This window comes from Mus caroli, unplaced genomic scaffold (genome assembly GCF_978045245.1).
Source record: "Mus caroli unplaced genomic scaffold, Mus_caroli_1 scaffold_3, whole genome shotgun sequence".
Taxonomy (NCBI): Eukaryota; Metazoa; Chordata; class Mammalia; order Rodentia; family Muridae; genus Mus; species Mus caroli.
This window is the reverse complement of record NW_028227258.1, coordinates 24,412,124-24,556,302: the sequence shown is the minus strand read 5'-3', so window position 1 is coordinate 24,556,302 and position 144,179 is coordinate 24,412,124. Positions and strand designations below refer to the sequence as shown.

At 44.5% G+C, this 144,179-nt stretch overlaps 2 protein-coding genes across 4 annotated transcripts in view; one reads left to right on the top strand and one right to left on the bottom strand.

The window, feature by feature from the left end:
* The window catches only part of Manba (mannosidase beta), an 85,390-nt gene extending 74,958 nt beyond the window's left edge, over positions 1-10,432 (top strand). Inside the window, exons 14-17 of the mRNA XM_021157735.2 lie at positions 1,875-2,019; positions 5,152-5,294; positions 6,140-6,397; positions 9,231-10,432. Coding sequence (XP_021013394.1) covers positions 1,875-2,019; positions 5,152-5,294; positions 6,140-6,397; positions 9,231-9,455 — 771 coding nt within the window. The 3' untranslated portion in view covers positions 9,456-10,432. The remainder of the gene's footprint in view (positions 1-1,874; positions 2,020-5,151; positions 5,295-6,139; positions 6,398-9,230) is intronic.
* A 14,057-nt stretch (positions 10,433-24,489) lies between these two features.
* On the bottom strand, positions 24,490-133,096 carry Nfkb1 (nuclear factor kappa B subunit 1). 3 transcript variants are annotated; one of them, XM_021158247.3, is made up of 25 exons: positions 133,052-133,096; positions 111,356-111,425; positions 109,795-109,834; positions 105,049-105,127; positions 101,181-101,218; positions 97,487-97,585; positions 68,459-68,607; positions 58,593-58,756; positions 55,119-55,277; positions 53,793-53,897; positions 53,537-53,628; positions 52,326-52,464; positions 48,035-48,178; positions 46,452-46,541; positions 44,921-45,109; positions 43,698-43,839; positions 41,419-41,533; positions 34,700-34,901; positions 34,074-34,243; positions 33,694-33,796; positions 31,439-31,563; positions 30,664-30,730; positions 30,197-30,369; positions 29,209-29,386; positions 24,490-25,351 (listed from the first exon to the last, which is right to left on the bottom strand). In XM_021158247.3, the coding sequence occupies exons 3-25, from the start codon at positions 109,825-109,827 to the stop codon at positions 25,191-25,193; spliced, it is 2,916 nt and encodes a 971-aa protein (XP_021013906.1). In that variant the 5' UTR covers positions 109,828-109,834; positions 111,356-111,425; positions 133,052-133,096; the 3' UTR covers positions 24,490-25,190. The 3 variants fall into 3 exon arrangements, with proteins under 3 accessions (XP_021013906.1, XP_029330830.1, XP_029330829.1); XM_029474970.2 differs by lacking the exon at positions 29,209-29,386; XM_029474969.2 differs by lacking the exons at positions 105,049-105,127; positions 109,795-109,834; positions 111,356-111,425; positions 133,052-133,096 and adding an exon at positions 103,644-103,745.
* Positions 133,097-144,179: the final 11,083 nt, after the last annotated feature.

Sequence of the window (144,179 nt, the reverse complement as noted above, 5' to 3'; positions counted from 1 at the left end):
TCAGCGGTTAAAAGCACCGATGCTCTTCCAGAGGTCCTGAGTTCAATTCCCAGAAACCACATGATGGCTCACAACCATCTGTAATGGGATCTGATGCCCTTTTCTAGTGTGCAGGTGGATAGAACACTCATATACATAAAATAAATAAGTAAATCTTAAGAAAAAATACTATACAGAACATGGTATGTAGGTATCTTTTTGACAAAGTAATTTAAATTCTTTGGGATCAAAACCGATCACTGTATCTATTTAGCTGTAACTGTATCTATTTAGCTGTACTGGAGCCCTATTTTAAAAAATTTGAGGACCTTTTATGGTGCTTTCCAGTTTCCATTCCCAAGACAATAAAAGGGCACTGGGTGGGCAGGGGGAGGGGAGGGGATAGAATTTTCAGCACATGGTTCTGAAACAGGTAGATATTCAAATGCAAAATAAAAAAAAAACAACAAACAAACAAAAAAACCATGGACTCCTATTTCATACCGAAATAAGATTAACAAAAATGTATCAAAGGCTTAAACATAAGATGCAAAACCAGCCAGGCAGTGGTGGTGCATGCCTTTAGTCCCAGCACTTGGGAGGCAGAGGCAGGTGGATTTCTGAGTTCGAAGCCAGCCTGGTTTACAGAGTGAGTTCCAGGACAGCCAGGGCTATACAGAGAAACCCTGTCTTGAAAAAATACCCTCCCCCCCCTAAGAAAAAAGAGATGCAAAACCAAACAGGAAAATGTACATACAGCAGCAGGGCAAACATGGCATGTGAAACCACCCAGCTTCCAGGCGCTCTGCTTGGATATGAATTACAAGATCCCGAGTACTTTCCTTCCCTGTAGCCTGTTGACGGTGATGTCACCCTTCCAGAAATGTGTGTCTCTGTTCTCTGACTCATGAGTAGTCACCTCGTTGCTTCTTCTGGCATCTAGTCCCTACCGTCTGAAATCTCCTCCCTGGTCTGAGCATGGTTGTTTATAGAAAGAAGCAATCTGCACTTAGTTTTCTAGTGGCCAGGAAGGCTTCTTATTCTCTTTCTGGAGTGATCCACACCCTGCTCTAAGGTCACTCTTTTCTCTGCGTGAGATCTTGCTGCTCTGACCATCTCCGAGGCTCTCAGACCATCCATACTCCCCTCCTGAGCAGAATTCTAAACTAAGACCACAAGGTACAGCGTCATTAAGAGCAGCGGTGCATAAGAAGAACCGATTTTCCAGTGGTGATGACGGTCACTAAAGACCTGCCTGCAGTGTTTCCATGCCTCTTAAACAGATGCACTTCATCTGTTGGCATCATACGGCCTATCCTGCTCTAATGGAGAAATGACAGCCATAAGAAATTTCGGGCTAATTATCAAAAACCATGATGTGAAAAGTTAGTCTAGAAAAACAGAGATTGGTTAATTTACTCACAACAACCATGCTGATTTTCTTGTAGTAGATTCTTTTTCCTAATAAAGTTTTCCAAAGTTGTGAATGCATTTGCAGAATCTGCTGTTGCTCTTTGACTGCGTACAGCATTTGTTCCGGAATGATAGCTTTTCTCTCCCTCGTTTCCTACACCATCATTGGCTTTCGCAACATCCCATTTCTTTTGTCATCTGCTGTTACAACAAATAAAACACCAAGCCCCTCCCCAGCCCTGTTGTAGACAGCAGTTTCTCTCATGGCAAGATTTAATGTAGTAAAATTTATTAATTTAATTAATAAAAAATAATGTAGCCTTAATCAATGCAAGTCCAACACTCTAGTTTATGAAATTTATTCTAAAACAAAACAAAAGAAACACAAGCAGGTAAGCAAGGAAACAAACAACCTGCCCCCAAGCCTGTAATTTCTGATATCTCGAACAATAACACCTGTCTGTGAATGCCTTCCTGCTCAGGTGATGCAAGCCCAGTGCATCAAAACAGAAACCGAGTTCTACCTGCGCAGCCGCAGCGAGATAGTGGACGGAAAAGGCCACACCATGGGGGCACTGTACTGGCAGCTGAATGATATCTGGCAGGCTCCTTCCTGGGCCTCTCTCGGTAAGTATATCTCTTTGTGTGAGAGAAATCAATGCCTGTGTGGAGAGGGACTGGGAAAACACAGAGTCTGAAGAATCAGATTACCTCAAGGAGAACTGGGCCAAAGTGGCTATTCCCTGAAACCTCAGTGAACCCGGCTGACCCTAACAGTCTTTCCTTGAGCTTGCTATTCTCTGCAAAGTCACAGCGGGCTGTGGAGGAAGGAGCGGGTTCGGGTACAGAGATCCTCGGTGTGATGTGGGGTGGAGAGGTGTGTGTATGGACCAAAGGTCAATATGAGGTGCCTTCATCTATCACTCTGCATCTTCCTCCCCTACCTCACCCTGACCCCAGACCTGGCGCTCTTGGAGCTCATGGATTCATCGAGGCTGGCCAGTCTGCAAACCCTGAGGATCCCCAGTCCCTGCTTTCCCAGAGCAAGGCATGCTGATGTGCCCAGGTGTTTACATAGGGGCTGTGCATCTGAACTTGCATGGCAAGCAATTTACCAACTCCCCATCCTCACTGCGTGAGCCCACCCCTTCTTCCTGGCACCTCCCCCAAGTCCTCATCACATAGGCTTTTGCATTTATTTAAGAGGTTTTATTACAGGGCCTAAATAAGGGCATTTACCTTGTTCTTCGTGGGAGAGTTCTGCCGAGTGGTGAATCTGATTTAACAGTATAAAATCCTCATTATGTGCCCCAACTGTGCCTTAGAGAAGGTAGCAAAGTCAGAACTGCAAACAGGAAAGGTTGACACCTGAACCAGCTCAACTAGCAACGGGTCACATGCCTGGAGTGGAATTTGTGCTTAGAATGAATTCATCTATGTTTGTATCTCAAAAAAATTAAGGGGTCATGACGGGTCTCTGACCTTCAGTAGAGGGAATCATGGGACGCTATAAGGGGGAAGAGCGACGATGCTGACTTGCAGTCTATCCGCCCTAATGGTTGTCACGTGTCATATGTGAGATGTCAGTTACCCCAGGAGCCATCTCCCACTAGCAGAAAACGTCCCCAGTAAAAATCCAATGGGAGTGGCTCGTGTGTACCATGCTTCTCCCACCAATCGCTGCTTTAAGAAAACAGGAACCAAGCCGGGCGTGGTGGCTTTAATCCCAGCACTTGGGAGGCAGAGGCAGATGAATTTCTGAGTTCGAGGCCAGCCTGGTCTACAGAGTGAGTTCCAGGACAGCCAGGGCTACACAGAGAAACCCTGTCTCGAAAAACAAACAAACAAACAAACGAAAAAGAAAACAGGAACCGTCGAGAATGAGATTTTCAGACATGAAATTTTGTAAAACTAGAAAGAATTGGGGTCTTATCTGTCATTCAACTCCACAGCTTGCACCCTATACCTTTGCGTCTCTGTCTCTCTCAGTGGAGGTAACTGGGCACCACTGTGTTCCAGGCTATGTCCTAGGTTCCCTCCTGTACACCATCCCTGAAGCTCCGTGATCTGCTTTTGCAAGTAAGAAAGCAGTCCGCAGAAGTCAGGCAGCAAGCTCAGGGTCCAGAGGCTCAGCAAGCTTTGGAGGCTGGTTGAGTTACTCCAGTTTTGTCTCGTCAAGTTCAGCCTATTAATCATTGCACTGTCTTTGATTTATTGCTTCAAAATGGCTTAGTCACCAAATTGCTTTATAATTGACACACAAAAAAAGGATAATCAGGATGTTTTTTTAAAAACCATGTAGCTGGAAAAAATTGTTATGTGTTTAGTTAATTAAATCTTTACTTCATTGCCCCCACCCCCCTGCACCCCAGACAGTAGCTAATGGTATTTTCTAGAAAGCTTGTTTCCTGTTTTAACAAAACTAAGGTTTATATTATACATCCACTTCATGGGGGTTATTTTTTCCCCACCCGTTTTTCTTTGTCTTGTTCTTCTGGCCTCCAGAAGTGGTTCTTCACTGGGGAGAATCTCATTCTCAGACAGATTTTGAGAAAGGAGGAAAATCAAAAGGTTGAATGATAAGATGTGGTTCCCTCCTGTACACCGTCCCTGAAGCACTGTAACCTGCTTTCTCACCTTCGAATGAGAAGGGTACCCCATAGGCTCATGTATTTAACCACTTAGTCCCCCACTGGTAGTACTAGCTGGGGAGGTAATGGAACCTTTTAGAGGTGTAGCCTTGGTAGAGGAACTGGGTCTCAGGAGGCGGGGCTTTGCGGATGTGTAGCCTTGCCCCACTTCCTGCTTGTTCTCTCTGCTTCCTCTGTGTGGCTAAAATGTGACCACTTAGCTCCTGCTACCATACCCTGGCTTCTCCACACTGTAGACTCTCTCTCTGGAACTTTAAGCCCAAACAAATCCTTTCTTTTGTAAGTTACTTTTGGTCATAGTATTTTATAATAGCAATTCAAATATAACCAATTCCGATATAACCAAGTCAAAGAAACCAAAGGAGGTTCAGCCTACCAGACATCTGAGCAAGGCACGGGATTCTAGGTGGTTCTAAGACTTTCAGATTATATTTGAGAAGGTATTAATTACCATGGATCTGGATGTTTAATCTGATTCTGAAACAAATTTTTGTGGAGTGCCTGTTTTGCTTTGCTTAGAAGATTTTGTAGCCATGGGAAAAGGGGAATGGAGTCTAGATAATTCTTATGAATGAAAATTTGCATCAAGCCTCCATTCATGCTGCTAACATTCCTCTCGTTTATGTGTGTGTATGGTAAAAAAACAAACACTGGTTTCCAGCATACTGGTTTACTCTTGTCGTTCCAGCATGAAGAGGCTGAAGTTTGAAAGCCTAGGGGTTAGGGCCAATTTGGATCTTATCTCATAATGAAACAAAGCAAAACAAACAAAATCAAAAGCGCATTGATGTGCTGAGCTTCTGGAAGCAAGGCTGTCTCTGAGAAAGGCCTGTCTTGGAGTGAGATCTAGGCTTAAGGTGCTGTCCCCAGCATGTTTCAATGAAGTGCTTGAGTCTTCCTTTGGAAAATAGGCAGTTACTACCTACCTTTATCTTTCTGATGTTTTGAGCTTCGCATGAAACAGTCTCCAGAACTGATGCTTGAGCCCTTAGAACACCGAGTTCACCCTAACACAAACTCCTGCCCCTGGCTGCCTGCTCCTGGCATCTCTGACTCTCTCTCTCTCTCTCTCTCTCTCTCTCTCTCTCTCTCTCTCGGCTGTTTTCAGAGTATGGAGGGAAATGGAAAATGCTGCATTACTTCGCTCGGCGTTTCTTCGCTCCACTGTTGCCAGTGGGTTTTGAAGATGAAGGTGTTTTTTACGTCTATGGTGTCTCAGATCTTCACAAAGACTACCACACGCAGCTCACCGTGAGTTACTTGGATATGTCTTTTTCCCCCGTCTCTAAAGTTGAGGGCAACTTTTAGATGACTTCTTTAATAGTTTGGTGATATTCTTATGGGAACAAACAAAGGAGACGCTAATCTGCCTCAAGACGCTTGTAATATTTGTAGCATCTGCTTGGCTGTGTAGACAAACGCGATTCAGGCTAATGTCTGCTGTGTATGATATAACCCGAGCAAAGCTGTTATCATCTTGGGGTTTCAATTTCCTCAGGTGTCAAATAATACTAGTCTGTCTCCCTTAGTATTATCTATGAAAAGTGAATAGAAGAATTACATGCACTGTGCAAAGAGCAAAGTGCTCTGTAAATGTAAGATTATCACTGTGAGAAGCTGGGACTAGGCCACCTTTCACAGGAGGGGTTAAAGGGGTAAGGTAAGGTTGAAGTCGGTAAAACCATCCAGAACAGGTACACAGAAAAATAAACGCGTGTCTAAGTTTAGGTAAAAAGGAAGACTTAGAAACCGTTGGATGTCTCTAGTTTAGACGACGCTACTAACACTAGAAACAGTTTCCAACTAGAGAAGACCTGCCCGTGTGCTGGGTTCTTGCCATTTTCCGTTCTCCTGACAGGCAGCACGGTCTTCAGTGTTGTTCTCCTCATTTTATACACGGAGAAATAGATCCTGGGTAATGGAAGTTAAGTAATTAGTGACGTGGCTAGAGCTTCGGGGGGTGGGGGGCTGGGGTGCAAAGGCAGGTGTTACAGCCGATCGGTCCTGCTGCTCTGCCGTCCAGCCGATGTCCCTCCCTAAATAGACAAGCCAAGCTGTATAGGCAAGAATGGTCCATGTCATCCCTTTCTCCCCAGGTGAGGCTCCATCACTGGAGCTCCCCGAAGCCTTTGTGCTCCCTCGTGAACTCAAGTATTGTGGTTAAGGCCGGAGAGGCGGTGGTTCTATTCCAGATGCCGGTGTCTGAGCTGCTGAGGAGATGCAGGGGATGTACAAGGGAGACATGTGTGGTCTCCTTTTACTTTTCAACTGACAAAGAACTCTTCAGCCCAACCAACTACCACTTCCTGTCCTCCCTGAAGGATGCTAAAGGGCTGCTCGAGGCCAACATCACTGTAAGTGTCTCTTGTCTGGGCTCCCAGTGGCCAGTGGGGTGTTCCTTCTCTTGGACAAGTGAGCTGTTTCCTGGTACTTTGCCTCTTAGTACTGTGACCTGGGGATGGTTTTTCTCTTCCTACTGGATGCTAAGTCATTTTTATTTCTACGTCAGGGTTTGTTTGTAATCAATCAGTTTCTGCCACACTGTGCTGTCCTGTTCCCTTTCCCTGGTAGGGCTACAATGGTGGAGTGAGGGTGGCGTCTACATCTACACAGATTGCATCTCCACTGGGCTGCAGGCTCTGTTCTCAGCGTGCTATTGCATAAGCTCTGCCTTCCGTGATATCCCAGACGGGCTGTGATCTTGTTTTGCAAGTGAGACAACCAGTGCACAGAGGGTTAGGCAGGAAGCCCAGTGTCCCATGGCCCGGGAAGAACAGTGATTGAATCACTCTAGTTTGGCTCTAGTGTAGTTCATTAACTCTCTGTCTTTGATTCATTGCTTCAAAGTCCCTTAATCACCAAATCTCTTTATAATTGGCAAGAGGAAAGAAAAAGGATAATCAGACCACGTTTATTTGTTTTCAAATTAAGGCATCTGGTAAACTTGGTACCTGTCTAGGTGATTGAAAACCTTTCCTTCCCTTTCTCCCCCCCCCCCCCAATGTAAAAAAAGACAATATTTTTCTAGAAACATCATTCTCTGTTTAACCAAATTTAAACTTGTTACATAGTTTATTGAGGTTTTTAATTGGCTTTAGAAAAGATAATTTTTTTAAGGCCTATGTTTTTTTTCAAAACAACTGAAAACATACCTTCTCTGGAACACCGAGATAGAACAGAGATAAGGAAGTCGCTATGCGCTTATGCTAATTTCTATTCTTCTTTTTTAAACAGCAAAGCAAGAAACAACCTATTCTGTCTTAATGCGAAAATATCCCCCACAGGTTTGTGTATCTGGTCCTCAGTGGGTGATGCTGTTAGGGGAGTGTTGCGGCCCGCCCGCGGTCCACAACACGAACGGTTCACTGAGAATGGCAGTTCCCTGCAAAGAGAGGAATCTAGACGGGGCGGAAGAAACAATGGAGTCAAGACAACACTCTGATCAAGACTCAATTTAATATTTCCAGACACTCAGTTTATAAAGGAAGGGGGAGGGAACCCAATTTCCCGCCAAGTAACTCAGGGTCCAGTAGCAGGACGAACACGTGTGTGACTCCAGGCAGCAAGGGCAGGTTCCAGCAGTGGGCGTGGCAGGACGAATGAGCCGGTAGCTCCACCCTTGAGCAGGCAGGTTCCAGGCTGGGGGGAAGGGAGGCCACAGGGGAGGTTTGGGAAGTTCAGCCATCTTGGAGGCGGGGCTTTGAGAATTTAAAACTCACTCCCTTTCTTGTTTGCCTTTCCTGCTTTGTGCTTGTGGTTCGAGATAAGCACCCTCAGGTCCTCTTCCTGGTGCCAGGCAGGCTGCTTGCTGCCAGGTCTCTTCTCTGCCACTGTGGAATCTTAACACTCTGCAGGTCTGAGCCTGAACAAACCCTTCTGGATGTTACCCTGGTGTTTTATCACAGCGACAGAATGACTGATGATAGACAGCCTCAGATAGCTAAGACAGCTAAATAACCGTCATATTCAACATCTATCAGCGTATGACTCTGAAATCAAAGTGGCTTGTTGTTGTCATTGGTGAGATGGCATAATTCCTAAAGTGCTAGCAAACACCGAGACACCCGAGTTTGGTCTCCAGAAACCTAAGTAAAAAGCCAGCTGTGGCAGCTTGTTTCTATAATCCTGGCATTGGAGAGGCAGAGCCAGGGAGGAGTCCTAGGCCTTGCTGGCCAACCAGTCTAGCTGAAATGGAGAGCTTTAGCTTCAGAGACCCTGCCTCAGAAAAATAAATTGAATAAGGAACTTAAGAGGCTACTTGCCCCTGATCTGTGGTCTCAGTGTGGTTACTTGTGCGTGCACAAACACATGCACTCATGCATGCATGAACACTCCCCCCCCCAACACTTAATTTGTTTTTTTTTTTTAAATCCATTTATTTGTTTATTGTTTTAGCTAGACTTTGGTTACTCATGATAATTGGGAGTCAGATAGCAGAAGGGCTCTTTGTTCTATTTCATTAGCATATCGGTGGGACTCATCCTTCTAATGATGTTGATTAGCAGTTATGGTTAAGGGTACTCATGGTGTCTGTCTCTGTGAACCCAGAGCTTAGGGTCAAGCCTCAGCTCTGCTGTAAGGCACACAGGGTGTGACTTCTTTCTCTCAAGTAGGCATCAGAGAAAGCCAGGTCCTGGTGCCTCTTTTAACCTTGGCCTTGGCCTTGTAGCAATAGTAGCCAAGGCTTCCCCTGGTGCCTCCTGGCCTGAGTGGGGTAAACCATATGATCTGCTTGCTTGTGTCTGAGTTGGGGGTCCTCACTGGAAGAGGAAGGTGCCATGATTTGGGAATGTGCCGTGTCACTTCATTCCTGGCTTTAGGAGCTTTGTAGTCATGCTCTAAAGCTAGGTCCAGACCTAATCCTTTGAAACAGTCACTTAAAGCCACCAAAATGCTAAGTGCCCCTTTTTGGGGCTTTCAGCTTCTCAAAGATATTTTCCTTAGTAATTGACATTTATGCATTCTCCTGGTTTGAGATGACGATTGGTAATTTTCCGCAGACTTGAATCATTTTTCAGATCCTGGCGAGTGTCACACCTGCACAGAATATATATGACTTTGGCAGTCCAGCCCAAAGTGTTGGGAAATTCAGTTTTTATTAGGCCTACATCAATGTCTAGCTGACAGATGTAGACTGTAGCTCTTTCTCATCCTTCATTTCACTTACCTTTTTTTTTATTTTTTCAGGTCAACATCTCTCAGAAGGGCAATGTTTTTGTTTTTGATCTGGAAACGTCTGCGGTCGCTCCCTTTGTTTGGTTGGATGTAGGAAGTATCCCGGGGAGATTTAGTGATAACGGCTTCCTCATGATTCAGAGGAATCACTCGGTACTGTTTTACCCTTGGAAGCCCACCAGCAAGAGCGAGCTGCAGCAGGCCTTCAGCGTCACCTCCCTGACAGATACCTACTGAAGGGACATGGCTTGTATTTCAGTGGACACTGGGGACGAAACCTTTCTAAAGCATGGCTGGAGAAGAAGGCAGCCTGAGATAAAACCGTCCAGAAGGATCTGCTGCCTGGGGCGCTATGACTTCCCAGTAAATACTGTTTATCCTGGTGATGTCCTTAGACAAGGTCATGCCCGGGGAGTCTTGAATCTCCCAGGACTGTGGTTTTGTTCCACAGCTAAAGCACGGCCAGAAGACTCATACCAGCCGATGACCTTTTTGGGAGACCACTAGCTTGTGACATGATTGTATGTGTGGAACCAAATGTGGAGCCTCTGAAGTAATGTAGGCCTTTCATAGCGCCAGGAGTTCTACCCACTGTAGGTGAAGTGTGTGGCTAGGATTGCCAGAGGAAATGGGAACTCAAATCCTACAATAGAGATTGCTTGATGGCAGCCATATTGATTGTTGGTAGACAGCTGAGGGGCCTGAATGTTGTATCTGATTACTATCTTTAGGTAGAATTCCCTTTTTCATATAGTTTGGCAATAACTCTTTTTCTAAAAAAGACCAAGAGAGTGATCTTTGCGGTCTAGGCTGATTGTGCTGGTACCTGTGTAGTCTCAGACTCTGGAGGCAGAGGCAGGAGGACCACAAATTCAAAGTTGGCCCTGACTATACTGTTGAATTTTTCACTTCTCCTCATCCTGAGTGTTCTTGTGAGCTTTAGGCTCACCACTGATTCTGATGAAGTCTTTAATCCAAAATTAGGAGCTACATTTAAACTCATTGGCTCTGCTCTGGGAGTGGCAAAAAAATGTTAATAAGTAGCTATTTTGGGCACTGGTTTGTGGGCTTTTTGGTATGACTTTTATACTTTTTCTATATACTTTAAATTATATATATAAAAAACCCCACAGATTATATAAATTGCACTGACAACTTGAAAGTTTATTTGTGCTCTGTTTAACCATGTAAATAAACAGTTCATTGCATACAAAGCTGCTTTGAACACCATGTCTGCTTGACAAATGAGGGAATTTGAAGACTATAACCGAAGATTACTGGAAAGCATTCTTAATTACTTAGTGGAATGGACTGGTGATGAGTATTTTATTTAAAACCAAGACTCATTAACTAATGGTTTTATTTTTAACCCTGAGAATCTCTAGGCTGAGGAACTCTGTAAAGAAGATGAATAGTACGGGCTGTTTAGTCTTTTTCTTCAGTACCTGTGGTGGAATTTTCCCCTAATAAATAAAAATCACAAGGGACCAATCATGGGGCGAGTAGGCGGGACTTCAAGTAATGGTCTTTTTGGACTGCGGGAGCAAAGGAGGCAGTCACAATGTAGGAAGCCGGAGGCTGTCCGTTCGAGTGAGGATTTCTAACATTGATTAGTTTATAAAATTAGGATGCTAGGTTCTGTGCCCAGCCATTGTGTTACTTGTTGATTCTAAACTAGGATTGTGTGGTGTTTTCCATCACACGGGGTCTCAACTAGGTTCCAGAAGGTGATGGAGGCAGAGCGTGATGTGCAAGAGTGCACCCCAGGCAGCAGCAGGAATTTGGAAGCACGGGGCAGATGTGGCAGCAGCCAGCCTTGGGAACTTTAGAGAGCCGGGGTTAGAGAGCGACTTCGGAGGTCCAGAGAGGCAGAGCCAGCCTGGGTGAGACAAGGCCCCGGCTAAAAGGAATACTGTGGTCTCCATTTGTCTGTAGGGCTGCATATAGACTGAGGCGCTGGCCAGTGCCTAAACCAGCATTAGCGTGGATTTTCTTTTTTATATTTCACGAAACAAATACCCAAGAGCTTCCTCATTTTACAGACACATACAAACATAGACTCTCACACGCGTATAAGGCCTCTCAAGAACTACACCTTGCAAGGTGCTGAGGGCAAGGGAGGACTTTGCTCTTTTTTACCTGGGTGAGTTCCCTTGAGAAGCCTGTAAAGTGGCCTTTGACGCTGATAGACTGGCAGCCATGCACAATCTGGCCCCTGTGGGAAGTGTGTACCCAGCACAGCACTGTGAAATTATTTAACTTTAAATGCGTGGAACCAAATTCTGAGGTATTAGCCCTAGAGGAAATAGCTCTCCAGTCCAGGACTAGAGCGGTAGCTTGAAAGTTAAGAGCACTTCCTGCTTTTCCACAGGACCAGAGTTAGGTTCTCAGCACCCATGCTAGACATCTTTGAACAGCCTGTAAGTTCAGGTCAAAGGGCTCTGATACCCTCTTCTGGACTCTCTGGGTATCTGCACACAGACAGCATGCATGCGTGGATCTACACACATGCACATACATTTAAAAATTATGAGATTTTTTTTGAGGAACTTACTGAATAAGTAGAACTTTTCACCTCTCCTGGTCCTGAATGTTCTTGTGAGCTTTAGACTTAACTCTGATTCCAATGAACTCTCTAATCCAAAGGGATGGGCTACATTTAAACTTATTGGCTTAGTGGACGTGGCAAAAGAATATTAATAAGTAGCTATTTGGGGTATCATTTTATATGGTTCTTTAGTGTGAGTTTTGCAGATGATAACATTGTGTCTCAATGCTAGCCATACCCTGTAATGTTTACATTGTGTTTATGCCCAAATTAATACTGCAACCTGAACACAATGGTTTAACTTCTGCATTCTCTATTCTTGTGGGAAGATGGGATCAGTAATCCCTCTTGTTTTTTTTTTTTTTTTTTTTCAGAATAAATGAAGCAATTTAGCTCAAAGATGTGGCTGTAGAGACAACAGGGCTGTTGTCATGATTCAAACCCACATTCGGAGGCTTTTTAATTGCAGGGCCTTGGGCAGAAACTTTAGTTGTCTTTGGCGGAACACAGTATTACCATTAGGTAATGACAGTAGCCGGCTGTTCTCCAGAGAGCCTTCGTGCCATTTTGACAGATGTTTTTGTCCTGTTTACTGTAGTGGGTGTAGTCTGATGTGCTTACTCTTGGGTTTGGGTTTCTGAGTTTTTCCTTAGTCTTGGTGGGAACAGTAGGCAAGGATCAGGTCTCTGAGAAAACCTTGCAGAGTGCATTCCAGAGACATCGGGTGGCAGGCCCCACGTCACAGAAGGGCATCTTCCCGTTCCCAAACAGGGAACAAGGCAACTAACTCTCTCCTTTCAGTCACTGTAGTCATTTTTCTCTCTTCCTTACTGCTTGGCTTTTCATTGTGAGACATTGTCACACCTGGGAAGTCACTCAGAAAATAAGCAGACTGATGTCGTTTTCTGTAGGGATGAAGGTGAACTGGAGAGACCAAGATATGTTTGCTAACTTCTCAAAGTGCCAGACATCTGAAATAGAGTTATTCCCCTGGGCTACCTCAGAATGCGAGGCATGTTCTCAGATTAGGAAAAACAGACCAGCATTGTTTATGTGGGAAATTCAGAGCCTTTGACATCATTCCTGGGCTGAGCTTTGACTAAAATAATTCTATCAGGATGGTGGGGGGGGGGGCTATTAGGCAGATAGGATACTTTTAAGACTTAATTTATTTTTATTTTATGTGTGTGAGTGTTTTGCTTGCATGTATCTACGAGTGCCTTGAGCCATCAAAGACTTTCTAGGTTCCGTGGCACTTGTGTGCGCACGGTGCACACGAACAAGCAAATATAGAAATAGAAACAAGAAATCTCTTTGAAGAAAGAATTCCAGATCACAAGACAGTGCTCAGGTTGCTCCCATCCGCAGACAAGCCCTTACGGCCACCAGCCTTCCAGTTACCTCAGAGATTCCTGCTGCTATAGGGAGAGAGGGGGCACACTCTTGAAAGCTTGTCAGAGAATCTGTAAAGGGACATCCCAAGTGGGTGGGGCTAGGGTCTGAGAATGATGGGCGCCAGGTGCCTTTTCCCAAGGACCTTACAGACTTCCACAGGTGGCGGGTGGGGACATAACCCGCTGCTCATATAATGAGTACGCTTCAGCCCTTGCTTCTAACGCTACACCCTCCGAGCCACACAGTCCTTCTGTGGAATTCCCTCCCCAGCTTCTGCCATCCAGGAATCAGAGGCAGCCTGGGTGAAGGGTGAAGGGTGAAGGGTGAAGGATGGTGGTGCTTCCAGTTGTCCCCGCTTTCTCTGAGAACTGTAAAAAGACCCCATGCCCTTCCCCATACTGCCTTGTACGCCTGAGTCTCCTCCAAGCCCCGTCTGCCCACGGCATTAATCATTATTCCAACAGCTTCTTACACAGTAGGACAATCTTATTCAATGTCCCCCTTGAGCCCCATACCTGAAATCTTTTAGTGAGGCCATCTTATCCAGTATTTTAGAAAAGATGTTTTTCGAAACATGATCAAATGAAAACATTTCAAATGAGGCTCTAAAGGTTTTCCTTGTAATTGATATATAATGAAGAATACAAGATCAGCTGGTCAGCCAGGCTGGGCTCTGATATATGAGTAGAGGGTTAACCTGCCAAGACATCTCTGAGCCCTTGAGCAGGAGCCAAACAATAATAGGCTTTGCAGAAATAAGGACACTGTATCATTGTCTCATTTTTGATAAATATCCTTCCTCATGTTTGTAGACAAGGGTCACCCTAAAGGGGAAGTTTGCAATAATGATGCAATTTGATTCCTTATCCTTTTAACAAGATTTAGCATACTCCCTTGTGCTGTCTCATGTTGTGCACTGAGCAGGATTCCAAGTGATAACACACACACACACACACACACACACACACACACACACACACACACACACACATTAATTACCCGGAGTTCTCAGGAAGGGGAACGTTTCTATTTGAAAGCTGGCATGTGTTCTTGCCTTGAACATACTTGAGAGCATCCTCTTCTTATTCTGCCCTTATTTATTATGGCCCTGGTAAAAATTATTGGGTCCTGAGAGACAATGCATACATTCCCACTGGTTGGAGCAGTTATTACTGGATGGCTGTCCAACAGCCAGAGTGTCTGCTCTGAGAGGAGGCTGTGACCTCCAGGGAGTGAATCATACTTGTTATATCAAACATATTCCTCTTTGTCAGGGAGATGCTATATAGTGAAGCATGTGACATACGTTGCTATCTTGATAGGAGTTTTCCTGCCTGCTAAGAGAGATACTGGAGGGGCTGGAGAGATGGCTCGGTTGGGTGAGAGCACTTGCTGTTCTTCCAGAAGACCTGGCTTTGGATTTGCAGCACCTACAGTGGCTCACACTCATCTGTACTCTAACTGCCAAGCATCAGACACCCTCTTCTGACCTTGGGCACCAGGCATGCAGGGAGTGAGCACTCATACAGGCAGGCAACACTCATACACATAAAAGATTCTTTTTAAAGAGAGATACTGGAAGTGAATCCAACTACTGGGTGTGACTGGGAAGTATCCATCTGAGGACTTGACACTTAAGACGGTTGATGGAACAGTGCTGACAAGCACCATGATGATACTGAAGCTGCTAAATTAGCCCTCCACCCTCCATCTCAGGTCTTCTTAGGGCACAACCAGAAAGGTCTCGTTTGTTGAGTCCACTTGCAGTCAGGCCTTCTGACTTGACAGCCACAATCATCCAAATTGATACCCTTAAAGGAATGAGCTCCTAACGTCAGACATACTTCATACTTGTGTTTGAATACTGGGCCAACACTAGCAGGTTTTGAGTCTTTCTGTGCCATCATTTCTCTATTTTCTATTTGTGTGTGTGGTAGATGTGTATGTGTGTAAGCATCCATGTGTGTGGAGGCCAAAGAGCAATGCTGGATGTCTTTCTTGATATTTCTCCATGACCAAGCCAGCTCAGGGTCTCTAGGGAGGGAGGGAGGATTGACAACATGAAAAGACGACATGATGTAAAGTGACTCCAGCCAGTGCTGAGGCTGAATCGTGTTCATTTTTTCCAGTCTGCTTTGAAAGCAATTCTAGGTACATACAAAGAATAGGGTCAGTTCTTAGATCAAAGACAAAGTAGTCAAGGAACAAACAAGGCACAGACAGAGTAGTTTAGGTGTTAGCATTTTGTCTAAGCTCCACCCCACAGTTACCTGGCCACAGCCAGGTATGCCTGACTCACTATAAAAGGGGCTGCTTGCCCCCTCTGCTCCTTCTTGCTCTCTTGCCTTCTTGCTCTCACTCTGTTCTCTTGCCCCTTCCCCTACCTTTCCCCACCCCCTCCCCCCCTACCACATGCTCATGGCCGGCATCTACTTGTCTACTCTCTCTCCCTTTCTCTGCCTCTACTACCCTCTCAACTCCCCTCTCCATGCCCTGAATAAACTCTATTCTATACTATGCCATCATGTGGTTGGTCCCTCAGGGGGAAGAGATGCCTCAGCATGGGCCCACAGAGGCACCCTCATCCCCCACACCTGACTACACCTCCACCAAACATATTCCTTCTCTATTTTTATAAAACACAACATATGGAACAAAGAAGGCACATACAAAGGTCCCATGATTACAGTATTCAGGGTCTTATCAAGACTCCCCGAGATACAAAGAACACATTCCTTAGCTGTATTCATCTTGAACCTATGTCCTTGTCCTAGCCCAATGTTAAATTCCTGCCAAATTCCTAGAAGCAGCCCCCAAAGCTCTCCACATCTCTAGCTTAGTTTTCTAAGACAGCATCTCTTTCTGAACCTGAAGCTCACTGATTGAGGAAGACTAGCTGTAGTGAGGCCAGTGAGCTCTGAAATCTGCCTGCCTCTGCTCTCCCGGCTCTGAGGTTAAAGGCATGTGGCACCATGCTTTTATGAGGGTGATGGAGGTCCAAATGCAGAGCCTCATGAGCACTGGAACTTTACCCACTGAGCCATCTGTGTCTGTGTCTGTGTCTGTGTCTGTGTCTGTGTCTGTGTCTGTGTCTGTGTCTGTGTCTGTGTCTGTGTCTGTCTGTGTCTGTGTCTGTGTCTGTGTCTGTGTCTGTGTCTGTGTCTGTGTCTGTGACTGTGTCTGTGTCTGTGTCTGTGTCTGTGTCTGTGTCTGTGTCTGTGTCTGTGTCTGTGTCTGTGTCTGTGTCTGTGTCTGTGTCTGTGTCTGTGTCTGTGTCTGTCTGTGTCTGTGTCTGTGTCTGTGTCTGTGTCTGTGTCTGTGTCTGTGTCTGTGTCTGTGTCTGTGTCTGTGTCTGTGACTGTGTCTGTGTCTGTGTCTGTGTCTGTGTCTGTGACTGTGTCTGTGTCTGTGTCTGTGTCTGTGTCTGTGACTGTGTCTGTGTCTGTGTCTGTGTCTGTGTCTGTGTCTGTGTCTGTGTCTGTGTCTGTGTCTGTGTCTCTGTGTCTGTGTCTGTCTGTGTCTGTGACTGTGTCTGTGTCTGTGTCTGTGTCTGTGTCTGTGACTGTGTCTGTGTCTGTGTCTGTGTCTGTCTGTGTCTGTGTCTGTGTCTGTGTCTGTGTCTGTGTCTGTGTCTGTGTCTGTGTCTGTGTCTGTGTGTGTCTGTGTCTGTGTCTGTGTCTGTCTGTGTCTGTGTCTGTGTCTGTGTCAGTGTCTGTGTCTGTGTCTGTGTCTGTGTCTGTGTCTGTGTCTGTGTCTGTGTCTGTGTCTGTGTCTGTGTCTGTGACTGTGTCTGTGACTGTGTCTGTGTCTGTGACTGTGTCTGTGTCTGTGTCTGTGTCTGTGTCTGTGTCTGTGTCTGTGTCTGTGTCTGTGTCTGTCTGTGTCTGTGTCTGTGTCTGTGTCTGTGTCTGTGTCTGTTTCTGTCTGTGTCTGTGTCTGTGTCTGTGTCTGTGTCTGTGTCTGTGTCTGTGTCTGTGTCTGTGTCTGTGTCTGTGTCTGTCTGTGTCTGTGTCTGTGTCTGTGTCTGTGTCTGTGTCTGTCTGTGTCTGTGTCTGTGTCTGTGTCTGTGTCTGTGTCTGTGTCTGTGACTGTGTCTGTGTCTGTGTCTGTGTCTGTGTCTGTGACTGTGTCTGTGTCTGTCTCTGTCTCTGTCTCTGTCTCTGTCTCTGTCTCTGTCTCTACCTCTGTGATTTAGCCCTCATGTCATTGTGAGAATCAAATGCGATGACTTGTAGATAATGATAAGCACAAATACAGCAAATGTGTGCTATTATGATTAATCATTATGATTAGGTATTATGGTTAATTATAATTAATGTTATTATTATGATTCCTACCTCCATATGAAGGCTAGAGGACAGGTGTGGGGAGGTGGGTAATCTGAATTTTGGCAGGCATCGGATGTAGCTGTAAACAGTGTCACCAGGGATCCAGGGAGAGTGGAGAAGAAGCAGTGAGCACCCACCACCCTATCCTGCCTGGCTGTCCTGAAGATGCAGGTAAAGAAAATATGGGTAACGGCCACAGAGGCCATTTGGTTAGCAGATGGGGCCCAAGAGTGCTCTAGAAATTTGAATGATCCGATAACATTTTTTTTTTTTTTTTTTTTTTTTTTTTTGGTTTTTCGAGACAGGGTTTCTCTGTATAGCCCTGGCTGTCCTGGAACTCACTTTGTAGACCAGGCTGACCTCGAACTCAGAAATCCGCCTGCCTCTGCCTCCCGAGTGCTGGGATTAAAGGCATGTGCCACCACGCCCAGCTCCGATAACATTTAAAAAGTGAGAATTCCTGCAAAATAACAGATTGATCTGTTTCCAATCTTTATGCTATAGGGAAAACGTAAAGCCTGTATTTGCTTGCAGTCACTCATAGGAAATCTCATAATCAGTCGAAATCACCTTTACATTAGATAGAATGGTAACATTTCAAATGGGTCCCACTTAGGCTTCCCCTCAACCGTAAGATGCTGGGTCACCGGCTCCCCTACATGCACTTCATTTAACTCCTCATGTGTTAATCTTGATCCAGTCATGTAACATTCAAACTTTAATTTCCTTATCTTATAGATGTGGTCAATAATAACAGGCGTTTCACAACATTACTGTGAGATCGAGTGGAGTCACTGTTCAGCACCGGCATGGATGAACTCATGGTAAATGCTGCCTTATGGTTCTTGTTCCCCCAAAGACGGTGGGAACCATCAGACCTGGGGAGTGAGTCTCTTGCTCAAATGAAAGAGTTGTTTAAAGCATCTCCTCCAGGGTTTGGGGGTGGGGGTGATGATCCCAGGCTCTCTGGCCTGAAGTGAAGAAACAGAAAGATGCATATATTTCAAATCCACCCCCTCTTTTTTTGGGGGGGGGTGGAGGTATGGCTCAGTCCAGTTTTATAAAAAAAAATAAAAATAAAAAATAAAAGCAAAAGCTGCAAGAGCCAGGCCCCTGCTGGTGATTGCGCAGGGCTCTCCATCTTCCCACAGAGGCGACCTGTCTGTCTCCTGTGCACAGGAAAGGAGGCTGCAGGGAGGCTGACCAATGCCTGGGCCCAGGCTGGCTTCTGCCAGTGAGCTTCTGAGAGAGGGAGGCTTCTGCAGCCTTTCGCTGTAAAGTAGAGAGGAGGGCAAGGAGAGCCTGCAGGAGCTGGCTGATGGTGCCCTGACTACAGGCATGGGCACCTGTTCTCTGGAAGGAAAGGAAGTAGTGATGGCCTATGATGAGTGGAGGATGGAGAGAAACAGGGAGAGAGAATCGGTGAGAGGAAGAGAGGGAGAAAGTTACAAGAGGAAGAGAGAACAGAGGGAGAAAAGGAAAGAGAGAAATGAGAGACAGGAAGAGGAAGGGCAAGGAGGAATGTGACAGGAAGGGAGTGGAGAGAAAGAAAGGGGCAGAGGGTGGTAGAGAAAGGAAACGGAGAGGGGGAGGGAGAGGAGAAAGAAGGAAGGAGCCTGCAGCTCTCTAAGACAGAGCTCTGGCTTCTGTCTTAGGCGCCTGGCAGGCAGAATGGAAACTGGGTCACAAGGTCCAATACCAGAGCTACTTCCTGCTCTATTAATTTACTTCACTTCTATCTGTCCTGCTACCCTGGCAAACAGGTCGCAGCCAAGTGATTTTCAAAGTGTGTGTGTGTGTGTGTGTGTGTGTGTGTGTGGTTCAGAGGAAACTTTATGGGGCCGGTTCTCACCTTCTACCCTTGTGTGGGTCCTGGGGATCTGACTCAGGTTGCCAGGTTCCTGTAGCAGGCGGCCTTACAGGTTGAGTCACCTTGCTGGTCCTGAGTGATGTCTAATTGAAATTTACTTACTGTGACTCTCTGGAAACTTGACACAAACCTCTGGAATGGATAGGGGAGAAGTTAGATGACTTATATATAAAGAAGCCCCAGTAACCAAAGAAAAGATATGGCCATCAGCTGCTGCCTGTGGGGAGGGATGACATTCAACCTCCTGTCTGCTCCTCTTTGCAGCGTTAAGGAGTCCCTGTGCCTATGGCTGGACCACGGCTGTGTGCAAATGCTCTCCCCCAGCCCCTCACAATAGGCTTTTGGCTGGATGGTGGGGAAGGCAGGGCCAAATAGCGACTCTGACCTTCAAAGAGTCAAAACTAAGGATGGAAGACGTGTAGAGCTGCTTTTACATAGATCTGGGTGGCTCACACAAATGTGCTGTGAGCTCACACTGCCCTCACACAGGGGGAAAGGTTAGTATTTCTGTGGCTTGGTGATTGAAGGACAGGTGCAGGGGCTGGGGCGCCCCAGGAGGAGAGTAGGATGGGTCATTACTGGCTTGGGTGGCAAGGCCTGTCTAGGAGGCTGCAGTAAGGTTCTATAGAGGTGTCCTGCCTGGTCCTTTTGGCCTCTCTGGGTATGTTGGGAGGAGGGATTGTGCATTAATGGGACCGGAACCTGGGTGGGTTGTTGTTGTTTGAGACAGGGTTTCTCTGTCCTAGAACTCACTCTTCAGATGAGGTTGGCCTCCAACTCAGAGATCCACCTACCTCTGCCTCCCAAGGGCTGGGATTAAAGGTGTGTGTCACCATGGCTGGGCACATGGGTGTGTTTTTGAGGGCTATGTGCTTGTTAAGGGAAGGATTGCATCCCAGGAAATTAAAGCCAGGCAGAGTTGAGAAACTCCTGCAAGCTCCAAAGCTAGAGAGAAGGGTCTGGAAGGAGAAGGGGTGAGAGAGAGACCGGCATGTAGTCTCAAGGCCCCTCCTGCCCTGTCTGGAGGCGGTTCTGTCTGGTTTTAGCGTTCTTAGAGGAAATGGTTTCACGGGTGCTGTCTTCCAGCTGTTTGGCCAGCTGTGAGTAATGTCCTTCAATGCCCCTGACTGGCAAGCTGTTCCTTCTGGCACATTCGTGTGATTTGTTCCATCAGGGCCGCCTTGCACCTGTGAGAGGTTACAGACCAAAGCTGAGGCCTGAGCTGTAAAGACTCATGACTGAGTCTCTCTCTCCACAGAGTCCAGCCTCTCTCTCTCCAGGGAGGGCCAGGCACCAGCACACGGGTCTTGTGGACTATGGCAGGAGGTGTAACCTCTCCATTTACCGCAGAGTGTTATGGAAATAACTATTGGGAAGTATTTTTTAAGTGGAAGCACTCCTGTTTTTAAAGATATTTGCTTGTTTAATATGTAAGGTGGTTGTTCCCAAATTACAGAAAGAAATATATTGGAAATGCATAAGGGACATTTGCATGTGGTCAGGAGATAGAGGTGTGTGTGTGTGTGTGTGTGTGTGTGTGTGTGCGTGCATGTGCTGCAGAACAAAGCCACCCATGCTATGATGCTTCTCATTCAAGTCATACTGTCACTTAAGTTGTACACTGTTGCTTTGGAAAAGGAAAGGGGATCTTCAACATTATCATTGTCATTGTTGTCGTCATCATTGTCATCATCATCACCATCATCATTTCCTCGGGAGACAGGGTCTCCCTATGTAGTCCAGGTTGGCATCAAACATATGGTGATCCCCCTGCCTCAGCTTCCAAAGCACTGGGATTAGACATGTGCCACAAGCCTGGCTTTACCAAACAATACGACCTTTTAGTGGTATTCTGGGGCCACATTGCATATGGGTTGACACATTATGACTCCATCTTTGCACAGAGCTGGTAGACACATTTTTATAAAAAACAAGCCGGTTTTTCATCAAAGACTTTGAAAGCATCCTCAAAGACAGTCTTTGGAGTGGGGCGGACCTGTGTTTGAATCTGGGAATGGGTCAAATCTGAGCTCTTTGTCTGTGTTGGAAACTGAAAGGGGCTGGCGTGTAAAGACGCCCATTCTGGCTGGCTTCTGCCCTTCTGCTTTCTTAGCCAAGACTTAACAGGCTTTGGGGGCTGTACTCTGTACTGGTGACTGCTGTGTCTGCTGTGTTGCAGAGAGTTGCCTCAGGGGACCCAGGTGGGTAAATGAACAACAGCAGGGGTTCCTCTCCCTGCACCCCAAAGAAGAAAGGTCTGCAGATCCTAAAAAGGTCTGGGTTACGCCTGCAGAGTACAGAAACCTCAAAGCTGACTGAAGTTCTGAGGAAGCTATTTTTGAGTGGCGGCCTGCTGTGAGGAAAGCTTTCAGGGCAAGCTTCTTTCAGGCTCATTGTAGCTTCCCACCCGACCAACCAACCGACCAAACGACTGCACTGCCTCTGGTGTTTATCTCCATCTGCTGGCGTGAAGGTGGACTCTCCTTCCATTGAGAGGCAGGCAGTTCTGGCTGCCTTCATGTGGATTAGCGTAGAGACCTGGTAGGAAGGGGAAGTTTCTGGAACAAAAGAGAGCCAGGATTGTTTATTAAAGAAGAGAAATGCTATTTTACATATTGGTACGGGCAGCCTGGTAGGTGTCCCTCCAGTCAGTATCTTTTCTGCTGAACTTATGGTAGGCAAGCTGTCTTATTAGATGCCTGGGGAATGGTGGTGTCCACTCTACACCCAGGGCTTAAAACCCCCACTAGTATTTAATTTGCTTTCAAATCTGTCATTTGAGGAGAACAGCAAAACAGCCCATGTCTATTATGGTCAGCATCTGCTGAGACAGCCTAAAGGCTAGGCAGTGTCACCTGGCAGCCGTCGGCTTGGCGAGCTTTGACTAGGACCTTGGTTAAGGCTGTTGGCTGAACACCTGTACTGGCCTTCTCTTCATGGCTGCTTGGCACCCTCCAAACAGGGTGACTGAGTTTCAGGAGAAGGTAGTTCTGGGAAGGCTGGCAGAAATTGGGACCTAGTTTTGGAAGTCACTCAGCATCGTTCCTGCCCTGCCACAGGTGGCCTAGACTCAGGAGCCTAAACCCAGGAAACGATGTGTCTCTCTGTGGGAAGGGTTTCAGCACCATGTTTTAAGACGCACAGCTAACAGCCATAGAAAGTCCTGGCTGGGGCATGGTGGCATGGCTGTCCCAGGAACACCTTTAAGAAACACCAAAGCAGGACGGTTTTGTCTTATAGTTTCCAACTCAGAATAAGGGTGTGTTAGGGTGGAGAGAGGGTACTGTAATAGAAAACAGAATTTTCTGTTTAACCAGTTTCTGTTCATTTGTGATGCATTCTAAGATGTAGAATCTGCTCTGTTTTTACATTACAGAATGAAGTCTCGAGTAGAGGGCCTTCTCGATGTCAAGGTTGTTTGTCTAAGATTGGTGGTATGTCTAAAATTCGTATGGTTTAAATTTTCATACATATGGAAATTTTGGTAAAAAGGGATTCAGATTAATTGATGATTAGTCACTTAGAATATTTATTAAATAATTTAAGTATCATTAAGTAGCTTGTATTATATATTTAAACAATTAATCATTTCTTCATTAATGATATTTTACTTAATCTTATACCAAATCCCTACTAATAGATTCAGTCATTATCATCTTTTTTGTCCCAATAAAATCATTCTCTAACTCATGAGCCTAGGCGCTAAGTATCTGGATATAAACGCAGAAGCACCTTAGCCACAACTGAGTTGCACTCTCTGGACCTCCATTTTCTTCATTGAAAGTTTGGAATATTTTGTCATATGGACACTGATATACAAGATGTCTATTTGGGGTACCTTGAGCAGTGTGAGGGAGATAGCCCAGACCACTTTAGCATGTCTCCCAGGATCTGAAGGTCCCAGCAAAGGGAAAGGCATTCATATGACCACCATGTAAATGGGGGTGAGAGCTCTTTGTAGTGAAGGCAGTTCCCAAAGGTAATAGCTGGTGGGTTTCCAGGCCCTTCCATGGGATCAGTAGTAGATCACTTGTGTGGCATGACAAGGCCTTAGGTTTTTGTTTTTTCTTTCTGTGTGTATAGATGTTTTGCCTGCATGTATATCTGTGCACCATTTATATGCCTGGTGCCCACAGAAGCCTGAAGAGGGCATCACATTCCCTGGGACCTGAGTTACAGGTGGTTGTGAGCTGTGAGGGATTCTAGGAATTAAACCTACTGACTGATCCTCTGGAGGATCAGTGCTCTTAACTGCCAAGCCACTTCACCAGAAGGTCTTGGATTTGATCTTTACACTACACACTAAATGACCTTGGTTACACACCAGAGTCCAAACTAAGGCCTCTTTCAAGCCATTAATCTTCCCTCTTTCTACTTTCAGCCATGCAGACTTACTAAACTCCATACTGGAAGATCTTTTACGTATGTTGAAATTTAGTTTTTAATTAAAATGTATATTTTCTCATGATCTTAAACATGTATAGGATGTACTGAGATCATATCCCCAAACCCCACTGCCTTCTTGTTTCTGCCTCCTACTTTCATGCCTCTGTGCTTGTGTGTATGAGTGAGTTTAATTAGGGTTGCCTGCATGAATATGGGGAGGGAATAGTTACTGGAGTATGGGCTATACCATTTGAAGAAAGGACTCCCATTTCCCTAGCAACTATTAACAGCCAGTTGCTGTGTGTGTGTGTGTGTGTGTGTGTGTGTGTGTGTGTGTGTGTGTATTTCATCAGTCCCTCCCTATACATGATGAAGGACCACATCTTGTACAGGTTTTGTGTAGTCAGCCATGAACGCAACGGCCACATTGTATCCAGAAGACGACGTGCTGAAGCTGGGGTCTATTATCCTTCTCAGACACAGACATTGTGCACTGGAGAGGAACGGTGTAGAGATTGGAATGTTGATGCCAGGCGTCCAGATGACGTTGCCTGGGTTAGAACGCATCAACCCCAACCTCAGTCTTGGGTTAGAACACTTTTATTTCCACAGTTGTCTTTTTGAACATTTCTAGCTTCAAAGAAAGGTGTCTAAGGGAGAATGTGTATGTGACAAACGGGCTGTGGGCTGTTCCCACAGTCACAGGGACTCCTCTGAGAAAGCATTTGCAGAGATCAGACAAGATTAGGTCAACAATGTGCTTGTACTTTTATTATAAAAGTAAAATAAAAAAGTAAATAGCATTTATAAATTCAACATTTCTTCTTTTAAAGTATTTGATTTAGAAAACATATTTACAATAGTAAAATGCAGAAAACGGGGAAAATACTATTTTCAGCACTGATTGTAGCATGTTTTAAATATTGTAAGTTCATGTGGTTTTTTTTTTTTTTAAATCACAGATAAACCACATTAAAAAAAGAAATGTCTTTTTTTTTATTGCGCATCAAGGTACTCATTTAAAAATATGTTTTTCCCTTAATCTTAATTTGAATGCACAACTTACAGTAGATGGCTAGAAAGGACACCGGGTGGGGACAGCGACACCTTTTAATGACAGCAGGAACCCAGTGGAGGGACAGCAGTAACAACACAAAGCAAATGTGATCCAGTAGCAGCAGAGAAAGCTCAAGACACCGCACCCGAGCCACAGAGTGCAGCTCAGCGAGCGCCGTGATTGCTAGACACCGTCTGTGCGTGGCAACTACATTTCATTTCAGAACCAAGAAAGGACGCCAAATTCGGAAGGCCTTGAATGAAATCGAGTGACCCTGCAGGCCGGCGATTCTCCAGCACCTTTGGATTCGCTTTGCCTTCCTCCTTTGGGACAATGCAATGGATTGTCAGGGCTTTGGTTTACACAGTGTGGGGGAACGGCCAGCAGGCTAAATTTTGCCTTCAATAGGTCCTTCCTGCCCATAACCGTGGGGCATTTTGTTCAGAGATAGCAGTGGGCTGTCTCCAGTAAGAGACTCTGTAAAGCTGAGTTTGCGGAAGGATGTCTCCACACCACTGTCACAGACGCTGTCACTATCCCGGAGTTCATCTGCGGAGAAAGCACAGACTCATGAGGGGCTGAGCTAGGCCACGGCAAGGGCTTTGTTCTGCCTGCTGTCCCTGTCACCTTCAACTGTCAACTTCACACGTCTAGAATCACTTGGGGAGGGAGGTACAGATGAGGGAGGGCCCAGCCAGATGAGACTGGTCTGTGGGCGTGTCCTGACAGTTAACTGACCTTAGGAGGACCTATCCACTGTAGACAGCACCACTCACAGAGAGGCAGTCCAGGGCTGTGTAAGAAAGCTATAGGAGCATGAGCCCGTGAGGCACAAGCTGGGGTGCTCAGCAGTTTCAGATTCAAAGTTTTTGGGTTCCTGCCCTGAATCCCTTCCATGATGGATGGGAGCTGGGGGCTGACATAAACCCAGAGAGCTTTGTCATAGTGCCCTAGAGCACCATCCACAGCAGTGGGCTCCCTCCCAGGCTCCGTGTGGGCTATGGTTTGGAGGGCTGTGCTTGCTAGCTCCTGCGCAGCACGGCATCCCACCTCCCCATCATGCCACCGGTGCTGCTTGGCTGTGTGAACGGCAGGGGTTATCAAATGCCATTAGAGAGTGCTGCAGGGTACATCAGAGCTGGCCGAGAGTACATCTTTCTGTTGATCAGAATCTGTTCTGAATTCTCTTGGTTCAGGACAAACATGTTTTCCTTTTTAAAGCGAGGCATATTTTTCTAACTGCTCTATCATTTTACCTTTTGTCTTTTTTTTTTTTTAACAGCTGAGCAAACTGCTGAATACAAGGCAAAATAAATTCATAACAGAAGCAGGAACTAAAAATGGCACCTCTCTCTGAGCCGTATGAGCTTTTAAATAATACACATTGCCTAGAAAATTTTCTTTTGGTGCAAGAAAATGAGGCTTGTTTTTTTTTTTTAAATGTGTCTATACCAAAAGCTTAAGTTAAATTCTATCGCCTGCAAAGCATCCCTGGGAACCAGAGCAGATTATTTCTGTACAGAGTGACTAAAGAAACAGAAGCCTAACTAACACTTACTAAGCAAATATTTGACTATCATCATTGAATCTTAACGTCAGAACACTGAGACTCAATGACCATGCCAAAGCGGTGTCCTGGTGTTACCTCATCCAGTCAACTGTCTGTTGTGTAACAGGGACAGGGCAGCATTTGAAAGGCTTACTGTGTATTATGGTTTGGATCTTAAAATGTCCTACAAAGGCTGTGTGCTAAGTAAAGGCTTGGTTTCTAGCCTGTGACATTATTTGGAGGTGATACAACTCTTTGACTATGGGGCCTCACAGAAGGAAGTTAGGTCATGGAGGGCGTGGCTTTGAAAGAGATCTGTACTCGGGCTCCTTCCCATCTCTGTGTACTTCCAAACACCTTGAAGTGAGTAGGATTCCTCTACCACCTGCTTCCTCTGTGATGAAGGGTTTTGCTATACCCTGAAGGCAGTGGCCCATGGGACCTATAAAAACTGTGTGCCCAACCAAATCTCCTCTCCTTCTAAGTTGGTCACAATGATGGAAATCTAATACAGTATTTAAGTATTTGCTTTGTGTTTGTGCGATGTGTGCTCATGTGCACATGTGGGGTATGGGGAGGTCGACATTGTGTGACTTCCTTGTTCCTTCTCCATCTTGTTTTTAGAGACTGGCCAGTGAGTTCTGTGGATCCACCTCTCTCGGTGTCCTTTCCTCTATGAGTGGGTTACCAGGATTGTACATATTTGTCACCCTACCTGGCTTTCCCAAAGGTAGAGGAGGGGACACTTGCCGTGTTCCTACCTGCTAAGTATTTAGTTTTTAATTGTGACTGGAGCCCTATCATCTCACATCACCGTGGTGCAGAGAACTGATGGAAGGGCAAGCAAAGAGTCAAAGAAGCTGATTAGGAGCCACTGTTGGAGTTCAGGCAAGCAGTGAGGATGGGCTGAACTTGGCATCTGCCAAGAAGAGATGCCCTTTCAGGGTTAAGCATGAGGCACTGAATGCCAGAAAGTATTCATTGCCACTCTTAGATTTTGTTACGGCCTGGCTATACTTTTGACAGTCATGGCCAGTATGAGTTTGTGCAAGAGTCAAGAGTTGTGTGAAGATGATAAAGTTTATTTGGCCATAAAGAGAGATGAAACTTGCAGGGAAATGGATGGAACTGGAGAATACTAATCAAGGCAGCCCAGAGACATAAATACCATGCATTTTCTCTCCCGTGTGGATCCTAGCTTCCAACAGTCACGTATGTATATTCATGTGGGAGTGAGCATGAGCAGAGACCAGAAAACTAGCAAAGGCCTCCAGGGGGCAGAAAACAGGCTTTAAAGGGATGTAAAGTGTAGGAAGGGGAACAGAACACATGTGAAAATGGGAAGGGAGGGAGTAGAGGGTCCAGGGCTCGGGTGATGGGAGATGAGGGAGTTGTGAGAATAAACCAGAACTAAGTATGTATAAAAATACTGTAAGGACCCCAGTGCACACATACATGCACAGGAGTGAGGAGGAGGCAGCAGGGTGGGTGTGGGTGACAAGGCCCTGAGAGGACACTGGTGAGTGAGGGTGAAGCCCTTATCAGCTGTGACAGGATGAGCATCAATCGGGCAATGTGGAGGAGAGCCTAGGAGAGGAGGGGACAGAAGCAGACGGTGGACAGAGGTGGTGAGCTGGCCAGCAGTTATCATATTCTTCTGAGAAGCTTGAACTCAGCTAAAGGCTGTAACAAGGAAGTGATGTCTCGTTTTTCTCTAAATTTCTTTCTTTTTAAAATTTTTTTCTCTAAATTTCTTTCTTTTTTAAAAATCTGTTTACTGTTTAATGGATATAATACTCTTAATAATGACATTTTCTACTGAACTTGGAGACTGTGTTTACCTGTAGATTCCCCCATATGAGAAATGCGAACAAAAATAACAGCATGTATCATACAAATGTGAAAACATGAGTTAACCAAAGCGCTATCAATGGATAAAGCCATTCATTGAGATGTAACATTAATCAAAACGGGGCTAAGCAGCCTGTGGCCGGGCGGGCCAGCGTTTAAAGATGAGAAGTTACATCCTAGCAACAGGTTCTCCACAGCAGGTGGGGAAGGAAGGACAGTACAGGACAAAGAGGCAAGAATCAGGTGTCCAGGGCCCGCTGAAGGTGACAGGCAGGCTCTCAGGGAACGACTGCCCCAGGTGGAGGGCAGACATAACCTACTGAGCCCAGACGGAAGGCCTTCCACCCGGGTGCTGGCATAATACAAAGATGGGAGAATGCTAGCTGTTCCTGGTCTCAGTGGAGTTTGTGGCTAGGGTAGAAGATGAACAAGAAGAAAGGGTGCTGAGGTTAGAGAAAGCACGGGCTGGGAACAATGACACAATTCAAGTCTGTACTGAGATCCATTCGTACAAACGCATGTGTTGGGGGTGACAGGTGGATGTTAGTGTGGGAAGACAAAGGCAGGACCATGAGCAGGGTGGGAGCTGAAGGATGGGGAGTGCTGAGGGAGGGAGGAGGTGGGGGACCTGAGGGTGGTGGCACGAAAGGAAGGGTCATACAATATGCGTATTTTCTGGGTCCTACTTCTTGTCCTGTGGCCCAGGGCTGTGCACCTTTCTTAGAATCTTTCTCCAAATTTAACAAATATGAGAAGTAGTGTTTCTTTAACCCTTCCCGCCATGTCCAGTGTCTACTGAGATTCTAAGTGACCTATATGCCAATGTGAGTGTCTGTGGGAACTGCCCGTTCCTGTGTGCGCACGGGAGCACTGTGGGGAGGGAGCGGGTGGCATGCCACAGAGGAACACATGTCCGGAAAAAGACCAGGGAAAGGGAGTGTAGTGCTACATCACAGAGCACAAAGACCTTGCCAGCGAGGAAAAGCAACTCTCTCAGCCTCTTTACCTATGTGCTGCCTCGTGGAGGAAGATGAGAGAGGCAGACAGTGGACCTGAGCAGTGGTCACGGGGCTGGAGGCTGTGGTTGCCGGGGTGCGGAAGGCTGCCTGGATCACTTCAATGGCCTCTGTGTAGCCCATCTGTTGCAGGGCCTCCATCAGCTCTTTGATGGTACCCCCAGAGACCTGGTAGGAAAAGGGAGAGTATGTTCGTGTGTTCCAGCCTGTTTGCAGGCTGTTAGCGTCCCTTCTCTGTGTCTGCTCCAGAGAGCTTGGGGGGTTTGGAGAGGGCAGGGAAGGAGTACCTGAAGAAACACACAGTGTTTAGGTTCTAGTTCCCATCTTGGATCAAATCCATTCAGAAAAATCACAGGAGAGGTGAAGGAGAGAATAAAGGAGATGGAGAAGGGGAGAATAAGGGAGATGGAGAAGATGAAGGAGATGGAGAAGATGAGGGAGAAGGGGGAGAGAGATAAAGAAAAAAGAAGGGAAGGAAGGGAAAGAAGCCTGTGAGTTCATGGAGACAGGAGACTGCCTATGGTGACGTCTATGCACAGAAATCCAGGGAAGACAGCAGCTAGCAATGACAGCCTCATTCGGAGTAGCTCACCCATGTTTGTCTATTTTTTAGTTTGGAATTGCTCTAACAGGAGTCACCTGACAGAACAATGAAGCCATGGCCCTGGGGGGCTCCCTCTTGGAAACAGGGATGCACACACTGATCACAGCTTGTAGGGGTCCCCATCCTGTGGGCAGTAGTATTTTTCACAGGAAGGCTCTGAGAATTTGAAAACAGGGAATGCCTAGAGACAGGTAACCAGTCTTCTCAGGAAAAAGGCGCCATCCTGGCCTGGCTCCCTTTGCCTTCCGGGCAATGACTGGTTTCCTTTCATAGAGTTACTATGTAAGGGGGCAGGCTGTGCTGCTCAGTGGAGCTGACACGGTCAACTACCAATAGTTACACAGACAACTCTAAATGGTACGGTGGCGTGTTACCTCATAGTTGTCCATGAGAGTTTTAGAAGGAGCAGGACTCAGCCGGAAGGCGTTGTTCAATATCCCCAGACCCAACTTCTGTGCCAGAGTGGCCCAGTTTTTGTCTGGATCAGGAATTTCCAGCAGTGTGCAGAGTTGCAGCCTCGTGTCTTCTGTCAGTTGCTTCATGTCCCCTAAGAAAGAAACATGACTGCTTTAACCTTCCAGGGACCATCAATCTGAGAGGACAGGTCATTGTCCAACTTCTGATGGAGGCCACCAAGCTTCTGCCAAGTCCAGAGGCCCTGCTCAGCAGCAGCAGTAGGTGCTTCTAGCAGCTCAGGGCCACACCTCCAGGGATCTCAGATTCTGAGATAAGATCTAGACGGTTTGCTGTACACCCTCGCCCAGGCTGGCCTCTCCTCTCCTCCTGTAAACCACAGCATGGGGCAACACTGGCTGAGAGAATCTGTCCTACCACACCTCACCTTGTGGTAGTATATCATCAGGTGTGAACACGGGCTCATACGGTTTCCCATTTAGTATGTCAAATACCTGTGGGATAGAAAAACATGAGAAAATATACACAGATATGATTTTTTAAAATCCTGATGTTCTCTGAGGTGAATTTGCTGATGGTACACAGGGTAGGAATGTCAGGGGTCAGTCTTTTCTGTGTTCCCTGTAGGGACACCCAGCCAGCAAACAGCCTCCTAGAAGTGCACAGAGAGTCTAGATTCCTACAAACCCGACTGTCTTGGACCCGTACACTGCCTACTTTGCCTTCTGGCTCTTTTCTCTTGGCCCAAACACCTAGTGTTTTCTCCTTTAAGTGTAAGCCCTATTGTGTTTTAAGGAAGGTTTTTAATATGTTTATGGAAATCCACAAGAGAATTTCTAGTTTATTTTTATGTTCAGCAACCTCTTGCCTAAGCTCTGGGCAAGCTAGCTTCTGACAGAAATGGCAAGAACTCTGGTCGTGTGCTGACAGGGTAACTCTTCCGTGCGTTTTGTGCTTTTCTAACCTCTCTCATCTGAACTCTGATCCGGTTACGCAAACAGCTTTACACTCTGGCTCACCCGACCTTCATCTTTCATGGATGAAGACCATCTTTCAAGATTAAGACCCTCTCGGTAAGAAGACCTCATAAAAACAAAGGCATGTTCTTTAGGGAGGAGAGCACCAAGAAGACCATCTGTTTTATATTCCTGAGCCACTGGCTCTCCCATAAATACCCATGAGATGGGCTGGCCAGGGCTCACCTGCCAGTTGGCAGCCATGTCCAGGGGTGTGGTACCTGGCACCACTCCCTCATCTTCTCCAGCCTTCTCCCAAGAGTCGTCCAGGTCATAGAGAGGCTCAAAGTTCTCCACCAGGGGGTCTGCTCCTATGGAGTCAGGGAAATACAGTGTTGTGTAAAATGAAAAGCTTGTCCGCCTCCAATCGCACACAGGATTCCCATGTCGAGGGACAGGTTGCCTCTAGCTCATTAAGGCAATTACAGGATAACTTTTCATTTCTAGTGAAATTTAAAACAACTTTTTAAAAAATTTTAATTCACTTCTATGGAAGTAGGTAGCCAAGGACACTGTGAAGAGAGAGGGAGGGGGTGGGGAGGAGGAGCCATGTGGAGGGCACTGGGAGGAGGGGAGCATGTGATCAGGATGCAAAGTAAACACATGAAAGACTTCAAGTACTCCTGGGATTTGTAACTCTGCAGGATTATTATTATTATTATTTATTATTATTTTACTACAAAGGATACATTTTAACCTAAGGACTAGTAGGTGGCATTTTTGCACCCACAGGGTGCAAAATTTTGCACTTCACATTTACATCTACCAATACACACTTCTCACACTCTCTCTTGCTTGTGTGGAGCAGATCTGCTTGGTCAGTTCTGTCCTTGAGTGCTGTCCTGTTGGGGCCCTAGTTCTTAAGCAACAGAGAAATAAACACTGCAAGGCCGCTATGCTAGGCAGGATGTGTTGTTATGGGGAAAAAAATGTGCTAACAAATCTTGGGGATCTTGCCTGTTCTTCAGCTCCCAGCAAGAGAACATAAAAAGTAATCCTAATGTTAGTAGAGTTACCTGTCATGCCTTCCTGGCTATTCTACCTATGGGTGTTTGGCTCCGGGTTGGCCCAACAGTGGCAGGCAGGCTCAGCACAGCCTTTTGGAATGAAGACTTTGCTTCAGTTCTGCCAACAGAACCTCTGACTTGGGCCAACACTGCTGCCTGGCCACTCTCTGCTGCCTCGCTTGCTCTTTTATAACGTGAGCAAAACATGGCCAGGAACATGACTGGGAAATGAGTTTGAAGACCCGAGGGCTACACCTGTCCCTGAAGTGACCTTCGTGACTCCGAGGAGGTCAGGGCTAGGTTTTTTGTCTGGTTTTCTTTATGTCACACAAGATATTATTTGCTACCTTTTCATGGTGAATTCAAGTAAAAGCGTTTACATTTATATATTTACTGCTGAGACAGTTTCTCACTATGTATCTTTGTTCGGCCTAGAACTATGTGGACCAAGGTAGCCTAAGCTTGTGGCCATTCTCCTGCCTCAGCCTTCTGAATGTTGAGATTTCAGGTGTCTGACTAGAGACAATTTTTTCCCCCCAGTATAATCAGTGACTTTCAAAATGACTCAACACATTACAACCAGGGCCTCTTTGCCTGAATCTATAAGGAATGTGTCATTCACAAATCCTCCCTTATCAACCTCTGGTGTAAATTAGGTGTGTCTGGGCAGGCCCGGAAGACCAACCTCATCAACCATGTGTTAACACTGAACACACAAGGCGCCGGAGACAGGAGATGAGCTGGAATGTTTCAGAGTGCTTTACAGGAAGGACTAGAACCCCAAGCAGAGCAGAAAGAAACACAGTGTGGAGAATAAGAGTCTGCAGTCGGGCTGCGGTGGTGTGACTCACAGCTTTCCGGGACACTGGGAGTGGGGCTTGATCATCTTTGTAGTCTGCCTTCTTGGAGCTCAGATGGGATTAATAACAACAGTTCTTATCTCAGAGAGTTACTGAGGAGTAGATGTGGTAAAGGAGACTGTGAATGTAGGATGCCAGCATGGTGCCTGGAGCCGAGGAAAGGCAGTGGAGGCCAGCAAGTCTTAGTGCCTCAAGCACAGTAACACGAATACAGGGCTCATTTGCTTTTCCCATGCTTTCAGCTTCTAAGAGACTGTTTTTGCAAAAGGAAGTCTTTAGATATTTTCCTTCTGGGAGACTTGTAATATGACCAGAAGCTGACACAGCTCAAGATTTTATAGGTACCGAGTCAACCTAAACAACACAAAGGCAGCGTAGATAACCAGAGAGTGGGAACTAACTCGAGCATCAAGGTAAACCCGAGGCCAAGCAGAGCCTTCAGTGCCATCTGCAGGGTGGCCCGGGTGCAGGTCTCTTTTACCTGCACTTTCCCAGGGCAGAACCGCAGCTCCGCAGGCAGCCCTGCACTTGCAGGCAGTTTGCTTTGCTGGTATCAGTGACCACAGCATCTTACCTGCTGCTTTGAGAAGAGCTGCCAGTCTGGTGGACCCTCTTCCGGCCGCTATATGCAGAGGTGTAGTCCCATCATAGGTGGTACTGTCCACGTGGGCATCACCCTAAATCCGCCCACAAAGAAAGAGTTAGCAGGGGGCTCTCTCCTCCACTGTCTCTCCTCCACATCTCCGCTGCACCTCAGGTTACATCATTCACCCAACTGCTATACTGGGCTGGCTCTGTCACTGGCATCCCCAGGTCGAGAGCTGGGCTGGAGCTGGGGATGCAGAAAGCAGACAGTGGAATACTGACAGCAAGCTGACCCTAGCGTCATTCTTTGAAAAGACTTCCCTAAAACTTCCAGGAGGATTTAGGTTAAGATCACAAGTACGCCTTTACCTCCAGAAGCAGGCAGCCAGCCAATGAGATGTTGTCGTACTCCACGGCTAGGTGCAGCGCTGTGCGCCCAGACTTCTGCTCCTGAGCATCGACTTCCGCCCCGGCAGCCACCAGCAGCAGCAGACATGGCAGGCTATTGCTCATCACAGCTATGTGGATGGCATTTAGACCTAAGGCCGAGCAAAGGCAGAGATGTGGGTGAGACTGACAGAGCGGGGCTGCGTGCGGGGAGGAGGGGCACCACGAGGTCGCAGCACTTCCGGTTTCTGTTCAGGGCGCGCTTCAAAGGCTCAGACGGTCCTCTGTTCTACTTTCAGAAGCCACAAGCTCTCACTGTGCTCTCGGGAGACACTGAGCTACTATGTAAACGTTCTCCACACACACGATGCTTTATAAAGACTAATGTTTGCTCGGGCTTGCTTTTCCACTTACTAAGTAACACTCCCAAATAATCTTTAAGGGCGTTTGCTGTAATAAACAGCAGAAATAACCACAAGAAATGACAAACTCCAGCTGGCCGAGGAGAGTATTCATGGTGAAAGTCATGTCAGACGCATTTGTCAAATGCCAAGCCCTTATGCTGCAGCCGAGAGGGGAAGGCTAGCCAGCAAGGCGACAGCCCTTACCTTCCCCATTGGGGTGGTCGATAAGGAGCGCTGCTTTTCTGTTCTTGAGTAGGATGCTGAGGATTCTGTCATGTCCTTCTTTGGCAGCTAGGTGCAGGACAGAGTTGCCCCAGCGGTCCAGAAGACTCAGATCAGCCCCAACCCTCAGCAAATCCTCTACCACATCTTCCTGCTTGGTGATCACGGCCAAGTGCAGAGGTGTCTACACAGAGAAGGAGCGGGAGAGCCATTGCTTAGGGATGTCTGTAGCCCCTGGCTTTAGGCTATTTTATGGAGTCATACTGTAGGGACATTTGTCACTCAAGGAGCTTCCTGTTCTGCATGCCAGGCTCAAAGGCCCACGGAGGGAACCAGCATTCAATAGTCGGGGTTATGGGATACGTTTAAAATGCTTAGTAGCTTTGCGTAGCAAAAGCAGTTTTGCTACATGATTTTTTAACTCTTGTAGAAGAAAATTTAATTTCTCTGAATTTCTGATAGGAATCTATCTATAGCTGGTAATTCTATACATTAGCAAATTGAACCAATGCTGTGTTTTTAACAACAAAACATAAATAGACTATTAAGAGAAAGCAATCAAGAAAGATGTCATCCTTCCACAATGGTATGGAAATACATAGGCTAAACCAGAACACACTGCTGCAGGCTGGCTTCAAGAGACTCACAGTTACAAGCTCCACTGTAAGTCTACCACAGGTGCTACCAGATTCTCATGGGCATAGTTAGCCAATACAACACTCTCCCTAAGAAAGGTCAAGCAGAAAACAATCCCAGGCACTGTGCATAATAGGTTCTGGGAGGTCTTTCTGACTATCCTGATCTCAAAGCTGTGCTTCCATGGTTGTAAGGAGGACACATGGAAAACTGTTTTCAGAAACAAGCAAGGCTAACCCAATCATGAAAGTGTCTGTTAAAGAGCTGAGATCACTGGGAGAGTAGCACCAACTCTCAACGCCGGCCGGTCTGTGCTGTAGGAGCTTTCCACGGAAGCCCAGGCTGTGTAGTGAGGACCTGCCCGACCTCCCATTCAGGGAGTAGTTCCTGCTGGGAAGCAGTGGCTGGTGGGCCACCAACTCCCAAATCACCATGGTGATATTTTAGGTGTCTAGATCTATAACCCCTAGGGTTATATCTTACACAACTGTAAAATGCTTGCCTCAAGTAATCCCTAGAATCCATCTGTGGAGCTCAGGGCTCACACTGCCCTGGTAACCCACTTGTGACACCCATGGACACAGTTTAGGTGCTCACTGCAGTGCTTAGCCTGGTGGACAGTGAGCAGCTAGTTAGGGGGCATGACAGCATTCTCTCCAGGAGCAATGAGAACAAACCAGCTGTCTATGAAACTAAAGGATAAACACCGTGAAGATCCAAGACAGGGACACAGTACAATGCTACATACACATCCACAAGCACATGGATTGACCATTCATTCATTCATTCATTCATTCACTCTGCTTAGAAACAGTCTTGCTTTCTGCCCAGGGTACATTGGAACATCTATACTCAAGGACTCTTCCTGCCTTAGCTACCTGAATAACAGGAACTAAAACACAATATCACCATGTTTGGCTTAGGGGAAAAAAAAATCTTACAGAGCTATCCATGCATATGAGCACATACAAATATTGAGATCTGATTAGGATCTGTTGCAATTCCTAATTATAATATTGTGTTAAGTAGGATGTAACTGCTGGGGGAACTTAGGAGGTAAGCATCTGGTTCAATCTCAGGAAATATACAGGTCCTTTCAGTTGAATTTGCAAAAATTATAAATTGAGAAAGTATTTTAAATTGAAACTTAAAGGGAAAGGCTGCTGTGGGATAGGAAATGTATGTATAAAACCGTGTGGATTGCATGTGAGCACACTAAAGAATACATGTCTTCCCAGTGCCGCTGTCTGTAGCCAACACCTGGAAGAGCACTCTTCCTATACATGCAACAGTTACATCTGGAAATAGGGACCTGTCGGATCCTATGCAAGGTAATTCTCAGTTCCCCAAAGTACAAGCTTTTATGTTATTTCAAGATTATGCTTATACTGAATTTACAATAATAACAAACATGTGGCAAAAATGAGAGCCTGGAGAACGTCCTGAGGGAACTAACGTCATAAAAGGCCGTGTCACATGCCGGAGAATGCAGGAAGAGAACACAGTTTAAAGACTCACTTCCGAAATCCTTTCTATGCCACACTGGGGCTATTCTAGAGAGTGGGTGGGTTCCACCAGGGATCTGATAGTGACAGATGGTCACAGAAATATACTATGGTTAGTGGAAGATGTTTGGGGAGAATGTTTGAGATAATTTACAAGTAATCCAAATTACTTAAATAACTGTATACTTTTCTGCCAAGAATAGTTATTATATCATGCATGATGGTGCATATCTGTAATTCCAGCCCAGAGGAGTCTGAGGCAGGAGGATTGTCATGAGTTTTGGGCCATTCTGGCTTATACAGTGGGTTCCAATTTTGTCTGTATTATATTATAGGGTCTTGTTTAAAGAACAAGAACAAGAACAACAACAACACAAAACCAAACAAGCAAAGAAAAAAAACCCTCCAAATTAAAAAGAAACTAGTTCCCAAGCTGGGTGTGGGGCACGCATTTGTAGTTCTAGCACCCAAGAAAACACAGGACAGGCAGTTTCATGTCAACCTGGGCTACACAGCAAGTTCTGGGCCATCCTCAAACACAGGAAGACCCTCTCTCAAACAAAACAAAGCAAAACAATTCCACAAAGCCAAACAAAGAAACCCAAAAGTTATGAGAAACACAAAAGCTGCCTGTCGGTCGGTATGTCCTTGAGGCTAAGAAGCTGGTATGCCAGGGAATGTCTGTGCCCATTAACTGAGTGAAACCAAGGTGGGAAAAACAGGGGAGAGAGGTCTGAGGGCTCCAAATCAGAGAAGTGTTGCCTTGAGCTCAGGAGAGGTTCCATCCACAAAGAGCTGGGGCCCACACAATAGAGCCTGCTTCCGCAGATCCTATCACCAACAGCCAGCAGGGCTTCCTGAATCCAACCTCCAGCAGCCGAGGGAAGCAGTTTTTGCAAGGAGGATTGGGAAGTAGCAACTTCCTCATCTTCAGTTTATTCTTATACTTGTGATGGTTAAAAATGCAATCTGCCACTTGTCTGCTATGAGGTGGCCTGGGTGCAGGGGTGATGCCTTCCTCCACCTCGCCTCTCACTACCTGTGCAGGCAGTCGGGAGAGCTGGCCTGGGGTCATGTGAGGGGGTGAGCTAGCCCTGTCCTTCACAGGCCTTGCATCTAGCCTGTGCTGCAGAGTAGAGAGGACCCTCGTGGAGGGAGCACAGGTGAGCAGCCCCAAGGGTGTGAGAGCAGGAGAACTGGCCCTGCCCCTCACTCACAGGCTGCAGTGCATGGGAGAGTGGGTCCTGCCCTTTGGGCAGCACAGTGGAGCCGGCTCTGGAGGCATGGGTGTAGGAGAGCCACCAGGAGGGCATGACAACAGGAGAGCTGACCCTGCCTCCTGCTGATGGATGCACTTGGGTGGCCGAGCCAGAGCAGTGCTGGAGAGCTTACATTGGTGGTGCAGAAAGGGAGAGCCAGTGGGCTGACCAGCTCAGCTACCACCCAGGCCCAGATCCAGGGCTCTGAGATGGCCCACCCCAAGGCCTATGTCATCTGTGAATGGTTGAGATGTGTGAAAGGGTCAGCCAAAGCCTCAGGATCTCCACACCACAGGGAAAGAGCAGCTGAGAGGAGTCCTAAGGAAGATCCAGTGTCCATGGTGTCACAGAGAACCAAACACTCATTGCAAGTGAAGATGTGTGGACAGAGGGATACACTGTGGGATGCTTGGTGACACACTATTGCTTCCACATCGAGATGTTCTCTATGCTTTGTTTTTGTTTTTCCTGTTACTTGAGTGTTTATTTTGTGGGAGGCTGTAAGGGCAGAGGGCAGATATGAGGGGACAGGGGGATGAGTGGGACTGGGGTGCATGATGGGAAACTAACAGAGAATCAATAAAAAGTTTTTTAAAAGTGCCATCTGCCTAAAAGTTTGGAGAATTCAACTTTTGGGGCCCAGCGACTTTCCAAATACCAATAGTATCCCAAGATGGCATGGAAGCCCGAGGAAGACAGACCTTGAAGAACACATCTAAAAGAATACCTTAGCCTAGTCATCTCACGATTCAGTGGAAGCCCCAGGTTGCCCCTGGATAGGAATCACTGCAGACAGAGAAGTGCAGAGTGCTGTGCAGAAAGCAGCTGTGCTCCTCTGAAAATGGAAAACTCTGAGAGCTACAGGCCAACGAACCAACAGCTTCAGCCTTTTCTTTGGCGTGGGGAGCGAACTCAAGGCTTTAAGCATGTGATCCACTTCTAGCCTCCAATTCATATTTTCAAAGTAACTTTAAAATATTGTATTAAAAATAAGAATTTAATGATTTCCTTTAAAATAAAAGAAATTTTTTTAGCTCTTTTGTTTTAGTGTGTATGTGCAGTTAGTTTCCTTCCCCCCCCCCTCCCTCCCTCCCTCCCTCCTTTCTCCCTTCCCTCTCTCCTTCCTTCCTCCTTGCTTTCTTTCCTTCTCTGACTGTGTGGGTGCAGGGATGTGCATGAGGTCAGAGGGCAACATGTGTACTGTCCCCTGCCTTGTGCAAGGTTATGAGGCAGGGTCTTTTGTTCTCCGCTGCATATGCAAGACGCTTGTCTCCTGCCCTGACGGGGTGCTACTAAATCTGGCTGGTGATGGTCTGGGGATCTGAACATGGTCTTCACACTTGTACAACAGATACTGCGTCCACTGAGTCATCTGTCTGTTTCTTTTTAATTTCTTCTAAAATAATGATTTTTTTAATTTAAAATGAGCTAACATGCCAGGCACATGCTTGTCAAGCCTATGATTTGGGAGGCTGAGGTAGGACACTGATGGCTCAGTGCCAGCCTGGGTACACTAGAGAGAGATCAACAGAGAGAGATACACACATGGGGGGGGGCGGGGGAGAGATTGATAGAGATACACACACACAGGGAGAGAAAGAGAGAGAGAGAGACAGAGAGAGATTAATAGAGAGGGATACACACACACACAGACAGAGAGAGAGAAAGAGACAGACAGAGAGAGACACAGAGAAGCATGGATAAGAAGAGATAACAACTTGAATAACTTGCTTTAAAAATGGAGTAACATGGTTGTAGTTTGCTGGAAACACCAAACCAAACAAACCAAAAAAACCCCCATCACAAACAAACAAACAAACACCAAGTAAGAAGTCCACTAGTTCTCATCTCATCTCTTCTAAATAACAAATTATTCATGGTTGCTGGCCACAGTTTTTCAATGAAAGCAATATGACCTGGAAGCAGAGGTCTCAGCATGGGCCTGGCTGTGGGGATCCGAATGACACTCTGGGCAAGAGAGTGCAGAGGATCTTAGAAGCCAACAAGAGGATAAGACCAACAGGCCCAGAGAGAGGGGAAGGGAAGGGTAGGGGCACAAAAGGGTTGGAGAGAAATAGAGGTGAGAGAGGAAGGAGCCACAGAGCAGGCCACCATCCTGGGCCAGGCCAAGGCTCCCAGACTGTGTCTGCCAGTGGAATTTCTGGTTTGCTTTGCCCTACCATTTGCCTCTGTCCTCAGCTCACTGTGCCATCTCCAGGTGGTTTCCTCTGGAGTTTTCGGGGCTCCCCTACCTTCTCATACCTGAGCTGGATGGGACTCCGAGGTGCCTCTTCCTGTTCTTACAGCCTTTCACCTCTCCAGGAACTGACCTCAGAGCCTTTCCTTGACATACACTTGATCCAGTTGTTGTGCAAATACCCTTCCGCAGACCTCAAAATTCTTTTTTTTTTTTTTTAATTTGAAAATATTCTTTTTTTCCAACTTTTTATTAGGTATTTTCTTCATTTATATTTCAAATGCTATCTGGAAAGTCCCCTATACCCCCCTCCTGGCCTGCTCCCCTACCCACCCACTCCTGCTTCTTGGCCCTGGCGTTCCCCTGTACTGAGGCATATAAAGTTTGCAAGACCAAGGGGCCTCTCTTCCCAGTGATGGCCAACTAGGCCATCTTCTGCTACATATGCATCTAGATATACGAGCTCTGGGGGTACTGGTTAGTTCATATTGTTGTTCCTCTTATAGGGTTGCAGACCCCTTCAGCTCCTTGGGTGCTTTCTCTAGCTCCTCCATTTGGGGCCCTGTGTTCCATCCTATAGGTGACTGTGAGCATCCACTTCTGTATTTGCCAGGCACTGGCATAGCCTCACAAGAGACAGCTATATCAGGATGGCATATGCAATAGTGTCTGCACTTGGTGGCTGATTATGGGATGGATCCCTGTGTGGGGTAGTCTCTGGATGGTCCATCCTTTCATCTCAGCTCCGAACTTTGTCTCTGTAATTCTGGCTTTTGAAACTTGAATTTCTTTTTAACTTGTCTCTCCTGACAGCTGTGACTTTTTCCCCTCCGACGTTTGCCCTCAAAACTTTATTAACTCTGACTTCTAGATCTTAAAGTCTGCCTTTTCTAGAAGATGGTGAATTTCCATGGAGGGTTATTGCCATCAAACCCGTGATCCCAACCCATCTCTCTGTAAAATGACATTCCCAACTAAGGATGCTTTTAAGATGCCACTTCTGAGAAGATGCTGTTTTCCTGTTTCCCGTCACTGAGAACAGCTCACGCACATGTTACTAAGGCAACCTTGTCTCTTCTCGACGGCCTCGAGGTGGCAGCTTACCTGATACAGGTCATTTCTCATGTTGATGATGTCATCAGAGACCAAACCAGATGTGACTTCCAGCAGATCCCTCACGAGCTGAGCGTGGAGGTGGATGATGGCTAAGTGTAAGACACTGGAATGACACACAGTGGCAATAATTAACTGGGGGTGTAGCAAGTGACAGAAACAAAAACATGTCAAGAAATGACTGGAGTTGAAGACTGAAGCTAGCTACAATGTGTAGCTTTCCTTGGCCCTACCATGAATGCACTGGTGGGAGGTGACATGATTTCTCTGGAAACTTCCTCTCTACTGCCTATCCCAGGCTACTACACACTGATCGTGCCCACCTGCCCCTGGAGTGTTAACATCTGACCAGACACATGAAGTGCAAAGGCACCTGCTGGGTCAGAAACCAAATGGCGTTAAGCTCCAAGCCAGCTCTGTCTCCATGCCTCTGACCCAGGCATCTCTTCCTGGTCTCTCCCTGACATATAAGACCATGAAGAAAGGTAATGCCTAGGCTTAGGAGCAGCTTGGGAAAACTCAGCTGCCGAGCTCTCTTCCTCCATAACAATGAGAAGTGACTTCTATTTCTAAACAAGGTCTTATTATTTATCCCTGAGATATTTCATTTAGCAATACTTCTCAGGGAAGATCACGGTGGGCTCTTTAGATGACCCCATGCCAGTGTTAACTGCAAATGAAGCACACACGCTTTGATGAGAAGCACCGCAGCCACACCTCAGGCTTCTGTGGTGCTCCTGATGGAACCCTGACAGGAGGCTTGTGAGAAGTGATGCAGACAGACACACGTCGAGTAAGAGGGCTTCAAAAGCTACTTCAACATTTCCATGTGCAGCTCAGCACTTCACAGAAGCATGTCCCCTCCCCTTCAGATCTTTATACCCCTGGGGGAAGTTCCCCGATACCAGAGGGTTCTATAGTTTCTCTTTATTGTATTTCTATGATGACTAATGGTGACAGGGTCCAGATTATAAGCCAAATATGACAAGCTGAATAAAGAAGAGAAACCAGAATACTCCCTTATGTATACTCCTGAGTGGGTCCTCTGTGTCTCCCAGGTCTCATACCCCTAACCTTTCAGGAAGCCTGCTTCTTTAAGTCTCAGCTTGACGAGGCTCTGTGTATTGTACCCACTTGGGAACGAAGGCCAGTGTTTCAGCTGCCCCATGAACACCCAGATCCTTACACACACGTCCCTGCGTTCCTCTGCACACACTTGCTGGACTGCATGTGCCTGGCATCCCTTTCCACAGCCTCTCCTTCAGATAGCAGCATCCCACTTCCTAATTACTTAATCCACTTGCCCTCACTACTCATGAATTTCACCAGTCCTTAAAGATGACCCTTGGAGTGCTGGTGTCCTGCCCTGGTTATCTGCTCTGTTTTGTGGTTATTTGCTATTGAATGCTAACTGGATGATTTCCTGCTAAAGGCGCCTTCTGTTATTCAGAGCTTTTTACACAGAAGGTCGTCTGGGTTCCTCTTGTACTGTGTAGGATAAGACCAGCGGTTATACCACATCCTTAGTTACACTGCAAGTGATGGGGACAAAGGTCCTTGTATGAAACCCCTGAGGTTGGCATTCTCCTAAAGCGCTTTGTTTTTAAGCCGAGACTCAGCACACAGCACTCCAGAATGCTTCCCCAGCAAAGGGCTTCTTTTCAGTATTAACGCTATTTTAGGATCACTTAGATAAAGCACTTGAATCTCAAGACTGCTGTCTCTGGCTATATTTATAGGCTTTTAGATCATTTCAGAAGTCTCAATGGAAGGACTAAGAGAACCATTTAGGAAGGAGCCAGGTGGCTTTGCGCACAGAACCTCAGGAATAGACAGCAGGCGTGGCATCTGGAATGTCAAACTCCCACACAGCCTGGCCTGGAGCTGAGGCGGAGCCTGACCCACTCACATCCTCGTGACCCTTAACAGAGGCCACGGAGAAGCAGCCAGTAGCTAGGAGAGAATGGCATTTTCTTAGTCACTCTACTAATGTTCTTACCAGGCTTTCTTGGGTACACTATGACAATAACACTTCAGGGACTTTGCAGGGCTGTCAATAATTTTCTCAATTATTATTTTAATACACAAAGCAGGGGTGTAAAATTAGCATGATTACACACATCTGAGCCTTCTTGCCTAGGGAGACAGCATACTCGAGGTCTTGTCAGATGAGGGCAGTTCCCTTTCAAAGGCAGTTTGTGTGGGCAGTATCCTTGCCTTTCCCCGTCCTGAAACAGAGCTTGCTGTGCATCAGTCCCCGCTCAACTCACCTGTCCCCATTCTCATCCTGCACGGCAGTGAGATGGCGCTGCACGGCCAGCAACATCTTCACATCCCCTGTCACCGCGTAGTCGAAAAGGGCGTTGGCATGTCGCCTGGCGAGCTGCAGAGCCTTCTCGAGAAAGAGGTTATCTGCAAGGTAATGCCCACAAGCACAGCTGAGTGTCATTTGCTCGCTGGCTCGCTCGACCCTCGTGTGCGGCATGGCACACCGTTCTAGCTGAAAATGCTCCTTTTGCTGCCTCTGGATTGTGTTGACTAGAACAAGCACAATTGGGCATTGTCTCACTGACAGATAATACAGTTAAGAGGTTGATTTTAAAGTGTCTGTGAGGAACAATCTAGAAACATCTGCTATTTTGAGAAGAACAATCAGTGTCTATGATTGAAGGGGAGCAACCAATCTCAGGGTACTTGGCTTTTGCCATAATTTTAAATAGCCAATCACTTTACAAACAAAGTCTCTTCTGGAATCCTGTCTGAGTCAAAGTGAGGAAACATGCCCTTGGGTGCCAGGCAGTCTCAGAAACCCCAGGGGTTTTGGAAATTTTATTATCTTAAGGTCAAGGGACAGCAGACTAACCTCAACCCAAATGGGCGAATCTAACCTGTTTCCATATGGCTCTGTACACATATACTGTGCATCTCAGAAGAATTATTTAAAAAACAGAAAAAAGGGAAAAATATGTGATAGTAACCATGTGTACAGCCACTACGTGTAAATAGTTACTATCTCTTTACAGATGGCGTCTGACCGAGAATCATGACTCATATGCCAATGAGGCCTGCTCAGACGGAACGTTCCCTTTCAATTCTACTTCTTCAAGGAGGACAAGAGAATATAGGAAAAATCCCATTTTCAGGCAAACATCTTCAGTGTGGCAGCTGAGCCGGCTGCTGGGAGGGAGGTGCGCGAAGGACATGGAGACTTGTTACCTGGGCCAAGGACAAAGTGAGTTGCTTCTTATACCCAGAACTGCACACGACTGACTAGGCAATGTACATGCAAGTTTCTGCACTTTATAATTAGAGCTGAGGCTGCAAAGATGAATGGATCCACAGGACGCCTCTCTTGCAGGGCACTCAGAGGAGATGCTGACTCATCAGCTTTAGAGTAACAGGAAGGGAACCTGTCTTCTGGAGACAGCTTCCTGTACCTAGAATTGCCCCTCCCCAGCTGTCCCTGGAAGCCCTCGTGGGCATGCTCACCTACCCTGAAACCCTACATCCTGCTCCTTGTCTTCCATGGTGGATGCCAGGGCAACTGCTTCCGTCTCGGTGCAGGCCATGGGCAGGCTGGGCCCCTCACCTTCAGTTTCCTTCTCAGCGAGAGTCAGACTCTCCTCGTCATCACTCTTGGCACAATCTTTAGGGCCATTTTTAAATTTGGTGTTTATGGTGCCTAGGAAAAAAATGTAGAAACATCATTTTTTTTCCTAGTAAAATCTATTAAGCTATAGCTCACTGTAATAACATAGGGCAGAAAAAAGGAAAATAGGAAGAAGGCTTATGGAAAACTATAAATGTTTATAACATAAATAAACTATGTTCTGGACATAGTTTATATTTCCTTCTCTACTTTTTGAGACAGGGTCTTGCTGTGTAGCTTTGGTTGGCCTTAGACTCACAAAAAGTGCTGGGATTAAAGGTGTGTACCAAAAAAACCTGGGATGTTTCTGAAATACTTTAAATATTCAGAAACAATTTAAAAGCCTGTCTTCCCATAACTCATTCTGTAGCCAGATGTGGTGAGCCCCACCCACAATGTCCCACAAGGTCAATGTTACACAGTGACATTCTCTCTCTCTCTCTCTCTCTCTCTCTCTCTCTCTCTCTCTCTCAAACAAAACCAAACAGAAACAAGGCATGAATCTCATTTTGTTTATCTGTGAAGAAGAAAAATGAGATAAAGCTTTGTGCGCTGAAAGCCAGTTGGAAAGTTCTCGAAAGCAGTTATTTTCTTTCCTAATTCTGAGTGACGAGGGAAAGGGAGCCGAGCAGAGCTCATTTCCGTTCTGTGTGGCCAGGAGGGCTCTAGTGCACCATCACTAGACTGACTGTGGTTGCTGTTGGAACCACGTTATGTGACAGAGTGACAGTAAGACGCCTGGGCAAACCTGGAGCAAAACCCAATCCTGCTGCAGTGTCTTCTGAAAGTCAAGTTTCTGAACCTCACCTCTGTATAGAAGGTGCCCAGCCTAGCACTGGCCTTGCACAGGGGTCATGAGGTTATGGGTAATAGAAAGAATAATTCTATTTTATGGGATGAATGGTTACCCGATTATAGGATAAACTACAATGTCAGTTAAAATCTTTAAAAAAGATTACAGTGAATGAATTGGCATTATATATGAAAAGACTTTATAGAATAATTTCCATGGTACAAAGGAACGCAGCTTTATATAAACCACGAGTAGTCTGTAGCCACAGCTACTCAGAGGATGCCCAAGAGTGGAAAAGGCCAACCCTACAAAATGAAAACTGATTTCAGAAGGATGGGACTTGGGGTAAAGGGACAGATGTGAAGGTGGTATTTCTGTGTTTGCGTAGTCAAGTCTCTGTCTTTTGTCTAGAGCCTCTGTTCTGCCTCCACACAATGTGATGAGCAAATACGTGTCAGGGGTGTCCCTTATGCTGTCCTAGAATAACATGAAAATATTAATTTATTGGAAAGTAATTTTCCAAAGCTTTTAGAGATGATACTGTTGCCCGTGCAGTGTTCTGGGTATTCTTATCCGACTTACCATGGGTGATCCCTGCGTTGGATTTAGTGGCTCCCGGATGGAATGTAATCCCACCGTAGGGAGGAAATCCGTAGTGCGAGTAGCCATACCCTGAACCAGCAATGAGACAAAGGGAACATCAGGGAGATTGTTAACAGTATGGGGACCCACTCAGGGAGGCAGGCTGTGGCGTGGGGAGGCACAAGCCTACACAGGCTGGCTCCGCCCGAGAGTTAGCAGATACACTGTGGGAGACGCACTGTGGCAACACAGGCAGTGCCCAGACTAGCAGCTTGGAGGACTTAAGGCTGAGTAGGTCCTTTTCTTCCAGGTGAAGGGAGAAGCTAACGGTAAGTACTCACACCAAGACTTAGACCTACAGAAAAATAGTTAAATAAGAAGACCCTGGTGAGAAGAACCCAATACGTAATATACTGATACTTCAGTGGAGAAATGAATGATAAATTTAGGGGGCAGCCAGCACTTAGCACTACACTCTCTGACAACAGTTTAAAGCATTTACACGTTATCTGGAATAAAGGAAGACCATGCTCAGCACAGTGTTTTACACAGGAGACAGGAGACAGCATTCAAGCCACTTATGCTATAGGTGTGAGTCATTAAACAGCACACTTACTTGTGCTGCTATAAGAACTGAATTTCCATTGGAATGCTTAAGCTAGCTAGATCTGAGGCGAAAGCAGCGTTACTCAGCATCCACAAGCATGATGCAACGATGCTAAAAACTGAGTGTAACTAGATGGCTGGAAATCCACGCACCAGGATCATAGCCGGACCCGAGAGGAACGCATAAATACTGACTGTGCCATATGCATGGCAGTTAGGAGTAGTAGTTTACACAGCGTTGAAGTGCTTCCCTGGCAGGATTTTCTGTGACTCCGTTTGTTTACAGTACAGTGTCTCCAGCCCACAGTAGGCTGTGTAGGCATAGTATACCCATCTACCATGCAGTGGAGATGATAGTTGCTTTAGTATTTTCTCAGAATAATAGACTAACTGCTTCTCCAAACGCAAAGGGGAGGGGGAGGGGGAGGGGGGACACTCAAAAATGATTTGAGAAAGGTTTTCTTCCAGAAACACTTCAGTTGACTTTTTTTCTTACACTTTTGGGGACTAGACACATATTATCCCGAAAGAGAACATCCGAGACCCCCAGTGTATCCCTAAAACTTCAGATGCATACAGACCTGGGTAAAGTTCACAATGTAAAAAGACAGAAGGAGACGAAGAACACAGAGTAATAGGGCAGTCACAACAGCAGACTGCGAAGACAGTTTTGTGTGTGTGGTCTCTCTCTGTCAACACAATGGTAATATTTTTAGACTCAAGCTGACCGCGTGTAACTGAAACCACAGAAAGTGAAACTGGATGGGTGGGTGGGTGGGGAGTGGCTGTGCCTTGAGTTGGACATACATTTCTTTGAAAACAAAAATTCTTTTACATCTGCAAGAAATTTTCCATTAATTTGAAATCTAATAATTAGTAATGGCACCAACACTCCATGGGCAGACATGTTTGGCAACCTGGGAAGGAAAACTACCCCCTCCATGAAACGCTTTAGATAGAAGAGATGTTTCTCCTACCTGGGCCAGGGCTTCCGGTACTCCCTCCGCCACCGCCACTACCGAACATGCCTCCACCACCGGCTCCCGCTCCACTGCCGCCGCCGAAGCTGTCCGAGAAGTTGGGCATGAGCTTCTGGCGTTTCCTCTGCACTTCCTCTTTGTCTGTATTTACAGGAAGGGAAACCAGGGGGGAAAGACTGATTGGGTTCCACCAGCAGCCGCAGAGAGACTATTGATTCTCATGATATTTTTAAATGCATTAAAGGGAAATAACAGGCGCCCGAGGAGGAAGCACGGTTTTTATTCCAATGGACGAGAAGGCCAAGAGCACGCCTCAGAGACCACAGTGTGGCACACACCCAACTCTGCTGAGCGCCCCCTCCTAAGTTCCCAGTGCTAACAAGATGGTGAGAGATCTCAGTGCTTCTCAAGATTCAGATAACCCAAAGATACACATTTTTTTTTCTTTTTAAAGCACTTTTGCTTCTTTATTTTGAGATAGGGTCTCACCATGTAACTCTAGCTGCCTGGAACTCACTATGGAGACTAGCTTGGTTTTGAACAAGACTCAAAACTGCCTTTGCCTCATGAATGCTAGGATTAGAGGTGTGCACCACCACACCCAGCTAACATTCAGAACAGTTGTCCTTGTTCACCTAAGACAACTATAATAACCAGCTTACATTTATTCCGTACATACACTGAGCAAGGTGCTGGGATGGACAGAAACATAACACACATCTTTGCTGTCAAGGACTCTCAATTTCAAGGCAAAGAGGGATTTAGTGGGATGGATTATGACGGTATGCATCATACCATCATGTAAAATCATGTGAAAACAGATTTACAGCATGACAAGCCTCTATAAAGGCTAACAACTATGGCCGAAGAACATGATATTCTGGGAAGACACAGGGACTTTTCAAAGGAATAACATGGGTGGGTGCTTTTGATAATAAAGGTAAATATTTTGGCTGGAGTGAGAAGTTAAAGGTGGCCTAGGGTCACCCATGCTGAGGAGCCTCAGGAATAGGAATGTGAGGGACTTGCTTACAGGAAACTTTACTGTATGTCTCAGAGAATGACATGCAGAAGACAGCAGTTTAGGAGCTACATCTATCACTGTATACAGGACATCTAGAGTCAAACTCTAAGGAAGACAGTGCAGGCATGAGGCAATGGAGACCGAGTCCTTATTGGTTATTGTGGTAAGAGATATATGGTCGATCCTAGAAACACAGAGAAGGTGTACAGAGATGTTTTGGCTCCTGGGATCTCGGAATCCAATATAAAGATGGCCTCTGGGACAGTGGCCTGCCCAGGTCCAGGTGCTCCGAGACTTAGCTTGGTGCTCTTCACAGAGTTCTGTGTTCCTCTTGTCTTTCACTGTCTGTGTTCCTTACTAACCCAGACAGCCCCCCTAATTCTGTTACTGCAATGTGATCAACAGCCATGTGCCCTCAGTTCCGTCATGGCCTATGTGATCTTCAGCTACCATGTTCTCAGTCCTGTCACTGTGTGGGAGATTTGACATGGTGCTCCTGTTCCTTTGTGGTCTGGGAGTATCCTAGTAGATATTTGTTTGTTTGTTTGTTTTCTTTGTCTTTGGGGCTGAGAAGTGAAAGTGGTTTTGTGTTTACATTAAATAGTCAACATGGTGTTTTCTATCCAGGAACTAGGCCAATACCGAACAATCGTCCTGTGTCTGACTGATTAATGCTGGCTCTCATCATGGTCTATGTTCAGAAAGATCCCTACTTCTCTAGTTCTGTGGGTGTTTCCATCACCCCACGGTGTGGCACAAAGACTTTTGGACTACGTTGGGCTGTCTACTGCAGCTGATGGGGAAAGCAGGAGAGCATGGTGGATTCTGCCAGTCCCTGGGAAATCAACCCTGGGTACACCAGGATGATTAGGAAGAAATCGGCTTCCTGCCAGAAAGGAGTGAGGTTGAGGTGAAGAGACTGTCTACTTTCTAACTGATGACTCGGAGAAATATTAATAAAGTTTCCCCACCAGTTATACCAAAACAAATAGCTATATTCATTTAGTCAGTGGATGAACTGTGGATCTCACAGAGAAAAGGTTTCCATTGTAGAAACATGGAACACAGCAGGTACCTCAGCCATCCTGAGTGTAGGTGGAGCCTCCTTTGTATTTCAAGTATACCATTTGTATTCATGATGACCTAGAAGATGTGAGGTAACCAGGACTTCAGGGAACCCCAGTCCTCTAATCCAGGCATTAGAAAACTCCCACTCTGCTGACATGGAGTGCCCAGGAAGCTGGGCCTTGTCTACTGTACTCTTCGGATGCAGACACTAGCAGGAGAGGTTGCCTGGCAACCAAACTCTCAGTGTTTCAAGGCTCATATCCTGCACAGGGAACCTGCAGTTCTTTTCTTTTTCTCATGATTCTGCATCAGCAATGATAACGCTCTTTTGAAGGCACATTTCAGGAGATACACTGTTTCTTTTTTTCTCAGAAAAAATAAATTTTTTTTCTTGTTTTCAGAGGGCAGAGGCTTCAGGTAAAGCAGTAATTTCATGTTGCCTTGTCTGGACAGAAGGATCTAGAAGACCTCAAGCTGGTGAGGAAGGAAGTAGGCCAGTCACAAAGCTCACCATAAGCCTGACCTAGGAATGAGGAGGCCATACCTCATAAAGAGACATGGCCTCCCAGAAACTGCTGGTCACCATCACGCTTTGCCCTCAAGGGACCGATACCTGGGGGCCTTGGTGGCCCTGGACCTAGGACCCTGTACCTGGTGACCTCCTCTCCAGCCCCATTCTCTCTGAGACAGACATTTCTGATTTTATCAGAGCCCAGGCCTTGTGTAGCCTCCAAGTTCATGAATCTCTTCTCAGAACCATGGCCGTCAAGACAAAACTTACGAAACAGAAGTACAGAGAGGTTGGCGGCAGCACTGTGCGTCCCTACATTTAAACTCTGTGGGGCCGGGATTCTCTTCAGTGCTGAGCTCCCACCCATTCGAGTCATGCCTTTGACTGGCTCCCTTCCTGCACTTGACCCCAACTGAAATATGTTTACACTAAGCTTCTCTTTCATTCTCAGACTCTTCTCCCTTGTTCCTCTTATCCACGTAACCACTCCATACATACACTTCTAATCTGGAAACCCCAGAACAAACTGAGACTCTTGGGTCTCTCTTCCTTTCCCTTCACCCAAGGTCCAGGTCTCCACAGCACCAACATAGAAGTCTCTGCTGGATGCTAACTTCTGGCTGCTAGAACCCTTTCTAACTGTGCTGAGGCACCACTGAATTCTAGCAACATTCTGACCGCATCATTCCAGACAGTGAGCAGGCAGGCCTAGCCGTCAGAGTCAAAGCAAAAACCTCCAGCTACCACAGAAACACTTCACTGCGTGGACCTGGCCTCCCTCGCCTAAATGAACCCTCCTCACTCCACACACACAGCATCGCAGTAATCATTTCTCCCAGGACAAACACCAGCTGCCACATCTCTGCCTCTGAACATCTCTCTTTCATAAACAGAGCCTTGACTTCCATTCATCTCCATAATGTGGTAAGTGGCTTCCCACTGAAGAGGAATTCTTTGGCTGCTTCTTTAGACCAAGGGATCCAGGGCTGTCTCCTCAACTACTTCATACAGTTTGTGGATGCTTCCCTTTGGGTACTTATCACTTGAGAACCAGGGTTACAGCTCAATGGTAGAGCATCTGCCTAGTGTCTACAAGGTCCAGAGAATATGATGTCTAGCACTTCAAAAAGCATCCTAATCTGCATTTTAACTATAGTGCACCTTTCCTGATGTGTCCTTTGTGAGGAAAGTATAGTGACCATCTCATTTTATAGTTCTGGGCTAGACAGTGGCTAAGCCTTCTGGTTAATTCTTAAGGGCTTCTGAGTAGCTGAAAAATCCTTACGGTTTTTTTTTTTTTTTTTTACTTTCCCTTTCTTCCCCGCCCAGCCCCCTCCCGGTAGAGGACCACCCACATCTTCTGTCAGGTACGTCTCTCTCCTTTCAGCACACAGCTTTGGGACTCAGGCTCAGGTCAGCCCTGGCAGTAAGTGCTTTTACCCATCTTGCTGGATCCGTACTAGATTCTAATACCCAACAATAGCCAAATGTCTAAGTCTCACATAAGTTTGGCAGCAAGATAGTAACATAAATGATTGGGGCTAATTCCATGACCTTGGTATATGACCTTCCTTGTCCCTAACACTATGCAGTGTGCATCCAGGCAGCAGCTTCTGGGAGGCTGAGTAGAGGAGGGGCCCACTGGTCTTTCAGAGCAAGCACAAGAGTCTAAACCACCCCGGTACCTTTGATTTCAGGGTAGTAGAGAAAAGGTTTCGGTTCACTCGTTTCCAGGTCTGATTTTCTCCGAAGCTGAACAAACACGGAAGCTGGCTTTGTAATGTTGACATCCTTATACTTTGGCGTTTTGAAGACTATGGCAAACTGCAGGGTGCAAAAGACCCAAACGTTAGTGTAGGACATTTGTTTTCTAGTGTCGGTGAGCATCAGGCACATTCTATACATGTCTATGTATACTCTGAGCTTAAATAAAGTGTGTGCAAACCCAGCACCTGGAGAAAGTTCCAGTTAGTACCTTCTACCCACACTTATACTGCCCCCGTCAAAGTAAAACACAACAGCATGCTGGCGGAGCACGCGACTCAGCCATTTCTCTTTCAGATTAGCCTTAAAAACATCCGGGATCACTGCCAGTGGCAAGAGAAGGAGTGGATGTGGAAGCAGATAGAACCAGGGCTGCCACTGTCAGCCTGCAGACAGTCATGCTAAGTAAGGCTGTGCAGGAGGTGTCACATGCTAGTCCTGGGCAGTGCTGGGATAATAAGGAACTGGACAGACTTAGTTTCGGTTTTTCTATGTTTATAAGGATCAAGATGTCATCAAATATAGGATGAGCAATAGGTAGCATATGCTGACAGTTCTCCCTGCCTCCCCGCTTCCCACTCATGCACTAACTTGAGATCCTAGAGGGAGCTGCTGTTGTTATTGTCTCAGGCTTCCTGTGCACGTGAACACAGAATTGTTTCTACATACCATATCGATTGTTACAAATCTTTGCATTCTATTTTGAGGTCTTTGTTTATTCCCAGAGCCTTCTTTTCTAGTAACTGTATGATGTTCCATTACATAGATACACCACTATCTAATTAGTCATTTACTGGCCAACATTTGGGTTGTTGACAATTATTTGAAACACCATTTCTCAGTCACTGTCAAAGAGTGACTATTACTGTGGTGGCTCATGTCATCAGCTGGGAGACCCTGGTCATGTAACCAATCAGCCAGAGATACCGGCTCGTCAGGACAGCATCAGCTTCAGCCCCTTAGACTTTTCAGCCTCTATGTCAGAGTACTGGAAGAGCCCTAAACATAGCATTGCTGTATGGGTGTCAAAGAGACTTATGATGGTTTCTTTGTTAATATGTGGAAACTGAGCACTGAATTTCACCAAGGCAGACGTGCATTAAAATAAAACCCACAATAATAACCCACCTACCTGTCTATGAACATCCGTGGGGGAAAAGTCCCCAAATCCTTCCCAAACTCCGCCATTTTCTTCCTCTTCATAAAACCGAATCTGGATGTCATCTGCAAACGGGCGTATTCAGGCATGTGATTGCAATGCGTGTAATGGTGTTGAAGAGCGCTGTCGTTTTGAGACTCCCACAGCAGAAGGAGAACACCCCTGGTCCGCTGTTTCCAGAGAACTCTGACAACCACACCGTACATCTAGAGACCAGGTGTGTACGTACCTTTCTGAACCTTGTCGCAGAGAAGGTAAATCTCTTCCCCTCCCGTCACACACCCTGCTGTTCTGTCCATTCTCACGATTTTCAGGTTGGATGCATTCGGGGCTTCTGTTCAAAGGGAGAAGAGAATGCATACCCTGGTGTAGCATTGGCCTCACAAAGATTCCATGAAGGAGCTCACTTTTACTGCCTTTAACAAGACACACATAGAGCCAGAAAGACTTCCAAGGCACTAGGAGCAGTTCTTGGGTCTGGGACACTCATGGTTCCCCAGAAAGGAGCAGGTCAGGGAGGGATGGTGGCATTTGGCTTCTCTAACACACAGGCTGATAAGGAAGGAGAAAGCTGTCTGATGTTTCCAGACCAGTGGCTTGTTTCATGCTAACTTTATATCATTTGTAAAATTCTTAAAAATTTTAAGAAAATGACATTTTAAGCTACTATTATACACACACACACACACACACACATATATATACACATATATTCTTCAAAGAAAAGTGAAGATGTTCTGTTTTTTTCCCCCAACCTAAATTAGCATTCTGTGTGGTTTGGGGCAAAGCTGCCCATAGTAGTGAGTGGGGCAAAGCTTCCCCCTTTAAAAACTCCAACAGCTGTAGCTCATCTCTGTTCAGTAAGACTCTTTTCCATTCAATACACTTTTCACTTCCCTTCACACTTGTTTAAATCAGACAGACCCATGCGTGGCTGGATGCAGAATATGGGGTTTCCTTGTGTATCGTATTCTATGACCCTTCAGTGAGGCTTGCAGGGTTCCTGAAACAACTGTTTGTTAAGCCCAATGCATACCGAACAATAGAGCCACACAGTAAATTCTACAGGCTACTGGAAACCCTCCACATTCTATTATCTGCAGCCTGAAAGACAATTTTGACCTACTATTCATTCATTTAGTTACCTTGACATTCCTGTCTTAATAAATGTATTTCAAACTGGGGATAAAGACAGACAAGAGGGATACTTGTCTTCTATCAATTTTTCTTCAGTGCTGCCAGGCGTAAAACTTAAGGTAATTTTTTTTTTTTTTTTAGAGCACCAGCAATCTATCCTTACAGTCATGTGCTCATAGTAAGAAACTGGTGTTACATGTAGGGAATATAATGCACTCTCTGAGGAAAACGTGTTACCTTGGCAGACATGTTCTTAAGACGCTTAACTGGATATTGACCCTTTTGTAGACAATAAACTAGAGGCTCAATGTGACTACATCCCAGTCTGCAGGCCTCAGCTCTGGGGAGTAAGTGACATGGTGGCGCTGCCCTCCATGCTGCTAGATGAAACTGTCCCATCTTGGGAACGAGTACTCACTGCTATCATAGATGGCGTCTGACACCACAGGCTCCAGTCTCCGAGTGAAGCTGCCGGTGCTGTCGGGGAGGAAGGCTGTGAACATGAGGCGCACCACGCTCAGATCCATCTCCTTGGTCTGCTGCACAGCTGCCTGGCGGATGATTTCCTTCTCTCTGTCTAGGGTCGCAGAGAACAGTTTGCTCATGCCCAGGCAGGTCAGAGCGTGAACATTCAACAGCAAATGGCCTCAAAGACCAATTCTTTTCCTCTAGAAACACTTCCTTAAAGTCTTTCTTGGCATATAGTCAGTGCTTATAGGGATAACTCCCTGAAAACATTTTCATCCCAGAACAAGTACTGTGACCATACCTAGGGCCCCTTCTCCCCTCCTCATATCCACTTGTCCCCTCCCTACCAATGGAGTACCTTCCTCTTACTTTCATATTCTATGCACGCAGATGCAAAAATCTTATGTACATCTATATAAAACCTAGGATCTAGACCGAGAGAGATGGTAGGTGATGTTCTTCTTCTTTGTTCTGGCTTATTTCTCTTGATACAGAGATCTCCAGTTGCATACACTGCCCTGCAAATGTTTCTTTTCTTTTCCTTTCCTTCTCTTTTTTTTAAAATAAAGATTTATTTTTATTTTATGTATGTGAGCACACTGTAGCTGTCTTCAGACACAAGGGAAGAGGGCATCGAATTCCATGACAGATGGTTGTGAGCTACCATGTGGTTGCTGGGATTTGAACTCAGGACCTCTGGAAGAGCAGTCAGTGCTCTTAACTGCTGAGCCATCTCTCCAGCCCTTCTTTCTTTTTTCTTTTCTTTTTAATGGCTGAAAAAACCTCCATTACTCATATATATCATGCTTTCTTAATCCATCATCTGCTGATGGAGAGCTATGGTGGTTGTTTGATGTAGCTCTTGAATATGGCTGCAATAAACACGTATGTGCAGAGAAATATGTATGTTATAGTATGTGGAGTTAGAGCTTTGTAAATATACGCAGGAGTGGATAGCTGTGTCTATGCAGTTTTACTTCATGTTATCCTAAATCTCCATTTTGATTTTCTTATTTACATTCTTGCACTTGTTGGTCATAACACACGTGTGTATAGGGTAGAGGACCACCTGAGAGGAGTGGTTCTCTCCTTCTACCATGTGGGTCCTGGAGACTGAATTCAGGGCAGCAGGCTTTGTATGGGTTATCTGCTACGCACAGCTGGGGACGACCTTGAACTCATCTGGAAGTGCAGCAGTTTGTAGGGAGTGCTGGAAATCAAACCCAGGACTTCCTACACAAGCGGTAAGAACTATACCACCTGAGCGACGTGGCAGGCTCCTGGACTTGTTTTCTTAATGACTTCTGACCAGGGTGAGGTGGGACCTCAGAGGAACTTTAAAGACTAAGGGTGCGAAGCATGCTTTCACATTTGTTGGCTGTTTGCACTCATTGTTGGAGAACCCCCTCTTTCTCCTGAGCGCATTTATTTACTGGGTTGTTTGTTTCCAGAATTTAATGTTTTGAGTTTTTATAGAACCTAGATACTAATCTGTCAGCTCCATAGCCAGCAACAGTTCTTTCCCCCACTGAAGGCTGTCGTCTCGGCAACTCAGGAAACTGTTTCCTCTGCTGTGACGCCTTTGAATCTCAGTTGCTAGTTCTCGATTTTATTTCCTGAGTTGCTGGAGCCCTTTTCGGAAAGGGCTTGCCTACATCACTAAGCATTTTCTGCATGTTTTCCTTTAGCTGTTTCAGACCATTACCTTTTCCATTAAGATCTCTGCTCCGTGTTGAATTGATTGTGATTGGTACGGTAGGAGCCTGGGATCTGGTTCCCTTCCTTATATGTGCTATCCGGTTCCCCCGGCATCACTCCTTCTCCAGCCCATCTTTTCTCTAATGCACATTTTGGCATCTTTCTCGGGTATCAGGTGGCTACATTGTGTTCCTTTTTGACTCTCCTCTTCTGCTGATTTACACGTCTGTTTTGATGCCACTTCCATGCTTTTTTTGTTACCATGGTTCTGTAGTGTGACCTGGAATCAGCAGCTGTGATACCTCTGATATCAGCAGCTGTGATACCTCTAAAATATTCTTACTATCCTATAGCTTTGGCTACCTGAGACCTTTTGTGGTCCCAAGTGAACTTTACTTTCTAGGAGGAACAGTACTGGCATTGTGGATTGCATTCAATCTACAGACCACACTTGGCCATATTTTTGTGGTAGTAACTCTGTTAACTCCCAGGAACATGGGAGGCCTTTCCATCATTGATTGACATCTCTTTCTTCTTTCGTGTCTTAACATGTTCATTGTAAAGGACTTTTCACATGGTTAGTTTATTGCCAGGAATTCTATTTGCTCGTGTTGAAGCTATTGGGGATGCCTGCGACTGTGCTCAGCTGTCACTTTTGCTGACTTCTTTCTTGACACACTCACTATTGATGTAGGAAAACCATGGGGTCTGGGTGGTGATGATGCAGGCTGATCCTCAATCACAGCTAAGCCTCTCCAGTACAGCCGTGGGTTCTTGTGTGTGGAACAATATTGTCTGTGGATAGGGCTCTTTCATCTCTTCCTTTCCCGTTTGTATACTTTTAATTTCATTCTATTATTTTATTGAGAATGTATGAATCGGCTTATCCTTTTCTTTCTTTCTTTTCTATTCTACTTTTATCTGGTTTGGGTATAAAAGTAATGCTGGCTATGGAAAATAAGTTTGTTGATATTCCTCCCCTTTCTACTTTATGGAACAGTTTAAGGAGAATTTATATTATCTCTTCAAATGTCTGACAGAATTCAGTCATGATTCCATTTAGGACTAGGTATTTTTCAGTTGGGAGACATTTTATTGCTTGTCTTAGATCTGTGTAAGTTGTTTCTATCTTCTTAGTTTAACACTGGCAGGTCAGATGTACCTGTGAACTTACCCGTTTCTGTGAGATATTCTAATTTATTGTAATATATGTTTTCAAAGCATGCCCTAATGATTCTTTGGATTTGACCATTACCTCTGGTAATGTTTCCCTGATTTTCACCTTTAGTTTTAATAACTGAGTCTTCTTTTTCCTTTTGGTTACTTTGGCCTGAAATTCTTTAAACTGTTAGTAAAATTTTACACAATGGTCTTATTAAATTGCCTAAAAACCCATCAAAGGTAAGCTGCGTTTTCTCGGGAGTATTGTAAATATTGTCTTCTCCCATGCTCACCCATCTACTCTCCTACGCTTGCTAAGAGTTAAGGCACACATAGAATGTGACGAGTACAGGGAAATGCACGTCTCTGCACCACCGGCTGCGCAGACATAGGTGAGAACAAGCATGCAGTCTTTGTGTGTGGGCTCCGCTTCTCCACGGTGCCCAGCACAGAAAGGAAAGACCCGGCTGCACTGATCCCCTTCCCTCCGATAGACTGGCACGCTGATGGTTGCAGTCATCTTGGAACATAGCAGCCTTAATTAAGGCTGGATCAGCTGGCTCACCTGTGAGTTGCCGGTCTCCTCCGCCTTCTGCTTGTAGATAGGCAAGGTCAGAATGCACCAGAAGTCCAGGATTATAGCCCCTAATACACGCCTCTGTCATCCGTGCTTCCAGTGTTTCAAATACCTTTTTCTTAGTCACATGAAGTATTCCCAGGTTTGCAAAGCTGGAAAAGAACAGTGAGAGCAGAAGTCAGGCAGACCATGGCTGGGGAGCGGGCTGCAGGTCAGCAGACAGCACTCCGGAAAAGTACACGAGCACTCAGCATCTTACACAGACCAGAGTCAGATGAACGTCAGAATTTGGACTTTATGAGGGTGATGTATGGCATATGCTGTACGTCACTAGACACTGTTGGCAGGGCTGGGGTGCACCATGGACTCAGCTCATTGACATTTCTGCAGAGAGGCCTCTAACCAGACTCATCACAGAAGTGGATTTGTCAGACCAGGTTAAACTGGGTTACTAAAAGAGTTGGAGGAAAACTTGAATCACCTTAGGTCTCAGAACATATTAGATGTCAACTCAGGAGTCACAGACTATGGGTGCCCTTGTACGTATGCTTAACTAGGGAAGGCTCGTGTGGCTTCACTGTGCTCTCACACAATGCACATGCTAGCGTACACGATGATAGATCTCACAGTGTAACGTAAAAGAGAAACACATGTAAACAAGAAAAAGTAGACAGGCCTGGAAGGGGTGAGAGGGTAGGAGAGCCAGACAGGGAGAACCCAGACGGGACCCTGAGATCACAGCTGAGCCAGTCCTGAGGGAGGTCCGAAGAAGAAATGGATTCTGAGTATCAGAGCTGCACACAGGGTGAGTGTGAAAACCTTATGCCAGGACTACTCTGGTGAGTGTGAGGACCTCGTGGCAGGACCACTGTAGTGAGTGTGAAGACTTCATGGCAGGACCACTGTGGTGAGTGTGAAGACCTCATGGCAGGACCACTGTAGTGAGTGTGAAGACCTCATGGCAGGACCACTGTGGTGAGTGTGAAGACCTCATGGCAGGACCACTGTGGTGAGTGTGAAGACTTCATGTCAGGACCACTGTGATGAGTGTGAAGACCCCATGGCAGGACCACTGTGGTGAGTGTGAAGACCTCATGGCAGGACCACTGTGGTGAGTGTGAAGACTTCATGTCAGGACCACTGTGGTGAGTGTGAAGACCCCATGGCAGGACCACTGTGGTGAGTGTGAAGACTTCATGGCAGGACCACTGTGGTGAGTGTGAAGACCCCTATGAGGACCTCACAGCAAGACCACCATGTGAGTGTGAAAATCTCACAGCAGGACCCACTCTGGTGGGTGTAAAGACCCCGTGGCAGGCCACTCTGCTGTTTTTGACAGTGGCAGAAAGGTAGCACATGGGCTGAGGGTAAGGAGCAGAGTCAGAGGGGACAGATGAACTCAAAGAGAAAAGTACAGGGCCGGGGTCTCTCAAAGCCATATAGATGTTTGTAAGGACTTTTACTCTAAAAGTAAAATAAATATTAGTAGAAGGAAGAAAATGATACAGGTCAGTGAGATGGCTAAGTCAGTAAGAACATTCACTGCCAAGCTTGGTGACATGAGTTCAATCCCTAGAACCCACATAGGAGGAGAAGAGAAGCAGTTCCCACAAGTTGTTTTCTGGGCTTTGACACTGACACACACACACACACACACACACACACACAGACACACACACACACACACAGAGAGAGAGAGACAGAGAGAGAGAGAGAGAGAACAGATAGCCTCCTCCTGATAAACACACAGACAGAAAGATACAGACAAGCAGAAACACACACACACACACACACAATGTAATATAAAAGGACAATAAAAGAGATATGACAACTTGCCTGCACACATGAGAACAAGCTACTGTGCAAAGGTCATATAAACTGGAGAAAGGGAAGAGAAGAGGTGAAGGCAGAAGGAAACAGACACACGCTGAAGGTCAGATGTGGAGTGAGTTACAGGGACACGGAGAAGTCAACATGCTGTATTTCCACAGCTCCTTCAGGACAGAGATCCCCAGGTCTTAGAATGCAGGCTGGCATGTGGGTCCTCAGCAGGTGCCTGCTGACCACAGAAAAGCTTGAACGGAGGGAGCATCACAAACATTATGCACCCAACCTGCTAATGTGCTTGGAGGTCCTTGTGTCTAACAGATCTTGTGTCTGCCCTTTTGGGTCTCACTCTTGTGCAGACTGCTCCCCCGTTAGGAGCCCAGGCTCATCTCCTGGGAACATCAGTGACCATCACCTCGGCTGCACTTCTTACACGTAACCCAGCTTCACATCTGGAGAAAGGTATCATGCTTATTTATGAATCATGAAGGAAGGATTTACCCTCATAAACAATACACCAGTGTTCCACCACAGGCCATGGTGTAGTAATATAGACCTAGACTGTTCCTCTAGAATTAAATAACCAAAACACATGAGAAAATGATTGTCATGCTCTGGGAAATAGGTGACACAGAACAGTCATCCTAGGAAAACAAAAAAATAGAAAGGTACTCTTACAATGACCTGGCTTAATGCTTAGGTTGCAGGACTGGAAGGAGAACCCAAGCAGCCAGCTAGGGTTCTGCAGTTACAAGACGTGAGGTTAAGAAGACTAGGATTTCTATCCAGAGCATCACAGATTTTCAAAAGCACAAAGAAAACATTTGTGAGAAAGCCCTGTTAGGCTAAGGGAAAGAGCTACTATTCTCATAAACCATACAGAGCCACAACAGGAAGCCTCAAAATACATGAAGCATCAGATTGACTATTCAGAAGGAATTCTCTTAGTCACTGTGCCAACTCAACCCTAGTCTGGAAGAGAGAAAATGACAGAGAACAGGAATGGGGAGCAGGGGCAGTGACAGAAAACTTAACAGTTGAAAAGCTTTAAGATTTAATAAGAAATGTAAATCCAAGGATCTATGACTACTAAGAAGCTCAAGCTTAAAAAGAAAGCTACCCTCAAACCCATCAAAACTCACACTGCTTACAACTAGTGCTAAAGAGAAGTCAAGACACTGCTAGAGAAACAATCACACTGTGGGAACAGTAGAGCCGAGGCAGACCTACAGAGAGCTCTTGCTGGAAACAGGTCAAGACCTGAGACAGTGAATCAACATAAAACCAGCACATGAAAGTACATATTGTCAACTTATAATCCTCTGCTCTTCAAAAAACACCTTTGAACAGAGAAGATGAAGGGAAGACTTTCAGACATAAAACTAAAGAGAAATCATCAGCCTCAGATCAGCAACGTGGGGAAGTGTCACAGGCTGAAGAGGAGATACCAGATAGAAGTGATGCAGGCCAGAGAGGAGATACCAGATAGAAGTGATGCAGGCTGGAGAGGAGATACCAGAAAGGAAGTGATGCAGGCTGGAGTGGAGATACCAGATAGAAGTGATGCAGGCCGGGGAGGACAATACCTGATAGAAATCTTGACCTATGAAATAGGACAAAGCAAGGCAGATTCCAATGTGTGTAAATAGAAGATACAAGTCCCCTAATTTATACAACTTACTTAAAAGTTACTTTTCTGTCTAGGGAAATAACCCCACAAAACAAATGTATTGTGGAATTTTTAATGTATGTAGATGTAAACTCTATGATGTGACAGCACAAGGCCTGGATCAGGGAAGTGAAAGTTCATATACATACAGCACAAAACATCTTACTTAGAGTAACACCATGCTCAGTGTAGTATTATTAGCCACGGTGGAGTTGGAGAGGAAATGGCATTACCAAGGATGGAAGGGGATTATTTTGTATTGACAGGAATATCAACTCATCAAGAAAGTTTAAGAACCCTAACTATTTATGCTCCTGGTACAAGAGAGCTCCACATTATAGGAAGCAGACATCTTACAACAATGAAAGGAAGAAACAGGCATATCTATAAATGCATTTGCCGTTTCGACATCCCTCTCTTGGCCGTGTAGAGAGCTAACAGACAAAAAGCAGTAAGGACGTAAGACTAGACTAGCACTCTAACGTCTGGACCCAACTGACATTTACAGGCCATCTACTCTACCAGACAACAGTGAGCACGCTTTTAAAATAACAGTGGTTGTTTTCTTAAAAACATTTCAATAAATTTAAAATGATACCAATTATATGAAATACCCTCCAACCACAGTACAATCAGATATCAATAGCCAAATGATATTCATATAGAAGAATGGATTTAATCAAGTTTGGAAATGTAATACGCCGTTGTTGGTGCTGCCTTATGGGCACAATAGTAGCTCATTATGATATTCTTTTACTTCAGAAATGTTTGAAATTTTTACAACAAAATGTCAAAGAACATGAGAGTAGGTTGTTATCAGCATTAGACTATGAGCACGTAAAGACCACACAATGCTTCAGCCACTTTGGAAAAGGACTTGGCACATTCTTGTGAATATCATTTTTGCAGTCTGTGTCTCTGTCACTCTGTCCCTCAATATTTCCCCAAGAGAAATGAAAACTTATGCTCACGAGCAAAGCGCCTTATCAGGAGAGAAAGGAAATGCCCATGAGCAGACGAACGGGGAATACACTGTGGCCATCAGTACCATGCCAGGCCATGGTGACTGGAAGGAAGCAGGGAGGATACATGGAGCAGCACCATGCGGGGCTTCTGTGTATGGTGCTGAGCGAAAGGCTTTAAAGGCCTCTGGGTTATATGACTCTGTGGTACGCAATTCTGAAAAAGCAAAACCACGGTTAAGGAAACTCATCCGTATCTGTGAAGACCTTTAGTGAAGTGGACTGCATGAGTTATCTATAAAGAGGCACTAGGAGAGCTTAGGAGCCACTGCATACTTAACAGGAGTAGCCACATGATTATCAAAATTCACAGAAATGAACACTGGAGAGGAGGAGTGTTGCAGCAATGACATTTTAAAAACAGAAAGGCTACACCCACTAATAAAAGGACTGAAACCACAACCTCGCTTCTTCCTCTCATAGTCACAACATGGGAGTCTTTAGCAACATCAGTGTTGTTTTAGAATTTACTAAAAATCTGGGGCTCCATCCAAACCTACGGAATCAGGACTTTTCAAACAAACCTTTCTGTTAACTCTGTGGAATGCTGAGGCTGGAGGGCCTGGCTTTACACTGCTCTGTGAAATCCCACTCTATGGGATGGAGGCTGGCATCAGTTTTATATGAAGTGACCCAGGCTGACTCAAACCTGTAGCCACCAATAAACATGCTGCAGTAGGCCAGATGTTTCATCTCCATCATCATCTGGAAGCTGTTGCTCAAATTTTGATGTGTCTAACACTGGGTTGGGGCTCACAAGTGGCCCCTCTTTGGCCTTTGTTGTTTCAGACCTTGATTTCAGTGTTCAAAAGCAGCTCTTGTCTCACAGTGCATACACCAACTTGGTACAGCACACCTTGAACCTAAGTCCATATTTGTCCAATCTTCTCTCCGCAGTGCCTCTTCTGTGGGCTAGTGTTTAGCTACACAAAATGGCCGATCTCAATTATACTGGATCTGTACAGCAGTAATTTAATGTCGCAGTTCTACTGAGGGAGCCCAAAGGCTCACCTGTGTGTTCTCATATCTATATATCATCCAGGGCAGTGGTTCTCAGCCTTCCTCATGCTTCAACACTTTAACAGTTCCTCATGCTGTGGTGACCTCCAACCATAAAATTATTCCACTGCTGCTTCATAACCGTAATTTTGCCACTGTTATAAATCTTAATATAAATCTCCGTGTTTTTCTATGGTCATAGGCATGCTCTGTGAAAAGACCATTTGACACCCAAAGGGGTTGCAACCGACAGGTTGAGAATCTCTGCTCTCCTGCTTACCAACTGCAATAAGCTACAATAAATTAGTTGGGAGGGGGAAATAAAAAGAACCGTACATCTCTTTCAACCCAGGTTGCCAGTAAGCAAACAGGGTGTGGTAACTTTTGGTGGACGTGGCCGACAGCAAAGTAGAAATGCACAGACATTTTCCACTGAACAAAAAATTTCAGAGAACTAGAGTGTTGCTAAAAATATTAACATTCTAAGTCAAAATAAAATACTAAACAGAATTCTTCTTCTTTTTTTATTAAGAAAGACAGTGAAGTCTAACGAAGTGCATAAGAGACAAGAGGTCTAATGACAGCTAACTGAAGTTAATGACCCTATATTAAAACAATCAAATCCATAATCAAACCCCAAGAGATGATAGTTCTAATACTGATAAAATAATCTGGAAAAATAGAAACCGAACTTATTAAGAATTCAAACAGAGAAGAAAGTGTGAAAGACACTGTAAACAAAGGGGGTCCATTTGGTTTTGATGTGTTCAAAGCTTGGTCTCCTTGGGGGTCATTTTTACATATGTTGATAGTTTGGACTGGTGCCTTGTTTGTGAATCTATATTCAGTCTAATCTGTAGTATTGGAAAATGTTATCTTGGTTCTATTTCTAGTATTGACAAGTCTAAGAAACACCTTTGGCTGCCTTCCTAAACTTCTCGCCTACAAGTCAGAACTAAATAAAATAACCGATGTCATACCATGGGGAGACAGTGACAAGTTTACTCATGCTGTTTTGTAACATTAGCTAATGTGGGCTTGGTCTAGAGGGTTAAAAACACAGAGTGCCTGGAGATAGATAGAGCCTGTGTCTTTCTGATTTTGTAAGGAAAGGAATTCAAGTCTTTAGAAAGTCATGCAACTTGGCCTCCGTCCCTTCTGCTGTGCAGAGTGACAGAAGCATTCAGGAGCTCTGACTTCCAGGCTGCTAGCATGCTGCTCTTCCATCCAAGAGAAACAGAAGAAAAAGCAAAAGATGTAGGTCCGTGTTAGAAACTCATAGACACAGAGACAAGGGAACCACGAAGGAAATGGTGTCTTTGGGGAAAATACCGTGAGCAGAATTCTCTCAGCTAAATACCAACCGGGAAAGCGACTGCAGATATTCTATGGTGAGATTCTTGGGTGGGAAAAGCTACTGTGGTTACCCGCTATCACTCAGGCGGCATCTCCTTGACAGCATCTCTCCGAGAAAGTTTCCTCACCTTAGAAAATCCCACCCAGCTATGACTAGATCAAACCACAGGGAGCATAGTCAGGAATCGGATGTCGAAAATGTTTGCTAAATCCATGAGTAATGCACACTCCTAACTCTAGAGCCATGTGCCCCACTACACTAAAAGACACCAACGGACCTCTCTGCTCTGCTTACGGGTACTGAATTTACCTCCATCGCTGCAGCCTAGGCTCCAGCATAAACAGCCATTAGTGTTTTTAGTGGCGGTACTGCTGCAGGGGAGAGCGACCCAAGGCCGTGTGCCTGCTAGGCCGGCCCTCTACCTCAGAGCAGCCACCATTAGTTTCTTCTAAATCACGAAAGATTATTAAACCCAACAGAGAAGCAACACTCTGCAAGTTTTATAATAATAAATGTTACTGACAGAAGTACTGATAGAAAAGCTCACCTGTGATTTCCTTAAGAACATACAATTGTAAGACAGATTAAACAAGACGAAAAGAACGGAAATGCTTCAAAAAGATTGGCTATGCTGTGGCAAATCAATCAGGGAATACACTAACCGATCAGTTGTCTAAAACTGACAGTCACCCTGCATGTCAGCTTCGGCAGACTGAGAAGCAGGGCATCCAGGAGATGCCGAGACAAGCTGAAGTGCACGAGAACTAACTTCAGCTTTCTCCAATTCGGATACTTTTCTCCCTAACGTCAAAAAGCACCAGATATGAGTGACTTAAAGGAAAGGTTCCTCTCTCTGGGAGCTTCTCACACTTGACCATCTTTGTCATCAAATGAAGAAATGATGCCTGGGACTTTGAAAGCTGAACCTCCCAAGAGCGCAGGGCAACAGAGTCAGACTTCGTCAAGGCTGGCTAAGCAAGCTCCTTCTATGCATAAAAAGCACACATTCGCTGGGGTCTTCCCAGACACTACTTATCTAAGACTGGAGAACTCTGAATGATGTTGTACACAATTAAATAAAATTAACAACAATGTATCTGCATGGAAGCACAGAGAACACAGGCAGGGAATTTTCCTCAGTCGCGCTTCTTGCGTTTTTGAGACAGGGTCATAGACTGGGCTGTGCTTTCTGACTGGCTTGTGAGCCCCGAGGTCTGCTCCATCCCTGCGGCCAGGCACTGGGGTTCCAGGTGCACCACTACACCTGGCTTTGGGGGGCAGTGAGACAGACTCTCTCTGTGTAGCCCTGGCAGTCCTGGAACTCACTCTGTAGACCAGGCTGGCCTTAGACTCATAGATGCTCCCGCCTCTGCCTCCTGAGTGCTAGGATTAAAGGCGTGTACCACTGTGTTCTGCCCTTTCCCGGTTTTATTTTATTTATCAGTTTGTTTTTTTTAACACCTGGATTTTCATGTGGGCGCTGAAGCTCAGAACTCAGGCCCTGAAGTTTGCATTGCAAATACTTTACCCACTGGCCTGTCTCCCCAGTTCTTACCTTTTGTCTTTAAAAATATTTTAGTTAACTTTTTTTATTTAAAAATTATATTACATTTTGTGTGTGTGTGTGTGTGTGTGTGTGCATGTGTGCGTGCACTTATACCTTTGTTGCATGTGGAGGTCGGAGGATAATTTGTGGAAGTTGGTTCTCTCCTGCCATGTGGCTTACAGGAGTTGGACTCAAGCTGTTAGATTTGGTAGAAAGTGCACTAACCCACTGAGCCATCCCCTTTGCTTTTTAAGAATCTGGAAAATAGGAGTTATCTGTATTTGAGATGACTGAATGCTTACATTATTTTTTGCTGTTTAAGTTACTACATTGTCTGCTATTTTAGTGTTTCAGGATAATGAAATATAAAACCTTAGCATAATGAGTGCCTTTATTTTATGTGTGCTGTGCTGTGCATGGGGAGGTCTGAGGAGAACTTCAGGTTTGACATGGGATCTGTTTGGTGTTTGTCCACCACACCAGGCAAGCTAGTGCATGAGATTTCAGATTCTCCTCTCTTTGCCTCTTGCTACCCTGCAGGAGCTGGGAGGATAAATGCCTGTGCTCTGAAAAGGGCTGCTATGAGAGGCCAGGGGTTTGAACTTGGACCATCACACTTGCAAACTAAACTCATCCTTCCTCAGCCCATAATTATGTCTTATTAAATATTTTGTGATTCTTTTGAAGTAAAATTACTTCTATAAAATTTCATTCACTAAAAATTGTTGTATTTGATTGACCTTTAAAGAATACACTAATTTCAACTTATGTTCCAGATCAAATGAATGCCCAAACCAATTTGCATTTCTTGGTGACTTAAAAAGCACACATTTTATAAGTAGCACAGAGTTGAAACAATATTTACTTATCTGTTTCATGTCTCAAATGGTCCCACTAGAACTCTATTAAGGGGATCCCAAACAGGCAAAAATCAGAGCTGTGTGTGGGGATACACATCTCTAATCCCAGCACCTAAACACTTGGGAGGTAGGGACAGCAGGATCTATGTGAGTTCAAGGTAAGCTTAAACTATAGTGGAGATGCTGTTTCAAGGAAGCAAAAAGCATCTCCATGGTAATCATTTCTATATAGTTAAGGTAGTTGTTTCATTCTTTTCTTCATCTTTAATTCCAGGAGAAGAAAAATATTATTGAAAGTGGCACAAATGCCTGATAGGTCAAGGGCTTATAATTATAACATTGTCCAAAACCATCTTTGAGAGACCAAGACTACAGATGTAAGGATTGTCTCAGGCAGGACAGATATCTGGTCACTTCTATTTCCTTAGCAGTTCAAAGGAGAGGACACACATTCTCCTGGCTTTATCTGCTTGTGTGAGATGCTCTCAGGCTTTGCACAGGTCCACAAGGAAAGGGGCCTATGGATTTCACACCCGCCTGTTCCTGCTCCCTCCATACCACACACCCCACTTACCCAACCACCATGTCCTTGGGTCCTGCTGTTACGGTACATATCCCGTCCTCACAGTGCTTGCCCACCAGGCTGTGGGCGTGCAGGTGGATGTTTTTTCCATTTGTGACCAACTGAACGATAACCTTTGCAGGCCCCACATAGTTGCAAATCTATATGAGAAGCACATTTCCAACAGTTAGTACATCAGACCTGACTGTAACATGGAACCAATCAGCAGAAATACAACATTTTGCAGATATATACATATTTGACTATAGCTCAACTTAAAAAATATACAATGAACACATGACAGGATGGAAATAAATCAAAATGGTAGTGGGGGGTGTTTATATATCCAGGAAACAAGTCACTGAAAACAGAGTATCTCTCATTAGATAGGACTGTCACAAGGGTCCTTACGTAGGCGCTCCTTACTAACCAACACTCTTTCTTCTCTGAAACCTTGTCATGATTTTCAGTGATGAAAACTGGGCAAACCATGCATGAGGAGGGAATGGGTGACTGATGAAGTAAGAGAGACAAACAAGACTGAGTCCTAACTCCTTGCCATGTGATTACCAGAAAGGTGACCACCTTGTTCAGGAGCTTGGCTCTGAAGGCTGTTTTTAATGACATAAGCCCATGGCTTGGTCCACATCACCTAACAGGACACCCACTAGTCTTTAGTAGTTTCCCCAGGCATGGGTTCTGACATTATACTGTATATGTTCAGGTGTCTGTGAGTTTCTTAAAGAAAAAAAGCAAACTTTCTGACTGAAAATTTGTAGGTTTCACGTTTGGTTGTTTAGCTCTTGTTTTACAAAGTTAAGTTTTCCATGTGAGGCGATCATTTCACTTGTGTATTTTTAACGTGGTAAGAACAGCAATGGACAGGACAGGAGAGAGGAGATGACAAAGTCTTTCTTGTCTAGTTGACCATCCTGACCTCTACAGTGTAGAACTTTTCGTCAAGACGGCCCAACATGAGAACCATACCATGAGAATCACACCATGAGAAGCTCGGAGGCATTATTCCCCTCTGAATTCGATTAAGTCAGAACCTGCCATAAATCCTGCCCATTGTTTGAAATGCATGAAGTGCGTCACCTCTCTGGATAAATGTCAACGTGAACATGAAGAGCCTGCATCTGCTAAAAAAAAAGCTTCCTGTAAAGACACACAGCCTTCCTCAGCCTGCTCACTTATAATATCATTACTACCAGCAGGGTCCAGACTCCACTGAGGCAGGGCTCTGCAGAGTTTGCTCTCAATATGGATTTTCTCCAGTGTAATCTTTGATGGTCAGAGCCGGGAAGCTGATCACTGCTCGTGTAACTCCCCAGAGAGTATGGAAAAAAGATACCATTGCCCTGAACGACGGTCTCCCTTCTGGCCACCGAGCCAGCTCTCTAGACTCCCCAAGGAGGCCTGCCTGCCTGAGCCCTGATACAACATTATAATGAGTTGCTTCTGAACCCACCCCAAAACTCATGAGAAGTTTTGAGCCTAGATATGTAATCCAGTGATGGTGTCTGGAGGTGGATCTTTAGGAGGTAAAGTTGAATACACCATAAGAGCCAGCCCTCATCTACAGAGCTGTGAGTTATACAAAGAGGAAGAGATACTTCAGCCAAGATGGCCTCTCTTGTTACGTAATTTCCTGTCTTGCCCTGGGCTGCAAAGGTCCTGTCAGATGTGGCTGACCAACAACCTGAAGCCTCCCGGGATTCAAATCCCAGCCCAAGCAAACTTTAATCCTGTGTAATTTGCTTGTCAGCCAACACAACATAAAACAGTCCAGGGCATACTTCTTCCAGAGCGTCGAGGCCATCAGCAGGACAGCCTTCCCATAGTTACCGACCGAGTGGCCTAACTCAGAGAAAGGTTTCGCACTAACTTTAATCTTGAACTTTAACCTTGACTGTCCCGAAGCATGAATTGCTTTCTTAGGCACAGAACTTAAAACTCTCTCTGATATTAAAATGAAGTGAATTTAGCAAGTAGTCTTTTCTTCACAGGCCAAATACTTCCCCATTTAGGTGTAGGACAAGGAATACCAAATTCTAGTTTTGCTCCAAGGCTGATGCTCTTCCTACATAATCCCTGGATGGCTGATTCCAGCTCTGGATGGCTGATCACAACAATCTGCTAATAATCGGCAGAGGCAGCGAGTCACGCGATCCCACTTTTAACTGACAGTGTGCACAGGAACACAGCACAGAAAGGCTCAAGGAAGCGCTTCACTTGGGTGAAATCAGGCAGGCTTTCCACTTAAGCATAAAGACCTCATGGAAGAAGGCCTGACACTTTGGAATCCTAGCCTTCTGAGGCTACCGTGACAGGCTAGTTAGTCACTGGCACTGACGGAAAGAGGTGGGAGGTGCATTCAAAAAGCACTTACTTGTTTTTCTTACGACTAACTTCATGGTTGAAGGGCGGCAAGAATGAGGAACTGGGACAACTCTGAGGTGAGGGACCTGAAAGATCTGCCAGTGACTAATGTGCTGTTTGATCCATCTGAAAGAGTGCAGTCGGGATGGTAGCATTTGGTTTTTACACAGACCACAGAATGAAAACAGGGAGGGCCCTGGGCTCTCTGTACTTTCCAAGATGCCATCTGAGAGAGAGAAAGCCTTACTTGTGGGGACAGCTGTGCGGCACAGGCAAACCTCGACAATGATTTCTTGGAACCATCATTTATCATGCCATAGTGGCCAAGAGGTATTCAACACCAATGTGGAAACTTATTCTGGGAAGGGAATGGAAGTATTACGTCTCTTGAAGATAAAGTTTATAGAGGGGGACTGTCTACTAGGAAGGTCTTTCTGAGAGTAGAATCTGAACAGAGACGCTTAACTATGTCGTAAGCACTCAAGCACAGGTAAGAACCGAAAGGAGCCATCCTGCATAGTCAGCTGCTCTGAATGGTAAGAGTGTGGACTTCAGAGACAGGCTAGGCTGGCTGGGGGCGAGAGGCAGTTCCAGTCGCGTGGCCTTGCTTGGTCTCTTCACCTGTTCAGTAATGTTCAAGGGGCCGTGGTGAGGAATATAGACACTCAAGCACACAAACACCTCACAGCAGTACTCAGCAGAGGAGAGGACAACCCTCGGGGGCTATCTCAGACTGTCAGATGCTCCCTCACTTAGAGGGCCTTGAGTAACATGCCTGCCCAAGAGGATGTTTAATAGGTCCATTTGAAGCAAGTGGCTGGGAGATACTTGGCCCACATCAATTCCAAGGGGAAGGTTTTTTTCTACATTGCAGTGTTTTGTTAGTTTTCTACAAATACATTTATTTTCTTTCTTTTGCTGTGTTTTATTTTTATACAAAATACTATGTCATTCTAGTGTCAGCTGCCCTTCTTGGGGACAATCAGACCTCCTTGGCCTTCCCTGATGAAGGAAACTCTTCTAGAATTCTGGGTCCCATGGGTCAGAGCTACTTTTAGAATAAGAACTACAAGTCATGGGCTCAGGAATGGCCCTCTTAGTCAGCCACGTACTTCTTACCTCAGAGAGCCCTGACCTACTGTGGAAAAGCATTTGCTGTTTCTTCAAAGGGGTAACAAGAGATGAGTGACCTAGAACTTCCTCAGAATCAGAGTTTCAAAAGCCAGGTTGCTCTCTGGGTGAGTTTGGCTAACGTCCTCTGACAGAAAGCAGAAGCAGCATAAATGTAAGACATCATACCTAAAATCATTCTTTTCTGCTGATTTTTTCTTTCGAACATCCTCAGGGTTCTAACAGGGCCTAGCTCTGCTTGTGAACCCAACTTTGCTCTTTACCACAGCAGGTCATGGTTAGGTTAAGATCTCTCAAAGCCAGACTCAAATCCCCCAGCTGTCAGGGAATGACGTGTGTCAGCTTCTCCACCCCCCAAAATCAAATTAATGACGAAGTATCACAGGACTGTTTTAAGATTAAATGAGTTAAGGCAACACTTGGTTCCTGATGATATCAACAATCTCAGAAATAATTGTTTCTTATCTAGCCCATTATTTCACTGAGTACTAAAGTTTACCAGTTTAGTTTGTTAAGCCCCTTTCTAGGAGCCCCACACTGTAGAAGGTCAGAGAATGGGGGCAACACCTTGTTCAGAACAAGCCCAATTCCTTTCTCTCATGGGCTTAAACAGTGGGACTGACGCTAACTGGATAACTTCAACAATACAGGTAAAACCTAACTGGAGAACTCATCAAACAGAATTTCTAACAGTGTCTGACACGGTTGGGAAGTGAGAGAGAGCTTCCGCGTGTCTAACTCATGCGGACTGAGATTTGAAGGCAGAGTTGAGCTGAGTAAGCAAGGGGCAAGTGGAGGATGAAGTGGCTTGGCAGGCATTCTCAGCAGGTCGAACACATTCATGCTCGCAAGGTGCGTGCTCAGTCCTCTCGAGTCCTCATCCTGCTCATTAACACCACACAGGAGGAGTTCCTTCAAGCAGCTGCACCAATAGCCTGTGTCTCTTGTGTTTCCCACTGAGAACGGTATCCGACACCTTCCTCACAATGTCAGCCCATCATGGCTCCACGACTGTGCCCTTTTCGAGAATGACTGGAGGACATAGGGTAGGAAATTGATATGTGACTGGCTAGTAAGCGTTAAATAACGCCTTACTTCTCATGCTTGTTCATTTCCCAGAGCACGTGCTCATCTAAGTCGATGTGTATATTCTGTTTCTACAGACAAGGAGGGAGAAATCCCCACAATAGCCATGTGGGGTCAGTAGTGGCACCCCATATCACCGGGGAAAGAACCAGCCCTGCACAAGCTGAAGTAACATGCACCACCTGGTTCCTATGGTTTGGGGTAAGGTGGTGGTGCCCTGAACTTGGGGGTCTGCCACGGCCTCCCCAAAGCCTATTCACATTTCCACAGCACCATGTCAACACTCGGCTCGGTCATTTTTCTCTCTTTAACTGGCTGTACTTCACCGATCTGAGCACAGGTACAGCTACAGAGACGCCTGCTTGTTTGTTGGCACTGGTGAGGCGTATTGTGAGAAAGGCCTCATGCTAGGTGTGAAAAGGAGGAGCAAGAGTCCCCTTGTCATCCTGAAAGTCTTTTCCATTTAAAGAAGAAGAAAAAAGCTACTTGCTTACTCTTCTTGAGTCAAGTCAAATTATAAAGAAGGAGGGAGGGAGGGAGAGAGACGAAATAGTATATTGTTTTAATAATGTATGTCCTCTCAAGGATGACAGGGAGTCCGTTTACTGTTCTTTATTATTTATTTGTGTAGCCAGGAAGCACAGATCACACCTGCCAAGCGGGATTACAGCTAATGGCATAGAAAGGACTCATGACACTGGTCTCATCTCGCTAACACAGGGATGCTGTGTTGATCTAATCCAGGATCAAACCCCAGCCCTGCCATCTTACATGAACCAATGACCTCTGAGCCTCGTGCTTCATGGCTTATTTGCTGGCAGCTCACTGGGACTCCTGCATGGTGTCTGGCACTACGGAGTCTTTTGTCCTTCCCTCTTATCTATGGAGAACATCTGGGCTTTCTGATGACCCTGAGATAGGCAGGGTTGGCACTAGTAGTACCCTAACTTGCAGATAAGAAGGCAAGTTTAGACAGCCTGAGCAAGTGATGTAAGCTTTGAAGAGACAGCCAAGATGCAGAACACTGTGGAGTTCACTCTTAGCCCTCTGAATATTGGTGTGGGAATGCAAAGCAGGGACGGGATACATGAAAACCTCTTTGATTCACCACTATTGCTGGCACACTTGGACCTTCACCAGGGTTCATGGATTTGCACTGTTCCTGACACTCCCTACTAGTGTGATCAACAGCTCAAGAGTCAGGCTGCAACTACAATGGCAAACCACCACTCAGATAGGAGGGTTTCATATAGAGCAGGCAAGTAAAACCTCTACCTGCCTACACCCCTGCCCTGAAAGAGGGTAACACCTCTAACTGTCTATACCTCTGCTCTGAAAGAAGGTAATACCTCTACCTGCAGACATCCTGCTCTGAAAGAGGGTAACACCTCACTCTTGCCTTGCTCTCTTGCCTCTCCCTCTTTTTTTTTTTTTTTTTTTTTTTTTTTTTTTTTTTTTTGGTTTTTCGAGACAGGGTTTCTCTGTATAGCCCTGGCTGTCCTGGAGCTCACTTTGTAGACCAGGCTGGCCTCGAACTCAGAAATCCGCCTGCCTCTGCCTCCCGAGTGCTGGGATTAAAGGCGTGCGCCACCACGCCCGGCTTGCCTCTCCCTCTTGTTCCCCTTCTCTCCCCATTCCCTCCTCCTCTCTCTCCACATGGTCATGGCCAGCAACTACTTCTCTCCTCTCTCCCTCTCTCTGCCTTTCTCTGACTCCACTACCCTCTTCACTCCCCTCCCCAGGCCCTGAATAAACTCTAGTCTACACACACACACACACACACACACACACACACACACACACACACAAAGAGAAGAGAAGAGGAGGGGAGGGGAGGGGAGGGGAGGGGAGGGGAGGGGAGGGGAGGGGAGGGGAGGGGAGGGGAGGGGAGGGGAGGGGAGGAGAAGAGAAGAGAAGAGAAGAGAAGAGAAGAGAAGAGAAGAGAAGAGAAGAGAAGAGAAGAGAAGAGAAGAGAAGAGAGAGAGCTCTACCTGCATGTATCCCTGTTCTGAAAGTTTCACCTCATCAGCCTCGATGCAGGGCTTCCTTGTTTTCTTTTTGGTTTCCTTTTAATTTTCAAACTTATCACATGCATCATAAATATCTAGAGGTCAGGCTCCCCTCAGTACCTCAGGTACAATTGGGTCTCAATGCTTTGGTGACATGTGACAAATCCTCACCTTTGTATGTGGGCTTAATACTCCATGATTCCATAAGAGCATCGGAATGTGGTGTTAGAAATATTCCCTCTGCCAGCCCTTTGCCAGGCAGGTACACGTCTAGGTAGAAAGTGAAGTGTGAAGGGGTGCTCCCTGGGCTGGGTCCTCTCTATTACCTTTCTCTTTTCACTGTTCTATTTGCCTTCTCAGTTCTTCTTTCGAAAAAATTAGAAAATAAATAAAATCAAGCCAGATCTTCAAACGAAGCCCCAAACAACCACTTCTCAGGCTACTCCCCGGCTCCCTGCCTGCCTCCTCAGGACCTGTTCTGAGTGAGTTTTGTTCAAGTCAGGACATGCTAAGTCATCATTCCTCAGCTCAAAATTCCAAAAATGAAAACACTTGGGACTGGGTGATTAGCACAGGGGCTCAACACACAGTTCTGGGAATACATGATTACAATTTCCCATGTTAAAGAACAGAAGTAAATAAAACATTTTAATGTTTCTATTCTTAAAAAGCCTTGACAGCAGCTGAGGGAGCCTCAGGGGTTGGGGGGGTCGGTCTGATTCAACCTTGATTCTTGTATTTCCATTGCATCTATAGTAGACTCTGCTGCTCCAGAACGTGTCAAGTGGGCTCCCATCAGAGAGCTTTTGGACTTGTGTGCTTAGCTGGGACATTGTTCCAGGATGTCTGCTGTCTTCTGTCCACCTCCAGTCTGTGCACAGCTCCCTTCTCACACAAGTGTTTTTCAAATCTTCCTCCACCTAAGCTCCTGCCACCCCATCTTCTGCTCTCTGCCCTGCTTCATCTTTTCTCTGTATGTTAATAACTGTGAAGTATGTAACATGTCCTCCGTATCAATAATGTCCTATCTTCTACGTGAGAATGGAAGAACTGTAAGAACAGAAGCCTTTCTTTCACCCGTCCTTCCTATTCCTTGTGCTCATAGTACTTCCTGTCACTTTACCTTGTTAACGTGGGCGTGACTAACGATTAAGATAGCGTTAAATGTTCTTTATCGAAGGCAAACTACTAAAGTGTAAACAGTGATATTCGGTAGGAAGAAATTAAAGTGATATATGCTTTTTCTTTGCCTTTAAAGATACCTGGATCCCAACACAGCCTCTCAACGAGCTATTTGAGTTAGAGCGTGTTTATTAAATACCAGAGTACAACCTGAGCTTAACTGTGTGTCTAGGACCCTGGTCTTGTCTCTAGACCAGAATTGGTACCGAAACCTCCATAGAAATCACAGCAGCTGTGGAAATGGACTCTTCAGCCATCACCACCAGAAAGTCAAGTCAAGCCAACAGCTGTCCCCATGAAGTCAGAACCCTCCTTTGCCTTCCCTCCTGTTTCCAGTTGGCTGCTGGCCTGAGGCCTCTTGTCTCCCGCATCTGCCTCACATTGTCTTCTGTCCGTTTATCTTAACTTCTGTCAGACTTACAGGGTCTACAGTTTTGTTCCACCCCAATTTCTCAGCCTTACAATTTCTCACGAGAGCAGCAGTTTTCAACCTGTGGTAGAGACTCTTTGCGGGGCCGAACCACCCTTTCACAGGGGTTACCCAAGAGCATCCTGCTATCAGATATTTACATTATGATTCATAACAGTAGCAGAATTACAGCAGTGAAGTAGCAACGAAGATAAGTTTATGGTTGGGGGTCACCACAACATGAGGAACTGTATTAAAGAGTCACAGCATTAGGTAGGTTGAGAACCAATATATTAGAGCATCCTTCTCTGATGGACAGATGGACCTCCCTCAAAGTTCTCATCCTACTATGATATAGGGCTGAACTTCCAAGACCTGAAACTAGTGAGTCCTCTCACCATAAGAACACAGGCGTTGGAGTCAGACAGAATAGCTCTGGATCCTAGACCCTCCATAACGAGCTGATATCAGGCTCTGGGAAAGTTGTTTAACTTTCAACTTCATAGTCTCTGAGTTTTCACAAGGATTAAGAAGAGATAATTTAAATTGCTCAGAACAGTTCTTGATGCAAAATAATTCTCCTTTATCTCTTCTTGCCCTCACAGATATCTGCTGCTGGTATTTCCTGAGATCTAATGAGAAGCCTCCACAATGGTCCTCCACAAATGTCTCTCCTTTCTGTTACTGAAGCTCAGGACCTGTTCTTGTCACTAATTCAGAGAACTGTGTCTCTTTCCTTTTCCAGGAAAACCGATCTTGTTTTACCCACTATATTTATTCTAGACCCCCTAATTACTCCCCACCCCTACTAAGCATCTAAATGACCCTTCCCCTTAGCTATCCACATAGTTCCTTTGCTTTCTCATTCTAAAAATAGCAGCCCTTTCTTGATGACGTAAGTAAAGGCTGTCATTTATTCAAACACACAGCAGTGGGTGCTACTCCAAGAAAACAGGGCTGGCTTGGGGTGGGGGGTTGTCTGTTTCATTTGACTTTTTTTTCTAAGTCTGTGAGGAAGGTTCTTAGAAGAGTCTACTCACTCTTGCTTGAATTCCTTTCTCGTTCTCTACACCCAATTGTTCAAGCACAACTCAAGTCACCAGGGAGAAACACCTTCTACATCGAAGTCTTCTGAAAGTTAAGTACTTCTACTAGTGTTCAAATAAAGGTTGCTTAACGGTTCTGACTGCCTTAAGTTTCCAAACCCATGAGTCACTTATTGTTTGACCTATGACAATCCCTGAAACGTGGTCCCTCTGACCTCCCTTCTCCCCCATCACCAGCTGCTTGGCTACATTCCCCTTCTCAAAGAGCTCCCAAGCACCGGTCCACGACTCTTAGTCGCTTTCTGGAAGTCATCACATCATCTGATATCCATCCACAAGATGGAGCTGGGAATCTCTACTCCATATGATACTAAATTAAAGTCTCCAGGCTGGACAGATGGCTTGTTGGTTAAGAGCTTGCTGCTCTTGCAGTGGATCTGAACTTGGTTGTTCATGTCCACATTGTTTGGAGAGGCTCACAACCACCTGTAACCCCAGCACCACTGTGACCTGATACCTCTGGCTCTCCTTAGGCACCTGTCCTCAAGCACATGCTCTGGCTGTGCTCGCTCTCTTAAAAAGGTAAACAAACAAACAGCACCCCCCCCCCAATAACCCAGTGTTTTCATCTCTCGGATAACCATGTGTGACATTTCTAGCCCTTAGCAGGAAGCCCTTCTGTTCACAGCAGTTTATCACTCCATGTGCCCAAGCCTGAACTAATTACCTTCCTTCTTCTTTTTTTTTTTTTTTTGGTTTTTCGAGACAGGATTTTGCTGTATAGCCCTGGCTGTCCTGGAACTCACTTTGTAGACCAGGCTGGCCTCGAACTCAGAAATCCGCCTGCCTCTGCTTCCCGAGTGCTAGGATTAAAGGCGTGCACTACCACCCCCAGCTTACCTTTTTTCTTAAACCTAACTTTACCTCCTGTTGAACAGAGCCACTGTACCAAAACCTTCCTAGTGTGTGGGAGTGTGCTGCCTCTTATCTCCACTTAACTGCCAAATTTCAGAGCAAGGGCACTTCCCTCCTCCTCCCCTGCCCCTCCCCCTGTGCTCAGCCCCTTCCTCTGATCTCACTGCCTTAGCCTATCCATCTTAGCTTGAATTCTAAGTCTAACTGAAGAGGAATCACAACATTGCTCCAACTGCCAGCCCTAGGCCTTTCCATCCCCAGCCCTCTTTGCAGACAGACGCTGAGTTTGTGCTCTGAAGCACAGGGATTAGTGGTGCTCATTACCACTCTATTAAAACGTGTACAGCTGACCCATCTCCTTACAAACAAAACAATAGTCTATCTTTTTGCACAACATGTCCCTGTTTTTCTTTTGAACACTATTTCACCTGGGCCCTCTTACGGATACTTTTCTGCAGCAGAAGTACTCAGGATTCCCATCAAACCTGTGAGATTCCTATTTTGAGTCTGCTGCTTTTTTTGTTTGTTTTTGTTTTTGTACAGGTGCTGTTTTTTCTAGCTAGACTGCTGTTTTAAGATACAGTCCCAATGCTGGACAGGAGTCCTCCCATAATCACTCTCAATGGCAGACCTACATAAACCAGTCTTACTTTAGAGGTATAACATCACGCATGCTTTTATTAGAAAACAGTTGTATTGAGGCCATTCTTGTGCAGGTTATAGCCAGTATAGAGCAGCAAACACTGTACTCAAGAGAACCTCACTTACATTCTGGGGATACAGAACCAGTACCTTCTGAAGATGTGCTGTTCAGAGATGTGAGGGATGAATGAAGCAGGAGGGGGTGGGCGGGAACAACCAGCTCCCAGAAGCCTGAGGGAAGGAGTCAGACACCAGGTCCCTGGGACCTCTGACTAAGAACTGCTGCGAGGGTCTCTGCGAGGCAGGCTTGCCTCATTCATTAATCCAGAAAGTACGAGCAAAGGTGAGCACAGGGAGCCAAGCAGCTTGTGAAACTGTACTATCATCTCCTTGGCTGGAAACTGAAATTAGAAGCACCAACTAGACACTGGAATTTCTAAGAGAATTTTTTGGAAACCCTTGTATTCCCTTAGGCTGCTCCTCTTATAAACATAAATGAGTTATCGTTTATGGAGAGACTAGCAGCAGCAGAAATGCTCAAGCATCTTCAAGTCTCCCAAATCCAACTTTCATAATTAAACCTGGGCAACAGCATCCTGACTATGCTAGGGCCTGGCCAAGGTGGCAGGCTGGGTGGGACACGGTCTGAACTGGTTCTAGATAAAACAGAAGTGAGACTGGGTGGAGGGCAAGCTCCTCACAAGTTACCACCAGCTAACCAGTCAACCCCACCGGGACAGCACAGGAGACAGGCTTCCCATGGTCCAGAGACAAGGCACCATTTCCCCATAGGAGCTACCCCCAGCTTCACACTAGGAACTGCACCCCCCACTCCTCCCTGGCTTCACACTAGGGACTGCCTCCCCTAGCTTCACACTAGGAACTGTTCTCCCCCACCCCAGCTTCACACTAGTAACTGTGCTCCCCCCCCCCCCCCCCCCCGCTTCACACTAGGAACCACCTCAGCTTCACAAAAGAGCCACCCCAGCTTTGCAGCATTCCTTTATGGTTCTAAGTCAAGGAGAAATGTCTACGATTCCAGCTGTGATTTCAGGTTTGAGGAAAATAACAGGGGTGTTCAGAACAAGCCCGACTTGTCATTCTCAAATGTACAGAATTCGAAGAAATTTCTGTTTTTGGTATAAAGGGAGAATGATCCTGTCTATACCAAATGCATTTTGTATTTTGTGTCAGGCAGATCTTATCAAAGCTTACGTTTATCAAAAATATTTAATTCCCCCCTCTCTTTCTTTCTCTGTCTCTGTCTCTCTCTCTCTCTCCACACACACACACCCCACATACATATATGAGTACAAAATTATAGGAAGCTTTAATTTGTTTGGGGTAAATATATATATATATATATATATATATATATATACATATATATATATATATATATATATGTATATATGTCTGGCTTGGAGTTACAAATTTTCAGATAACACTTTGATTATTTTTAGTCCTCTGAAGATGGTCAGAATTTTAGTCTTTAGCTGCTGCTATGAATTTGTTTGAATCACTAACCACTTTGGTCTCCTAATGCTTTCTTTGAAAAATGTCTAGTCCTAGCCCACAGCTAACATGGCTTCCAGCTCTAAAATGCTATGGTCCCCTAAAGTATATATGTAAGACATACAGGACAATGGTCAACAATCACAAATCCAAAATAAAAGAAAAAAAAAAAAAAGAGTCGGACATCACAGAATTTGGGTTGGAAAGAACCTTATGAAGTAAATTTAGCTTTACAATTGTGAGCATTTAAAATACACTTAACCACGATGACGGACTGAGAAAACAGACAATCAACACTCAAATTACCTGTTGCAAGGGGGCCTCTGATAGCATGGAAAAATCAAAATTTAGAGACAAAGAAAACCTTCATGTTAGGCAATGATATTCACTTTTCCCATCCAGGCTGGGTCTGGGTACTCAACACAGTGCTTTTCAGTGACTGCAGTGCAGGCTCTGCCCTGGGAGCTCAGTACTTATTATAGTACTGAGAATAAGGGACTATTGGTCCTGGGGATGTCAGCAGGCCTTGGCCATGGGGGGGAGTGTGTTGGGTCCCCTGGGGGCAGGGGCCAAAGCAGGCAGATGAAGTGATAATTAGCTATTTTAAGCAAAGTTTTAAAAAAGTTAGTGTAAACTTCAAAACTAAGTCGTCTAAAATGCATGTTAGGTTAGATTTGTATAGAATTCCTGTCTGAAAACAGACATGATTTATACAAAATTTATCTAGCATGATCTTACAATGGCATTTTAAAATTAATTAATTTTATGTCTATAATTGTTTTCCCTGAAATATGTGTGTACCTGTACCATGTGTGTGCAGGTACTTGCAGAGGCCAGAAGGGGGCGTCAGGTCTCCTGACACTGGGACAACAGATGGCTGTGAGTTGCCAAGTTGCCACGTGGGTCCCGGGTGCTAAACCTGGGTCCTTTGCAAGAGCAGAGAAGAGCTTAGCCAATGAGCCACCTCTCCAGAATTCCCTTAAAATGATTTTGATCTTAATTTAGGATAATCAGAAATATTTTTGATTCTGTGATGTCCAAATTTGTTTCAGGTTAATATCACTGGTTTATCTCTTCTTAGAGACAAATACTTACTCTCTGGGTGTATGTTCCTTAATTTTAAAAAGATTTTTATTTTAAATTATGTATATATGTGTGACTATGTATGAATATGTGCCCATGAGTGCAGGCGCGCATAGAGGCCAGAGGAGTGTGTTGGGTCCCCTGAGCTGGAGTTACAGGCAGTTGTGAGTTGCCCGATGTGGGTGCTTAGAAAGGAATCTGGGTCTTCTGCAGAAGAAGTATGTGATCTTAACTGCTGAGCCATATCTCCAGTCCTTGTTTATGTGTTTTCATGTTTGGAAAACAGAGTCTAACTACAGAAGTCCACTGCAGAGAAGCAACCAGGCTTTAGCTGACTGGCAGAACGCACTCTGACTTTGATCAGTATCATGGTCAACACAGCTCCTTTACAAGGCACTGTGGGCCACTCTGGGAAGGAGAAAAGTCAGAGGAAAGTACACAAGTCAAAGAATACTTCAACTCTTCTCCTGCAATTTCCTGTGGAAAACCCCTACTAAATAAAGAGAATTGCCAGTGAGTAGACCTGGGAAATTTTGTCTTATTTCTTGGTGACACTTCATCGGTCACATCACGCCCCCAGACAGGAGCATGGCAGAAGAGAACTCACAATCTGCGTGTCAGACTGAGGTTAACCAAAGCAGTGTGCCGTCTGCATAGCATGATGTAGACCAAGGCACAAAGGGGGAAACACCAAAACTTCTACTGATTTCTAGGATAATGCCAGCAAGTTGTTGGAAAAATCTGGTATCACTCTGTACCTGGTCTTTCAGGACCAAACCAAACCCTTTCAAGCTGTGACTAAACGGTTTGGCCTGTGTTAATAAACTGACACACTAGTGTAAAAAAATAAGTCATGCACTTTGACCCGTGGAGAAAATGGCCAGCAAGTCACTAGCATCTATTGTTATATTTTCTTATCTATCATGAAATTATGAAACTATAACTTCCTTGTACCCAAATCTTGATCAGCCCTTGTTACAAAGGTATGATTTACTAAGCAAAACTCTGTCTAACGCCATATAAAACAGGGATGAAGAGCCAGAGACTCTGAGGCTGTGAAGCTGAAGCCCACTCAGTCTCCCTTTCTTCCTCTACCGTCTTTCAGGTTAGTTCAGAGGAGTGACCACAAAGTCACCCTGTCCTGTGGTGGCTGTGATTCCCACGAAGCTGGTGTCTTCTGGAACCTCAGCTCACCGCTCCCTCTTTCCCCTGTCTTGTGATGGTGGGGTCCAGTTCCATTTTCTTATAATAGCTATTCAAATACTGAGAACAGCCAGGACCATCCTGTAAGCCATTCCAGTGTGGTCACACAACCATCCTGATCTGCCCACCCCCCCCCCAGCCGACTGCTGTGCTCTGCCCAGCAGGCTGCACGCATCTAGTGTGATCTTCCTGCAGGGTGGCCATGAGACTATCACCTCTTGGCTCTTATACATCATATTTCCATTACTGTTGCCTAGTGAGGAGCGACTTCTTTGGCAGCTGCAGGCCTTGCTGGCTCTTGCTGGGCACATCAACTCTACTCTCTCTGCATGCACTGCTGCTGAGTCACCCCTCTGCTCTGTATTTATGTGGATTCATTGGTTTTTTTCTGCATGTGTGTGTCTCTGTTCAACATCAAGGCTGAAGAGTTTGGCACTTCGCTCCAGTTTTCAAGATAAATTTGAATTTAAAGTATTTGTTATCTACCACTTCTTGTCAAAAAAAACTTGACAAGAACCATAAAGACGTTAGGGCTGAGACTTGTTAAAATGGTTAGGAACAACCCCTGGGGCTCATTGTTGGCTCTGTTTCTCCAGGATGACATCACCAGCTCGGAAGATTCTGTTATCTCTGAGGCACACGCAGTGCAACAGGCCCACCTCTCTGACAGTGAAGCACGTGCACGTTGTGAAGGGGCCATGCCTCTGACATCCAGTATGAAAAGTGCTCTGTGATCCTGGCATTCCACCATTAGAAGTGTGGAATGGCTACACGGTAGGAATGCTTTCAGGGAAGGCCACCCATTTCAGGAACATACACACACATGCACGTATGCACCCCACTGCAGAGCATCCTCCCCAAATTCCCAAGAAACACCCCAGTATCATCCCATACGTGTCTGCTGCTTGGCTACTCTCTGTGACCTTGGGGCAGAGGAATAAACTCATTCGTGTCTGTGACCGCAGAGCCAGCACCAAGCCTATGTGTGAGAACCATATATGTGTGTACTCTGTGACTGTGAGGAGGACTAAGAGGGCTCCAAATATAGAAATGGAAGACCCCATGTGACATCGTGAGCTTACTGGGTTCCGATTCCAGAATAAGCATCCTAGAACTCTTTGTTTCTCTCTCCAATTAAAAGCTAATAAAGCAAACCGACTTTATGATAGTCCCCAAAGCGTCCAGCTTATCTCACACAAATGGAAGGTAATTGAGGCCGATACATGCCACCATTCAAAAATAAAACAAAATCAGCAGGAATAGGAAAACTCTTAACATTCAGCATAAACAAAGTATTCTAACCCTATAGTTTAATGGTGATGCAGTTTCCTAGAAGGAAAAGAATGTAACCCAAGAAAACGCTATTCTGGTTGATTATTCCCTGCTGAATTTTGGTTAAAGAAATAAAAAGAAAACTCAACTCTTTGTTAAGTTGCTAGGGCTGAAACCATACTATCTCCCCGTGGGTTTGGATGTATTGTAGGACCAATCAACTGAGTAGGTACTTCTAGTGTTATTGGCAGTGAGGGTTTGCATTTTATTGGGAAAAGGAGATACAAACATAGGATGGGGAGGGAAGAAGAGTCTGTGATGATGGCAACAATTAGATGTGTGAAATAGGCTCTGAACTCAAGACTTAAAAACAATAACAACAAAAAAGATCAATGATGGAGCCTCAGGAAAATCTAGGAAAAGCGACTCTGCTAAGGAGTCAGGCCCCTTGGACAGATGAGCCATTTCAGGACAGAGCAGGAAGATGGAGGATGAGCCCAGTACACGTCAGCAGTGTTAGCCGTGGGGGAGCCATGTCTAGCGGACATGAGAGCTGGCATGCAACACTTATGCAACACTTCTGCTGGTTGGTGACAAGTACTGTTCAAATATCACCGTATCATGGCAGGAGTGATGCGTGGCTCCCGGATGAGAAGAGGATCCAGAACTGCACTCAGCTGACGTGCTCAGGACCACGGGTGAATTTCCAGGGAGTCTCCAGTGCCTACCTCCCATTTCTGTACAGGAGCAATGAGATTATAGAGCCTTGCACTACTGTACTGCATTGAGCTGTCGTGTGGGTTCTGGGGACTCAAGCTCTTCATGCTTGTATGACAAGTACTTTGCCCCTCCCCCCCCCATTCATTTTCCCCTGGCTCTTTCAGAGCATTTTTTGATTTTGTGTTTTTAGATTAGAAATATTTAAACTAGTCTGAAATATTTTTTAGTGAGTGTGAAGAGAAAACTACTTTGAAAAGTACAAAAGGATAAATGCCATCTAACAAAAAAAATGATAGAGAAAACCATAAATTTGTAATCAGTTAGCAATACCTGCTTGAGGCAGGAATCACCCATGCAAATGGCAGCCATTAGGAGGCGGATGGTTTATATCAGGGCTCATGGGGTGGAGCTGGCAACAAGCAAGTAGATTCTAATTAGTTTGAAGAAATAGCCAGTAGGGTAGATTATAAGTGGTGATCAAGAAGAGGAGAGTCAAGAATAACTTCAAGACCGTTTGGTCTGAGAAACTGGGGGATGGGTTACCATTTTCTAAGAGTAGACAACTTCAAGTAGGGAATCAAGCATTCAGCTTTGAGCTTGGCAAGCCTACCAGGTATCCAAATGATAAAGTCGACCAAGTAGCCAGATCTGAAGCCTGGATTTCTGAGAAGTCTAGGCTGGAGAAAGTAATTAGGAGATATGTGTGTGTGCATGTACATAAGAAAGGTAAATAGACAAGCTGGTTTTGGCCAAGTGTTCATCAAACCCAACTGAAAACTAGGATACCAACGCCTCCCTGGTGGAGCTGAATATGATTTGCTGTGAGACACAGCAAGAGCTTGGTAAGAGATGAGCGGGAGTGACATGTTTCCTCTTATGTCTAATACTAATTGCATATTTCTATTGCTAACTGGGGTAATAACCTAGTACCCAAAGAATGAAAAGGAATTTAACTGAGCACAGTTTTAGGGAATCTAATAAGACACAGTTCTTATGCACATGAAATAAGGTCTAGAAATGAGGAGGGGCACATCTGAGTAAGACATAGTAAGGCAGACATCAGAGTCCGCATGGGGCTCATCAGGAAGGAATCCCCAGAACACACTCAAGTGGGCTAGGACTGGGAACAAATCAGGGCAGACTCTCTGAAAGGGTCATCACATTGAAAAAAAACACATCATTAAACATATAAGAAGCAAATGACACAATAAAGAGTCAAAATAAAGCTATGATAAAAAAAAAAATCCAGCATCCAGGGAGGCTCATGGGTAAAAGCATTGTTATATATGCCTGGCAACTTGAATTTGATACCCTGGAACCCAGGTAAAAAGCCCTATTAGGTGATGCGCATCTATAATCCCAACACCCCCATAGAGAGATGGGAGGCAGACACAGGAGAACCAGCTGGGAGCTCCAGGGCCAGCAAGTCTGGAGGATGCATCCCAGTGGGGAACAAGAGAGACAGGCAGAAAGTGAGAACTGACCTTGGAAAGCTGCGTCTGACCTCCACATGCACAGAGTAACATTTATGAAAGGAAAATGTTTCTAGGAATGACCATGGTCAGTGGATAGTCTCATATCCATGAGTACATATGCAGAAAGAAAGGAATGAGTGAATTAAGGAAGGAAGAAAGGAAGAAACTGGGAGGAGGTAGGAGGTAGACCTCAGAAGAGCTAAAAAGAACAGTGGGAAGTGAATATGGTGAAAATATAGTTTATGACTCCTCAAAGAATTAAAAACACTACATTAAGAAAGGGTTAGACACAGTGGCACATGCATTTAATCTCAGCACTTGGGAGGGAGAAGCAGGCCGACCTCTGTGAATGCTATTCCAGACTTGTCTATACAGTGGGTTCCTGTATAGACCTGCATGGTAAAACCTAGTCTCAACAAAACAAAACAAAACAAAAGTCACAGATTATATTTTTAAAATGGTATCTCTGGGCTGGAGAAATGGCTCCGTGGTTAAAAACACTTTCTGCTCTTCTAGCAAACCCCCATGGCTGCTCAAAACCAACTGCAACTCCAGTTCCAGGGATTCCAACGCCCTCTTCTGGCCTCCGTGGGCACTGCATACATATGGTGCACATACATACATGTAGGCAAAAACACTCAGACACATAAAATAAAAATAAATAAGTATTTTTAAAAAGCTACCTCAATAACAAAACATCCCAAAGTGACAACAACCCCAGGATAAGGGAGAAGTTACTATCATGCAGGGTTACTAAGGTTGGCCTATGATAGAAGACAGAAGGAGCTTAGAGAAGACAGCACACCTCAAGCAGCCACGGAAAGCACACAGTCTTTACAGAGTAGATGGGTAGGAAATTCAATGTCAGAACTCTTCCCTGGACCAGACACTCCTCTTTCAACACTAATTCAATTAGTACTCCCAACAACACTATGAGATATGGAGTTGTTCTTATGCTAGTTGGATAGAGGCACAGAGATGTTGGTCAGCTAGCTCAAGGTTACACAGTTACTCAGGGGACAGAACTGGACTTGAATCTGGCTTTGCCAGCCCTGGAGTTTGCTGTTAATCCGAGAAAATTTCAGCTCAGTAAGTGAAAAAAGTAAGCAGCGGATCGTTCATAGATTAGTAGACTACATCCGTGCTCATAAGCACTACACTAACACTTACCTACATGAGAAAGTGTGAGTGGAAGTGTGCCAGCAGGTATAAACACACATGGTAAACACACGGCACAGTTGGGAGTGCACTTGAGAAGTCCCTAACAGCACTCCTCTCCAGGGAACAAAGGAATCTTGGACAGAAGGGGACTTACTATCTATATCTGTGTGTTTCTTGAAATTTTATTAAATGCAAGTGATATCTGTAAATAAACAAAAACGTTTTCGGTTTATTTTAAAAACAAAAGTTTCATATACTAGGAGTAGCATGGAACAGTCATTCTCAAGAGAAGAACCTGGGTTTACAAACTTTTAGGAATGAAGAGTTCAGAAACTGTAGGCTGGTCACGGGATGGAAGAATGGACTGATGATCCTTGTGATCTTGGAGCATCCGCATGTCACTAGCGCACAGATCTTTGCTCAGTGAATCCTAACCTCAGTTCATTCCCCATGTTCCTGGTCAGTGACTAACCCCACTTGTAGAACCAGCGGCAGAGTATGGGACTGACTGAAACAGGGCTCGACCCTATCCCCTGTCCCTCTGCTGCAGGGGCAGGCAGTGGAGCAACTCAGAGTACCAAAGGCCTAGGAACTGCCAGTCAGGGGTTTCGGAAGTTTTGATGTCAGCTTTGGGAACTCAGGTCTTCTCACAGTGAGCCTGCTGCTGCTGAGTGGCCTTTAAGGTTCAAGTCAAGGTGCTGAAAAGCCCGATGGGAGTTTTTCTACGGATTTGGTATTTTATTTTATTTTATTTTACTACTTCTTCCCTTAGAATTTTCAGTTTTTTAAATAAATAAATGTCTATTTTGCTTAAACCTTTTTAGTTTCTTTAAGTGTTATTTTGCAAATGGACGATTAAAATGGGTTTAGAAACTAAGGCAGAAAAGCCAGTTTCAACCCAGAAAAGGAGGATGCTATGTCTAAGAGCTACACTACAGTGTGCAGCCAGGACTAGGATGTGGCTGTCCTGGCTGGCAGTCATGCCAGGCTGGAGAAGCAAAGAGGAGCAGGCTGGTGGGGAGTGAGCAGAAGTGACAGGTGGAGACCTGGTGGCCACTCCAGTGACTTGCTTAGCGCCACCATGGGAGGACCAGTGCCTCCTTAGATGATCCTTCCAGCTTCTGAGCACTGACCACCTGTTCACTGTACAAGTAACTGCTGCCTGTCTGCTATACATGGAATCCTTCTAGGTACTGTTAACAAAGTACCTGCAAGCTTCTGCTCTTGAGAGAATAGCAGTCATCTCCATGGCTCTTTCTACACACGTGTCCCGAATGAGCACTTAATGACTCAGATGTGCCAGGACTATGGCAGCTGCCTTTCTAAGAGGTCAGTTTTTTACGTCAGCACACATGGTTCCTGTGAAGGAGTTGTTTCTACTTTCATCTCATAAACAAAACAAAGTTTGAAGATCTTTAGCAACTTTCTGAAGAACACCCCACCTGCGAGTGGCAGAATCGGACCGAGGTCTAGCCTTGCTTCTAAACAGCAGTAATCCCACTAAACCGCAGCTCTCTTTAACTATCACACAATGAAGTCTCCCTCTAACACGCATCGGGTTCACTCAGAGCCTGCAAGTCTTTATATTATGTAACATGTGCATAGAAAGTAGCTCCTACAGGAAACAATGTATCACCTTCTCTCTTTCTAACTTTGCTGGCTTAGCACCTCGGATGCGACTTTGTATTACTGATATTTCAGTGACATCTTGAAGTTGTAGGTTAGAAACAGGTTGACTAGTTCATGGAGTTAATTTATTTTCAGAATGGTTAAATTTTCATAGTTTTTTAAAATTTATTTTTATTTATTTATTTTTTGCAAGCCGGTTGACTTCATGTTAGCAGCCTGAAATTTACTATGGGAAGGAAACTGGCAGATGCTACAGTTCAGAGTGCCATCCAAGAGTCTGATGCCAGACACTTTCTAGCACACCTTCCATCTACTAGAATAAATGTTCAAAACCCTAGTACAGCAATTTCCTCAGACCTGAGAGATTTTCTTCCATTACCTGAATCTAACAAAGGTGCACAGGGGAGCACGTGGTGCACACAGGCTTCTTTCTGAGCGCTGCACGGAACAACATGGCTTTAAAAGCACACACTCGGGAACACTGTAACCACTGCATATCGTGCCTACAGTGAGTGAGAAGAACATCTACCAGGACTCGGGCCTATGCAGTAGCTAAGAGCATGATTTCATCTACACACAGGCTTCCTACACATGTGATTGGTCAAGAAGAGGTCCTGCTACACAGCATGGCGGTCCCTAACCATGCTGACTGGTGCCTTTACGGGGGAAAGGAGGGAGAGATTCAGATACAAAGTCAGGGAGAACAGCCCTGTGAAGACAGAAGCAGAGATCAGAGAAGCGGCTGGAGCTAGAGCTTGCTGAGGACTGCCAACAAGTACCTGAAACTGGAAGAGGCCAGGATTAATTCTTTCCTGAAGCCTCTGTGGGAAGCAAGGCCACAATGGCAACTTCACTGTGGACTCTGGGCCTCCAGAACTTTGGAACAATAAACTCTGTTGTTTAATATGACCCAGGTTGCAGTTATTTGTTATGGCAACCTAGGAATGAATACAGTGTTGTGCAAATTAGATGCACAGGGCCTACCAGGACACAGTGAAGGGACCTAACAAAACCTAATACTTGTTTCTATCCTCCTGTTTTCTGTGAGTTTCCTATGACATCATGTGTTGCCTCTAAACACAAGCTTTTGGAGTAATATCCAATTTCCTGAAATTTTATATGAAAACGGGTGTAATTGTGTTTCCAGGCTGACTGTGTGCCGGCATTGAGCAACTGAATGCATGCACATGTTCCATAGAGTTGGTTCTCTACGTCAGCTTTACAGATGAAGAAGCTGCAGTTTAGGCAATGAGAATCTCCACGCTGGCCATCAGTTCACAGCTGGTGCTTAACACCACGAATATGTTGCCCACAGCTGAGTACTGCATGCCAATCTGAGAGCTGTACGTAGAGAAGGACACACATACATGCAGCCACGTTAGTTTCTCCCAGGACTTCAGCTAGACACCCTCTGCTCTGCATCTTCCAGCTCTCCCTTTCTTCCAGCCTCCGTGGTTCTCTGTTCCACCCCGAGAAACCTCATTATCCATTTTCCCATCTGATCATTATTTTTCCAATGTCTAGACCATTTCAATGATATGTGATTTGAAAAATGTGTGTTTGGCCTTACCTTCTTCTGGCCTGTTTTCAATTCCAAGTCTTCTCTAATACAAGCAAATCTGTTTTGTACTTATCTATCAAGCAATGGATAGATAACTCAGTTATCTGAAGATGCTGGGGACTTACCCTGCATTCCCCTGGTCTTCAGACTGGATTGTTTCACATGTCTGCCCAGATATCCTCCCGATCACCTCCATTAGACCTCAAGAAAGTGAAAGTCATTTGGAAGACTGACCTGGAATCCACTTAGAGTGGGAGGAGGGAAGATGGGGACTCCAGGAGAGCCAGCAGAACATCCCTGGACCCACCAAAGACCCTAGACCCTGACTCTGGAGAGGTGGCTGGGGACATGAGGATCACAGGCTCTGGTTACTCACTCTGCCTCATCAAAACCAGTCTTCACGTGTGGCTTTACGAAACCGGGATTCCCGGCCTGAATGCACTGATCCTCTTCAAACAGAGACCACTTTGATCAGAGATGATTTCAGACGGAATGAACACTGCCACTAGGAACAATCATCCCAGGAGCAATGAGTATGCAGAGAAGCAGGAGAGGGGAAGAGGACATGCCAGACGAGGCAGGCACCATACCAGGCCTGGAAAGTCAGACAACCTGCAACTCTCAGAATCAGTTCTCACTGCTCAACAGTTTCCTTCAGTCCGCAGCTTTCTCCAACTTCTAATGCTAACCATGGTTTAAAGGGCTGGTTTTTTTTGTTTTGTTTTGTTTTTGTTTTTGTTTTTAACAAGTCAGTATTTTATTCATGGAGGCAATCGCAAAACGTCTGGGATATGCACAAGAAAAGTTATGCAGAAGTCTAGATTATTATGGTCACGCAGAGGATGTTACCTCCTGGTAGTGCAGGACTTGCCACCGTGCTGAGGGAATATCAGTGAAATGATTATCTTTTCTTTTTTGTTTTGAACTATCGTATTTAGTCAGTACAAGGGTGGCAGTGGCAGAGAGGGAGGAGAGGGGAGGGAGGAGAGAAAGAAAAGTGCGGGTGTGGGTGGTGGTGGTGCTGGTGGTGGTGTGTGTGTGAGGAGGCGCTAAATCTCACATCTTTTCCAGTCAATGGAATACTAAAGAGCAACTAGCTTGAATTACATGCTGAGAAACACAAAGTGCTTCAACTTGCCTAAAATGGGTAAAAATAAAAAGTGTAAATGTAAAGTTTTGAAATGAAAAAAGAAAGAAGAAAAACATTCAAGACAGTTGCATCCCTGGAATTTCTCAATACTCTGGAGGCAGAGGTAGGATGATGAGTTCAAGGCCAGCCTAAGCTACACAGTGAGAGCCAGCCATCCCCTGCCCCCATCCCTCCAACATTGGAGAGATCGATTTAATCAGCTGCTGTAAAAAAGCCAGTGCCCTTCAGCATTATTTTTACACATGTTTGAGTCTTTAAAAATGCATACAAATATACATAAAACTCTATGTGTAGACTCAGAAGTTGCAAATCTTTCTGAAACCACAAAAGGATCCATGAACCTTGGGTTACAAAACACTTGTTTTAATAAACTCTGTGTGTGTGTGTGTGTTACAAAGCACAGACTATAGTATTGGTAGGGAACATAGCTATTTTCTTTTATTTGAGCACAGTAAACACTTGGAAGTGTCAAAGGACATTCTAATAAATGCTATGAACTAGGTAGGTTCTAAATGCCCAATCTGTTGTGGTGATCTTTCCCCCTGGCATGTTAGGTAACTGGATCAGGCTAAATTATTCAAAATTAGTATTCCAACTAGATCTTTAGGATGGCAAGCCTCCGGATGCAGACAAGCCTGTGCAAGGGAAAGGGCGCTTTTGCAAAGATATGTGATATCCTCAAGCCTACAGCAGATCAGCCAGGCTTTATTAACCTTGACGGAAACTTAACATTAAGGAGTTTTCAGTGAGAGGCACTTAAGAGTGCACACTCTACAGTAGGTGGGAGAATGGAGCCAAAAGCTGTTGTTCACAGAAACATTCCAATAAACCCTTTCTTTAACCATCAAACCCCAGGAGAGGGGCAGCAGGGCAGCTGCCAGCAAAGCTGATCAGAATCATCATATTAGCATCACTGTGTTCCAACCTCCTGGCATTGGATGATTACAAATAAACTGTCTTTTAGAAATGAAAGACACTGACGTCCAAGTGCAATGTTCACAAGGTGCCCAGCACAGAAGGACTCAAGCAAGTGAGGACGGGCTGCAGGCGCATTCCTAAAGCCACGTGTGGCTTCTCCTCTTGGCCCAATTCCATTTGCTCAAGGAAGACACTTTGATTTAAAATTTTTCTGCACCACTTTCGGGAAAAGGAGGGCAGTGAGCCTTCCCTGGCACTCCTCGCTGAGTCAAGAACAGGTAGTGACAGGCTTGGCCCAGAGGAGCTCTGCTGTCTCTCCTGTTCTCCTAAGAGCCGCAGATGAAGTCAGAACCAAGCAAACACTGGAGGGAGAGCTTACAGGCTAGACAGTGGATTACTCCATTTTTTAAAAGTGGAAAACTTTCTTAAATTCTGGATATTTATTTTCCCTAGCTTCCTCGTGAATATGATTTTTTTGCTTTAAGGGTCAGCATAAATTCCACACTGTGATTGAAGACATTTTTAGTCAAACAATAAAGAGGAAGAGACTGGATTAAAGCAATCAGTGTTTAATCTTCAGGGGGCCCAGTTTTAACCTGGATATAGTTTGAAAAGGAGCCACCATATATAATAAAAAACTTTGGATTAAAGATAGTAAAAAGTAACTTTCTTGAAAGTGATTTTAGTATATGATATGAATGCATCTCAGATAAAGAATGTTCCAAACAGTGGTTTTCCTTTGGGCAAAGAAAGAGGACAAGAGGACAGAGCAGTGGCTGAGTGGGGGCTCCCACTGTAACTATGTTGTACTTCAGAGAGAATCAGAGAGAGAGAGAGAGAGAGAGAGAGAGAGAGAGAGAGAGAAAACAGATAGACAGCAAATAGGCAAAATATTATCATCTATTAAATTTATTAATTTTGGTACATGGTATTTGTTATATAGAACTTGTACAACTTGTATGCTTAAAATATTTTTGAAATATGAAGTAGCTGGTTTATTTATTTATTTATTTTTTTTTTTGGTTTTTCGAGACAGGGTTTCTCCGTGTAGTCCTGGCTGTCCTGGAACTCACTTTGTAGACCAGGCTGGCCTCGAACTCAGAAATCCGCCAGCCTCTGCCTCCCGAGTGCTGGGATTAAAGGCGTGTACCACCACGCCCGGCTTTTTTTTTTTTTTTGGTTGAAGTAGCTGGTTTAAAAGAGACTATTCACCCACCCGGAGCTCCCGAAGGCAGTGGAAGGAATGCTTCAATCTGAAGAAACCGTTCATGACACCTGTGAGGACACAGGAACCAGTAATCCCAGAGAAATTAATCAAAAGAGAGAGAGGAAATAAGAAGAACGTGAAGACTTCTACAACAAGATCCTAGAGAGCCAAAGAGGTTCTTTCTTCTCAACTACACGAGAGGAACATACACATAGTACAGCGGCCTGAGTTCTAGAAAAGGTGGTACCTCAGAGTGGGGGTGGGGGGTGACGACTGAGCTTGCATCCCAGTATCTACCATAGCGTGGAAATACTTCTAATAGGAAGTGCTGGTTTTGGGAGATTCCTCCAGTTAACTTGCAAGTCAACCCGATGCTTCAAACAAGTAGAGGCCCAAACAAGATGTAAGCTTACAAGCTCCGTAAAGCAAAGCTTGGTTTCTGCAGCCTTAAGTCACGACCAGTTCCCAAAGCTTTCAAGAGCCCTCAGATCTTCACTGCCATCTTCACATCACATCAACCACTAACCTTGCAGGGACGCTCCCTAAGGACAGCAGGGAGGGGTGCTTGAAGAGGCGGGGCAGGGAAAGAGGGCCTGAGTCCAGGGAGACAGAGACTGTCAGTGGGGGTGAAGAAAAGGTGAGTCTGAAGACACAGACTTCCTGCAGGTGCATGTGCAAGGCTATGGAAAAGTCGCTCCCTCAGGAAGTGCCTGCACCCACCTCTATGATGAATTATGGGTGGGTATGCAGTAAGCCATGATACCCCTGGAAGCGTCTTTCTACATACACTCCCATCTTTCATGCATGGTGGACCACAGAATTCTAGTGCCACAGATGTAAAGAGTTCATAAATAGAACACAATGTATATTTTCTTTTCTTTTCTTTTCTTTTCTTTTCTTTTCTTTTCTTTTTTTTTTGGTAGAAGGCCAATAGAGAAAAACCCTACTTTTTTCTCCTAACATCAGTACTTAAGTACTTATGATCAGTATCAGTGCTGACAAGGGATGTTCAGTGACCCTGGTGCAGATAAGGACACATAATTGCACACAATATTTGTACAGGACACACACAGGTAGGAAATTCTAGATCTGACCTCTGATGACTTCTGCCCCCGTTTCTTCTTTGCTGTTCAGAATGCTCATCCTCCCTTGATTTATCAGTCCTTCATGCCTTGTTCTTCAGCCCCTGGCCCCTGAGCTGCACACACTCACATGGGAGGGCCAGTGAGCTGCAGGAGAAAGAAGCCCTGCACCTTTGAAGGGGGCCAGTTAACCTAAGCCTCAGCTCCTCGGTGTTAACAAGGCTACAGGAGGTAACAGATGGGAGGCCCACCAGGGATGTGGAATAACCGTTCTCTTCGCCGGTATTCTGCTCTGCATTCCTTACCTAGCCTCTGCAGGACTGGAAGCCACAGACTGTCCTGAGGGAAATTTCAGGTGTTCAGTCAACTACACTGGGCAGACGCAGAAAGCTGAGAAAGCATTTGCCTCCTAGCTGTGTGCATGTTTCCAGAGGACACTGGGAAGTATGCTGGACTGACGGAAGACCTTCCCTTCAGCTAGAAGACCTGCTAGACCTAACACCAGAGAATCCTCCCCTCCTTTCCTCCCTCTGTCTACTGCCCCACCTGAATGGGAGGGAGGACACTCTTCATTTCTTGCCCCTCCAGGGCATCAGCAGTCCAATCTCTCCTGCCTTTAGAGGAAAAGCATAGCCACACCCAGATTTAGATAGAGAGTCCCCTCGGTTACACGGCGCTCAGGCTTCTGTGCTGGAATCCTAGCAGTATCCCTGGGCACATTTTACAGACGCTGCAGAGTGGGTCTTGGTGTCGTTCATAATCGTGACAGTTAAGGCCGATTCCTCTCATCTCCTCCGCTATCGCTCAGTCATCCATCTAACTATCTCCCTGTCTTCACCGACGTGGTTCGACTTCTATGAAAAACACTGTCTAACATAACTGTGGCCTTCTGTGCACTAAAGCCATTGCACTTCCACATTCAGTTACCTTTATTGAGAAAAAAACGGCTCATTCCACAACTAGAGCTGGGAGCCTTAAAATGAAAATGTGACTCTCAGGACCCAAGCCAGGAGTTGAGTTTCACTGGAAAGATAAAGGATGGTATGGTTCTTTTGTCTTAGACAGAGGGCAAGAACCTGGAAGGCCTGAGCCTGGAAGTACAACATTAAAAGGGGGACAAGCAACCTAGGAGGCAAAACCGAAGATAACTTCCCCAGTGTCAGCTCAGCTGAGGGCAAGAGCATCTGAGATCTCAAGCCAGCAGAAAGACAGACAGAGGCCAGCAGAAAGACAGAGGCTGGAGTGCCATAACGGTTACTGCTGGTAACATTTAGTCTAAGCCAAGATTACCAAATAAATAAAACCTTTTAAAACACTCGAAAGTTTTTAACTATTTCCTTGCAAAATCACTGTCAGTCTCTGAAACACAACACTGGATTAGGAAAATAGAAACTCTGAACTAGAGAAAGAAAGTCTCAATTAGATCAACAATGTAAAAAGCTAAAAACAGTGAGGCTACACCCGACACCCCCAAGCTAAAGACAGTGAAGCTCCTCCCACCCCTCTGCCCCCCATGCTACAGAACTCATTCATGGTGGCTGCACACGGTTTCTGTCAGGCTCTCTATAGAGAACTTAAACATATTTCCTCATTGAAACTCTAAAACACCTTGTGAAGTACATGCTAGTGACATTTGTGTATTTATATGTTTGGTCAGTGAGATAAGCCTGTTTACAACCTGTTCATTCCATCACTTGGGTCTGAACTTATTATCTTAAATAATTAATATACTCCATAGCCAATATATTCTGTCAAGGGAATTGTCATGAAATCTCTATAAACCCAGTATTTGAAATTTGTCTCAAAGACATTTTTTATTTTCTTGGTTTTCTTATGAGTTAAGGGTCTCTCCTAGCCCAGGCTGAGCTCAAGCATGCTATGTAGCTGAGGCTAGCTTGGGATATCTGACATTCCAGTTGCTAGCCTCTTAAGTCCAGTGACTACAGGTATGGACTATGACACCTGGCTCCAAGTTTTACTAAAACATCAGAGACTATTTAAAAATACTTTAAGATGAAAAGACAGCTTTAAGATCACTGGAGAGGTAGTTAAGTTTTTCTTAGTTGATGTTGGAACCATCTCACTTAAATGGAGATGTTAATGGTGTTTTGACGATTTGTCATTTTTATGAGATGAATTTCTATTTAAAAATTCTAAGAACCATGTCAACACTCCCGCTGAGGGGCAAAGGAACATCCCAGACATTCACTTGAAGCGTTTGGCTTTGCTCCTGGGCAGTGAGAGCAGAGGTTTCAAACTTACTTTGACCTGTGGGTAGGATTTCTTGTTCTTCTCACTAGAGGCTCCCGGAAGCCCTCCGTGTGATGGGCCTTCACACACATAGCGGAATCGAAATCCCCTCTGCAGAGGTGAACACAGCGGTATTTACTGAACACGACCACGACAGACGTACACACAAGTCTCTAAACATGCAAAACTGTGGAAGACAACTCTGCAGACGAGAAATGCTTTCTAACAGCCACTAAGAAAATGATGCACTGAGCGGTGGCGGAGAAGCCAGGCACGCACCTTCAGCACAGGAGTGATGAAGAGTTTAAGCCTTTGGATATACGCGCTACAGTTTATTCAACTGGAGCCTCTCGTTACCAATGGCTGCTGCCAAGCTCTCCGCTCTGCCATCAGTAAAAGTTATGCTAATTACTTAAAGGAGTTCCTTTATCTGCTCTGATCACAGACCATAGAGGTGTCTTTTTAAGAATTATTTTATTTATTTACATCACCCCCAAGTTCCTCACCCCATTCCTCCTCCTCCTCGACTCTGAGAGGGTGCTCCCCACCCATATGCCCCTTCTCCCGGTGCCTCAAGTCTCTGGAGGATTAAGTGCATCTGTGTTACAGGCATGCCGTATGCTACGACACTGTGAATCTAGCAGTCTTCTGAGCACTTCAAAGAATAAGATCATAAAGCTTGTAAAAATTAATATTACTGGGATCCAGTCTGGATAATGCTTGAACTCAATCGCCCCCAAACTATACAATAGCATGTATAACAGCAAGAGCCCCAAATGGGCTGCCCGTTAGAATGGGGATCCACTTAACTGAGAAAATTCAAACACACCTTCAGATTATAACTGGCACACATCTTACCCCAGTGCTTGTGAGGCAGAGGCACGTAAATGGAGATCTGTGAGTTTGGGGCCAGCCAAGGCTACACTGTTGAGACCCTGCCGCCTCTAAACAAAGCAGTACAAAGCTCACACAGCACAACACAACACAACACGAATAAACAGTTAACAGTGAGAAACATGCCATGGAACTGGACAGTCTAAAAACATGTAGTCTGTGCTTTGGTTCATTTTCATCATCCAAAAGGCCTCCAAGAAAAAGAACATTTCTAACTCAAAAACTTAACATAGTGGTTCCTTATCTTTAATTACAAAATTTCTTTGTGGCATTGGAAAAATATGTACCTGTGCCCTTTCATACCTTATGGAGAGTGACGTTTAACCCTGAAACCAGCATGATTTATTGTACAGCGTGTGACACTATGTATTATTCTTGGTCGAATAAGAACATTGATCGTCCTATCCAAGGCAGCATTTATTCTGAAGGTTGTAATGTGTATTGCTCTGTTCGGCTGGAGCAATGCCTTTGAGCTGGGCGTGGTGGCTCACACCTGTCACCTTATCACTTAGAGAGGGGAAGTAGGAAAACTGCCACTAGTTTGAAGCCAGCAATGACTACAGACATTTTTGTCTCAGAAATAAACTAATGTTTTAAATTAAATAACAACTTAAAATTAGGAAGTCTTAAAATGCACGCTCTGGACACATTTCTAATCCTAGTATTCTGAAATTAAATGTTCACCATCTATCCCTATTCATCTCAGGAACGCCATTTACTTCAAACGAGTCATGAACCTCAGAGAGACTCCATACATCCAGTCAAAAAGCCTGACTTACATATAACCTTCTTACTTTCACTAAAGCCAGATACCAAAATAAAACCGGACTGGCAATCAAACATGATGTTTTACACATATAAGATTTTATATATTCACACAAAATGAATTAAATTTTAAATTCTGTAACTATACTAGCTATTCAAATACATCATAAATACCTATGACTTTGGGGTTCATAATAACAAGCTACACATTAAAAATTTTATCATAGTGCTATGCTTAGAAAAATAAGGTCCTGGAGCTGGCAATATTTTTCAGTGGGTCAGATTGTTCCCGAGGACCCACATAGTAGAAGGGTACCAACTCCAAAAGTTGTCACCCAACCTTCATAGACATGCTTGTACACACACACACACACACACACACACACACACACACACTCACACTCACACACACACACACACACACAGGGTGGGGGCAAAGACAGCAACACATTAAAAAATAAAACAATGCAATTTTAATATTGTTAAAAGGGGGAGCTAGAGAAATGTTTCAGAAGAGCACTGTCTGCTCTCCCAAGGAACCTGCGTTCAACTCCCAGCACCCACATCATAGCTTACAACTGTCTGTAATTCCAGTTACAAGGCTCTGACACCATCACACCAATGCGCATAAAATACAATTAAATAAATTATTTAAAAATTTCTAAAATCTGAAAAGTCTATTTGATGTGTAGGTACATTTTGGGCTCATCAGTTTTATGAATTCACCAAATCTTCCAGGCTAGGACATTTTCCAGGACTCCAGATTACTGGGCAGAATTTGACAGAACACAACTCTACCTGAAGAGCTCCGAGAACAGTGACTTTATGTGAGAAATCATCTTTACAAAGATGGACGTGGAGAAAAAGCAAGGGCAGGTGTTATCTGCAGCCCAGGGCAGGGTGTATATGTGCATAAGTGTGTGTATGTGGGGGGTCAGGAGGCAAACAAACAATGCCCCAAAGTTCCATGTGACATTGCTGTCTTTATAATAAACATTTCCATCTGATTTCAGCTTTACAAAGTAGCGTGGACATCCCTAAGATGCTTCTCCTATTTAACAGCTGACCACATCAGAATTCTACAGCACAGCACCGAATGCTGTCAGCATTCACTTCTTAGCATTGAGTGTCAATACGATGTGTTAACCCACTCTCTTGAGTTACAAGAAGGAACAGCCTAGAAAAGGCATTGGGTGACACAACGCGGTAGGCCAGGTATACAGTCCTTCAGCGCCACGGCTGTGATGAGCATATCCTCCCAGAGATCTAGTGACTTGGTTCTCACTCTGTGGGAGGCTATACCATAACTTCCATCCCATAATGACTGAAATGTTCTATTGGCAGATATTAAAGATTCTCTTCTCTCTTACAGTACTAGAGCCACGCAACTTCTAATGAGCATATTTGCAGTTTTGAGGCTATTTCAATCTTCAGCTGGTGAGCACAATATTTAGTAGAAAGTGAAAGAGCCAGACAAAAACACAAACAAAAATAACAACAACAACAACAACAACAACAACAACAACAACAACAACAACCAAACAAACAAAAAAATCCTCTCCTTGCTTCAAAAAGGCTGGGACTAAAGCCAGAGGGGTGGGGGAGGGATCTCACAGTCCACTCTAATGTCTCCCAGTGCGTTTACTGCCTTAAGCTACACATTATATGCACAGAAAAGGCCCAGAGCTTATGAAGGCAGGAGGGGTACCCTGCGGGCATGGCCATGAGCAATAGAGCATCAGAGTGGCTGTGAACCTGTGTGTGTGTGAGTATTCATGAATGAGACTCTCCAGGGCTTTCCCTGGAAGCGGCTGATAAGCTAAGCTGGAAGAAGGACAGGCTACCAAGGATTTATAATTAACTGATGTTTCAAAGCCATTTGTAAAAAAAATGTAAAGTAGACACAGGAAGTTATTGCATAACACGGCAGGCTGCTGATTATTCAGATAAAACACTTACCTCTGTCATCAGATTTAACTATTACTCAGAGACCAAAGCCTTACCATGAGAGGTAACATTACCAAACACCCGACCCCTTTTTTCTTACCTGTTTTGGTTGCTCTAATATTTGAAGGTATGGGCCATCTGTTAAAAACAAGCACAACACAAGAAAACCAAAAGAAAACTGTGAGACTTCTGGAATCTTGTATGAAATACAAAGCAAGCCAAATGCTGAAGTTATGCTTTAAACAGAGATTTCAAATCTTTTTTTTTATAGGTGAAATGTGCTCTACTGATATGTGTTCTCATTTGAAGTATTAAATAAATGTTTTAAAAAATATTTATCTTATTTTTTGCTCATAAGTGCTTTGCTTAGTGCCCAAGGAAGTCAGATGAGAGTGTCTGATGCCCTGGAACTGGAGTTACAGGTGGTTGTTAGCTGCCATGTGATAGTAGGAACCAAGCTTGGGTCCCAAGGAAGAGAACTGGACACTCTAAACTGCTGACCAGTTGCTCCTGCTCCTAAGTTCAGCTTACTTTAACAGTAGTTTTATAGTTTAAGTGACTAGCGGTAAATAAGTGGCTTCTTCTGAATGGTAACGGTACACCACTGGACAGAACAAAAGGTCTGAATGCTGGCAGAGATTCTGATACGAGCAGCCCTCAGACTCATGTGTCAACAAGCATTGAGGGCACAACACAGCTGAGTGCAGGGAGCACCTCTGAGAGGTGTGGTGTCAGGTGGCCTTCACCCGCAGACTACTTTGCTCCCTCAAAGAGAACTGCCCAGTGTTAAATGAAGAACTGAAGCTAGAAACCCACAGAAGGGAGATCCTGGGCCACCTGTCTCTCCTAACACTGCTCCTGAATTGTAGTCTTTCCCTTACCTCAAGCCAAGGGACAGCCACTGTTGCCTAGCTGGCTTCTTCCTTGCCCTCTGTGAGACCTGAAGAACTTTTCTTGCTTCTCCATGGCTTGTTTTGTTTGGTTAGACAGAGACTCACCATGTATCCTTGGCTCGCCTGGAGCTCACTATGTAGACAAAGTTGGCCTCAGACTCACAGAGATTTTCTTGCCAAGTGCTGGGATTAAAAGCATGGACCACGACCCTGGCATCTTACTCATAGCTTTTGATGCAGATATAATGAAGTATCTAACAGTGCGTGCTCACAAGAACTCTGTTCTAAAACAGCCCAGAGTCATGATAAAATACCAAAAATAATGTAATTGAAGATAAATGCATGCCGATTAATTACTATGAAAAGGACCTAAAGGCTCAATTTATATACCATTGATATCTGACTTGAAATTTCAAAATAAATTCACAACTTCTGAGAACATAAATATAAATGTTATGATAAAAAATTCCATAAGGACATCAGATGGTTTCTATGTCCCAGTATGATAACCAATAGCTGTGTAATACACAAACATATTCGACATTTTATAGTTGTTTGAGTGAAAATTAAGACTTGAAGCTGAAGACAGTCTAGAAGAACACTTCTGTGCTCATTTGAAAATTCACTCTCTTGGCTGAAGCTTAAGCCTTATTTTGCATAAGTAAATTTGAGGTGAGATAAAAGTTCAGGTTGTAATTCTTAATAAACTGTAACTTCAAAGAGAATACATTTTACCTTCTCAATATTATGACTGATCAGATAACACGGAAGCCTAAACACTGTACCAGGAAAGCAATTGGAAACCTAATTCAAAGCCAAACAAGAAAGACAGATGGGTGGTTACTGGGGTCAGTAACGAAGCAAATTACCTTCTTCTGTCTCATGGGATTCATCCCTTGACCCTTCAAACTTTTAGAAAGGAAACTGTTAACTTTAAATTTCAAAAAGAAAACTGCTAGAATTTAACTTTTCTGAGGAAATAAAACTGATTAGAAAAATATTTCATGCTAGGCATATTAGACAGTTTGTATGACAATATTAAAAATATACATTTCCTCTAGGCATCCAAAAGAGCCTACTGAGAAGCCAGGCCAGGAAGGTGGTAGTATTTGGATAAGATGCTGCTGAAATATGGAGGCAGAGGAGACATCCTTGGGTTAGGCTCCAAGTCTCTTCCTTCTTAACAGCCCGTCTGAAACACTCACAGGATTGGTTTTAGGCTTTCCTTACATATGTGAAGGTCCATGCGGAGAGGGGGCAATCGTTACCCTTGGAAGAGCACACCCAAGGGTCAGTGAAGTAGAACACTGGAGCTGATACACAGATACCTGTTTCAAGGCTAATATTCTGTTGGCTACATTTCTGTGCCAGAAAAAAATGATCTTCCATTGTAAAAAGAAAATTAAATCACAGCAAAATGACATAGACCTATCAGCTGTCCCTTGTTAGAGAGTTCCCAACACAGGGTTAGAAATACTAATACTTGGAGATTTTAAGAAGTTGAGAAGATTGAAAAAAAATCCACATGAAAATTACAAGCAAACACTGTCGCAGATAACCTTTCTAGTCCTTTAAAATCTGAACAAAATGTCCCATCCATCTTGGACTATAAAAACAGGACAACACACTGAAACAGAGCCGGAGAGCTAGTGCAAACAAGGAGCCCTTACAGCAGGAAAAGAATGCGTCTTCCATGCAATTCTGAAGGATTCTCTAACACTATGGAAAAGAAGATTCCAGAAGTGCAATGATATGAACAGCAACGACTTCCTGAGATGATTCTTTGGATAACTTTATTTCTAAGTCCATAAACCAAAGGAAAAGGAGAACACATTAGAACATCGTCTGCCTGCAGGATGCTGTTTAGTATTCTAACTAATTAGAGGCATTTTCTAGAAACCTGTGCTTTCCCTGAGGGCAGAACCGAGTCTGCAACATTTTCAATAAAGCAGAAATGCTAAAGGAAGCTCTTGGGGTCTCAGAGTTTAGAAGTTCACAGGAAACACGGTTGCCTCCCCTGCATTTACTTGGTCACAAGAAGGCGACCTAGAGCGTGCTGGACAGCTCAAGATTACAGATAAACTGTGGTGGTTAGGAAATACGCGTTTGGGGTAAGGACAGTCAGGCCTCCGTGGTGTAACTTCTGGGTACCAGTGAGGAGGGTGACATACTAACTCTCCTTCCTCCCACGTGTGTAGAAAACTTTCTGTAAGGCAGGCGCTGGCATAACCATAGTCATTTTAAATGAGAATGATAAAAACTACATCACGAAGCACCTGCTGTCCACCTCAATGATGGACAATCACTTCTATACGCATCTCCACCAACTAACAAGTGGCTGCTGAAGACGGCTTAGCTCCAACAGGTGATCAAAGCAGCAAAAGAACCATCAGGCCGAGGCTACGCACCTGCCAGTCAATAATGAGTCTAAATGAAGCCCGTGTGCTATAGCATAAACGACCTTAAACAGTTTGTGGGTTCGTTAATTAGCAGTCATGTCAGGAGGATTAGTTCTGTATGCGTGGTCTGGTCAGAATATAAAGGTCACTTTCCTACTGTTTCCCCAGAGCCTCGTGTCCTGGCTGACAAGACTGGCCCTCAGATACAGAACTGAGGGGCTGAGACTGGCTCTCTGTGAGCTGCGGTAATGAGATACGGAGAAGAGGAAAGTCCTTACACTGGGTGAAGACAGTGCTTCAGGGTATTCTAACAGAGACCAGAAACCACACTTGCTAAAACAATGTGTGTGCGCGCACGCCGGAGCATTTCTGTGAGACACATTTCCAGAAAGCATACTGAAAGGGTGGTTTTAAAACACGGATCACCACTTCCTTCCTATGAATATTGTTGAATTTTAAAAGAGACTGTTGTGGCTAAAGAGACGGTTCTGTGGTTAAAAGTGCTTGCGGCTCTTCCAGAGGACCTGGGCTAGGTCCCAAGCACCCACAAAGTAACAGGTTTCCTTATAGTAATTTCATATATACTTAGTTTGGTTGATCCACATCTCCCTGACTCCTGACCCCAAATATTTTTAAGGGAAAGCAAAACAACAGGAAAAGGGGGTGTTTTTCTTACCCGTTGACAGTGGTATTTCTGGTGAATATAATTCTGCATTAAATATTGAGTGAGTCAAAGCAGTGTTCAAATGAAACATCTGTAAAGCAGAAAATACAAATATTTTAATTTCTCTTCTTGCACTAATATACAAAGCCAGAAAACTAATTACACGATTGAAAACTAGAAATAAAAACGTAAAAATAGGATTCCTGAAATCAAAATTTTAACTTGCCTTTCTGGGACCTTCTTAGGCTGCTGTGTATGTAACTTATGTAACAAAGAAATTTGAGGAGAATAATGGCTATGGGGTCACTAAAGACAAGGGCCTGGTGGATCCCACAAGCTGTGCATCTTTGGAGCCAAGAGAGCTTCAGGCATGCTGGACCCTTCAGAAAAATGTGTAGAATGAGTGATCTGAATCTTGCAGCCTCTCAGGAACATGAGTTCATTACATCCCAGAGGGTGGGGAGATGACCCAGCTGATAAGGTGCTTGCTGTAGAGCACAAGGACCTGAGTCCAGAGCCCCAGTACCCAAGTGAAAAGCTGGGCTGGTGGCATTTGTCTGCAGTCCCAGCTCTGGGAAGGTGGAGACACAAAGATTTGCTGGCTGAGTGACTACCTGAATCCAGGAGCTCTGGGTTGGGTAAGACACCGTTTCTCAAAATCGAAGATAGGAGTGACCTTTAGCCTCCACACACTTGTGCATGTACACTTACAGACAGCACATACGTGCACATGATCTTAGATATCTGTGCTTCTGTTCTGATGATAAATATAGTCCTTATTGAGCTACAGAACTTCAAGGCCTTGAAAGAATTACAGGCAGGAGTTATACAACTTACAAAATGACTGGCAATACAACTGAGAACATGATGGAGCACAGGGCTCACTTTCTCCCGCCTCTAGTTTCTTTTTCTTTTCTTCTATTTTTTTTTTAATTTTCGAGACAGGGTCTCTCTGTGTAGCCCTGGCTGTCCTGGAACTCACTTTATAGACCAGGCTGGCCTCGAACTCAGAAATCCACCTGCCTCTGCCTCCCAAGTGCTGGGATTAAAGGCGTGTGCCACCACTGCCCGGCTCTATTTTCTATTACAATATAAATACCTGAACTTAGTAGATGAAGGCACACTGAACAATGGCTCCAAAGATGTCTACATGCTACTCCACAGAACCTTCCTATTCCCCAGAACCTATACTCTCTGTGGCAAAAGATATATTGCATGTGCCATCAATGTAGGACAATTAAATGACAGGATTATCCTGGAATATCCAAGTGAGCTACTTAGGAGAGTGAGAAATCAAAGTGCAGTGTGCCTACAGAGGCAAGAATCAGGGATGCTAGCAGGACTCACCCAGGCCTACAGAGGCAGGAGTCAGGGATGCTAGCAGGACTTACAGGCAGCCCCTAGAAGCTTGGAAGACAAGAAATAAACGCTGCTAGGAGTGTAGCCCTGTTGATGCCTCAACTAATCTTTAGAAGATATTTGTGTTGTTTCAGATACTATGGTAACTTGTTACAGAAACAACACACAACCAAGAAAACTGAAAAAGTGAACATATAACGTTTTGGTAGAATTAAGCTCTACCTTGGTAAGTTACGACTAATAATTACTCCAAAAGGAATTTCCCCAGTTAGCTCATTTAGAAATTCACATTTGTATGTGTGAGCTCACTATCTGTCTCACTCCCCAGAAGTGACAACATAGAAACCAAAGTATTTCTTTTACTTTCTCTGGTCAGCTTGCAAGCTAGACAGGGTTTTTTTTTTGTTTGTTTTTTTGGGTTTTTTTTTCCTTATTAGTAAATCACTAGATATTCTTGGGTACCTCAAATCCTACTATGTCTAGTTAAATCAAGAATAAGAAGAGTAATGCTTACATGTTTATTACATTTGTGTGTGTGTAGTGTGAGAATGTGTATGTGTGTAGTGTGAGTGTATGTGTGTGTGGTATGAGAGTGTATATGTATGCGTAGTATGTGTGTATGCATGTGTAGTATGAAAATATGTATGTATGTGTAGTGTGAGTGTGTGTGCATGTATGTGTGTATAGTGTGAAAGTGTATGTATGTGTAGTGAGAGTGTGTGAGTATGTGTGTTTGAGTGTATGTGCATGTATGTGTGTGTAAGGTGTGCATGTATGTATAGTGTAAGAGTGTGTATGTATGTGTAGTATGCGTGTTTAACATGAGATGGATATGTGTATGTGTGTAACATGTGTGTGCTTATGTGTGGGTAGTGGAGGAAGTCAAAGTCAAGCTGTCTTAGTAAGCACTTTGCTCTCTGAAAAATCTTACTGGCCCCTAAAAATGTGATGTTTAAATGCGAGTCACTTCAAATCCACTTTTGAGGGATGCAAATTTTCAATTGAGGAGCAGAGAGTGTGTTATATTTCAATCCTTAAAAGCAAAGCGCACCTGTGCCATTCGCTATTAACCATAAAAGACACACTGAATGGGAAACTAGGTTTTACAATAAGCTCCAGGCCTCCATCTCTGAGCAAAGAGAATGACCTCACAAAGAAGTCCTTTGCTGTGGTTCCGCCTCTGTCTGCAGTGAGCGGGCTGGGGGAGAAGCCCACTAAGACAGATGTCCTGTTGAAGGCGGCATGTGGTGTTTGCTTGGTGACAGGTGGAGAACAAACTCCAGTGTGGCTAAAACACGGAGGACACCTCCCTCAAAAAATGCAAACTTTAGAAAAGATAGACTTAAAGCTTAAGACAGGAAGAAAAAAAACCAACCCAAAGACAAAAAATCTTAAAAGCCTCCAAGGGCCTCCCCTTCCCCCACAACTGAACTATCAGAACACGTCCACTCTGCTGATGAGCTCAGAACTGCTGCCCACATGAGACACTTTCAAAATGACTGTCCTCGGCAGGTCTTACTCTTTTGTGGCATAAAAGACCATCTCTGGTTGCTAAGATTTCCTGTGTACAGACAGGAAAGCATGGTTTGAAACCAAGCAGACAGCTCTCATGGTGGTGAGGGCTGGCCTGTGTAAGAGGAGGCCCATTAAAAGTGAAAGGTTAAACAAGGGGTTTGAGCGTATGGTTGCCAGGTGTCTTTCATGCTGCCATAAAAGAAAACATCCTTAGGTTCACCCAGTACCACCATCTTTATAACATAGTCAGGAGCGGATGGTGCATGCTCACTCCGCCTGCTGGGTGAGAAGAAGAGGGCCACTGCAGCTCTGACTGCAGCTGTTACTAGGGCTCAGGCCATGGCAGCTCTGACTGCAGCTCTGGGGCTGTGTGACTATAGAAACACCAGGTCTCCCCCAAATATTTCATTTTCAGTTTTATTTTTGGCTGACTCTTTTTTTTTTCCCCCACCCCTTGGCTGACTCTTTGCGAGCATAAATTTGGGAAATGGTAGTCTCGGGTGCTTACCACCAAAATTTAAATGTGAAGTAGTAATGAACGTTGTGCCAGGGCTACCTTGGTAAATTGTGCCCCTGCACTGGTTGTAGCTTTCAAAGCTCAGCTTAGTCCTCCTTTGCAAAGTCATCCTTAACCTGCTCTTTCCCTAAAGGAACGCACAGCAATCCCTCCCACTGCTTCTGTCTCTCAGTGAACCATGGCAACATCCACAAACTGTATAAAGTGTGGTTCCGTTACTCCAGCCGGGATGCAGTCCTGAACCCAGTGAGCATATCACCTGTCCCTTCATCTCTAGGATGCTAATGTTCTGGGCATAAAGTCTCAGTACATAGCTAAGGAGCAAAGAGATACCAGTATTTTAAATAATTTAAAAGATCATTAGAGTCCACTTTTAATATTACCACTGTAATCATGCTAGCAGCTAGAAACTGCTTTCAAGAATCAGTTCTATGCTCCCTATATTCTCTATGGGGAGAAGAGAAAGAAATGGAAGTATCAACCATCAACATGGACTCATCAGACTGTCTAACACTTCTATGGGTTTAGAATTTTTAAGAGAAAAAGCTAGAAGGAAAGTGAAGATACAGATATCCTCATGTCAGTCTGTGTCATGGCTGCTGTCACACCTATGATGACAGCGACAATGACGTGATGATAAACACTGCGCCGCTCTCAAAGCACACTCACTCCCACAGACTGCAGTGGGCTTAACTACAGTACCTTTGAAAAAATATATTCAGAATTCATAAGTGCTCCTCCTTCATGTGACCTTATTTGGACACGGCAGCCTTTGCCTTTATATATGTTAAGATGAATTCACACTAGACAGAGATGGATCCTCCATCCAAAAAGTGATGTGTTTTTAAGACAGAGGAGATGGTATGTGTGAATACGTGGAGGAAAGCCACACAACAACAGACTGTAGCTGGTGTGATGCCAAGGATCTTTAAACACACCCAGCAGCGGTAGGAGGTGGGAACTATTCTGCCAGCCCCAAATTCAGAGTTCTTGCCTCCAGACCTATGAAAGGATACACTTCTATTGTGTCAAGTCGCCAGGTTTGTAGCGATGTTAATAGCAGCCCCAGAAATCTCACTGAGTAGCAATTTTTTTTAATATACCAGTCACCATATGAAATACTGGAGTCACACCTTCATCACCACAACTGACTCAGTGGCTACTTTCTGGCATGTAGTATATACAGTTTATGCAAAAATACATAAGTAAGGGCCCTCTCCAACTCTGGAAGAACAGAAAAACTGAAAATAAATTGCAGTAGTGTTTACTACTTTAGGGTTTGCTTGATACTGAGTTACTAGTGTTGCCTCTGTGTGTTTGGGATAAGAACGCATTGAAACAAAGTTGCTAGTGAGCTGAGGACTTACTTGCCCAGTTCCGTAGGGATCATCGTCTGCCATGGTGAAGCTGTACAAAACAGAACAGGAAATCAAAGTTGTAGCACTGGAGTGAATCTTAAAGATCCTACAATTCTGGCACATATGCAGGGCTAGGCTGTATTTCTACAGGGACCACAAATGTCTGCAAAAAAGACCTCTGTAGGAGGGCATCATGTGTGCAGTACCTCCTTGGCATCTACCTCTCCTTGTAGGGAGACCACAGGATCTAAACCCTTCGGCTAAGCTCAGTGTCCTCGGTTTGATACAGCTGGTCCTACCTCTGAGTAAAAATCAGGTCCAGATGGAATCCTGTGGCCACTTCTACTTATTATAGTCTAACTTTGAAAAGTATATTCTTATCCCTTTTGTGCATTTTTTTTCTCATGAACTCTGAGATGGTCTTAGAACTGTCTAGACTCGGTTGAAAGGCTGAGGAGGTCCTGATACCATTTTACATAACACTTGAGTGGGCATAGAACGGCACCATCTGCCCTCTGGTGAGGACCGGTGAGAGTCATTCTGCCTTTGTCAAAGTGCAATGGAAATTCTGTAACTCTAAAGAGTGCACTAAGAAAACAACCAGTGAAAACATCAAACTTAGTCTCCACCTTACTGAACTTAGCAAGCTATTAATATAATCAGCCTCGGCAGCCTTCAGTCGCCCAGAGACCCTGATGAACACATAGAACCATCTATCTGTACCTCAAAAATCACATTCTGGGCTGGTGAGATGGCTCAGCGGGTAAGACCACTGACTGCTCTTCCGAAGGCCCTGAGTTCAAATCCCAGCAACCACATGGTGGCTCACACCCACCTGTAATGAGATCTGATGCCCTCTTCTGATGTGTCTGAAGTCAGCTACAGTGTATTTATGTATAATAGTAAGTCTTTGGGCTGGAGTGAGCAGGGCCGACCAGAGTAAGCAAAGGTCCTAAAAATTCAATTCTCAACAACTACATGAAGGCTCACAACCATCTGTACAGCTACAGTGTACTCATATACGTTAAATAATAAATAAATAAATCTTTTTTAAAAAATTGCATTCCATGCGGGATAAAACCCAAATGTAGAAAAGCCCTGGCTTCTAGCACATGAGAGAACAGACTCTGTATCAAAGGATGGGGCTGTTGTACCCACCTTGGAGCTTGAACATAGGCTGATGGAAGAATGGAGGCTGGCTAGTTTTCAATCCAATGTACTGTCTAGCCTCCATCAAAAGCCTATCTTACACTAATGAAAACATCTCGTAACATTCCCATAACTTGAGGCTTCATTTCCAGTGAAAGGCTCTGTGCTATAACACCACGTGACTAATGGGATGTGCGAGAGGCTCTGGAGCACTCCCAGGGGCACATGGAGCAGGGCCAGCACCATGCTCTAAAAAGGAAAAGTAAGAGCTCTAAGTCCTTTGGCACAAGTTCACAAAGGTGTGTGCAAGGAAGTGGGGCTGCTGAAGATAAGAAACACTTGAAAATGTTTAAACACAAGCTGGAGAGCTGGCTCAACAGTTAAGAGTGCAGAAGGCCCAGATTCAGTTCCCAGTACTTACATGGGCAGCTCACGACCGACAAACTCCAGTTACAAGGGGTCTGACACCCTCTTCTGGCCTCTGAGAGTACCTGCACACATAAAGTATACATAAACTTATGCAGGCACACACAAACACACAATTTACATACATACTTAAAAAGAAAACACGAGCTGGGTGTAGTGGCACACGCCTTTAATCTCAGCATTTGGGAGGCAGAGGCAAGTAGATGTCTTTGTGGTAGAGGTTAGCCTGGTCTACATGGTGAGTTCCAGGGCTACACAGTAAGATTCTTATCTTAAAACAAAATGAAACAAACAAAACAAAACTCTCTAGGCAGCTGCAACTAAACATATTTATTCAGACAAAAAAGTTAAAACGGGAATTTTGACTTGATGCAGTAAAGGGGTATGACATCATTGAAAACACCAGGGTTCTGCCACTGCCTGGTATGTGACTTTGGATACTAATTAATTTCCACAAACAATGTTTTACACTATCCTTATGACTCTAGGTTTTCCATTAACCTGGGTGATGATATTCTTTCCTAACAATCCAAAGACAATCTTCTAAGGTGGAGATGACATTATTGCCATAAACTGTCCAAACCCACTTTGTACCTTTATGTCACTGATTCTGTGTGTACCTGAACAAGGATGGCACCAACAGACAGGCAATGTGAAAGGGAGATTGCTCAGGAGGTCTCAACCCTAGACTAAGAACTACAGGCACATAGGGAAAGCTTAGAGTGTGAGAAATTGTGTTTCCCAAAAATGTACACTGATTGGTTACTCAATGCCAGTGGGAACATTCATACAAGTAACGTTAGATGGATGGGGCAGATGGATTTTTTTTTGTACTTAGAAAAAGATACATCAATTAAAGAAAAAGAGGTCATGAAGTTCTGAGAGAGGTACATGAAAGAACTTGGAGGCAGGGGAAGGGGAAATGATATAATATACTTTCATCTTTAAAATTGGATGATTTGTAGAAGTTTGAGTGGGGGAATTTAACATAAAGAAGTCTCACTCCAACTTGGAAGATTCAACTCCAACCGCACTTCACAGACTTAAGGGTATCCTCCTGGTCCATTCCCTACACAAGGCCCTAATGAAGATGGCTCCACTTTAAATGTCTGACAAACGACCATACTGGGCAGCTTGTCATCATGACACCCCTCTCCTACGGTTTCTAGATTATGTGTGGCTAAAAACTTAACTCCGTAAGGTACTACAGGAACACTTGGGTGACTTAGAATCTTGACGCATAAAGCCTTGGCCATTACTGAGGTGTTGAAAGGTAACTGCAGCTCTAGCATGATATAAATGCTAATTTATAATTTTAAATTAAATGTCAAAAGAAAGAAACCGAGAGTCACTTGGAAAGGATGAATCACTGAGTAATATTTGCATTGATTGCAAAAGCAAGTTTATACCTAAAATGTTGAAATATCGACTAAGCTTTGGAACTGGGGATGAGAAAGCAGTGGGAAAGTCCCTTATGTACCCCTGCTTTCTCAGCCTTCCCCCCACTTTCCTTTTGCTCGTTCCTGCGCTTTTGAGGAAGGTCCTTGAGACACAAAGGGAGACACAAGCCCGGGTCTCATTTATGCATCTGTCTACCCCAACCAGGAAACTTTAGGAAGATCTCACCAGGCAGAAAATGTAGCTAGGTCTCCACAAATTATCCACGGAGTTGTGGTTTTCATACAAAGCACAATGTAACAAAACCAGTCAAGCCCTGAGTATGTGACATATTCTATGAATGCTGAACAAACTGCTTCCTGCATTCCTGTGGCAATCTTCCTAGTAACTCAATCTGACACAGGGGCATCTTGGTGAAGCAGCTGGACTGAGTGGAGAATTCTAAAGCCATGCGTGTATGCCATCAAGGACAAAGTCAGGAGAATTCCTGTCAGTAAATGTATAGCATCTAGGTTCAGAGATATAGGCAGTCGAGGCCTGACTCACTGTAAACACCACCACCAACACCAACAACTCTTTCTGTTCTGTTAGATTTCTTCGGGGAAAAAGGCTCTCTAAATTTCCAAACCCATTAAAATACCATAATCCACAGAGAACCACAATGTGCACCATGAAAAGTAGACTGTCAGATACCAGCTAGAAGGTGCACTTGGAAATCGCAGAGGGGGTATGGTGGCATGGTGGTTTAAAATTCTAGTAACCATAACAGGTGTCACTTAGGTGTCATTTAATGTACTGTTTTTTTAGCCATGGGGCAAAGATACTGGGAAAAGAGACTTTTCACAATATTTTTTGTTTTGTATCTTGCACGCACAATAAATTGCTAAAGATTAAATTATAAAATATGTTAAAGCTTCTTTTCCATAGAGAATTTTTTGAAGAAAACATAATGTAAGGGCTATGGCCACATAAAGTGTATACCATGTAAAATATTCAGAGGGCGTAAATTCTGCAAGTCGATTTTCAGGAGTTTGTGATGTGCTCTGATCTAACTGTTTGCATTCTTGTTCTACAACTGTAAGTTAAATATGGAATTGCTATAACAATGGGGAGATTTGTACAGTGACATGGAAGTTTATCTAATACACATTAGACATGTATGAATCTAAATTTAAATCATTGAGCCTAAAATGCCCTGAGAAGTGTTAAATAACATATGAAGTATGAATTTGTCAAAACTCCTAATTATTCCTGACTGCTCTTCAGAAGCGTCCCCCTTTCTGTGTGTGATCCTGTCTGACAGTATGTCACACTAATGATAAAGGTTGGCAATGAACTTTTTTTCAGAAATGCTGATTTCTAAAAGCTTTCTTTTTTTAAATAAGTCAATGTTTCTGTGCATGCTACCACACTGAGATTTGCAGAACCTGGTTTCCCACTTCTTTCATTTTCAATATTATTTCACCAGGAGCATCATGACAATGACCTAGAACAATACATGCACACACGGCAAATGCAAATCTGAGAGCTGACGCAGAAACCCATTCATAATGGAGTGTCAGCCTAATGGGCTGGCAGACCCATGGGAAACACTCAGCTAGCTAAATCATGCGAAGCTTATTAGTGAGTGGGAGATACAGAACATATGTTCACTCACCAGACAGTCTAATATCTCACTCATGATAAATTATAGGAAGATGCAAGATAAACTTTTTGTTGTCCCAAGAAAGACACAGGCTCATATATTTGAGTGCTTAGTCACCAGGGAGTGACACTATTTGAAAGGATTAAAAGGATTACGAAGTGTGGCCTTGTTAGAGGAAGTCTGTCACTGAGGAGGAGCACTGAGGTTTCAAAAGCCCATCCCAAGTCCAGAGTCTGTCTTTCTCTGCCTACAGACCATGATGCAGAACTCTCAGCTCCTGCTCCCGTGCCTGCCTGTGTCCTCTGCTCTCTGCCATCATGATAATGGACTAAACATCTACAACTGTATGCCAGGCCCAGTTAAAGGCTTTCTTTTAGAAGAGTTGCTTTGGTCATGATGTCTCTTCACAGCAATAGAACTGTAGCAAAGACAGATAAATTTCCCACCAGTAGCCACTGGCAGTCTACCATATTTGAGTCTGAAGTGGTTGCATTCCACTACCCTATAAATTGTAGTTTTCCCTGGGGGGAGTTTAGAAGTTATTCTCTGAAGTATTCTGGGCTCACAGGACTGGATGGCTGGTCCTACCATCTTCTAGAAGTGATCCAAAGATCCTGGAAGGCTCAGGATTAACCCAGGGACAATTTACCTAATCCCTGGTGCCAGTTACACTGAGGAGGAGAAACCAATGAGTGCTCTGGCCTCAGGACAAGTGCTCTCCTTTGTATGGGGAAAGCTAAGCTTGACAGACTGCTTCCACATAACCAAGGAACCAGAGGTAATGCTCACCTATGCTGCCCGCTTGCTATGCTGAGCCCAGAAAGTAGAGTCCACCTGAAGAACCAAGCTTCAGAGAGAATGAGTCATTTGCTCAGGCTAACAGACTAGAGCTGGCCTCTCTGACTGCACAGCTTATGGCCCTTGTACTAGCGTAATGGGCGATGTGATTTTCCTCTTGACAGAAGTATTATTCATTTAAAAACATCTTTGCTTCAAGCCTCTCAAAAGTTCTGGCTGGAGCTAGTCTACTCATGATATTAGCTGCTAGCTAGGATCTCTTCTTCAAGGTTTTATTAATTTTTATTTTATGTGCTTGAGTGTTTTGCCTGCAAGCATGACTGTGCACCACAAATGTGAGGCTACTGGCAGAGGCAAGGAGGGGAGCGCCAGATCCCCTGGAGCCAGGTGACAGGAGGTTGTCAGTCACCATGTGGGAGTTAGGAACCAGCCTGGGTCCTCGGCAAGTGCAGTAAGCATTCTTACTAGTTAAGCCATCTATCGCTTCAGCCATATTAAGTGGGCTACTAAAGGGTTACACACCTGTGCTGGGGGGCTGGGTGGGCTGGGGTGCTGCCTGCCAGGGTAACTGCTAACATTCAAGCTGTTCCTGTTGTTCTTTGTTTGCTTTCAGATAAGACCCTCTAGAGAAGATTGCGAAGAGCTGCTTTAAACCAGCTGCCTTTTGCCAACTCCCTCTTCTACGTGATGTGGAGTGATTTTTTGCTTACTATAATCTTGTTAGAATGGTGAATTCTCCACAGTTGAGGTGTTCTGCCAATTTTGTGCATGCCAACACATGAAGTAGCATGCTGTCACGGTGACTGGAGCGGGAAGAGGCTCCCTCTATATTCCCTGAGCGCTCTTTAGCCTTCATGCACACACCGTCCAGTCAAATCGCTTTGCCTCCACTGGGGAGATGCACATTAGGAGTCTCAGCATGTTTCTCTCGTTTCTGCAACATGCCTTCTCCCGAGTGTGCTTTCTGTTTCTACATCTAGTGCCTGGTGAGCCCCTAGAACTCTTCTACAGAGTGCAACCCAGGGAACAGAATAGGACCTTGCAGTGCATGAATTTCAGATGAGCTACTTACAAGGCAATCCAAATGTTTTCGGCCCTTCATCAACCCATCAGAAAGAGGTTTGCCTACCCTGTCAGTTTCCAAAGAAACAAAACTACACAGGAGTGGCATAGTCTGAACTCAGGACTTATAGCTGTGGTAGGCTCAAAACAATGGCCACTGCCCTTTTCTATCCCTCACAACACAGGAACAATAAAATTGACATCTCTGCCCCTTGAATATTGTCAGGCCCTTGGCAGGCACTGACCAATGGGAGGATGCAGAAATGAGTCATGAACATGGCTTTCAAGAAGCTGTTCAATGACTGGATTTTCTTTCCTGGAAGGGAAAGGCCTGGCCAGCCCAGTGGAGGATGAGAACCCATGTGTGGAGTGGAAACGCAGTAGAGCTCAGCCAAGACTTCCCAGGCTGAGCCCGCGGTGGCAGAACAGCCGAGGACCTTCACAGAGCAGCCAGACAAAACACCACACACAGTCACAGGTCACAAGAAATGAGGCATATCTGTGTTTCTATGTGCTTCTTCATGATTTATCTCGCCACAGCAAAGGCTAGCCAATCAGAACGGTTAGTAAATGGAAAGACAGCAGCCTACACAATACAGCTTGGTCAGTGTCATGGGAACAGAGGGCATGTGGAGCATGGGTTAATTACCCTGGCAATTCAGTATCACAACTTTAATTACACTCTTAGTCACGGCGCTGGACTTTGCACTGGCTTTTCTCCATTGGCTACTGAATTCCCAATTGAACAAAAAATAAATAATTTTTTTTTAAAAAAAGGAAAGAGCAAAAAGAAACAAAACAAAACAAAACAAAAAACCCAAGCTATCCAAGATAAGAGCCCAAACCCCGTGACATCAGTACATGATTAGAACTGTTAAGACTCTCAAGGTATACTTGGTAATGAGCCCCTGTTAGCTTTAAGTAACGCTGTCATTATAAAACAAGTTAATGATACATTAAACCCCATCAACCCTAATGTCTACAGTTTACTACTCGACAACAAGTCCGACTCCTGACTGTCTCATTCTTGCAAATGTAGCCTTCTCCAACCAATGCAGTTAACAGTCTTGTTGTTGCTCACTTCTTTCCTCACGCTGTTTCTTGTGTGTGCACTTCCTTTCTATGTCCACAGCCACACCCTAGGGCAGACCTTATTACCTTACTCTGACAGAAACAGCTTTTCTACCGCTCACCCCCATGGCAGGGTATCTTCCTGATTAAATGTCTTTCAGATCACTGCCAGGTGCTTTACACAGTGAAGTCCAAAGAGCAACTACTCAGCATATGATTATATTATATTATACTATATTATATATTATATTATATTATATTATATTATATTATATATAAGCACCACAACTATCACCATGATCCAACACAAACACTTAACTCTAGGGAAATAAATCATTTAAAGATGCATTGCTTGGCCAACAAGATGGCTCTGCAGGTAAAAATACTTGCTGCTAAGCCCAAGGACCTAAGTCCTTACTTGGAACTTACAGGCTCAAAGGAAAGAACCAGCTTCCAAAATTGTCCTTTGACCTCTACACATGTGAATGCTCACTGCATACACGCATGCACGCATGTGCACACACACACATGTAACAGCGCCACCATGTCATTTCTTTCCAGTGTGTACATCTCTTCACACTCGAGATTCTATCCTGTTTAGATATTATGTACTCTACAACATGGTACTTCAAAATCAACTTCTTCCATAAAACCTGTATTTTCTCTTCCACTGTTATCGCCTCAGGCCATACAAGGTCTATAACATTTCCTGGTGGTTTTGCACTATGGGTCACTGTTTCTATGCAACTTAATCATACATTATATATTTACAGTCTCCTTAAATGGTGTGCCTTACAGCCAGCAATGGGAGTTTTGATTTTGTATTTCAAAACCGGTCGACTAAATGATTTATACTGAAACCAGACAGAAAGGGTCGCTCACCTATACGCGATTCTCTTCACATTGAATACCAAGAACAAGCACATTTGTAGGAAGACGAACACATCATTGCTTGCCAGAGACCAGGGGAGTGAGTGAAGATTGGGAAGGGAGCCATCATTTACCACATTCAAGGCACTCTTCTGGGAAGATGAGAAGGTTTCAAAACAAAGCTGTAGAGAAATGCTAGCTAGCCAACATATTGAATATATAAATGCCCTGGAATAATGTCTTTCAAAATCATTAATAGCACGTTACAGCCGGGCAGTGGTGGAGCATGTCTTTAATCCCAGCACTCCAGAGGCAGAGGCAGGTGGATCTGAGTTCAAGGTCAGCCTGGTCTACAGAGTGAGTTCCAGGACAGCCAGGGCTACACAGAGAAACCCTGTCTTGAAAAAAAAAATCTTTAAAAATCCACACAAATCAAATTTCAGTCATTATAAATCAACCGCTATTTGATCTTGCCATATTCATATGTAATTATGAAACACAATAGCCTGAGACACTAAACAAGAGATACAGGCTGCACAGTTTTAAGTAAACTCCTAGCTCACCTTCTGACTGAGGGCACTTTCTAATCCAGGCCACAGGAAGCAGAGTTCAAATAAAGAGCAGTGATCTCATTGGCCAGAGAAATGTTATATGTGCAAAGCCTCAAAAATCTACAATCAGGCCACCTTTGCTCTGGTGAAATACTAACAAAGATCGCAAAAAGCTCAGTGGAAAGCCACTACTGTTCTATAAATGCTCTGATAAGATGACAGAGGCCATACAGAGCTGAGAGACACTGAGGGTGCAATCGTGTGGGCTGAAGAGACATCAGTAAACGTTCTGAACATGTGTGGTGAGAGCAGTCTAGGGAAAACCCATGTTATGAGAGTCAAGAACACATCTTACAACAAGGGCGACTTTAAATGCATCTTAGTAAGGCCTACTAGGACAAACCTCAACTCTGAATAAAAGAGAACCATGCAAACTCTTCACATCGTGGTATCTATAATGAACAACAAAAATATTGAAGCCACAAAGAAGCAGGTAGCTTTGTTCCAGAATGGTTTGACAATAAAGGTAAACTGACACTTTCTAATAAAGCAGAGCTGAGAGAATTCATAACACGTAGAAATGACTGAAGATATCCCAAAAGCAGAGCTTTGTGGTGAAGGGAAATGAGATAGACTTGGACCTTTAAGAAACAAGGAAAACACTACTGGTGATAAAGGTGTGGGCACATGGGGCTTTCGCTTTGCAGTATGTTCAAACATACTGTACAACAAACACATTGAACAACACAATATATTCTGGAGTATTCTGAACCCATGGAGGGAAAAAAGTCTACCAGCACTAGCAGAGAGGCGAGAACAAATCAAAGCTTCCACATTGGGTACATAGCGCTTCACTCGCTATAGACGCAGGATGCAGAAAGTCCTACTACAGAAAGCCACCGTTTTACAGAACTACCAGAAGGGAGATAAAATGGAACTCTTCAAGTGCTACACTTATTTCATTTAAAAGATGACAATGAAAGACAAAATATGGATAAAGAAGAGGTATCACAATATTAAATGCAAATAAAATAAACTCAGCTATAAAAAGCATTCATGGTAAACAGTACAGAAAAAGCAAGATGTAAGAAAATGCTTTTCCTATGAATTATATTTAACATGAAAGACACAAAGTGTTCAAAAGCAGAAGCCTGGGATACTGTGCTAATAACACAAATACTAAACACAGCAAAGCAGTCTATATCATAACCACCAATAAAGAAGATCAGGGGGTGGAATATCACTAAGGGCAAGGAAGGATATATATAAGAACAAAGGGACCAGGTCATCAATGGGCAGTAATAATTTTGTTGTTTTATGACAGGGTCTCTATAGATAGCTCTGGCTGGGCTCAAACTCCCAGCAACCCTCCTGCCTCTAGATCCTGAGTGTTGGAACCTTATATTTATGCACTACTGAGCCTTTATAAGAATAATGACCTCCACCTGCATGCACTTATTAATAGGTCTCCAAAATACATGAAGTACAAAGTGGTAGACCTAAACATTTGTGGAAGAGACAGAAATCCACAAGTAGAGTGGAAGTTTTCAACTTTCCTCTTTCGGTGCTGACTACAAACACGACCAACTATCTTCATATGTCTGTACTATTATAACAGTACTTGAGTCTGAGTAGTTTATAAAAAAAACCGTAAGTTTATTTCTTATCGCTCTGGAGGCAAGAAGTGCAAGGTCAAAGCACGCAAATGAGGAATGTCTCCTGCAGAGGAAACAATCACTCTATTGTCACACAGTAAAGGTGGAAGAGTCAGAGGGGATGACCCTCCTTCATCAACTCCCTTTAAAATCCTATTAATGGCAGGGGCAGGGTATGTGCTATGACCTCATAACCCCTTAAAGGCCCCCTACTCTGAGTACCACATTGGCCATCTGTGTTTAGTAGGGCTGCAAGCAGAACACTCACAAAACCCCAGGCCATGAATCAAGTCTCAGGAAATCTCAGGGAATGCATGCAGAATGGGTACTGTTACCTCAGTAGGAGTCCCCAAGCTGTTCATGTGTTGAAGGCATGGCCAACAGGGTGCTTCTCCTGAGAGAAGTGTTCTACTAAGACATGTCCTTGAAGGATGTTGTGGGACCTCAACCAGTTCTCTTTTCTATTTGCTTCCTGATTGACGAGCAGGTAGTTTATGTTTTGCCAGGTGCTCTGGCCATGACATACTATCACGGTGGACATTTGCAGTAAAAGACTGGTAGACTGGAACCTTCAAAACTCATCAACTAAACCTTTTTTTCTTTATTCATTAATTAACTCAGGTATTGGTTTATAGTGACAGAAAGCCGGTGAATACTTACATAATCTAAACATGATATTCAGAAAAAAAAAACACACACAAAAAAAACCCCAAAACCCAAGAAAAACAAGTGACAGAAAGATAGCATCAAAATACTCAGATATATGTAGTTAAGCCATCATGGTGGTAGGAAGGGGAAAGCCTCTGAATAAAAATAAATACACATAGCCAGATTCTCCTGTGTGAAAAAAACATCTATTGTCTTACTGTGTCATGTTCACTGTCACCAGGGAGACAGGAATGCTTAGCACAGTGATTAGAGTGCGTGCCAACATGGTCCACAAGAAACAAACCTTTGCCTGTGGTTATCTTTTAATCCTAGCTGACTAACATCAATGAGTTGAAAAAGATGTTTGGGACATGTTTTAGCCATAGTGTAATTAAGTGTCATTTATACCAAATGGCAGATTCCATTCTAAGTAAAATTTATTTTTAGTAGTATCAGAAAGGGCTCAGTCCTGCTGGGAGAAGTTTCTAGAGCTATGGAAAATCTCTAAGGATCATAGTAAATCAGATAAAAATTTTTATCTTATAATTGAAGTAAGCCCTGCCTGGGTTTTCCTCATAAATATCAAATCAAGGCCTCTGCTCATTTGTCTACTGGACTGTGTTCTGGAAATCCACTTCCCATGCCTGAATATACAGAATGCTTCCTTAAAAACACGCAGAACGGGATTTAATTTTGATGCCTGGTCTCCTGTGGAGTTCCCAGTTAGAATGATCACACCTCCAGACCGAGGGAGACAATGGCTTCATGGATTACTAGCAGAAATCAAGAAATCAAGCCACTTGTGTTGGTTCTGAATGAGTTGACATACCTTGGATTTTTATAAAATAAATCCTCAAAAATATGTCTTTCCTGATTGATTTTGGGGTAGGTGGGGGGTGTCTCATTTTATGGTGTTGGAGGTTGAATCCACAACCTTGAACATAGTTGGCGAGTGTTCTACCAATGACCTACATCTCCAAGCCCTGTGTCCTGAAAGAAAGGATTGATTGTGTGAACCAGCAAGTTTGGCTCTGCAGATACAGGCATGGCCAGGCTGGGGTGAGACATGGTATCCTTGAGGGAACAACCCAAGTGAAGGTTTTCCAGGCGTGCACACAAAGGTACAATGATTTGCCAGCAACAAAGGCAGGTTTCACACAGGGCTCATTCAGCCCTTGAGTCTAATTGAGAGCCCTGTCAGTACTGAGTACTGCTGACTCTACACAGATGCCAATGTACAGTACATGGCCAAGGACGACGAGGCTGCCTTTACCCCATCACAGCTGAGGTCAGAGTGAAGATGTCTTTCTCCTGTGTGTTGTCCTTCTCAGCGGGCTCCATTACCCTGCTTAAATAAGCATACTGTTTCTTTAACTATCAATGATGTTTAGTGAGGGAACTGTGAGACGAGTTGATGATGAAGCCCTTGGCTACTCAGGACTATCAGCTCACTGTTCTGTGGGGATTTTTAGGTTAGGTTGGGTTGGTAACTATTGCTGTTGTTTTTGACATAATTTTATCATGCAGCCCAGGCTAGCCTTGATGTCACAAACCTGCTTCTGCCTCCTCCAGAGTGCTGGGGTTTCTGGCATGTGTTGCCATGACTTGATTTACCGTCAGGTGAGGATGAATGTGAGTGACAGGATCAATGTTTATAAAACCCAAGAGCGTGGGTGGTGTCCTTTAGATAAGGGTTTCAGGCAGAGGACCTCCGAGGGCAGGAGGAATGTTGAGGGGCCAACAATATGTTACCTTTTAACTTCCACCAAGAGTAAGTATGCTCGCCCTAAGAGAAATCACTGATGATATTCCTCCATTATTTGTACACGTTCTTAGTTATTCAGTTCTTCAGGCTTTCGAGAGATGTAAAACTAAAAACATTCCATTAACCTAAACTCCATTTGGGTGTGTACTTCTGTTTCGGTCAGTATTGTTGTTCTAAGTGCCTGGCCCATGACAAGGACTTAAAGGCTCCTCCAATGAATTGCTTCTGTAAGGCTAAAACTCTACACGTGTTAGCTGCATTCAATCATTTCATGAAGTGTAAACAGGATTGCCGCGTACCCCGTAAGTATATGCGGTGTCACTTCTGCTACACAAAGGTTGGAAGGAGGAAGGAAAGAAACTTCAGAATGATTGCTAGGAAAAGCGAAGACTGCCTCCCTCTCTCCTCCTACCTCTAGCCCTAACCCTGATGTCTCTGTGATCTACCTTCTGGTCATATTCCCAGCGATGAGCTTACAGTTTTGTCAGAGTCATGTTGAGAGCTGCATTCCTTCGGTGACAGATGAGGCTTACTCCATCACTACTGTCTCTCTTTTTTTTTTCTTCCAAACTGGAGTTGACTTAGACTCAATTACTGAAGTTTATATTCAATGTCTATCTCAAATTTGTCATAGTTTTCCTTGCATAAGTTAAGTGTAAGAGACTAGTTAATAACTGTTTGATAAAGTCCCCAAAACGTCTACTGTTGGGACCAAAAAGTAACCCACTATCTACACAACCAACAGTTCTTCATATAGTCATTGAACATCAAAAACATTCATGCCCTTCCTGTTGACTAACCCATCAAGATGGCAAGAAAATCTGGTCTTCTAATCTATGCAATCTCTCTCTCTCTCTCTCTCTCTCTCTCTCTCTCTCTCTCTCTCTCTCTCTCTCTCTCTCTGTTTGTCTCTGTCTCTGTCTCTCTCTCTCCTGGAAACAAAACAGGACCCAGGATCCAAGGAAGTTAATTTGTGTACTGGGAGTCACACAGCTTAGTGGGGAACGCAACTTCTTAATCATTTTGCTTAGTTACTTGTTCCTTCAGCAAACAGAAAGAGTGCTATGCAAATAAAAACTAAATAAAACAACCCCTGCTTATTGTACTCAGCATGTTTTGTTTAAAAATACATAAGAAGTCAAGAGAACACAGAAAGGCCAGCGAAGTCTCTTACAGGGAGGCCAGCCTAACAGAGAACTGAAGGTGCTGAGCCCAGCCTAAGGTTGAGCAACCAGTAGGGTGAGCACAAAAGAAAATCCTCTCTTGCAAATGTATTGAGGAGTTTCAGGGAGTGGGGGTGGGGCACTGGAAGCCCGGATGGATGACTTGAGGATTATGAGATGAGTGAGGAATTAGGGAGCTGAGGCCTAGCGGGAGAGCTGTAAAGACAAGAGTGATTTACCTCAGAGAAGGAAAGAAAGTAGCTATGAAGCCAGGGCCAAGGCTCCAGAAGCAGGAAACTGTCTTGGGAGACAGGGAGAAGCAAAAGCTAGAAATCCATCAGAAGGCGTGGGCCTCTTGGTCTGAGGCCGCAGATCAAGAGACTCTAGGAGCAACTGAAGGAGAGGGCGGGTATTAGGAAGGAAGGGCTGTTAGGCTCTGAGAGGGAGAAGCCTGTAGAATGGTGCAAAGGGACAGCAATGGTGCCCCTCATCTGTAGAAGTAACAGGCGTGAGAGGGGAGGAGTGTGAGGAATGTAAAACTGGCATACTGGTGGGGAGCATCTCTGTGCAGATGCGGAGGCAGCTGAGCAACCGAACCCTGGTTTCTGTGATTTGTTCCAATGGCCGCCCCACTTCTGTTTAGCAGATGTGTAGTAAGTGCAGAGACACTGCCTAAACCATCATCCGTCTATTGCAACAAGGGATTAAACTACCTCAACAGCAACTTGGACTAACTCCTATTTGGCTATCACAGCAGACTTTCTAAGAGAAGGAGGGTGTTTCCCCCACCCATCAGGAACAAGAAAGAGAGAAAGAAAAGCAAAGAACCATAATTGCAGGGTAAATGACCAAGCACACAGCTCTCTTAAATAATCAGGAAATATTTTAATGGTTCTGTGTGCTTGTTGAAATTGAATTAAATGTCTTCAGTGGGGAATTGGGTAAATACACGGAGAGAAACTATATTGCACCAAATGAGTACTATAGTTAGCAGGAGAACAATGGGAGATATTTAGTTATTGCCAGATACCATGCTTTTGATTTTAATTCCCCAAGTGCAGCGATGTTTATTTAGGATGTTTCTTAGAATAGGGGAAGTGACTGTTTTTTTTTAAGTGTAGTATGTAGAATAGCCCTGTGCATAAAAAGCCATGGTCTTGGGCATAGCATGCAAGTAGGCTGTGGGTAAGCTGTATCTCCAGCTGCACTGTTCACAGTTCCTAAACAGGATGGCCGAGACAAAATGCCTACAAACACTGACTCACAGGCAACAACTCTTCCTTCACGACCTTTTCAGCCATGATGTTCATAACTTACCCATTTTTCAGGAATTCTGATTTGCCTTCTAGATTATTTGATTTCCACATTCAAGATCTAACATTACAGAGGACACTCCCTAATGTTTATTTTTCCATTGTCACTGTTTTGGCCAAATCTTTCAAGGCCCTGAGGTTTAATGACACCTGCACAGACTAGTTACAATGCTAAAAGCATTAGAAATGAGTTATTTAAATAAATATTCAACTGGCTGGATTTTAGGTTCACTTTAATCCATCGCCTCTAGAAAATCCTTCAGAGGTTTCCTACCTGGTCTGGAAGAAGTAGTCTGAATACATTTTTTTTTTTAATTTCACTTCCTATATTTTATATTTATTTTCAGTTTTAGTTTTATAAAACCACTGGTATTATATATTCTCGAAAGTACTTTTATAAATGGCCAAAGGGCAAACAGGTTTGTCTTGATGTTTATTCTCAACCTCATCTATGTGGGTCTTTCTTTCTGCTGCAAACCCCACCACCACCACCCCCGTGAGTGACCATTCACATTTCTTTTTTTTTTTTTTTTTTTTTTGGTTTTTCGAGACAGGGTTTCTCTGTATAGCCCTGGCTGTCCTGGAACTCACTCTGTAGACCAGGCTGGCCTCGAACTCAGAAATCCGCCTGCCTCTGCCTCCCAAGTGCTGGGATTAAAGGCGTGCGCCACCACCGCCCGGCGACCATTCACATTTCATCTGGCCATCCACACTGTCTTTCTTTACATTTCTAAGCCATAGGAGTACATCATAAGGCTGGTAAGGTGGCTCACCAGGTAAAGGCGCTTGCCACCAAGCCATACAACCTTGAGTTCGAGCCCCAAGACCCACATGGTGAAAGCAGAGAACTAACTCCTGTGAGTTGTCTCCTCATTCCCCAAACTCCATTAATAAATGTAATTATTTAAAACGTTCACCATAGGTAGAGCTTTGTACTGGATGCTACTGTCTTCTATACCATGCCCACGCCTTAACAAAACTGATATGAAAGCCTTTAAGTAAGCCTTTAATAGGCAAACACTAATAAAAGGTTATTCCCTACAAAGAAATCCATGTTTAAGAACTGACAGCTAGGGGAACATCTTGAAGAGTCATTAAAACATGAGGTAGTACTCAGGTATTAAAAACAATGAATTTATAAAATTTTAGGCAAATGGATGGATCTGGAGGATATCATCCTGAGTGAGGTAACCCAATCACAAAAGAACTCACACGATATGCACTCATTGATAAGTAGATATTAGCCCAGAAACTTAGAATACCCAAGATACAACTTGCAAAACACATGAAACTCAAGAAGAACGAAGACCAAAGTGTGGATACTTCTCCCCTTCTTAGAATTGGGAACAAAATACCATGGAAGGAGTTACAGAGACAAAGATTGGAACTAAGACAAAAGGATGGACTATCCGGAGACTACCCCACCCAGGGATCCATCCCATAATCAGCCACGAAACGCAGACACTATTGCATACACCAGCAAGATTTTGCTGAAGAAACCCTGATATAGCTGTCTCCTGTGAGGCTTTGCCAGTGCCTGGCAAATACAGAAGTGGATGCTCACAGTCATCTATAGAATGGAACACAGGGCCCCCAATATAGTAGCTAGAGAAAGTACCCAAGAGCTGAAGGGGTCTGAAACCCTATAGGTGGAGCAACAATATGAACTAACTAGTACCTCTCATGTCTCTAGCTGCATATGTAGCAGAAGATGGCCTAGTTGGCTATCACTGGGAAGAGAGGCCCCTTGGTCTTGCAAACTTTATATGTCCCAGTACAGGGGAACACCAGGGCCAAGAAGTGGGATTGGGTGGGTAAGGGAGCAGGGTTGGGGGAGGGTATAGGGATAGCATTTGAAATGTAAATGAAGAAAATACCTAATAAAAAATGGAAATGAAAAAAAAAAAAACAAGAGGTAGAAATTTGTATTAACATATCTGGAAGAGTCGCTATCTCAGTCCTAAAATTACTGCCTTTGAGGACATATTTTTGAAAACAATTCAGTCATTTATTTTTCTATTAGAATGAGCTGTGGGCTTGACATAGAGAGCCAGTTGGTCCGTAGAGACCGTTACTATTCTTCTCCCCACACTGAGAGACTTGAGAACTACAGGGGATACGGTAGCGGGTGGGTGTGCTCTCACATGGATCTACGGCATAGCAGGTTCAGTTTTAACCACAGGATACATAACAAATGTAATAACTTGGAAGCTTTTTGCTATTTGAATAAATAAGATTCATTCAAACACTCCATTCTCTTAAATGTTAACTTCTTCTCTAGAGGACACTTAACCCGATACAGAGTGTTTCTTACTTCAGGCTTATAAATAAATAGTAAGCCCACTACAGAGACTCTATTGAGCCTTGCTTATCAACAGGTTTACACTGAAGGGAAAAAAAAAAAAACAATGAGTGTTAAATCTAATATGTATGGCTATGCATATATCTCTGACGAGCACAGCGTCTAGAACAAGTTACAGCTTTGTTTATTCTAGATATATCCAGAAGCTGCAGGATGAGTTGATCATGCAGTGGAGCCCAGCTAAACATACTGCTTTGAGGTAGCAGCATTAGAGGGAAGACACAGGCAGTGTGCTTGGGTTGTAGACACTTTTAACTGACAACTGCTGCCAATCATTTTCACAGGCCCTCTCAGCAAAGACAGCTTCCCATGCAAGCACTTAAATTCTCTTGAGTGTGTTGGCAACAACAAAAGATTAAATATGTATGCATATGTATACATGGTGATATACACATATAGTGATACTATTGATACTATATATATCACTTTACTTAGACAGACACTGAGTATATACACTAATTAATTAACTATACACACACACAGTAATTTTTCTCAATGTGGACATATGCTTTTGAGTATTGTGAAGTGAGGCAAGGACCAGAATAAGAATTGAGAGCAACCAAGGAGCCTGTCCTAAGCCTTCCTGAATACAATGACATCAGGATGGAGACCAGCATCTTGCTCCTTTCTAGTCTGGCTGGTATATATTTCACTGAATAAGTTGAGTCTGGCAAAAACACGTGGTCAGATGCATAGTTTCAAGCTCAATTTCCTGAAAGTGCTACAACTGAGAGACTTGGGGCTGACTTGAGGGAGGCGGGTCGGCAAGGTCACCACAAGGTGAAAGTGAGGCACAGAATCCTGGCCTCCCAGGGTTTTCCCTCTGGTTCCCAGGAGCAGGCACAGACACGAGTGGCAGTGGCTGAGGACTCAAGGAGGCCGTGCTTTATTTAGATGTTTGCTTGATGGATTTGAATATGTGTTACCAATCTTTTGTTAGCATTGGTTCCCTTTTTGGAGAGGCTAGCACTGAAATTACAGTTTCAGTGGAATTTAGAGAAGTAATAACTGCAAAAAAATTAAATACACACACACACACACTGCATTTTACCAGTGTAAGTGCAATTTAATCATTTCCATTACCTTATGGCCTTGCTTGCCAATGTCTCTAAAACTTTAAAATTAAAATAAAATTAAAAAGATGGTTTTCCATCTCATAAAATCCCCTTTTCAAATGGAAGACTTCCTCTTTTTGTGTTTTAGAGAGAGCAGTAGGTTACTGTTAATAATTTATACATTCTAATAAACCATGAATGCACCACAGAAAATACTGTACTCGGGGAGCAAACACTGTTTTGGAGGGCTTCTCCCTTACCAGAAGAACAGTAGGCTTTTCATTGCCTGTTGGATAAGGCTGCCTGTCAAAACAAGCTAGCGAAAACAATTGAATGTGATTTAGCTGTTTATCAGGTGTCATCTCAGTACCAACAAACTCCATGCAAGGGCTGGAGGGGTCTCGTCAACACAGATGAACTGTTACCTGCTTTTAGCTAGAACTAGAGAACTTACTCTTTCAAACAGCCTTTTATTCTTTTAAAAACAATTTTAGGTTCTTCTAAAGACGGTGCCTTGTAGAATATTTATATCTTCCTTGAATGATCAGGCTTGTCTGTACAGTTCAATAAGGACTGTAGATACTTTAAATCTGTGAGAAGTAGGGATCTGACTAAAGCTGGTTAGGAAGTTTGGGGCCTAGGAGTTTACTTTGTAAACCATCAGAAGGTAATTTGTACTAGATAATTAAAACTTATATCATTATTCCAGTTTTTAAAACAAACAGCAAATTAAAGCGTCTCAAACGTGCATTACTGATAATCACGTCTGTGTTAGTGACTATGTAAAGTGTAATGGCTTCACAATATTAGATTTAAGTATTTTTGATATATTAATATTCCAACAGATGTCTTCTCTATATTCTCTCCTCTTGATTTCACAATCTTTACCAAGTCCTTTCTTATATCAGGCTTTGAAGTAGGCTTATCTTCTCTAAATTATTTGTTGATCTCCTAATCTCATCTGAAAGGATTAACTAGTGTGCAGGTACATCCTCTCAGACAATGCAGCAGCTAGAAGGGGAAGGCAATTCCATCTGGCAGAAAAGAATGCCTTTCCTCCCCTCCCTCCTTCCTTCCCTCCCTCCCTCCCTCCTTCCTTCCCTCCTGTCTTCTTTATCTCTCCATCTCTCCCCCTCTCCGCTTTCTTCCCAACAAGACAATGTATACTCATTAAAGCAACAGCACAACGATAAGAGCTATTAACTCTACCAAACTATGTGGTTTTCAAGCCTCTCCCCAGACCTTCCAAGACTGCCCTTCTTCCAAGCATTCCCCCTGAGGCTGAGTGCCTGCATTTGGCTAACAGCCTCAAATCTCTGCACTCTAACAGAAGGCATCTGCTGGGATACATCTGTTCTTACTCTTGGACCTGCTCACCTGCAACACCAGGTTGCTCACCTGCTCACCTGTAACACCAGGTTGTCAGTACTGAAACTGACAACCAGTTTCAGTACTGACAAGAGGCGAGAGGCGCACAAGCCCAAGTCACAAATACCAGAGGCAGACTAAAGCGCCCAGGTAGTCCATCAGCTCTAGTCAGACAGAAAGGCAGGCACAAAGTACGTTAGAGTCTTCTAGCACTAAAATCCTATTTGACCTTCTCCTGGGCCTTTTCTTCTAACACAGCCACACGACCTTATATAATTCATGTTGTAAGCAGAAAGTTGGCATGCCATCCAAACAAAACAACTTCCTTCCAGAGGACAGGTCCATGAGAACTTTCCCACAGATACCCATTCACATACATTCAATCTCCTGGACAGGGCTCCTCCTCAGTCTGCCACACAAGAAGAGCACACAGGACACAGGGCTTACTCTTTTGATTCAACTAGTGCGTTCCAGGTACACTTTCTAACACAGTAGCTCTGGGCCCAGAACTCGGCATCCAGCAGTACACTCTGCTAGATGAAGGGGGAGAAAAGGCATTTTGAATACATTCTCTAAACATCCTGACAGCAAGGCTACAGGTATATCGACGTATAATGGAACAGTCACGAGGCCCCCGGTTTGATCCTCAGTGTGGCTAAGCAATGAATCCACATAGCAACTCAGGAATAGTTATTTTAGCTTATTATTTTAAAACGCCAGCGACTTTATTTTCTTCGTCCAAGCTCAAATTAATTAAAGGTTATAAATGGTCACTTCTCCCTAGAAGCCAGAACTTTCCCCTCTTCGGAGCAGGGGAATACCTCATAAATAAATTAGGCGAAACCATGGCTTGCTGATTGAATGAATGATAATCCACAGTCCGTGTGGTTGCCAAGTCTTTATCTAGACCTCTCTACCGCAATGAGCAATCCCTGAACGTCAACGAAGAGGCTTACTTCATCAGTTATCTGGAAGTCTGCAAGTCGTGAAGACAGCCCACAGAAATACTAGCTTCTCCACTCAGCCTCGATTCATCGGAAGGACCATAAAAAGGAACATCACCATTGAATCTGATGCGGCTCCCTTCCAACCCACTGCAGCTCAGTCAACCTGGCTGAGCTAGTTTTAAGGGGCAGAAGTAAAAATGGAAGCAGAAAGATCAAAGCAGTGCTTACAAAAGGGAAGGACTGTTTTCTGTATGTATACTCCAATATTTACTAACTGGCTTTCAAACCCAGGGACATTTACAACCTACTCAGCTCAGGTAATTGCCATCTGTGGCATGCAAGAGGCAACTGAATTTCTGAACAGAGATAAGAGATAACATTAGATAATCAGGGTGCCACCACCAACCTTTAACAGGATTAAACAACTTTCTTTAAAAGTCTTTTGGTTTTGAAGTGGTTAGCGTTTCCCGGCAAGTGTAGTATTTTAGTGCCAGCATTAAGTGTACAGAGAAGCCTCTTTTGTGTTCAAGTTTACTCAGTGTCTTAAGCCAAGAAGACATTTTCTCTAAGCTAGCAAGAGACTCCCAGAAGTATCAACAGGGACCAGAGTTGCCGAGTTCACATTCCCATCAATATGTGTGTTCTTTTAGTCATCCAGTGGGGTGATAAATGTTAAATGCAACAGGAAGCACAGCTTTTTTAATTCCAGGCCTCTCAAGTTCATATGCAAAGCAAAGGACTTCGCTGTAAATAATTTACATATTTTTTTGTGCATCAAACAGCAAGAGGTTCCATCTCTAGAAAGCACAATATTAAAATCAGGGGGAAAAAACCACTTCAGCAAGGACCTTACTTTAATCAAGTTTCCCTTTTTAAGGTCTGAGGAACGTTAATGCATTTTTTTTTTGCCCCCCAAGAACAATCAGCTGAAGATTCCTCTAGAAAGCCACCCAACTCTATCACCATCTCCATCTTTAGTACTAACCACCAGTCTGAGCCCCAGTATTAGATGCCATAGCCATCAAATGTTAATAAAAATCACAAGTTGTTCTCAGCTATAAGCCCTAAAACAACAAAAATTTTAGTTAAATATGGTTACTTAGAAAGCTTCAGTGTTGGCCTTTACTTTTAAAAGTCCATAAAAAAATGGATTAAATCTAGATGATGAAATCTTTTTATCATTTGCCCCACTTAAGTTTTAGACTCGACCCATAAACAGAGCCAAGATCGGTGTCTGTCTCAGAAGACCGAAGGAAGCCTACATGTAGCAGAGGCGTCATTTGTATCATTTGTTTTCTGTTTTGGAGGTCAGGCACAAAATATGGTGCCATTATCCTAGAGTTTCCCCGTAATCAAAAGTCCGAAAGGTGCTATTAGTAGGTAATTTCTCTCTCAAATGCCAGGCCTGGAGAATCGGTGTGAGGCCCTCCTTATTATTTTGAAAATCAAGGTTGAGATTTGGCAGCTGAATGCATGATGTGTGTGTGTATGGGGAGGGGGTGTCTATCACAGATTGGTAAGTGGGCCCCAGGCTCTCCCGAGGGACTGATTCTTAGGAGCTGGGAAGGGCTTTGCCAGCCAGGAGGACTGACAGGCACTTCTGCTTTCATTTCACTGACCGCCCTTTGGTGAAATCTGGCTGTGCACTGCACCAAGCACCTTTCTATCTGTCCTAGGCCGGTGGCGGACCTCAGCCTGGCCGCCACCACCCCACCCCAACCCCGCCGCAGGGGCTTGGGTACATCTTTCTAAAACTTTGCAAGAGTTCCCCTCCGCTTCCCGTTCCCGCCCGCGGAGACGCCGAGGGCCCCGCCAGCCAGCCCGCAAGGCCTCGGGGCCGCCCAGTGCGGATGTGCCCTGTCCCCGCAGCCGGGGCCGCTCGATCCGCGACTCCTGCCCGGGGCTCTCCCCTGGTCCCTCCCCCCACCCCCAACCCCGGGAGCTCCGAGCCAGTGGGACCCGCTGCACCGGCGCTGCGGAGAGCTGGCGGCTCCGTTCCTCTACCTGCCCCGGGGCTTACCCTGGAGATGCGGCGCGGCCTCTCCTCGCCTGCGGGCTCCCGCTGCGGGGCGTCGCGGACCGGCGGGAGCCCGAGCCGGGTCGGGGCGCGGGCGGGCGGGTGGCTCAGCGGCGCGCCATGGCTGCGGCGCGGGCGGAGAAGCGCGGGGCGGGCCGGGCGCGGCGGGGCCCTGAGCTCCGGCCTGCGCTGCTGGAGCCGGCCCGCGAGCAGGCCGAGGGCGGCGGCGGCGGCGGCGGCGGCGGCAGGCCGGGGGCGCGCAGGGCACGGGAAGCCGTCAGCGCGCAGCCGGGCTGCTCGGGTGGCGAAACCTCCTCTTCCTGCCCGGCTCGCCTCGGTACTTCTCTCTCGTCCTCTCTCGCTCACTCTCTCACTTCCTGGCTGGAAATTCCCACTGACGTCGAGAGAGAGCAGACAGACGGACGGACCCACGCGCGCGCGCACAGCGGGGGCGGGAGGTGGGGTCGCCGCCGGGGGTGGGGGAAACCCGCACGCCCCGACCCGGCGCCCCGAACCCCAAGCCCCGCGGCGGCCGCGACGCCCCCGGGAGGCGCCCGCAGCCCAAGGGCAGGCCCGGACAGCTGGAGGCCACTGGAGACCGGCCTGGTCCCCACGCGCTGGGCACAAAAGTCAATCTCATCTGCATGTTTCCTCCTCTGGGGGGTCTCAGCTACACTCAGATCGCTCCATAGAGCGAACAGGAATTTCGAGATCGTAGCTGAGGTTCTCTCCAGAGAACCATGAATTTATATTGGGTCTGGATGAAGTCTTCAATCTGCTCGATTATTCCAGCCACAGCGCATTGTCCGGCCTGTGTGATCATGGCTGTGGATGGAATTAGAGCGACAGTGAGACCCGCAGTGTTGGTTCACAGCTCATAAATCCTTATCCGGCTCAAGGGAGGTTATTTTTCTGGAGAGGCCTCCCACTGATGACCGTTTGCGAGCATTTGAGTGTCTTTATTCTTTGGGCAAAGTGCCTCCATGGGCCAGGAATGACAGTCTGGGGCTAGGTAGCTCCCAAGTGAGTTTTGACTTAAACCTATTTTAGAATTCCGGGGTCTCACTACTGAGTTCAAGTGGCAATACAACTTTGAAAGGCCAGGGATCAATCAGGTAGTGAGCATGCAGTTTTATTTTGGTACTTAACCCTCCGCTCAGCGTTCCACTCATGAAGTTATAAAAAACCTTCTCAGTGGGATGTTGTTGAGGGGAACACAGATTTCCCCCCCCCACACACACTGTATATTAGAGAGTCTTTAAGTGACCTTAAAGAGCCCTGTAATCAACCTTAAAGCTATATCATTAAATTGCAGAGACCGTTTTGCCATCTAGAGTTCAGAGGCTTCCTATAGATGGAAGACAACGATGGTTATTATTTATGGGACATTAGAAATTGTAACCTACGGGCCTGGGAAATGACTCAATCGAGTGGTCATTGGGATCTTTAGCATTCCTACAGGTGCGGGTATCTGTAACCTCAGCGGACAGTTGGACCTGGAACTCATTGGATAACTAACAAAGCTAACCACTGAGTGACAGAAAGTGACAAACACAGACCTCTGTGAGAGAGAGTGGGGAGGGGGAACAGAGGAAGGGGGAGAGGGGGAGAACTGTGTCCTTGTTACTATTTAGCACATTGCTATATAGTATATAAAATGATTCTTTTCCCTGAAGATAGAAATACAAAGCCTGAAAGCTCTGGTGAAACAGCAAAGTATAAAGTGTTTGTCTTTCCTCTGAGGACTAGGTGGGATGGGGAAAACTCTACAGTCTGCAAGGTGGGGCAGTCCCATTGTCAAAGGCACATAAATAAGATTGTTACAAAGGTAGAGGCAGTGGGATATACTACTAGAACACAAGTTGAAGACTGTTCATCAGCCAGAAGTATCTAGTTAAACTTGAAGCTCCAAATGATCCCATGGGATATACCTAAAACAGAAGCTGGTGTGGGAAGCAGGTAGACTAGGCTCCGATGTCCGTGGCAACAGAAACCAATGTCAGGGATTTGTTCCTTCACAGTCCTTGCTGCAAGAGGTCTGACATTCAGATGTGGTTGCCAAGGCCACACTCCACAGAAATCCTTTGCCTGGCCCCTGTCTCTGGTGGCTGCGGCAATGCCTGCCCTCTTAGGCTTGGCTGCAGCATTTCAGTCGGTGCTTCATTATTGTGTCAACCCCTTCCCTGTGCTTCCTCTCATCTGGATCCAAAGAGACCTGCCTTTCTTTTATTTAAAAGATTTATTTTAAATTTTCTCTCTCACTCTGTGTGTGTGTGTGTGTCTGAGTGTTACACATGCCTGTGCTACACAGGCACCTGTGTCTAAGCGTTGTAGGTGTCTGTGTGGCACAGGTGTCTGTGTGGCACAGGTGTCTGTGTGGCACAGGTGTCTGTGTGGTGAAGGTGTCTGTGTGGCACAGGTGTCTGTGTGGTGAAGGTGTCTGTGTGGCACAGGTCTCTGTGTGGCAAAGGTGTCTGTGTGGTGAAGGTGTCTGTGTGGCACAGGTGTCTGTGTGGTGAAGGTGTCTGTGTGGCACAGGTGTCTGTGTGGCGCAGGTGTCTGTGTGGCACAGGTGTCTGTGTGGCGAAGGTGTCTGTGTGATCCAGACAAATCATCAGCTCACCTGGAGCTAGAATTGCAGGTGGGTATGAGACACCCAGCATGGGTGCTGGTAATCCAGTGAGTCCTCAAGCAAAAGTCATAGGTCTTCTTACCTTCTGAGCCATCCCAGTCCATACTCTTGTCTCTTGTTAAGAAACTAGCCATTCTGACCACCTCTTAGCTCAGGGAGGTCTGCAAAGGCTCATTTCTGAATACAATCACGTCCATAGGCATCGTTGGTTAGAACATGAGGGCTGCAATCCACTGCCATGGAACAACCAAACCAGTTACATCCTGCTGGTACCCCTGCTTTAATATTCAAACGTTTTCTGTTTTCAACCCCTGCTTTCAGGGGGGGGGGCGTATTTCTAAGAATTTCATCCACTCTAAGGTGTCAAATAGTATTTGACATAATCAGGCAACAAAGAAAAAATGCTTATATGTGGAAATTCCATCACCAATACTGTGAAGGCAGATTGTACTTGTTGCTAAGTCTGTGAAATCAGACGTACTTCCCTTATCATGAAGCTCTGCATTGGTAACAGTGTGGAGAGTGAGATCAGAGGTTGAAATCCATATAGTACATAAATGGGAAGAAGTTATACAGTTTGAAGAAGAGTCACAAACTAGACCGTACTCTGAGCACTGAAAGCGCTAAAACGCATGCTGAAAAGGAGACAGGAGTGTTCTATTTTATTCCTAGAAAGAATACAACTTGGTTTTGACCATTCTGCTGCCTCCTTTTGCTTAGAATGAACCACTGCTCTTAGCCATAAAAGCCAAGGCTATTCAGAAGGACTTCACTTGACTTGAAATCAGTCTTGAATCTGGAGACCCCAGCTTGCCTTGAATTATGTCTGTAATTTGTCAAGTAATACCCGAATCTCAGTTTTTTCACCTATACAGTAATCATACATTATAGCCCAAGAACTATATAGAATGCTTTACATTATATACAGTTCAATATATAAAGTGAATTATATACATATGTATTACACACACACACACACACACACACACACTCACTCACCATAAGTACCCTAACCCATAGTTTAATATACTACAGGGAGTTAGAGAATGGAACATATGTTTACAAGTATAAACATTTGTTATGGTAACTTAAAATTAAAATAAATTAATTTCCTTATAGTCTCAGGGGCTATAAATTCTTGCACTGTTGACCACTACAACATGGAATCATTGTGCGTATATTTTTCTATATTGTCACAGTATTTTATTTCTTCTCCTTAACAATGATAGCCATATTTTGTGTTGCAATTAGCACTAAACAGAGCTTATTGAGTAAGCTCTCAATTAGTCCCCCAAAGAGAAAGAAGCTAAAATTTTACTGTGAACATAATGCTTGGAAGAGTGATCCCTTGTCTAATAGTCAGACAAAGGTGATTTGTATTAGATATTATCACTAAAAGTGACCCCAACAAAAGAGAACAAGAATATCTTTGTGATCCAGAAAAATTCAAAACAGTCTTCCCTTGCTGATGAAGAAAGAGACACTGAAATGGAGCCACCAAGTACATTCTAAAGAAAATTATCACGTCCTGGACACTTTAAATGAATTACACACTACTGTCACTGTCCTCTACGAGGTCACAAAAGGCAGAGGAACATGTGGTGTCACACAAAGCAAAGGAAAGCCAATACTTGCATGAACGTATAATTACAAGCTTAGGAAGAGAGGGCACAGCACCGGAAGGCTAGCCTGGGAGTTAAGCCCTGAGGCTGTAAAATCCAGAGCCACCTTCACATTTGATCCCGGTGCTTGATTGTACCCTTCAGAAAGGAACCCACTCCCTTTCTGCACTAGGTGTCTGTGTGACCCTTCTCCTGCTATCACACTATCCCAGGCTTCCTTTCATTCCTCAGTGAGGTGAGATGCAGATAACATCGGCCTCACAGGGTCAAATAGACCAAGTACGTAAGTGCTCACTAAGGCTCCCACTCTGAAAACCCTCCTTTATATTGGCTGTTACCCTTTGTACTGTGGTTTCTCCGAGGAAAAAACTTGGTAACAAGGCTAACATTCAGTGGATGTTGGAATTATTGATAAATCAAAAGTCAAAATAAACAAGAGGAATAAAAGATGGGTGAGTGCCAGTGACGCTTAAAACCATGGAATTTGGGTCTAAAGCATAGTTTGTATGAATTTCATAGCACCTAAAGTGTGTTCCATTAATAATAAAGAAATGTTAAAAAGGTCATACTCTTTTCCTTTAAAAAGAGTTTGGCAATAGCAGAAGGGTAGAACACATACCTCATATGCAAGAAGTCCTGGGTTCAATTCCAGACACTCAAAATGCCCACTCTCTTATCATAAAAAATACCTTTAGGCAGTCAGTATGCAGTGACGCAGGAAGCCTCGTTCTGTGGCTAACTCATTCTGTCTGGGACAGGGAAGGGCAGTGTTAGACTGGAATCATGGCTGGAAGTGCCACTGTCAGTGAAGATGTGGCTACACAGTATGCACTCAGTAAGTCCTCACCACAGAGGCTGATAACAAATTCTGTGCAGCCAGTTCCTATGAAAAACTGTTAGGTGAGTAGTATCAGCCAGGACCACATGGCGCTCTTTCTCCTCATCTTCTATCTATTCTCACAGCAAACCGCAGATGACAAAGGGACCGGGTTGTTTTAGTGCACGGAGGTCTCAATTTCCTATGACTGGAACCTAGGTTATGCTGACACAGCTCATTCACTTGTCCAGACCAGACAACCATCCAAAGCATCCTGGGTAACCCAGAGGAAATACTAACATCAGTGATCTAAAAGGTCCATTAACCCCAAGCCCCTTTCCTACCAGTACCTACCTGATGCTTGTCTTTGATGTGCTGATGCTTTCCAGGCAAGCCCAGACTGACTGAACCATCTCTGCAGCCCTTCAATGTCTGTTTTATTCATCTGCAAATCTAGATTGAGTGACTTCCCCTGCCCCCACCCAAATTAGATTTTAGTCAGTTCTCTAGTTTTTCTTTGCTGGTGTTTGTCTTTCAGCGGGAAGTTTGATCCATGGTTTCATGCACAGAAGCAAATTCTCTACCTAGAATCTTGGTCCCCAAGTCTCAGGTATCACTGTTGCCAGTTTGGGCCTGCCATGGAGGTGCGTACCTTTAATCCCAGCACTCCAGAAGCTGAGGCGGGTGAGGACAAACCTGGTCTACACAGCAAGTTTCAGGCCAGCCAGGGCTTCACAGTGAGACTCTGTCTCCAAGCAAGCAAGCAAACAAACAAACAACATCAAACCAAACCGTAACCAGTCAGTTTGGAGGCTGGGGCTGTAGCTCCTTGGTGGAACACGGTAGTCATGCATTTCAGGTCCCCTGCACCCCTCTCCAAGGTAGTCTGGATTTACTTAATTGCTGCTCTCCTGATGTTTATTTATAGCTTCCTTATGATGAATCCAGGCCTGTTCCACATTTATATATCTCTATTTAGATTTTATTGGGCTTTAAATGGCTCCCTGGGTCTCGAGCTTATGTCTTTCAACAGTTCCAAAAGCTGCCAGCCCACCTGTCCCAGGTGTCCTGTGCTCCCTGCCCCCCCCCCACGATTATTGCCATTTTGTTTGTTTGTTTAATATTTATCATTCCTTTTAGAAATTTTTTTGTTTTGTTTTTTTTGTTTGTTTGTTTGTTTTTCAAGACAGGGTTTCTCTGTGTAGCTGTGGCTGTCCTGGAACTCACATTGTAGACCAGGCTGGCCTCGAACTCAGAAATCCACCTGCCTCTGCCTCCCGAGTGCTGGGGGCCAGGCGTGGTGGCGCATGCCTTTAATCTTTTTAGAATTTAAACAAGTGTAGGCTAGGTCTTCATGATGGCTTTTACATCCCTGAGTACCTCCTACATTGTAGTCCGTGTCTCTGCATTCCGGATTTATTTATTTTTTCCCCTTGGTTTATCTACTTGCATTTCATCTGCTGCTTAACTGGTAACTGAGTTATCAAAAAGGTAGTTCGCAAAGGTAGTTTTCGTTTGAAACCTGAAATTGAACCTGGGAAGATCTTTGAAGCCTGAGTTGGGAGGGAAGACTCTGTAGGATGTTTTCTTGGTCTACTCTCCACCTGGACTAACCTCAGGTCTTCTCTTAGACAGGTCTCCTTTCCAGTGCCCATGGACGGAAGACCCAGGCGAGACTTTCATTTCTACCTAGTGACGAGGACTAGACAGGCCATGTATCAGCATCTCCCTGTACTTTCCACTTTGGGACATAGGTGGGCTCCTCTTGATGTACTAGCTAAGTCAGCTTTTAAAATTATGTTTTCTCATGGCTCTGTTTCGTTCCAGATATTAGTCCATTTCAGTTATTTTATTTTATTCCACTGCGGAAGCTTATTGTCAGGAATATGGAATCTCTGCATACTTCTTAAATGGTTTTTTAAAGCTCCAGCACCCATCACATATTTAACTGTTAACCTCTTAATCTTTAATTATATCTTCTTGAGTGAATTCATTATTACTATTTTTTTTTTTTTTTACAAAGCTTTTATCTACTTCTTCCAATGGTTTCATTTCAGTGAGACACCTGTTTGAAGAGTTTGTCTTGGTTCTCCTCTCTGGCTTGCTGCTGCTACAGGGCAAGGTGTTATTTTCCATTTCCTGCCTTGTATACACTGACCTGTAATTACACACCGAGTACTTAGGGACGAGTAGGCAGTAACAAACGGGTCCGGGGAAAGTTTCTGCTCCTGTGGGCTGGCGTGGAACCAACTGGCAGCCAGTCAATACCTAGCTGAAGCTTTCGAAGTGTCTCTTCTCTTAGCTCTTCTTGGGTGCAAGTAGGGACTCGTGCTTGGCCTTAGGGGTAGGAATAGGCAATTCATGAGCACAGCTCCCTCCATATTACCTGCCTTGGGTGCATTAGGCCAATCTTCACAAGCATGCAGTAGCTTGGACAGCTCTTTCTATAGTGAACGCACACACAGCTTCCTCCGGGCAACTTCCTGGGAAGCATCGCACGGAGGCGTTTGTAGTAGATCTCTCATGGGTAAGATGCTCCAGTCCGGCTGAAACAAAGACGCTGAAGCCTGCGCACTAAGCGCCCTCCTCTGTGCGTGCGTCCTGCTTAACTACTTTGCTGGGCTTTCCTATATGGGGAAGTTGAGAGAGTTTTTCCAGGGAATGTTGCTAGATTTGGGTACAGTTTCCTAAGTTTTCACATCATTCTTTCAATCACATGGATTCTTGGTTGCAGAGAAGGTCTTCCTCATCTGAAATAGATGCATTAAGAGCAAACCTAGGTTAGCGGATCGCTCAGAGGAAACTTTAGAAGTGCTAAGGGAAAAGCGAGGGATGGTGAAGATTATAAACCTCTGTTGCTCCTCCACTAGCATTTATATGTCTCATATACTATAGGCATTCACAGATATAAATGCCAACTTTACTAATTTAAGTAACATTGCCAGTACATTTACAGAATAGTTTTTATTTTTTAAACAAATGATTTAAATGCAAAGGGTTTTTTGTTCGTTTGTTCATTTGTTTGGTTTTTCTGATGGCATGGTATAAACCATTGATGTAATTCTTAGGGGAAAATGTTCCCACCCTAGTTCAGATATTTCTACATGTAAGTTATAGAATCATAATTCAAAACTATATAGACAGTACCAAATATAATTGCATCCTATAGGTCCTTAGATAAAGAGAGTTCCTAATTCAGTGGGAGCAGGACTTTGGCTGTGTTCCTCCTGAGAAATGTGTGTCTGCTTGCCTGGGTCTGTTAGCACTTCCTTCCTGCTGGCTTTCTCCTTGGTCGAAAGATAACTTCCAGCTGTACTGGGAGCTATGCTCTCCTCAGAGAGAAATGTGGAGAAAAGGAGAAGCAGAGAGACAGACACAGACAGCCTGTGGGATGAGAGGACTTCCCCTAGAGCCTTCGTCAGTCTTTTTGTTTCTATTCGGCAGGGCTGGATCATGCACACAGTCCTCTTAAAGTGGTTTTACTGCATTATAATCGACACGCTGAGGTATTCTAAGAGTACAGCTTGGGTTTCACATATGTACGCCCATGAAACTATCACTGCGATAGGCAAGTTTCCTACTGGCTTTCTGTGGCCACTCATTCCTGCTCCTCCACCTTCGAGTATCACTGATCCACGTCTTTTCCCTTGAGACTCGTTTGCATCTTCTAGTTTCATATAAATGCAATCATACAAGGTGTGTTGAATTTTCTTTCAATTTGTCCTTTCCCCTCCTTATTTTGAAGACAATTTTCCATTTTGATGATGCATTACGGGTAAGTACTTTTTTCTGCACCGTGGCTTCTCCAGCAAGTCTGAGAGCTCTGCCTGACTCAGATTCACCACAAGAGATTTTCTCCCTTATTTTACTTTGAACGTGTACCTTAATTCTTATGGTGTGAATGTGTGAGTGTGCACTGCATGCGTATTACAGTGTACATGCTATTGATCTAGAGGACAGCTTGGTGGATTCTCTCATTTCACCTTTACATGGGTACTAGGACTTAGTACCTAGGTCCACAGCATTAACCCTCTGGGACACCTTGCTGGACCGCTTGTCTATATTTCCTTTTAGAGTGTCTATAGTTTGAGGAATTAAGTTTAGACACAAAATATGGTGGGAGTTGTGCATGTAGCAGTTGGCAATACTGGTTGAGGTTTTCCGTTTAAAATCTTAGCATGTGACTGATCTAGCATCAGGATCAAGGCCACTCATTCCCCACTTCAGTTATCAGACATCAGTTGTCTCTGTACGTCTAGACTCTATTTTGTTCCACTGATAGGTTCCCTATTTATACAGTAATACCACATTTAAATAGTTACTGTAATTTTATTCTGTGTCCTAAAATAAAAGTTGGCTTGACCAGTCCAAGTCCTTTGTCCTTTCCTGTAGGTTTTAAAACTAGCTTGTCCACTTCTTTAAGTGTGTTAGGGGTTTCGTTTGGTTTCTATAAAACGTATACCTCAGTTTTGGAAGAATTCACATCTTAAATATGAGTTCTGTTAGCAAGATACCTGTCTCTACTTATTTATACATTCCTTAATTTATCTTAGCAATGTTTATTAGTTTTGGTGTTTAAAACCTTCACATTTTGGTCAGGTTTATCCCTAAGTATTTACATTTTATATCACTTAAATATTTACATTTTTTGATGTTTTATTTCAATATTTCATTTCAAGTATACAAACTCCTTGACTTCATGAGTTGAGTGTATCATGTTAAAAATGTATTGGAAAATACGAAATAAAAATATTAATAATAAAAAAATAAAAATGTATTGGAAAAACTCAAGAGTTCCAACCATCACAGCTCAGCAACACAGTGTGTCATGAGATCCACTGACATCCAGGTCTCATGACAGACTGTGAGCTGAGGCCTTTGTTACTGCCAGACATTGTAAGAGTCTCATGCTGCATCTTAAGACAACAGAACAATGAAAATTATAAACTCAGAACGTAGTTTCTACTTGAGAGGGCAAGGCAGGAAGATTGCCTTGTTCTGGGCTACCTTAAGGTACATAATGAGACCTTGTCTCAGACTCAATGCAACACACAAACGAGAACCAGTTTCTAGTACTGAGCATGCTAGTCCGATGCTATAACAAAATAAATTGTAAAGCAGATGCTACAGAGAAATAAACAGATTGTATTGATCTCGTATGGTGATACTTTGACAAATTCGTGAAAAATTCATTAGTTCAAACCTTTTAAAAATATTCCATTAGATTTTCAACATTTATGTTCAAGGCATATGTAAGAATAATAAATTTTACCTATGTTTAAGTTTATATGCATGTTTCTTTTCTTGCTTCATTGCCCTGGTTTAAATCACTGCTACAGTGCTGAATGTGAGAGAGGGAACACCTTGATCTTGATCTTTGTTTTAATGGAAAGTTGTCGAATCCCAGCATTTGAAATAATAGCATACGCACTCGTGTAGATGGTTTTTGACAGCTGAAGGAGCCTACCTTCCATTTGTAACTTTGCTGAGAATCTTTGAAGTGCTCTTCACATTCAGTTTATCAAATGTCTTTTCTCTATGTAGCTTTCTATGTTGCATTTATCTACGCATTGAAATATGTTCATCTTTTTCAATTTTACATAATTCCTACATTTTTAGGGTAAGTCTTGCTTTAAAACAATCAACCCTTTTACACGCTGTTGCATTAATTTGCTAGAATTGTGTGAGGCTCCACCTTACATAATTCTGTCCCTGCGTTTGTGAGGCACACTCACTCACTCACCCGCGCCATTGTTGTCTGGTTTGCAGTTCACAGTCATGTCAGCGTCTTTAGAATAGGTTGTAAAATGTTTCCATGTTGGTTCATCTTATCAACATGACAATTTTAGATTCACCATAAGTACACCTCCTGGTATGTTTCCTGAAAGGTTTTTACCAATGGGGGAAAGACCCATCCCATAGGCTTGTCCACAGACTGCATAAAAGAGAGAGAGAAAACTGCATATCATTGTCCCCTTCTCCCTCCTGGTTTCAGATGCAATGTGACCAGCTGCCCTCCACTTCTGCTCCCATGCCTTCAGTGCCACAGCGAACTGTATC

Coding starts and splice junctions, on each gene's coding strand:
- Nfkb1 (XM_021158247.3), bottom strand. CDS start 109,827: ATGGCAGACGATGATCCCTACGGAACTGGGCAA. Junction 105,128..109,794: donor ATCCCTACGGAACTGGGCAA/GTAAGTCCTCAG, acceptor TCTGCTTTACAG/ATGTTTCATTTGAACACTGC. Junction 52,465..53,536: donor CCACGGATGTTCATAGACAG/GTAGGTGGGTTA, acceptor TGCACCCTGCAG/TTTGCCATAGTCTTCAAAAC.